This window comes from Perissodus microlepis, chromosome 5, assembly GCF_051167445.1.
Source record: "Perissodus microlepis isolate ML-2025 ecotype Zambia chromosome 5, ASM5116744v1, whole genome shotgun sequence".
Taxonomy (NCBI): Eukaryota; Metazoa; Chordata; class Actinopteri; order Cichliformes; family Cichlidae; genus Perissodus; species Perissodus microlepis.
The window spans coordinates 32,834,419-32,978,597 of NC_140465.1; the positions used below are offsets into that span (position 1 = coordinate 32,834,419).

At 40.3% G+C, this 144,179-nt stretch overlaps 7 protein-coding genes across 15 annotated transcripts in view; 3 read left to right on the forward strand and 4 right to left on the reverse strand.

Moving 5' to 3' along the window:
* Positions 1-6,978: 6,978 nt before the first annotated feature.
* ipo9 (importin 9) lies at positions 6,979-20,523 on the reverse strand. Of its 2 annotated transcripts, none has more exons than XM_084929454.1 (24): positions 20,228-20,523; positions 18,505-18,566; positions 18,301-18,387; positions 17,493-17,694; positions 17,146-17,234; positions 16,872-16,958; positions 16,592-16,711; positions 16,350-16,450; positions 15,873-15,931; positions 15,630-15,781; positions 15,439-15,537; positions 13,650-13,756; positions 13,428-13,567; positions 12,988-13,147; positions 12,092-12,318; positions 11,783-11,931; positions 11,245-11,373; positions 10,850-11,125; positions 10,563-10,729; positions 10,064-10,197; positions 9,853-9,972; positions 9,456-9,569; positions 9,260-9,336; positions 6,979-7,757 (listed from the first exon to the last, which is right to left on the reverse strand). In XM_084929454.1, the coding sequence occupies exons 1-24, from the start codon at positions 20,373-20,375 to the stop codon at positions 7,647-7,649; spliced, it is 3,117 nt and encodes a 1,038-aa protein (XP_084785580.1). In that variant the 5' UTR covers positions 20,376-20,523; the 3' UTR covers positions 6,979-7,646. The 2 variants fall into 2 exon arrangements, with proteins under 2 accessions (XP_084785580.1, XP_084785579.1); XM_084929453.1 differs by having other exon boundaries at positions 12,988-13,150.
* Positions 20,524-21,909: 1,386 nt separating this feature from the next.
* LOC146387672 (guanine nucleotide-binding protein G(s) subunit alpha-like) lies at positions 21,910-58,950 on the reverse strand. The gene is made up of 12 exons (XM_084929455.1): positions 57,227-58,950; positions 55,236-55,308; positions 50,000-50,054; positions 49,238-49,357; positions 41,796-41,893; positions 29,321-29,375; positions 28,482-28,555; positions 28,295-28,353; positions 27,932-28,052; positions 26,936-27,066; positions 26,066-26,133; positions 21,910-25,446 (listed from the first exon to the last, which is right to left on the reverse strand). Exons 1-12 carry the CDS (start codon positions 57,363-57,365, stop codon positions 25,300-25,302), a joined length of 1,140 nt encoding a protein of 379 aa, XP_084785581.1. The 5' UTR covers positions 57,366-58,950; the 3' UTR covers positions 21,910-25,299.
* A 6,438-nt stretch (positions 58,951-65,388) lies between these two features.
* tubb1 (tubulin, beta 1 class VI) lies at positions 65,389-69,128 on the forward strand. Its single transcript, XM_084929456.1, has 4 exons — positions 65,389-65,491; positions 66,867-66,975; positions 67,116-67,226; positions 67,620-69,128. The coding sequence occupies exons 1-4, from the start codon at positions 65,435-65,437 to the stop codon at positions 68,762-68,764; spliced, it is 1,422 nt and encodes a 473-aa protein (XP_084785582.1). The 5' UTR covers positions 65,389-65,434; the 3' UTR covers positions 68,765-69,128.
* Positions 69,129-70,626: 1,498 nt separating this feature from the next.
* prelid3b (PRELI domain containing 3) lies at positions 70,627-76,191 on the forward strand. The gene is made up of 6 exons (XM_084929457.1): positions 70,627-70,831; positions 71,929-72,097; positions 73,222-73,311; positions 74,043-74,113; positions 74,226-74,328; positions 74,727-76,191. Exons 1-6 carry the CDS (start codon positions 70,800-70,802, stop codon positions 74,841-74,843), a joined length of 582 nt encoding a protein of 193 aa, XP_084785583.1. The 5' UTR covers positions 70,627-70,799; the 3' UTR covers positions 74,844-76,191.
* Positions 76,192-79,017: 2,826 nt separating this feature from the next.
* On the forward strand, positions 79,018-87,653 carry aurka (aurora kinase A). The gene is made up of 9 exons (XM_084929460.1): positions 79,018-79,643; positions 80,086-80,151; positions 81,420-81,759; positions 81,846-81,888; positions 81,989-82,180; positions 84,777-84,915; positions 85,326-85,474; positions 85,933-86,107; positions 86,195-87,653. Exons 2-9 carry the CDS (start codon positions 80,089-80,091, stop codon positions 86,375-86,377), a joined length of 1,284 nt encoding a protein of 427 aa, XP_084785586.1. The 5' UTR covers positions 79,018-79,643; positions 80,086-80,088; the 3' UTR covers positions 86,378-87,653.
* A 772-nt stretch (positions 87,654-88,425) lies between these two features.
* slc32a1 (solute carrier family 32 member 1) lies at positions 88,426-93,060 on the reverse strand. The gene is made up of 2 exons (XM_084929459.1): positions 92,083-93,060; positions 88,426-90,936 (listed from the first exon to the last, which is right to left on the reverse strand). Exons 1-2 carry the CDS (start codon positions 92,473-92,475, stop codon positions 89,749-89,751), a joined length of 1,581 nt encoding a protein of 526 aa, XP_084785585.1. The 5' UTR covers positions 92,476-93,060; the 3' UTR covers positions 88,426-89,748.
* A 26,966-nt stretch (positions 93,061-120,026) lies between these two features.
* The window catches only part of arhgap40 (Rho GTPase activating protein 40), a 25,004-nt gene continuing 851 nt past the window's right edge, over positions 120,027-144,179 (reverse strand). Inside the window, exons 2-18 of one of the 8 annotated variants that reach the window (XM_084929462.1) lie at positions 142,445-142,525; positions 141,581-141,739; positions 140,090-140,390; positions 135,050-135,276; positions 133,937-134,142; positions 133,254-133,332; positions 132,333-132,481; positions 131,150-131,315; positions 130,560-130,651; positions 130,190-130,267; positions 128,764-128,923; positions 127,860-127,942; positions 124,925-125,131; positions 124,024-124,164; positions 123,469-123,620; positions 123,278-123,333; positions 120,027-122,792 (exon numbers count right to left, since the gene is read on the reverse strand). In XM_084929462.1, coding sequence (XP_084785588.1) covers positions 122,686-122,792; positions 123,278-123,333; positions 123,469-123,620; positions 124,024-124,164; positions 124,925-125,131; positions 127,860-127,942; positions 128,764-128,923; positions 130,190-130,267; positions 130,560-130,651; positions 131,150-131,315; positions 132,333-132,481; positions 133,254-133,332; positions 133,937-134,142; positions 135,050-135,276; positions 140,090-140,166 — 1,980 coding nt within the window. In that variant the 5' untranslated portion in view covers positions 140,167-140,390; positions 141,581-141,739; positions 142,445-142,525 and the 3' untranslated portion in view covers positions 120,027-122,685. The other 7 variants (XM_084929463.1, XM_084929466.1, XM_084929464.1 and 4 more) reach the window with 7 other exon arrangements.

Genomic DNA, 144,179 nt, shown 5'->3' on the forward strand with positions numbered 1-144,179 from the left:
ATGTTAATCCTGGTGTTCCATAACTGACGTGAACGTCGTTTTGAATGCTTAGTATATTGCAGGATGTCTCGTTAAGAGCTCGCGTTTTCGAGCCGCCTTGAATGCGTCTTCCTACCCCCAGCCTGCACTGTCTGGATTTTAGCAAGTACCTGAAAAAACTGCTTTCTTTAATGTCACACTGGTGCTAAATATCCTGAAACCGTGGAATGACCACATGTTTGAAAAACCTGTTATTTATAGGAGATTAAAATAAACCACCTAACTAAGCCATATAAGTCCGGGTTCATTATTTTTTCTGTAAAAATATGCAACTGTGAACCTCATTTGTATGAAGTTTCATTAAGTGGAAGGAAATAACATAGAGATACGGGAAACTTTTTAAATACACTCTCTCTGCCCACACAGCTGATCCCGCTCACCTGTTTGACCTTCTTAGTAGCTTTGCTGCAATCTGTTAAGCTGGGAGACATGACACATTTGAAAGGAGAAGCACTCCACTCTGCACACACCAAACACTCTTAATGATAATGTGTGTTATGGACATTTTTTGTGGTGTTTTATAGTCATCTAAGTAGTGTTATATATATTAACAAACTTTTAGATGGTTCAGATCATTAAAAAAATAAATAAACAATAGATAAAGATAATCTGAGTAGATACAAAATTAAGTTTTTAATTTATGATTTCATTTATTAAGGGAAATAAGTTATCCAAACACAGCTGGCCCTATGTGAAAAAAGTTATTCCATCTTCTTGTTTAAACAGAAGCTGTTTGGCAAAGTGAAGTAAGCTAAAAGATCTCAAAAACACATCATGGCACAATCTGAAGGAAGTCGAGAACTGACGAGAAACAAATTCAATGACATGTATCAGTCTGGAAAGGGTTAAAAAGGCCATTTCTAAGGGTTTGGGATTCCAGTGAACCACGGCAAGGCCCATTATGCCCAAATGGAAAAAACTTGGAACAGTGGAGAACCTTCCCAGGAGGACAGATGCTTTAGTGTGACCTTAAACAGTTCATTCATGCTAGAAAAATCTCCAATACGGCTGAATCAAAGCACCCCTGCAAAAAACAGTGGACCAAAATTCCTCCACAGTGACGTGAAAGAATCATTTCCAGTTATCGTAAATGCTTGATTGCAGTTCCACGGGTGGCACAAGCGGTTATTAGGTTTGGGGGGAAATGACTTTTTCACATAGAGCCAGGTTGGTTTGGGTAGCTTTTTTCCCCATTAATAAATGGAATGGTTATTTTAAAACTGCATTTTATATTTACTCAGGTTATCGTCAACTCATATTAAAATGTGTTTGATGATCTGAAACAAGTAGGCGTGACAAATATGCAAAAATATAACAAATCAGGAAGGGGACAAATACTTTTTCACTGCTCTGTTATAAACTGTGTGTAATCTAATTTTTGTATAATCTTTTTTTCTGCACATTCCTCTTTTCATAGACTCACTCTCAGACATCCTTTGCTTGCAAAGGCGAATAACTGTGAAATCTGTAACTTGTTCATTGTGTCATAACTGATGTCATGGGTGACAATATGAGTAGTAATAAGGGGGCATTAGTCCAAGATGGCGGCCAACCAAACCGGTTTGACAACCGGTTTGACCGGTTTCGTGTGTGTGCGCATGCGCGTTCAGGTGTGCTCGGGGGCATGCTAGTTCATGTGTGGAAACACACAGGGCGTCAGAGGGGTTATATGAGTGTATGTGTTTTTAACTGGGTTTTAATTTAATCAAACCATAGGGTTTTTTAATTAAACTATTTTTATCACTTAGGTGTATCTCAACATTCAGTTATGCAGACATATGTGTTCTTAAAAGCAATTCTTTGTTTTGTGGGTGGAGTGGAAGCTGTTTTGGTTCACAGTGCACCTTAACAAAGAGGGGATGCTTTTTATTTACATCTAGTCAAAAGTGTTGGTAATAGTGTTTTAGTCACACTAATTTTGTGATTCTGACAATATCTCAGCTTGCAGTGATGCAAGCATTTTATTTATTTAAAAACGGATTAAACGGGCATTTCTTCTGTAAGGGGTTTCGTGGTTTCAGAGTAGTTTTTAACACAACAGATGGTCGCAAATAACATTCAGCTCTTTAGAAAATAAACGCAGTGATACTTCTAAAACCAGTCGCCCAGACCCGCTCCGTCTTTTCAACAGCTGGCTAATTGTTTGAATTTGTTCAGGATTACAAAAGCCCACCGCGGGTATCATTTAATTGTTGGGATTCCTTAGGAAAAGGTAAAAGCCGGCAGGTGTACCAGTCGAGCAAAGCCGGGACCCAACCTATTGTTTAAAGTGGTCGGTATTCGGCTCTTTTTGTAATTCCTCGACAAGGTAAAAGCCCCGCAGATGTACCAGTCGAGCAAGGTCTCGCCTATTTTCTGAAGTAGCCAGCAACAGCGGTCTCTTAGGCCTATCTTGGCCAGTTACACCGGATCTCAGCAACTGCGTGCCCCCACCCTCATTGTTTTAAACTTGCACAGCAAGGTGATGCCCTGCAGGTGTATCCCCCCCCCAGACTTATAGGCACCCCATCTATTGTTTTGGAAGCACCCGGTCCTATATGAAGCGTTCCTGAGAGCGTGAGCCATTTCGCGTCAGGACCAGCGCCGGTGCAGACCATTTTCTACCCACACAGAGCGTTTATGACCAGCCAGCGTTGCTTATGCATAAGAGAAAAGCGACAATACAACGAGGTTCTCTGCTCCAAGACATCCGCGGTCCTTTCACACGGTAAGCATGTGTGTTATAGCCAGCGCTTCATAAATGTCTGTCTGGCAGCGCAGATTATTCAAACTGTTTTTAAAACGTGACTCATTTGTTGTCAAAAAACATTTCATTTGCTAAGTTACTGATTTAAAAATATATTTTTTTGAATTTTTTGCTGGATGTCAAACATATGATAGACTCTTGAGTATATTTATATAGCAAAATTCACAGTGGTATAACCATGTTAAATAAAAGATGCCCAAGTGTGCACCAATGCACTCCAATGCAAGCCTTTGAAATGTATGTTGATAAGTACATGAAGCGTACATCTACCTCTGTAGTTGAAAAGAGTCTGTATCCATACTTTGTGGATCTGCTGATTTGTTTTTAATGTGGCACTTTTTTCACCAACCGCAGATGATGAAATCCTCTTTATTTGAGAAAGTGTCCCTAAGCTGTGGCTACTCATAATTACTGAGTTCCCTAGCCACTTCTTTACTATGTCAGCAAACTTTCTGAACAGGAAAGGTATCGTAGATTTAAAGACACATCTTCATTGAAGCAAAGGCAAAAAATTGGAATGAATTTTATGTGGCTGTTCATATTAATTCCAACAAAGAGTGAAAATCCAAACGCTGCTGCAATCTTTTGTATTAATGATCTCTCTCTCTCTCTCCCTCCCTGTGTGCGTGTGTGTGTGTGTGTGTGTGTGTGTGTGTGTGTGTACAGGAGAAAGGTGATGGCTGGAGCTATTTTTTTTTAATGCATTTCGAATCAACTTTTTTTGTTTTACAAGAAGTGTATTTCATACATTGGAATAAATGTATTCTTTTCTATACTTTATAAGTATGAAACTCTAAAGATTTTAAGTTCATGCACATTGTGAAACAAGAATCTAAATCTTTGTGAAACAATGATTTCTATAAAAGCATGTTGTTTATGGGGATAATGTGAAAAATCTTTTGCGGGCTCTAATAATGATCAGTGGTAATTGAAGAGGAAGCTTGAACCCTGGCTCTGGACATTTTCATGACAAGTGACAGTGCAGACATCTGCTAACGAGAGAACATGTTTTATCATCATAACGACTGCGAATTTAAGCATCGTTAAAGTGTCACTTCAGCAATGCTACCGGAGAAAGAAGTGTTGACTCGTGTTTTTTAATAGAAGACTTAAAACACTAAACTCTAATTTCAGGGGTTTATTTTAAGTTTACAGAATATAACATCTGGTAAGACGATGAGTTTTTACTTCTCACTGTATGTGTTATGTGTATCTATTTATCATGTGTGCTTTGCTCCGTAAACTGTAAAATGTTTCATTGTATTCATGAAATAAACCAGAATTTCAAATATCCGAATCTTTTACTGTTTTTCTGCTTTTGTTCACTCCAAGTTTGACAAAACCCACAGCTCACTAACTATGTGGAGCAATCTCAGTGTATTTAGCTGCTTTTTCCCTAAACACAATCAGTTGACTGAGAGAAATGCCTGTAGTCATCCACTCTGGTCATTGTCAATGTTGAAGGAGATTTGTTCCATAGACACCTTATACTAGCGTTTCCTACACTTAATCCAACACTGCTATGTTCTATTTAAACCCAGATTCCTTTTATAGTTTGCAGTGAAATTTCTTAAACCATTGTTTAATGGGACAGAAGTACAAGTCACTCTTTACTAACACACTGTAGATAAGTTTATTGCTGAGCGACACAGCTAGCAGTCTCACACACTCTTTAGATTTTTGAAGTTTTGTGTGTGATGGTTTTGCCTCTCACACCTTACCCCTTTCTCCCAGTATCACAACAGTATGACTCCCAAAGTACGACTCAGTAAACAAACAAGGACTCTAAACTCAGAACAGAAAGATGCAGTTGGAAGATTAGTGATTGCTTTTATGATGCGTAATAAACTACACCCTCTTCTTCTCTGTATTTATGTTGTTTGTGTGTGTGTGTGTGTGTGTGTGTGTGTGTGTGTGTGTGTGTGTGAATGCCTTAGAAGTCAAAGTATACATTAGCCATACTTACAAAAACATTTTTAATTTCATTTAGAACTGAGATTCTAAGTTGTAAGCAGAAATCTTATGCTCAACCAGGAGTATGTTTCCCCACTTTCACAATGCTGAGGCATCAAATCCATGATCCAACAGATGGTTTGTCACACGTGGGCGAGAAGGGCAAGCCACCCCTTACTTACACAACTTCACACACTATAGATTTTTAAAGCTCTTGTGTACAACGGTTTAGCTAAAGATATAACTTCTACTTTTGATAAAGATCACTCCCTCTGCATATTTCTTAAGAAATGAAGCGTCTTTACTGGGATATTTATTGTCAAACTATGCGATTTTCCAAATGTGCGTGGAGTAAAATGTTGTGACCAAGAATCATTCAGGATTAACAACACAAACTGTTTTGATAGCAGAAACAGTCTGTCTTATAGTTCCCATACTTTACCGCTAGTTTTACAAACACATTCTTCTTCATATCGGTTTAATTGGTTTTTTATGAAACTGATTTTCAATAGTACAACCAACGTCTAACTTTTCCTTGCTCCCCAGTATAAATGCAAGAATTTTGCAGACTTTATTGAAACTGTCACAATTTAACACTCAATGCCATAAACAGAGTTGATCCATGTTTCTATGGACAGTGTTTCATACATCAACAGCTCTGAAAATCACTTTTAAAGTAATGTAGAACATGATCTCTCTCACTCTCAGCATCTCTAAAAAACCCAGCAAACTGACAATCACCTCTAAACAAGGGGGTTAGTTTATAGGCTTTTTGTTTGTTTGTTTGTTTTGTTTTTTATTAGCCCCAACACCATGTAACGCATGGATGTTAGACTCTTTCACCAGACCATGTTGCTAGCCCAACCACCAGGCTCAGGGTCTCTGAACTCTAACCCTGGCTGCCAAATGTGCCTCTGACCCTCTTGTGCCTGTTCACCACCAGACTAAGTTTGTAGTCTCACCTACTAATATTATTTTATTACAGGGCAATATTCAGCTAGGTTACTACTTTGACTTTAACTTTTATCAAACTTTTACTTGAGTATTTCTGACACTAGCAGCTATACTTCTACTTAAGTAAAAAAAAAAAAAAATGCCTGCACTATCGGTATAAAGCTGTCTGTAATTCTTTAACAGTTCATGCAACAATTATAAATTAAACCTGCACCACAGCTAACTCTTTTTAATAACCAATAACAGGTGTATTTCTTAGATCTACAGATACAGCCAAAACACTCTGCTTGTATAATGCCATATTCTCTCCCAGCATACCCTTGACTCACAACAGGGTGATTCCCAAAGTACGACTCAATAAACAGAGACTCTAAAACCAGAACAGAAAGATAAAGTTGGAAGATCAAAGATTAAGGTTTGTGTTTTTATAGCACAAAGTAAACTGTCCCCTTGTCTTTTAGGCCTTGGCGTGCGTACCTTAGAAGTCAGATTATACATTAGTCATACTTCCAAAAACATTTTGAATTCCATTTATAACTGAGATGTCAAGCTGTTATCAGACATCTTGTGCTCACCAGGAGCATGTATCCCCAACTTCAAAACCTTAAGGTGTCAAATTCACAAACCCAACATGGGATCATTCAACACAGGGCCCAGAAGTGCATGAACATGAACAGATGAACTAGCATGCCCCCGAGCACACCTGAACGCGCATGCGCACACACACGAAACCGGTCAAACCGGTTGTCAAACCGGTTTGGTTGGCCGCCATCTTGGACTAATGCCCCCTTATTACTACTAATATGGAGGAATATGTCACCCATTCCATACCATATTTCATACTCCATACACCTGGCAGCCCCCGTTTAGCCTCGTTTAACCCCCTGTGGTTTTAGCCCTCGTGTGAAGTTCGTGTTTGAGTCTGAGCTGTTTGGCATGTTGACATTCATGATTAGCTTGTGTTGCTCGCAAAGGTGCAAAGGTAAGGAGCTCAGGAGCGAGCATAAACATCACATCCTTTTGGATTTTCTTGGAAAATTTAGTCATGAGTTCTATTAAAATAGAAACCAATCTACAGGAAACTCATTTTCAAAGAATCTGTTTGCATATTGGCGTTATATCCACAACCTTTTGGCCTCTTTTTTTTGACTAGAACTGCTTTTCTCTTTTTACATCTTGGGCTTCCAGATCTGCCACAGCTGAAAAGCACCGGCTTCTTAGATTTCGCATTTTAAGCCTCAGGACGTAGCCCTGTTGAGACACTGCACAAAGACAGGAATCTGGTGATCATTCTGAAAATGTCGTCCTGCTGGGACTTTTATTTAGAAATGTTTTCATCCCAAACGCCAATGGGTACAAGGAAATGACAAGGCTGTGAATCACCATGGCAACAGTGTTAATTTCCAAATACCCACCGTACCCAGATACACGACAGCGGGTCTGAAAGCGCTTCATTTCCTGTCGTCAACAGTCTGTTTTATGGAATATAAGGCCGCCAATGTTTCTCTCCCTCTCGAACATCCTGGTGTTTTGTTTTCCTTCAGTCCATGTAAAGTTCTCCTGGAAGTGTTTCTCTGTCTTGCACCTCACTCGTTTCGTTTGTACAGAAACACACAAAAATAAACGGGCTAAATTACAAACAACACGTGGCGAAAAAGTCCGTACATACATCAAGGTTCAACCTTCTCGTCCAGTTTGAAGTTCCTTCAAAATGGTGAGACTCTCTTCGGGAACTGACCGGTGCAGTCGCTCACCTCGCCACGCTGCTCGTTTTAACAGAGTCCTTCATCCCATCACAAGACTGAAGTAACAGGACACGTGCATGAGTCTCTTCCCACCCCATCCCCCTCCTCTTTTATCAACTTCTCTTTTTCTTTTGCTGTAAATTCATTGTGAGGGACATGTGACAGGGCTGATGATGGAAGATGATGTGCTGGAGCTGCAGACGGCGGGGCTAGAGGCCTATAGACTGAAGGGTTTGTCTCTCGGCTTGGTTGAGGTGGCCTGAGAACATGCTGTAGCACGGCTGCTGGGCGAACTGTGTCAGGAAGTCTGTAAGGTAAGCCTGAAGAGGAGACAGAGGATACAGTGGAGGTCAAATCAGTGTAATCAGGTGGTAACTCCTGTGGGGAAAACAACTGAAACATTTCTTCAGCTTCAGCTCAAACATTCAGTTGGATTCGAGGATAAAGCGATCAGATTTTGGTGTTGTGACTTTACACCCGCGATTCAAAGCATGAATGGTTCCGGCCGGTCTTTGTACCCACCTAAAAATAAATGGATGGTTTGTATTTAAGGATTCAGAAGATGGTCTCAGAGCTGTCACAGTGACTTCTTTGTACCACCCAAACCTTGAACTTATCGTAATCACTGACAGGAAAAGCAGCACATTAGCATATTTTAAAAAGCCGGAACCAATAATGTACTTTTTCATGGAATTCAGTTTTAGTCAGCACTCACAGGGCTTATCAGCCTTCTCTCAATTTACCCCGTTTACAGCAGCAGTTCAACACGAACCAGCTGGTAAACACCGTTGTTCCGACTAACATTATTAATGGCTCGGTTCCTCAATAGTACACAACTCGACCCAATTCCATACATCCTGAAAAATGCTTGTTTACCAGCAGATGAAAGTGCAAATTGAGTGTCTCGTCTCCAACATTAATCCAGCAGGCCTGACGCCATTTTATCCTAAAGCTCTGTTATAATTAGAGCGTCTTCTCATCTGATTTGACGTTCTAGGGCAGAAAACGCTGGTAAACTCGCAGCAATGACCTCGGCCACTCTTAAGGGCTGCAGCCTCCCGGGGAGCTTATATATGAACATAATGTATTACAGTGTGTCTGCTGGCATAATGGGTACAACCCAGTACTAGCAAGGTGACCTAATAAAGTGGCTGTTAAGTGCATATTACAGTCAATACATATTTCCCTTGTTAATACTTTGAATAGCTCACTATTGATACTCAAGATGGCAGTATAAGCTACAAACACGTGAGCAGAATATCTACACGGGTTGAACGATGGGTAACAGAAAGGTAGTTAGTGAGGAGGTTTACTTATGTGCACCTGCTAAAAATCTATACATACACAGATATACTGTTGGCATCACTTAAGTAGATTTCAGCTACGGCCAAAAGAAAAGTACAGCACTGTAAATAGAGTTGTGTTAAATGAGGTTTAATTATCTCAAGCAGACATTTTCATTTATGAAATAGCAAAAATCCATGTTTTTATGCTTATGCATCAACCAGTGAAGATTAATCTGAGCAAGCAGATTGAACATTTAGTCTTCATTGATAAACTATCAATGAAGACTAAATGTTCAATCTACATGATATTTGGCACAAATATCTAAATTATTGTTACTCATTCAAAGGGAACCAGCAGAAGTCTTTGACTTGTGTTTGACTAAGTGAAAGACAACAGAGTGGGCAATAAAATGTCAGAGGAAACCAGCTCCAGCAGTAAAAACACAAAAGCTGGCTTTCATATTATTATTCTCTGTCGCTCCACAGCTCCAACCAGCGTGTCCCACCCACGCTTAGATCTGAAGTAAGACACTTACCTGCAGGTCAATCTGATATATGGGGTCTTTCAAGGCATCTGGATCATCCTCATCGTCGTCCTCGTAATAATCATCATCTATAAAAATAACATTTTATTCGCTGAGGTGAAACAACGTTCTGTCATGAACACAGAGAGAGAGAGGGAGCTGCTCTTAGAAGAAATAAAGATGAAATCCAGTGAGGAGATACTGGTACCGTATTTGTTAGCGGCAATGAGATCAGAAAGGAGCTGCCCTGCCAGCCCTTCGTCCTCGTCATCATCATCCTCCACCTCGTCCTCCCCCTGGTCCTCCCACATACCACTGGAATCTAAGATGAGCAGAAATAACAGCTGGTTACTGAAAGGTCTGCTGTCCCAGCAATTCAATAGAACAACTGAACAAACTGCGATTTTTCAGTAAGTCAGAAGGCTTCACCTGCCCAACATGATGCACTTCTAGAGACCTGAGTTAACATCACATTTAGGAACTACAAATATAATTGAATAAACGAGTGCATTTGTAAAAGGACTGGAGCTCCCCCAACAGGCCTGTGTGGAGTTTCTGACTTCTGGTGACGGTGTACTGGGGTCCACGAGTACATACTGACTCACCTTGGCTCCAGTCTGCGGCGTTCGTCCTGCTGGCGTTTGCCTCGACTACAGTCGAAAGCTCGTTAATAATCAACTTAAAGATCTTCACCAGCAAAGGAATGTTGGTCCAACGCTCTGGATCTGTTCAATCGAAACATTTGGATTTTCTCGTGATAAAACTTCTGCTTTCAGCAGTCTCTCTGTTCAAGTTCAAAATCATTTAGTGTCTTACTCTTTGCAGATTTGGAGCGTGTGCGGATGCCGTCGTCTGGACTGTAGATTTCTTCACCTTTCACCACAATGTCCTGGAGACGTTTATCATCAGTGTTGAGACTGTGCTGCAGCAGCTTGCAGAGAGCCACCGTGCTGCAGGAATTCAAAAGAGTACATTTGAATGGACACGTTCTTATACATCGCTTTTACACTCTCAAAATGCTTTATACAACATGCCTTGTTCACCCATTCATACAAGCACTTTTTTTTTTTTTAAACGCATGAGTGCTTTCACCATGGTGTTCACTTCTTCAGATACAGTCCATAATAGACAAAGCTGAGAGTTTGTGTATTCAGGTTCTTAGTCAGATCCAGCTTTCACTCATCCCAATCACTTTTAAAACACAACACAGCCTGAACTCAAAGCTGAAGGTTTTCATGTTCTGACATGACGCATGTTCTTCCTTTCAGATCTTCTTTCACTGTAGGCCAAAGTAAAATCGTTGCAGTTTTCTTACCTGACCTTCCCCTCGTACTGCCCGTAGAAAAGGTGCTGCCTGCTCATCCACTCGGTCATGACGAACTCCAGGGCGGGTTTCCCTGTCGGTCCAGGCAGGCTGCACAAAAACTCCAGCAGAGGTTCCAGCTGAGAGTGAACCAGGTGGGCAAACACCATGATCAGAGACTGGAGAGGGAGGAGAAACAGGAGGTGGTTCAGATACCGGCATCCAGTGGAACTCAATTAAAATAAAGAAATTCAGCCTGCGGCCCTTCGGCAAAGCAATCAACCATCTTTCCTTCCTACCTGCATGACACTGAGGGTCTCGGCTTGCTGCATCTTGCTCAGAATCGCTCGGAGGATCTGATCCAGCTGCTCACCGAGCTCAGTTCCAGCCCGAGAGATTAAAGTGGACACCAACCTGCCCACAAAGGCGGCAGTGAACTCGGACGTCCGGGGATCCAGCAGCTGGTTGACCACCTGCATGACGTACCAAAGGCCGCTGTTTCCCTGGTCGTCCCGCCACTGGGCAACCTGCTCGAGGGCGATGGAGACGTACGCCCGCAGACACTCACCGCCGTTCTGGAGAGAGGAGCGAAGTGATCAACGTGTTACACCACATGCTACATATTACACAGTTAAAGTGACCACGTGTGACATAATTATTTCTGGACCTTTTGCTGAGTCTTTGTTTTGTTTACCTGCATTATCGCATTGTCATCAGTGCGCAGGGTGCACTGTGCCACCACAGGAAACGCTTGGCACACCAACAACTCTGACAGAGGGGGTTTGGTGTTTCTGACAACTGTGGTCAGGATGTCAATGGACGTCTGCGACAGAGCAGGAGAACAGAAAGAGAAACCGATGTTTTCAGAAAGAATCATGATCTATCCTCAGCAATCGTCTCAGCTGGATGCAGAAAATGTCAAGTATTACATATTTAAAACACAAAAACCCCCACAAAGGGCATTTTTGGCTTCCTCTGATCCACATTTCTTGGGCCAGTTCTTGTTTTTGTTGGTCTGCACGCTGACTGAAGCAATACTTATGCCCACTGTTACATGAAGACTCTTACTTGTATACTTTTTCTTCTTTAAATGTGGCAAATGTCACTGTGCAATCATTTCAAATAAGTTATTTTGAACTAACATAATAAATTATTTTATAAAAGCAGACTGACACACATTATTGCACCTCGTAATTCTCTGAACAGCTTTGTATATGCCACCTGGTACTTACAGCGCACAGTCCGGTGGGGATCTTGTCATGTGGAGCCTGCATGATGCTGATAAGCGTGGGGATGAGACGCATCTGCATGGGGCCCTGACAGCCTTCAATCTGTGCCAGTTCCTTAAAGATGTCCTGAGCCAGGGATGCCACCACAGGGTCTGAGGACACGAGGAGACAAATCTTATCACACCTTGTCCTCATCCGGGAAGCACTTTGCTTGGAAAAGGTGGTACAACTTAAGATTTTGCAATCAGGTGCTGATGACCAGAGCATGCTGGGAATTTAGTTCAACAGTCAAAGAAGGTGTGAGTCAAGTACCGTTGTTATATTTAAGGAAAATGGCAATGGTGAGGGGGCAGATCTTATTCTCGGCGCTGGTGGTGAACGCCGGGTCAACAGTGCAGACGATGCACAGCGTCTCCATGACGAGCGTCAGCACCTCAGAGCTGAACTGGGCGGCCAGTTGAACCAGTCCATCTAGGATGCTGGGGAGGAAGGGCTGAAGGACATGTGTGCTCTCCGACAGTTTCAGCTGATCACAGTACCTGGAGACATGAACACGCGGCATCCTTAATATTTTTATAACTTTGTAGTCACTGCTTTGCGGTAACACCTTTTCATGTGGGACTGTTGGCTCTACTTCATGATCTGTTTCATATTTTAGTGATGGACAAAACTAACAAGCACAGAAACCATGAAACAACTCAAGTTCAGACGAGGAAAGGATATGATGCGAAAAACCTACGAAACATAAAACCCAACTGCACAGCTGCTGAAAGAAATTAACTTATCCGATTACCTGTTGAAATTTAGACGAGAAATCAATGTGTTTGGTAAAGTTAAGCATACAGCCACTAGTCGGTTATCTTAATATCACTTAAATAGTTTAACTAATTTATGTTGTGGCTGAGTAACTTCCTGAAGTCACTGATGATGGCATGGCAGACCCACAGAGAGCAAGATGCTTGAAAGTGGACATTTAGAGGTTCCTTTAGAAATCTTTTATGAGATTCGGACAAGTCTAGGATAGTGGTTTTCCTTCTGTTCCCAGGTTTTGTGCAAATCTGAGATACCTGCCTGCTTTTTTAAACAGCTCCCTAATGTAACAGGCTACAACCTGTACCGTGGACCAAGACAAAGTTGTTCAATCACAAAATAAAAGGATGGTTTTCTTTTGGCGGTGACCTGGTTACAATTATGAACGGCTAGCTCACCCCCAGATGGCCCTGACCGCGGAGATGCGGACAGAGGGCGGCCGGCAGTCATGGAGGCCGCTGACTGTGACCTGGAGAAACTGCTGGATGACCTCGGGAGACATGGCGGCTGTAAAGCGACTGGCCGCCCACAGAGCACGACCGAGAAGGAAGGGAGACGCTGCTGGGAAAGAAAAAACAAGCAAGATGAGGTAAGAAACATAAAGAGTGAAATAACCATTTTCATGTTTCATTGCAGTTTGACGGCTTTGACTTGTTAAAAAAACCTAAAATATTAAAATGCAGTCTTTTATAGTTTATGGGGGAATTTCACGGCTTGTTAGATCATTCGAGGTCAGAGATATAACAAAGGACTCAAAGTTAGTTCTCGTCAGAAGTTCCACGCTCTTGCAGAAAAAACTCAGGAGCTTTGTTCCTGTTTTTCTGCTGACCGGACTCACCCGTCAGGTTGAGATCAGCCAGGACAACGCCGGCCAAAAAACCGTGCATGTCAAACTGGATGCGGCCATTTTTCACGTTCTCTGTGATGATGGTCTTGACTGAGCCGAGGGCCAACATACAGGCCTCGTGGATCTTCCACCTGTTTTAAAATAAAAGCAACATAAGGAACAGAAAGCGAAAACAAAGAAAGCCAGACTGGCTGTGACCGAGTCTGCCCTCACCAGTGCTCATTGCCACCGTTTTTAGCCTGCTCTGCCTCCTGGAGGTGTCTGGTTGCAGCTGCTGCCAGCGCTGCTGCGCTCTCATTCTGAAACTCTGCAGCGACGGCCTGCAAAAAGAGGTCAAAGGTTACTGTCATGATACACCTGATCAGGGTGAAACCCAGGCTGAAAAGCGAGATGATGAGCAAGTACGACTTTGACACCACAACAAACTTCTGGATGTGTTTGACTGCACAGATCTAACCTCTTCTATCATAACACTGCATGAAACACACACAGTGTATAGTGAAAACAAAAACAAAACTGTTCCCATTTCTTTCACAGCTTTAAAATCTGCCTCCAGTGTCTGTGGAGGTTGTGTGTGTGTGTAGGAGAAGAAAAAGCAGAGCCAAGAGGATTATTTCCCTCAGTCTAAATACAACTGCCTGGCAGACACGCACATCCTCATGTTCTCTTCTTTACAGCCTCAGATAAGTTTGACTTCTTGTAATTCTTTTTCATTTTATATGAATAATAACTGAAAGTTGTAAGATAAAACCTGCAAACTTATTGAAATACCTCTCTATAACCATCTTGGAACTGAAATGGCTCAAGTCAGTCAAACTAAACTAGATCAAGGAGGCTGTTAATTTACAAAAAAAGCGCCTCGCTGTGTTTAAAAGCAGCCGTCATCTGTCAGCCAATTAAATAACAGCCCTCATACCTGAGACCTTTATCCAATAAGATTGCTTTACCTAAGCAGTAGGGGTGCAACAATACTCGTATTGATATTGAACCGTTCGATACAGTGCTTTCGGTCGTATGCATATGTATGAACAATACAATTTTTTTTAAATTTATTTTATCAACTTTTCATCTGACGATGCTGTCTGTGTTGAGCGCTAAGTGCATCTGCGTTCGACTACTCCGCCTAGGCTGCACTGTCGAGTGCAGATCCACTGAGCGCAGCGCAAGCTAGCAAGACAGAAGCTAAGCTCGTTGCAACATGGCAAATTGAACTTCCCCCACCCTCATTCAGATCTGGCCTTTGGACCTATTTTGGTTTTCATGTGAAGTATGACCCTGATGGTAAGCGTGTCATGGACAAAAATAAAACAGTATGTCGGATGTGCCACGCAATGCTCAATTGTTGGGAACTAGTGCGTTAGCGCAGTTAGCTTGTTAACGTATTGACGCCGTCCAGCCCCACGCACGGGGCGATCCGCGGTAACTCGTTAACGGAGATCTGCCGCGTTATGACGTTAATGTCATTTCAACGAGATTAACGCTGACAGCACTAGTGGGAACACAACGAATATGACTGTAGATTTACGCCAACAGCATCCTAGTGCAAAGACAAGTGGAAGCAGACAAAAACAACAAGCACGCATGCTACAAACTTTACCCGAGTCATTTAGACAGCCGTTAGCACATGATTCTCCTTATGGGGACCTGATATGTTTAATATGCTGCTGAGAATATAGCCCAGAAGAAGCGTATAGTATAGCTTTTATTTTGGAAAGAGCCATTTCTCTGTAATAAACTCTCTTTTCCAAAGACGAGTGATTTCTCGATCAGATAGATTTATTTTTTTTATTTTGTTGTTTCAGCAACATTAAATTTAAAAACTGTACTTTTGAGTTAAAATATATATTTATAATTTTAATAAATGACAAATTAAAAAGGCATGAACATTTTTTTGCATCGAAAAAATATCGAACCGTGACACCAAAGTATCGAACCGAACCGTGAATTTTGTGTATCGTTGCACCCCTACTAAGCAGTGATACTTTTTTTGTTGTTCTCTCACCAGCAGCAGGTCCTGAGCAGAGATCCTGACAGAGTAGGAGAAGGTGTCATCATCCTCGTCCTCCACAAACTGCTGTGGGTTAGCTGTCCACACTTTGATCTGAAGAGAAACAACACAAATATACTTAGTTTTTTCTTTTTTACTTCCACCTATGCGTGCATCTTCTACCAGATGCTGCAGTCGTTTCTCACCTGGTCCTCAGTGATCTGCATGTACAGGATGATGTAATAGATGAGTTCAGGCAGCGCCTTCCTCACCGTGCTCTTAAACTTGTTGTTCTCCAGCAGCGTGTGGACAAACTCAAAGATGCTGAACACCAAATTCTCAAAGCCCAAAACCTCACCTGCAAAAAAAACAAGCAACCAAATAAATAAATAAGTGGATAACAATATTAATAACCATGTGTGACACAGCAAGACTTGAATTCTGCTCACCGTCTGAGTCTACTGGGTCGTCCACTTCCTCTGTGTAGTTCACTTCTGTTCTCACATAAGTGAAGATCTGGTTAAGGATCAATGCACTCACAAAAACGGTTTTCTCTCATTAATGGCTGTAAATTTAATTATTATATGAGATGACACTATACAGACAGCTTGTCTGTGAAGTCCATTACCTTGTCACACCCCAGTGCTTCTTTAAGTATGTCAAAGGAGGTTTTGATCCTGCTGAGTAAGCAGGTGATTTCCATACATTAAAAACTGCGACAGCAATGTGGATTAGTGGTTTAGAGAAACTGTTAAATAAACAAGAGATCACAAGTCACAGCAAATGACCTGTCTGTCTGCAAGATGCCCAAAAGGAAGTCAAACCTCGAGGTAAGAAGTGTTCCTTCAGCCCCAAAACAAATGCTCTTCAAACAATTGCTGGGAGCGAGGAAACAGCTAATACATAGATGACATTGTAAAGGATATAAAGCTGCGCTTTCAGTCAGTGTATTCCACACAATGGGTAATATCTGCTGCATGGAGGACACCATGGGTTTGGGGAAGTTCTTTACCAATGCTGTCACTGCCTGTGAGACGAATAAGCAAAGAAAACAAGGATTTGAACCCTGGAAAGTAGCCACAGACAAAAAGAAAACTAAAAGACTGACTTAACGTTTGCAGATCATAATCAGTCCGACAAAAGGGTCCAAGTGCACAGAGTTTCTCACCTTGAGGACTTCCATTTTGAGGCCGCTATCAGACGTGGGCCCATCGGGCATCTGCAGGGCTTGGACAAACGCTTCTGTGAACTGCTGCACCACAGGGAAGATCAACGCTTTGGCTGCACCCTACACCCAGGTCAATAAGAACGATTATTAAAAAAACACAGCAACAGCCACTCAGGTCTATACCTTCCACTTTAATGCAGATAGAAAAGTGATGCATGAGTATACGCCTTTTTGAAAGGCCATCAACTTAAAACTGAAACGTTTGCTGACCCCGCCTCACCTTTTCAAGCTCTTCAATAGCACAGATCAGGTTGGCACAGGTGGTGAATATCTCCACTGCTCTGGAGCGAGTACGAATACTGTAAACCTGCAACAGTGAAAACAATTCAGGGAGGCGATCCATGCCGGTGTATCACACAAATGCAATGAGCAATCATTAATGGCAGTCACAGAAAACAGGACTGTTCAGACTGACAGCTGTAAAATGTGTGCCTGCATCCACAGAGGCTCAATACTGATAGAGATAAGGAGCACATAAGGAGATATAGGAGTACCTCTGCCATGGTAAAGATCTTATACATCTCTGGTAAGATGACTGGAGCTACTAGCGGCATCTGGGTGTCTGTCACCTCTCGAGTAAACTCTGCGAAAAAAAAAAAAAAAAAAAGTTGTAAACAAAAGACTCATAAATGCATAAATGCAGACTGGAAATGCATAAAGCTAATCTTCAAGAACTTAGCTGTAGTCTAAGCTAAAAAAACAACAACAAAAAAACCCAACTGCTCCTGAGATCACAGTCACTTTAAGTGTTGACTTCCAAAACAGATTAAATGTTTGTGCAACCTTTAAAATTCCCTAAGGAGATAAAGACTTATTGTGTTATTTATATGTTACTACATACCCGTGAGCACCCTCATGGCCCCGTGCACGGCATTAACGTCTCCGCTGACCAGCATCTCCATCAGGAGGGTGAAGAGCTGCGGCCACGCCTCAGGCCAGTCCCAGTGGGCGATGGCCGACACGGCGTACGCAACACTGGAGCGGACTTTGCTGATGGACTCCCGCAGACCGCTGGGCAGCAGCTCCCTGATGGCGGCTTTCGCCTGGAGGAGAACAACAAGAGTCCGACTCGCTTTGGCTTCAATCGTGTAACAGGGGTGTAGAGTTGGGTGATCTGCTCCTCCCCTCCCTCACTCTGACCACTGATTATACTTACTAATAATCAGACATAGGTCACTTTTACAATTACTTTCCTTCTTTGAGACGAGAATGGATACCAAAGGCTGTTCTTAAAAAGGGCAAATTAAATACCACTGCAGGATTTATAAGCATTGCTGTTACTTCTTCTCAATTATGGATAAGTTATTATACTTCTCTGAGCGGGCAGCCACCTCTCAGATACTACAGCACCATGTGGCCTATAGAGTGAGTCCCTGCTGTAAGTGACAATGGCTTTACCCCCCTCAATAATGATGAATCATCCTTTTGTCATTGCACTGTTGGAACAATACTAGCCAGGTGATGAGCAGTGCCTGAAGCAGAGCGTTTTTGGTTTTTAATACATCTGAAAGCAGGCCTAAAACATGTTTTTTTTTCACTGTCATAATGAGTGAGAAATGATGTAGCTTAAGTTTGAATTTGCAACATAATTAAAAGTGTTTGAGATGTCTGAACATGCTTCCTGAGATTGAGGATGAAGCAGGGTTTACCTGATCTGTGGTTTCAGGAGGCCTGAACTTCTCTGATTGAGAACACCAGTGAGTCTCCACATACTGCTTCAGGATGACGGATGCCAACTGTAAACACAACCAACCACACAAACAAGAAAATGGGGACATGATGAGGAACAACAGAAAAAGTGGTGTTTGTTGTAGAGGTTCATTTTTTTCTTTTTCAGTTTCTCTCCTGCTCACCTGACGAATGGCAAGTGCTCCCTGAGGGTCGACTGTGAGTTCTGCCAGGTGGACGCCAAACTCTGCAATGTGAACAAATCAGCAAGGACAACAGGATATAAATCCACAACTAAATGCATATCAGCTCGCTTAGAGCATGATGAATATAGAAAAAGAGCCAAATGTGGATGTATAAATACTGAATTTATAAATGAGGTTTTTGCTAATCCTACACATTTCCATTATTAATTTTCACTATGGTTTAAAGAGCCTGGCAAAATATGAAAATATGCATCTTTCAGCAGCAACAGGATGACAAGGGATCAGTGTGTGACGTTAAGTAAGAGACATGAGACACATCATACAGGCAGAGGGAAAAAAGTCGAGCAGAGCATGCTTTAGTCTGAACCTGGCATGCAGGGTGCCAAAGACATCAGGGTGACATCAGGCGCCAGAAGACAATGTTAGTGCTGACAATCCCATAGCGCGGCTGCCTTAGAGCGGGGCCAGCGGAAAGGGTCGGCTCGCTGCGATACTGCAGTACAGCCGACATCAGTGCGCACAATTAGCCTTTCACCAGCAGCACGAGGACTGCAGGACAAACAATGGGAGGTCTAGCAGAGTCAGAGCTACACCCCCCTGGCTACAGTATCCATCTGTCCAAATTTTACTAAAAATCAGAGACAGAAAGTGTCTTTTTATTTCTCTATCCAAAAAAGAAGAAAAGTAATCAAGTCTTAAAACTTTGCCAACAGATGAACTGCATAAAGCAACACCACAAGATTACTTCAGGATCTACGTTAACATGTTCTAAGTAAAAGCATCACTACTACTTTCTTTTCCCCCCTCATTAATACAATTCTGACACACATTCTGTGACTTTGATGGTTTCCTCACTGAAGCCTCAGACTTTTCCCACTCCATATGAAACACTAACAGCTCTTTCATTGGCCATCCTGTGTGTGCTGCCCTCCCTGCTGGTCCTGATGGTGCAGGAAGCTGGAAGTCTGGGAGAAGCCCCTGCCCCCCGGGACACATCTTCGCGGGAAAAAAACAATCTGTCAGTAAGGCATTCAATTGTTACCATAGTGACGGCGCAATTAATGAATGTTTAACATTGGGCAGGCAGCGAATCCACTGTTGTCCGGGCGGTCAAACAGCGGATTTTGGAGTTTGCGTGAACATGACCAAAGTAGCTGCTCTCAAAAAAAGAGAGAGACAGAAAAAAGTGGTAATATTTTTTTATCAAGATGTTCACGCGCACCTGGCTGAAAAGACCACGCGACTCTTGTCTTTCCCTTTGGTTTACTGACGCAGATGTTGAACCCAGAGTCGATCCCGCCGCCGTGCTGCTGAGGCCGGGGTGCACACAGCTCCCATGTGCTTCATCAAACTTGGTAACTAGGTCCGCGCTACTGACCGCACTTGTGACACATCCGGCTGTCCGAACCGATCGCCTGAGCAAAGCAACTGGCCAGTCACGAACCCCAATCAAAGATCATCATCATTATTATTTTAATCATCACCAACTCCTGGAAATGTGGCCTAATGTTTGCTCCGGGGAGCCAGGACAGTCGCTCAGCTAACGTAATGACTGCTAGCTTAGTCACAAAGTTAGCCCCAATAACGGCGGCCGTCAGCTGTTCGCGCACTGGGCGCGAAGCGGAGGCCCCCGTGCTGTTAATAAGCGACAACACCCCGGTTAACTTCTCAAAGCGCTGTTCAGACCCCGGCTGCCACTCACCCTCTGTCACTTCCAGCACTTTGATCTGCTCCTCCGCGGCGGCGCGCACTTCTTGGACCGGGGACAGGATGGCCGTCAGCGTCTCGATCAGAGCCTCTTTAAGTCCCTGCTGGACCGAACCGGGCCGAGCGCTACCCGCTGCACTCATGCCTGCTGTGTTTTCACCCGCAGCCCGCTACAGTCAGTCTACCAGCAGCTGTAGCACCACCACCCGGGGAGGAGCGACGAGCCACGGCCACAGAGGCGAAGCGCGCCAATGCATGGAAACGCGGAGGCGGGGTTTTTGCGGGAGGAAGTGTGTTTGTCGTCCGGTTAGGCTCACGTGTTTTTCTCCCTTTGTTTTTGTTTTTATATTTTAGCGCCCCCTGGTGGAGCGGAGGAAATTTATGATTTTGAGCTCAGGTAAATAATAATAATAATTATTATTATTATTATTATTATTATTATTATACTAGTTGTAGTATTGCGTATAGTAGAGCTCTCATAGTAAAGGCTATATTAGAGATTTTGTGTTATTGCACGCATGGTTCACGGAAACTTAGATAGTGAGATCCACTGTGATGTATGGTACGGAGACGGTGGCACACTAACATGAAGACAGGAGGCTGGAGGTGCCAGAGTTGAAGATGTTGACAATTTCATTGGGAGTGGCCAGGATAATTAGATGAGTTAATCAGATTGATAGTTCAGGTTGAACAGTTTGGAGACAAAGTTAGTTTGGACATGTGCTGAGGAGGGATAGTGGACAGAGTCAAGAAGGACATGCAGAGGAAAGTTGGGGTGAGAGCCAGAGACAGATGATCTGCTGTGGCATAACAGTTTCTATGCGCTATACGGCATATGTAGCTCTCCAGAAGACTGGTAACATGTCCTGGGTGTACCCCACCTGGCCCCATGACAGAAGTGGAAATGGATGGATGGAGTTATATATATTTATATTTGTCTCACCATATAAAGAGGTCAAAGTAACCGTAGCCTAACCTTAAGTGTGAACAACTTGCAAAATCTTGGAGGAACCTGAGCTACCAGCTTCACCATATAATCCTACAGCGAAACAGGGTGTGCAATTTGCAAGGCTGTTACATTTACATCCCTAATACTTTCCCTTCACACTGTTAATCATAAAATGTGTGGCGGTTTGGATGTCTGAATGTAAAAATCTTGTGTTATTATTACTGCTCTAAGATGTACAACATACAGGAAAAATTGACTTATGGAAAACTAGCAAATATTGTAGAAACTCAATTACAAAATATAATTTTTTTTTCTTGTAAAATCCCCACTCGTATGTGACTTGTGAATATAAAAAGCGAAAAAAAGAGTATCAAAACTAACCTTACACTCTGTTGCCAGTTTATGAGGTATACCTTGGTAAAAGCAATAGTCCATGGACCTGGAAACCAATGTCCCAAACTAAAGAAGGGACATTGGTTTCCAGGCCTATAATTATATACTTACAGAAAATCCATTAAATGTGGTGCTCCTCAAGGCTCCATCTTAGGTCCTCTTTTATTAGGTCCTTTTCTCTCTCGTTACATGTTACTCTTTGGCTACATCTCTCAAAAAGAGAATATTTATTATTGCCAACATGTGGATCTGCCATGCTGCCACATTAGTTGATAATGCCATGAAACGTTTGACTTATGCTGTATGAAGAAAATCTTTGACTTTTTGGGATGATCTCAAATCACAGATTTAATTTATTTATCATTTGCTTTTAAAGAACTCCATGGATCAGCCAGCACCACAATATAGAACAATAGTACTAATACCATACTGTGGCTCTAGGTCACTGAGGTCCTCCTCCAAACTTCTTTCAGACCCCAGCTCTTGACTAAGAACCAAAGTTGACAAGACTTTGCGGGGCTCATCTAGAAAGCGGCAATCATTTCTCGAGACTCACCTTTTAGTCAAGTCTGAGGTGCCTCGTAGTTTCTGTCAAGTCCATTGTGAACATGCTGCTCTTTCAGTTGTTCTATATTTGTAGAATTGATTTTCTTTTAATAATTTTTACCTTGAGTTTTTTTTAATTAAAATGACTACTACTACTACTAGTCTGAAAAACAGAAAATATCCACTGAGCAGAGGTGCTCTGCATAATAGCCAGTCTGCTTCAAGTTGATAGGAAAGCAAGACAGGTAAGACGATAACCCAAATAACTCATTACAACAAAGGTATACAGAAAAATGTTACGTCTTGATGAGTCTTGTTTTCTGCAGACGTCAGACGTTGGGTTAAACAACATGAGAGCACGGATAAATCCTGCCGTGTGTGAGTGTCTTGAGGCTGCTGGTGGTTTAATTGTGTGGGGACATTTTTGGCACACTCTTGGCCCTTTAGTACCAAACTTTAAACAGCAGGTATTGTTGCTGACCATATCCATTCCTTTATGATCACAGTTGAACCATCTCCTTTATATAAAGCACAATTTCACAAAATTTGAATAATCTCAAACTAGTTTCTTCAACGTGTTTAAAATATTGACTGTACTCAAATGGCCTCCACAGCCACCAGATTTCAACCCAACACAGGACTTTTAGGATGTGGTAGAATGAGAAATGTGCATCATGGATGTGCAGCAACTGTGTGATTTTGTCATATGACTATAATCTTTTTCCAGCACCTTCTTCATGAAGAATTAAGACAGTTCTGAAGCCAAAGGAGGTCCAACCCAGTACTAGCAAGATGTACCTAATATAGTGGCTGGTGAGTTTATATGTGACTTTGTTTTTATTTTTTAATTTGTTATGCACTCTTTGTTCTTTCTCTATATGAATAAAACATGATATACTCTGAACAGTTACCACTTGTGGTAAAAAAAAGAAAAGAAAAAGCCAATCATTAAAGACTGGATTCACTGCGTGGCTGAGGTGTTAGACAGCGACTGCTTCAGCTCGTGTAATGTTGATCTAATATACCGATTTCTAAGAACAAACCAAAGACTAAAACAACCGTTTCCTCTTGTTTGAGCAAAAAGAATTTGGTTTATGTAGAAACAAGCAATGTTTTGCAACTGGATATTTCCCTCCTCTCCAAAAGAGTTAAAGCTAAAAATAAAAAAAAGAGAAATGAACACCCACCCCGCTGCACCCAGAATTGCCACCACCTGAAAATATTTGCAGGTTACGGACAGAAAGCGAAGGAAACCCGGGCGACAGCTCACAAGGGTGATGGGAAGGTAAGTGTACAGTACATATATATAAAATATAAAATCTGACATATATTTTATATATATATTAAATTGTGTTAGGATTCAGTATCGTTCACTACACAGCATTAAAGTGGTGTGTCTTATTATCTTTTTTCCTTCATTTTTCTTTTTTCCAACGCTATTATATAAACCAGAGGAGAGTCAAAGCAAAACAAATGAATCAACGAACAAACAAATGTGGGAATAAAATGGAAACTAAGCAACAGACGAAAGGCCTCCGCCCCGATCCGATGCCCGTTCCCCGTCCCCCTCCACCCCACAACCACCCTCCCCAGCGGGAGGGGTGAGCTAGCCCGGACGAGGTGGGACAGACCCGTCCAGCTGTACAGCGCAGTGAAACATAACTTACATATTAGCTCATTTTTACACGTACAGTCGTGATCAAGGCACAGGGATCTTCTACAAGTTTTTTTTTTTTTCAATAAAGTTGTACAAAATAATACATTTTACAGTCTGTACAGGAATAATAGTCCAGCAGTAAAATAAAGACAGACGTACTTAAAGCCAGGAAGGGAGGAGGTGGGAATGGGAGAAGTGAGAGAACAAGACGAAAGGTAAAGGGTGTGGAGGTGGGTCATAGTGTGGACAAGGAGGCCTGTGAGTGCATGTGCACGGGTGTGTGTGTTAGTGTGTCCGTGTGTGCTGCCAGGTCAGAATGTCACATCCAGCCCCGACGAGTCGTTTCTTCAACTTCGTACGTTCCTTTTGCGTCATCATGGTTTCCTTGTTAAATAAAAATTCCACATATTCAATAGTTGTCAAATAGCAGCAGGAGCAAAGGGGGCGAGGATGTATATATTTTATATATGTGTGTGTGTGTGTCTGTTGGAGGTTTAAATGGTGCACAAAGGCAGATCTCACACACACAGTGTACACCCACACACAACATGGGGTAAAAACTAACAAAAACTTAAAAGTTGAATTGCGTTATTACAGGAATATATAATATTTATATTTATATATTTATATATATATATATACATATTTATATACACACATATATAAATATCTATATATATAGCTTGGATTTTTTGCACTGCATGAAGTTCACTGGTATGCATGAGTTTATGCATTGTATGATATTCATCTTGTTTATTTGAATTTTTCTTTTTTCTGTTGTTGTTTTCTGCATCCCTCCTTGGTTGGATTCTTGAAGAGCCGTGTGGTCTTCTGTTAGAGTCACGCTCACGTCCGCAGGCAGCCATTAGTCAATTAGTCCATCTGTCCATCCCTGGGCACAAAACAGCCCTCCTCTGTATCATTTTGCCACCCTCGCTGTCCGCCGTTCTCTTCCTTCGTGTTCAGCACTAGGTGAATAAACTCGTCCCTCTCAGAAGGCATTATTCAATTTAGCCTCTGCCGACTTTGGAAAGCAGTAGAACTTGACTTTTGAAAGGCTCCGTGAGAGTGTATGCGTCTTACTGCGGTATTAAAACCTATCTGAAGTCGTCTCTCATATCTGTGTGTGTTTGTGTACCTGTGAGCATGTGTGTTCATTTAACTGAGAGAGAGCTAAAAGGAGAGTTCGCCTACACTCAGGGATTCCAGTCCTGACCCTCTTTCCTGGGTCAAAGTGTGGCTGAGTACAGCAGTCAGTCCAGGCTGATAGTAGATGATGTGGTGTATCTGTAACAACGTTTCCTTTGTTTTGAAAAGAGTCTTTCCGCTGTTCAGCTTTTCTGCAGTTGTGTTTATCGGGAGAAGCTGTATCGGAGTGGAGGGGAGGGCAAGGCGCTCAGTTGCTTGCTCAGATGTTAGGTGAAGTTGGTGGAAGTGGATGAGTGATTGGCTAACTGGTCGGGAGGGGTGTTTAGCTAGGTATGATGATAGGTAGTTAAGTAAGACTGGACGCCGCTGCCAATCACAAGAGCTCGTACTGCCGTAGGTGCATCCTCTGTATGATGTCGCGACAGTCATTGAAGACGCGGCGGATGTTTTCTGTGTCGACCGCACAGGTGAAGTGGGGATAACAGTAATGCCGCCCGTCTCCGCTGGCTGTGCTGATCCTCTGAGAAAAGAGACACACAAAGACTAGTTGGTACTGACGATACCTGCAGAGTAACGCTGATCTAAACTTGTCTACCACTTTTTATTATATAGAAGGGAGTATCTGTATATTATCGTTTCTATATTATCATGTATTTTTTTAATGTAACTATTGAGCTGTCATACATTCCTAATATCCAAAGTTAAAAAAAACCTCATGGGCGAAAATCAGAGAACACTTATATATGCAGTATACTCATTACAATATAATTATTCTAACACCAAACTGAGGGAGAACTTTTTTCCAGTGGCAAGTATTATACTCACCCACTGATACACATGGATAGTTTGTGTACTCTGGTGTAGTGACAAAATCTACATCTCTGGGACATAAGCGGTCCATCAAATGCTCAAAAACACTGAAACTATGTTCAGCTCCTTCAGCAGTGCCAGAGTAGAGAGACTGAGTGGAGTTCAAGCCAATTTGGAAACCACATCCCATGTAAATCAGCCTCTAAAGGAATTTTGTCAGGAATATAACTCAAACATATTAGTCTTTTATGTCATATAAAGAAAAGAAAAAAGGGAAACTAAAGTCAAAGAGGCAAAACAGGTTTTACCTCTTTGACTTTTGTACACACCAGAAATTCATCCCGTATGAAGTACTTTGCCCTGGTAACACGGGGATCTTCACCTGGCTCTGGTATTGCTGTTGGAAGAAGAAATCTGGTCACATTCGAGTCACCTTCACGCTGCAGCATTAAATAGTCACACGGTGCAGCACTGTTACCACAGAATAAACCACATTAGAGTTAAACTGGTAAAAATGGCCAATACTTTACTTGATCTCAGGACCATAACTACTGATTCTCACTGAGCGTGAGGAGAAAAACCTCAGCATGTTTACATATTAACATGTCAGTGCACTGCGGGCGTTAGCATGTGTGACATTTCGATGGAGCACTCAGAACTCAAACTAATCAAGAGCTCCGGCCGTGAAGTCACACGGACACACGCTCTAACTGGATAACAGGAGGCAGAGCCTTCAGCTATCAGGCTGCTTTGCTGTGGAACCAGCTCCCAGGGAGGACTGTATTAGGTGATCATGAACCATCCCTTTGTTATTCTGGCTTTGGCTCTGGTCGGTTTATATGCAACAACTGCACATCATAAAGTGTACTCTCCAGTTTTTTTGTTCATGCTGTAGCCACACTCCCGTTTCTTTGTCATCTCTGGATTGTTTCCCCTCTTTGAGTCTCGGTCTGCTGGTGGTCTCTCTGGAGTGCCTGCTCATAGTGAACTTTTGGATAATACAGCTTCTCCCTCTGATGTTGTACGCTCTCTAACTTGTTCCTTGAGATGAAAGTTGTTAACAGGAGCTATATAAATATTATTGTATTAAAGTGGACAGTTCTGGGGATGTTATTGTGTATCATCAGGGATAATGTTTGGGGGGAAAAAAAGACTGACAGCAAGATGAAGATGAGCAGATCTAAGAGCGCCAGCCTTACCATCATCAGGCGTAGTGTAGCGTGCAAACTCTGGGAAATACTCCTCAATTTTAGATTTTCCTGCCAAAACCTTCTCAGCAAGCAGGTCCTGTTTGTTCAGGAAGAGGATTACAGAAATGGTCCGTAGCCACCTGCGGAGGGAAGTGAGCAAGTTCAGACCAAGGTTAGTTTCAGACCCAAAACATGTGTTGCTGGAGAGTCACTGTTTTTCAAGTAGAAATTACATTTTAATAGACTTTGGCTGGAGAACACGGCAATAATTTACTCTCTGGAGTTCTGGGTTAAAAAGGTCTTAGAGCTTCTGCCATAAACAGCCCATATGGAGTCAAAGGCGGACATGGTGTCTGCTCAGAGCTTTGTCCCTCTACATATACACCCTGAATCAGAAATTTCACATTTTCTTGATTTTCAGAAGAATTTTTTAGTGCATCGTTCACGTAAACGTATCGAGCGCTTTGTTTAAATTTACTGTACTTATCTCTGAAAAGAAATGACTTCTCTTAGCAAACTAGCAAAAGCAGCAGCCCCTCAGATGACCAACCTTCCCAGCTTGATTTGTGTTTTCATTTGCACAGCTAACAGAAAGCTCACATCATGTCTCATATGTTCTTTTGATCCTATTTTATCTTTATTTTTCCCCCCGTATTTCCCTGCTGTGTGCAAGATGGCTTGTAACTAGGCATTCCTCTCAACTCAAAGTCAAAGTTTTATTATTGTATTGTATTGTTGTATATGACTTTCTTTTAGCCCAAACAATGGAAAACTACCAGTCACAGTAATCACATACTTCGCTCTTAAGTTGCTCTTATTTCTGGAAAGCACCTTCTACATAAAGGGAGCTAGAAAGGAACCAAATTGTCACAGCATTTAGTTTCTATAGTCTTGTTAGCAACATTTCTTGGCTTTTATGACTCCCTTTTGTCTCCTCACCTTCAAACAAAAAAAGACAAAAACAGAAAAGAAAGAAATGTGTCCAAAGAAAAATTTGTCTCTGACCTGTTGTTCCAAATGTTCTTGAAAAGATTGAGGGCTTCCTGTAGTCTGTTAGTCTGATTATCTTCTCTGATCACCATGTTGTAGCTGCTACTCGCCACCACAAAGATGATAGCTGTCACATCTGCGGCACACAACACAGAGCAGGATTAATAAAACCACTATGAATAAAAATACCCAAAAACTCTAGATACACAACCTTGTTCTCAACTTGGACTTTAAATGAACGCACATGCTTCAATCCAGTTACGAATTCCGGAACACTACATATATATCTGCTTTAGTAACTTTATAAACCCAATGACATGAAAAAAGCAGCAAAGTGAGTGTTAGATACTTCAGAAATAATTCAGGATCATCTCCTACCATTAAAACACTGGATCCACTTTCGCCGTTCATCCCTCTGACCTCCAACGTCGAACATACTGAGAGACAGAGGAAGTTAAAAAGTTTTATATTTACACTTTTAAAACAGTATTAATCCTTTCATTTGATTTTTTTTACTTTCGCTCTATCGCACACATCGTGATAAATAAACATTGAGGTTGCTCACTGGAAATTAACTTTGTCTATCTGAAATCTTGTCTCGAAGATCCCAGATGTCAGTACTCTGCATCTTAGCAGGTCCTGAAAAAAAATAGAAGTAGGAGGGTTAAAGGAAGCACAAGTGGACAATGAAGCATAAAATGGCAGTAAAGGGGCAAGAAGTTGACTTTCGCGAGGAAATAAAACAAATAAAGATAACTGATGCGTGCGTCTTGAAAGTCCATCTAGGGAACAGCATTTAAACTTAAATGCCGTGATGTGTGGCACAGTTCATATTATGCACTTATCCGTATTGATACACATTATAAATAAAATAATTTTAAAAAGAAGCTGTGCATATAGTCCATTTTCAATAAGACATACTGAATAATAACACCTAATAATGAATAGTGTTTGTAGATGAGTTGATTTTTTGTTATAAACAGGTCAAAAACAATCAAATGCAAAGTTTTATCTGGCTATCTAAATGTGAGTGTGTCATGATGGGAACCTGAAAATCTGCTTACAGGTTGTTATTGCAATATTATTTGAGTTTGGTGAATAAATGCAAATGTCTGGCAGGCTTTGCTCTGGTGGTTCATCACCTTCAATCCTGTTTGTGTTATTACAGTGAACTAAAACTCAAAAAATGAAAGCTACAAGAGAAAAAAACATTTTGATTAACTGGAATAGAAAACCAAAACTACTCTCCATTTTCGTTTTTGCTCAATTTGAACATTATAGAATATACTAAACACTGGTGAACATTTTTAAACAATAAAATAACAGAATATAACTGAAACTTACAAAACTAAATAAAAATGATAAAAACTGTTATAACTGGTGTTTGAGTGCTGACTGCCTCACCTGATCAGTGGGTGTGTAGTCATTCTGCCTGACCACATCAATCCGGTCTAGGAAGCTGCAAAGACAACACAAAAGCTTTTAAATCTCAGCTGGAACTGTATAGAAAAAATATATATAAAATATTACAATAAAACTAATGTATTGCTTGCTTTCACAGTAAATCAGTCCATTTTAACTAACCACAGTAATCTTCAAAATAAAACCTACTGAACTGTAAACGCAACTTAAAATCCTCCTTAACTCACCAACCTATCAGACTGGAAGAGTTTGGCTTCAAAAACGCACACAAACACAGGCCGAGCGCTGCTGCCGAGCACAGCAGTGAGAGCTCGGGAAACATGGAGGATATGAGTCCCTGAATGGCCACGAGGGGGCGAGTGTTTGAAATCGCAGCGAGATCAGAGGCAGCCAGTCTGAGTCACCGGCAGCCGTTTGCTCTGTCAGACTGAAGAAGCCTCGTCAATGGAGCCGCTGTAGTAGTACTTGCACAGAAGGAGAAGTGTGTGTGTGTGTGTGTGTGCGTGGGTGGGTATGCAGGCCTACAGCGCGTTCATATTTTGAAGAGCGCCTACCCAAATGCATGTTAATGGTCTGTGTGAACGGGTGTCTGCTTTCAAGGTGTGTGAGGCAGCCTGACGACTCTTTCGGAGTTGTCTGGACCACAGACACTTTTACACTAGTACCAGTCGTGTACATGCACACCAGGATTAATAAGATTGCCTAAATTTCACACAGGAAAAAAAAACAACTTCCCTATCATCTCCCTTCGAGCCACTGCACATGCATGTAAATAAAATGAAGGTGGAAAATTAAACTTCCAAGCTGTCCAGACAGGACTTTCAGATGTAAAGAGGTAAACATTATCAAAGAAGAGTTGCTCAGCTGTGGCATGGAAAGAGGAATGAGCTGAATTCAGGCCAGTTATACCGAAAGGAATTTGGTGATTATCTTTAAGCAGCAGCGTCGCACTCGCCTGCACTGATCGAGCACAAGTGCTGCAGTTTTCCTACAGAAACTGAGCTGAAAACTTCACAATCGCAGCTTTAATATCATGCAAATGTTTCAATCACGGATTCTGCTCTCAAACTTAAACATTTGCATATTAAACTTTAGCCCTTCCTCGTGTGTGTTACCATGTTATATTAAACAACAAGATCTCAAGTAAATACTGAATGGACCTGAAATGCAGTACAAATAATTACAGGGGTCTCCGACAGATATAGCTTGAAATGCAATGGGAGTCTTTCTGCAGAAAGAAACTTGAAAATTACCTCCATACAAATTGTTAAAATAAAACACCAAATACGCTAAATGTACTTTATTGTACCTTATTGTACTTTAACCTTAATGTACTTTAATGTACCTTATTCTGATGCATTTCTACTTCACAAAATTTAAATATTAAAGCTTTCCCCTGAGAAGCATGTTTTAAGCAGGAATGAGGGTTATAGTGCGGTAGTGTTAAAGTGTAGCCACACAGTTAATGCTTGCTAATTGTAAAACAATTAACAGACATGGCTTTGATGTGTTAAAGCACTGCTTGCAACTTCATCTAACCAATTTTATTTTAAATCTCTGCAAAGCTTCACCAACCAAAACTGCTTTAAGTAATCCCTGACTGCTTGTTACAGAGTAGTTGCTAACATACTGCGTTCCCGCTCTGTTCCTCGGCCCGCCCGGCTGTCTGCTTTGAATAATTGTCTACGCTCTATTCTTACAACTAGCAAGGCAAGACACTGGCCTGCAGCCGCCTCTCAGAGAACAGGTATGCAGCCCCCTCTGAGATAACTAGGAATGTTGCGGGCAGGGGTGAAATGTGACAGAAGGGCTGCAGGTAACACACTGAGAGGAACGGGGGGCTGCGTCTGCAGGCGCTACAGTGCTGGACAAACGGACAAAAAGACCCCTGAGCCAGGAAGGAGAGGGAGGAGAAAGGGTTCGCAGAAACAAAGAGCGGGCCATGCACATTTCTCTGCACAAATGCGCACTGACACAGATATTCATGTAAAACACACAGAAAGACCATTAGGCAGTCAGCCGGTCTGGTACCAGCCGCTCTCTGCAGGGGCCAAGTGGCTCAGGTGCTCCCACACCTCAGCACCTTCGAGTCAAACTTCAGCCCATAACATTACATTATTAGTGAGCACCTCAACAACAAAACGTTCATTTTGGGTGAAGGTGAAAGCTACAGCTCTAATGATGAGAGTTAACATGCCTGCCCCCAACATCTGCTGAGGCCAAAATCTTGTTTATCTACAGCTCCGGTCTGAGGCATCAACACGCCCAGGACAAACACACTGCTAAATTTTTAGCACTTCTCCCTATTAATAGGAGAAGTGCCAATAATAACCATGCCTACTAAGCTGAACTAAATAATAGTGGCTGCCCCAGTAACAGAGAGGTCTACGGTGTTATGTATATCCACAGGGTTATTCTGGGGTAGCAGACAGGGTGACTTAAACTCTGGAAATATACACAGGTCACTTGTCTGGTGGCTAAAAATGACCCAGTATTTACAAGAAAAGCTAAAATTCATTCTTCTGTTTTCTTTGGGTTTCTTTTCTTTTCTTTTTTTTTGCAGACACAATAAATGTAGGCCACGATTGTGGAAAAATGAAAAATAAATACTCTAGCATTTACATATTTTTAAAACGTCATATTTACTTCAATTCTTTATTTGGATTCATTGTTTTATTGCCACACAAAAAACCCTGAAGGATATTTAAATATGCTTGTTCAAATTTATAAAATAAAAATCACATGTTTTATCAATTATATTTTAAAAAATAGACTTTTTTTTTAACAAAAGTTCAATTACCAAATTTCTTCTATATTATTGCTACAATAATTAAAGCCTATTGGACTGCTATGAAAACACCTTTTAACTGGATCTGCTTTGCACGTGTAATTTTGAACATGATGAAGTGGAAATTGTTTTAAATTATTGTTTTTGTTTTTTTTGTTTTTTTTCATGTGTTGTAAAACAAACAAACAAAAAAAAACTTAACAGCAGTAGTGCACTGTCCCAACAAAGCTGACAACACTCCCATAATGCATTTATCTTGTAAAAGTGGCAGTATTAGAACAAAGGATTACTCAGATTATGAGCTTTCATACATCCTCATCTCTACTCAGTATTAGATTACTCGGACACACAACTGTGTCGTCCGGCCTGCAACCTTACAGCTGGTAAGGATAAAACAGAAACAGATCAAACGTAACAGGACGGAGCAGGTTTTTATGTTTTTAGGGAGCCAAATTTTCACATCATAGTACTTTAATTTTAAATTACCTTCATATGAGAAACAGTTATGAAATGTCTCTTTTAAAAAAAAGAGAAAAAAAAGCAAGTATTTGACAAAAGAACGCATTAACTGTGTTAACAGTTTAATAGTACCAGAGTAATTATTAAAGTATTTTAACCTGTATCAGGGTTTGTAGTATAACAAAATACAAACACACAACATCTGGAAAACTTTGCCCCACCGCGTCCGAGCAGCTCCGCTGTGTGACAACACACACGCAGACACACACAAATCAGCGAGCAGGATTGCGTCCCTAAAAAGCGCCTCTTTCCACATCTCCTCAAATCTATTCATGTCCAAGCAAGTTTTCAAAAGTTCAACCACCATGTCTTTACACAAAAGTAAAAAATGAAGACGCTCAAAAACCTTTACAAATACAGAAAATGCACATTCCTGTCACACTGAGAAGCTGATTAACAGTAAAACTGTAAAACAGGAAAACTGTGAAAACAAATTAAAAGATTATTAAAAGTTTACAAAAAAAGGATACATTTTGAAATTGTAAATTTAAGTATTAAATCCTTAAATATAGTTTAGTGTCAATTTTACTGACAATAATTTGGCCATTTATTAACACTTAAGTTTGTTTTTTTAGATTTAAAAAAAAAAATGTAGTTAAGTATTTTTTTATCTTAACAGGGCTTTAAATTGTGTCTTTATTGTTGCTGCAAATCTCACTGCAGACACTCAAATGTGTCACTTCAGGCGCCTGAAATCAATCTCAGCTGCACAGAGAAAACTGAAGCTTTACAAGCCTCCGAAGCACCGAGCCCACTCAAAAAAATAAATACAAAAAAACCCAACAAAAAATGGTCTCGGTGCTTCCTCAAGGTGGAGGTAATAGGTAGGTGGAGGGAGGGGGACGGTGCAAGATTTGAGGGGGTTACCGCTTCTTTGTACGTTAGCGCTTCACACTGCGACGAGCTGACCAAACCGAAGGCTTCGCCAGCCGATCCTTAATCAAACACACACCACATCCAGAGAGAGAGGGAAGAAAGAGAGAGAAGGCTATGTCTGACATTACAGAGCTGCTCCAAAAATAGCTCCCTGGCGCCCTGGCCTCCAGCTTGGTTGTCATGGCGACAGAACCACAGGCGCTATAAATAGACAATCGGCTCCAAATCTTGTGCTGCTGGAGAGAGGCCAGAGAGAGGGAGAGACAGACAGAGAGAGGAGAGGGAAAAGAAGGGAAGAAAGGCAGAAGAAGGGGACAGAGAGGAATGGAGCGAGCAACAAAGAGACAGAGAGAAAGAAATTCAGGGAATGGAGTGGGTTAGAGGAAACAGAGGGAAAAGTGCGCGAGAGAAGAAAAGGACAAAAAAAGAAGGAAGACAATTAAAGAACTAACACACGAGGAAAACAGAGAAAAGTGAACAGATTATAAGAGTAGGAAAGGTAGGAGGAGATGAGAACAGAGTGAAAGAGAAAGACAAAAAGAACGAAAGAGAAGAATCAAAGATTAAAAAAAAACTGAACAGGAAAGTGAAACATTAATAAAAGAATGGAAAGTTTAGAGGGAAAAAAAGAACATAAAGAGAAAAGTAAAAGGAGAGCATAAAAACTTTAAAGAAACTGACAAAGATGGGAAAGAAACATGACAAAAAATGAAATTAATTGATGAACAAATGAACAGAAATCAAAGCATAAAAGAAAGCAACAAAGAAACAAACAAGAGCATGAAGAAAACTTTTTAAAGCGAGACAAAGCCCAGAGAAAAGTCACGAAGAAACCTTAAATGAGGCATAAAAATGAAGAAAACCCCCCCAAAGGACCAGAAAGGAAAATACAAATCCCGTACAGTAAAGTAAAAAAGAATACAAAACTGAATGAAAGAAAGGCAACGACAAGAAGAAAAATAAAGGACAAGTAACAAAGTAAGCACGGGACTTCTAAACAGCATTCAGAAAAATCACAAGACGGCGAGATTACAGCAGCAGCAGCAAAGTTTCCCACAGCCGCCCGTCTCCAAACACATCTACGCGTTTAACATCTGCAGCTTGCACACACCTGGAAATTTCATTTAAACATCTTCAGGATAACACACAGTGACACTGCCACCCCATCAAAACACAAAAAAAATCAGTTCGTCTTTGCCCCCATCCCTCATCTCCCCTCCCTCCTCCTTCAGGATGAGTCAGAGACTCAATCTCAGCCATTTTCTGTCCCTGCACAAACACCGCCACACATCACGGAGAGACAGAGAGAGGCGAGAGCAGAGGAAGGACGGGGGGAGAGAAGAGGAGGACGAGGGTGCCAAAGAAGTACTTTAGGGGAACTCTGGCACATTATCGCTGGGACAACGTTTCAAAGAATCCACAATTAATAAACACGGTGGTAACTCTCGGCCGGTATCACGGCCAGGCGGCACAAACGTAACGTCTCTGAGTGACTTCTCCTACAGTTACAAACACCCCCAATTTAAAAAAAGACACTCCTAACATTTGAGAAGAAGAAAACCAAACAATAAAATATATAGCAGAGATTAAACATCCACTACATCTGGTGTTGCAAATCTATGGCGTGGCTCTGTTTATATTATTTTATGCAAAATCCTGACGTTATTTTGCATTATAGATGGCACAACTAATTTTTAACAAAGTAATAGAAAATTACTTTTCCCCCCAAATACATTATTACTTTATCCACTTTAATATATGAAGAAATGGAACATTAGCCTTTCATTAGGGCTCATGTTTAAGATTCTATGTATTTTTTTTGTTAATAAAGTGTTGCATATGGAAGGAATGCTTCATAAAATAATGCATAAAAAAGTCTGTTTTGCAAGAGTCCTTCAAAATAAAAGCCTGTAAAAATAAAACACCTTCTCACTCCCAGCTTTAGGTCAGGTACTCCTCGTCATATTTTAACACAACGGGTACCTCTATACTGTCATTTAAAAATAAAAAAGCAGTCAGACAATAAGGAAACAGGAGACCTAAACAATATACATCAATATCGTTCTGGTTCAAGAGACTAAATGATCTAATTTATCCAGTTTTACGTTGTTCCGTGTTTACTAAGCCACATACCAGGAGCTGTGCACCGGCTACTATACCAGCAACTTATCCTTGTCTGATTACAGCAGTTTTTTGGTTTTTTTTTTTAACTTGACCTCAGTGTGTCGACATGGCTGAAAAGCTCAAACAATTATGCTTGCCTTACATGCTTGTGCATATCCTGGAAGAAGGTTCACGCTCTGCATCAAATCATTTTTATCAACCATTTAAAAAAAAGAAATAAAAGTCAGTCTGACAGCTTCAGCAAATGCTTAAAAATATTTTCTTTCAAATTAGCTTTCATTTATATTTTTCACAGATTGAGAATAAAAGCAGCTACGTAATGTGTTCTCGTGAACTCAGTTAACGTTATTTCACTTATTATCCGTTTCCTGACAGCTCCACTCCACACTGAAGGTGTGTGTAAGGAGGTGAGACAGGAAGAAAGAGGGTAGGTAAAGAAGAATGACGGTGTAAATGACAGCAGGGTCAGACAGATGAAACAAGACCCCTGCGGATGAATTACATGAATAATGTACTTATTTTTGGATGTACAGTTTGTTACATGTTACAAAGTCAGGGAAGCAAATGTTTAAGTTCAGGCTGATGTTGCCTTAAAGTTAAAAGAATGATCTCCAGTCAATTTTTTCCTCTCGGTGTGAGGAACAGAGCTTACAGGAAAACAATCTTCATATGATCAGCAATGATCATAAACAAACACAAAATGATTCATGGTATTTTCAAAAAAATCCACAAAAGGTGAAGACTGTGCAAAGCTTACAAAGGACATGTGCTAAAGTATGTACAGCTTTGTTCACTGTTTCCAAATATGCAGTCGTCTCCAACTGGTCAGCAACATCTCATTATTGGCTTAGTTTTCCATAACTTCCTTTTGGCCACATGTTTGCATTATTTCTTTGTCTTTAGGACACAAGTACAAGCGTCTTTCTACTTCTCATTTGAAGGAAGGGCTCAGAATTGGTGGCAATCTGCTTTTTAGAAATGGAGGAGCGATGCCTCTGCAGACAAAAAGCAAGCTGCCACTTAGCTTAGAAGCATATCTGTCTCTGTCCAAAGATGAAATCTGCTTACCACCCACACTAAAGTCTTACAAAACATGGAAAAAAGGTGTAACCTTTAGATGTTTCACTGAGATGACAAGAAGCTACAACTAAGGACATGACTTTAAAACAGTTAGTTGATCCTCCAATAAGCCATAATAATATCAAAAATAAAAATAAAAGAGGTGTATTATAAATAAATATTTGCAAAAATATGTGCAAGACTCGACATATTTAAAATCAGGTACTTATTCAACAATTAATTGTGATTTCTCTTAATTTGGTAAATTAATGAGGGACAATCCTGAAATTTACAGAGGTTTAGGTAAAAAAATAAAATCTCAAGAAAAATGCGTGAAATTTATGATATTATTAAAAAAGTTTGCGAATATTTTTGAGCAATATGGCAGTATTTTCAAAAGATTAGCCATGCTTCACTTTTTACAATTGCATGTTGTCATACAATAAATACCACGTAAATAAAAGAAACCACACAAATATTTAACTCTCTCAGAGTTAACAAGTATCTAACACTTAAATAAATCTCTCTTTTTAATCCCTCTCTTTTTTCTGGCATCTTGTTGAATGTCCTGTAGCCACAGAGCCTCCTCCACACTGCCATACTACCTGGCCAGATTACCCAGCAAATAAAGCAAGCCTTATATTTCCTAAAGTTTATAAAATTGGGAACAGCAGTCAAGATACGTTTCAACTTGATCTTTGATCCAATTAAATCTTTCTTAAAATAATAATATAATTTGCGCTCACCATACTGAAGCTTTGGACAGGTGATATTCCCCTTTCACAGAGGTTTTTAAAAATGCTTTACATTTCTTATAATGATAAGAAATGTAAGGGTTATTATAAAATAAACACTTATTGCTAACCCCAACTGAAAAAAAGACTATATTTGAATAGTCCATCTTATATTAGGAATGATGCTGGATGCCAATTGAAGTGGAAAGTCAGAATTCCACTGGATTTTCAGCTCAAACGCCCCCTCCAGTTGGACTTCCCACTCGGAAAGTCAGCGAAGTCACACCAACTCCAACTTTGGAATCCAACATGGCAGCAGCAGTAAAACTGTAGAAAGTGCAGTCTGTACTACCACTGTTGTGTATTTGTGACTCGCCAAATAAGGCCTACAAAACCTCTAACGTCCCACTTTGAAATGATGTGGAAGCTCGGCAAAAATAAAAGCAACTTTTTTTCTTTTAAACATCTGTTTCTTATAAATTTGTGTCTTAAATCTCAAAGAATTCCTCTTATTTTCTGGATATATGTACCATTTTTGTCTTTCAAATTTTACCACTGCAAGCCTGGATATTTGCAAGGTTAGAAATATTATATAAATAATATAAGAAACTTAGAATAATACCCCTGGCTGTACTATGCCCATAGATTTGTGATTTATGCATTTGTCTGACATGCAAAAGATCCCTGGTTCAAGACGAGCAGGAGACAAAAAACCCTCGGAGATTAGGTCAGGAAGGATAACCAGCATAAAAATCAGAAATCAAGTATGGGAAGCCATCCACTGTGGCATGCTGTTTGTTAGCAAGGGAGCGCCCAAAAGAAGCTTGGATTCGCCTTTGTTATGTGTATGAGGTAACAGAGTCTGTGAAGTGATGAGTAAAGCAATTTGAAAAAATAAATAAATAAAAATTAAGATTTTTTTTCTTTTCCACTTATCTTGAAAATTCTTACACTTACAGCAACACTTACACACTGCTATACTGTATGTGATGAGACAATAGAAACCTGACAAACAGGCCTCGTCATCTGACACAAAACAAACCCTTCGCCTCAGCCCTGTTGGGCAGAGGGGGCAACGAGGCACTGAGTGGACTTTGCATGTGAACATCTTACAGTTAGAGCGCATCCTCAATGCATTGGGGAAAAACAGCAACAATAACGACGCATCACGGCGGAGCATGACGGAGCAAAAAGAGAACCGGTGAAGCTTCAGTGACTTCCTTCTAATCACACAGAGACAAAGCATCAGTGCCATGTCAACTTCTTCTTCCCTTTTTTTTCTGATTTTATTCCCCCCCCCCCATCATGACACGAGTCAGGTGATCTTTGCAAAGAGAGAGGCAGGAGGTGTACGTGGTGGGCCTCACTTTTCCTGCGCTGATCCAGGGTTGACATTTTCATTTAATGCTAACAACCTTCATCAATAATGCTGAAGTTGTCTCTCTCTTCTAACACAGTCGCTCATTCTTTCTCCTTCTGCAGCCTGCCTGGGTTAAAAATAGCTCTCCCCTCTCTCTTTCTCTGCTTCTCCGTTTACATAAGCACACAGAGGGGGGAGGGGAGCACTTCCGGTCTGGCCACCCAGCCCAACATCTGATCCATCATAACACTGGGGCTGCTGGGTGTGGAGAAGAGGAGAGGAGAGGAGAAGAGAGGACAGAGGAGAGGAGAAGAGGGTTCCTGCAACAGAGGAAAACCCTCATTCAATTTCAATCTCTCTTTTCGATCTTTTGTCATTTTCAATCGCTGTCTCTCCTCAGATGCGTGAAACGCCGCATGTGTTCAATCACACTTCTTACAGTGATGGTTTTTCATGATCGTCTCACTGACAGCCTGTGCTGTCAGCCCACCCGCCTCCCACAAAACATAAGAGTGCCACACACACGCAACTGTGACTGCGACAAACAACTGTGGTCGCATTTGTAACATGGAAATGACATGCATACACACACCCCAATGACAACATACGCTCACAAAGACAGCGGTGTAAAGTAACTGAGTACACTCATCAAAAATACGGCACAAAGTACAACTTCACATGCAGTAGAACTTCTAATTCTACTTTTTGGAAATGTATACGGAATTCACTCCTCATTCATTTGATTGCTTGAGTTACTACAGTGAGATTTTATGTAAAACATGCCACACAGAGCTGAAGGTGGACCTGGTGGCATGTAGTCCCTACAGATTAACAGTAAATCCTGGGAGACAAAGTCATTCATTAAGCGTTTCATCAAATAGTTGATTTAACTATTTGTAACATATCAAAAGTCTTACAATTTGAACATGAATTTGTGCAGTACAACTTTACTTTTTGCTTCACTCCTTCCTCTTTTGATCTAAACCCAAAGGTTAGAAACTCGATAACTAAATATATGTGAAGCAGTTTAAAAATAGTTCCCCCTTAACCGGCTGCTACAGTAAAATATGCCATTTGAATTCATGCATCACCGTTATATCTAGTCATTTATTGCATGCTATGACCATGCAATAAATGACGAATATAATGCTATGAGAGCTTTTATATTTGATACTTGCTTTAAACACACAACGACAAATGAAACAGTCAGCACACATCCCATACTCTGACGCATGTGATCGTTTTGCATCTTATAATGAAGCCAGACTGACCAAAGACCAAAGGGAAAGATAACATGCTTGGAACAGCAGAGGTAGAGTCAGGCGGCACGGGTTGGGGAAGTTGAAGCTAATGTTCCTCTAAATTTGTTCCAAATTTCAATGCAGAAAACACAAAAAGCTGTTCCAGGAAGATTAACCAATTCCCCATCAGTGAAAACACACACACACTATCACCATCCAAAAGGTCTGCACTTTGTTTAGCAAAGACTAACCAGAAATCCACCTGACAGAAAAAAACCAATTGCCAGCACATGGAAACGGAACCTTTCAACAGTCCAATTCACAGCAGGAACATCTGTAACCAAGCACCATGGAAACTTTAGATTGGGTGAGCACAAATTTTAGTCAGAAAATGACAAAAATCGCAATTAATTGGTGCGACCAACACCATGCTTCTTTACACCCGTGCTAGCAGCTCTTTGAGGCTTTACGGAGGCATTGAGGTGCTCTAAGCTAAATGCTGACGCTATGACACTAACATTTACCGTTTTTAGTACCTTAGCTTAACATTTAAGCTAATATTTGCTAATTAGCACAAAATAGGAACAATAGTTGAACCAATGCAATGAACACATTTTTACTAATTATGCCACAGTTTGGCCTGACACATTGGTGGCTGCTTGAGGGAACTGTGACGTCAACACAGTACCATAGTCATAAATGTGGGCACAAGAAGTAGCAGTGTACTTTTCAATGATAAACACTTGAATATCAAGCCTTTGCCCACATGCGGTGCGTGCCTTCATTTTCAGTTTTTCACGTGCACAAAGTTATTGTCTGTAGGATTCAATATTTCTATAAAGTTTTCTATGTGGTAGGGTCTATTGCTACCTGTTGCTCTGGCATGCTCTCAACAGCACTCGTTACCATGTGGAAAATCCATGTTTTAATAAATAAGCTATGTCAACACGTGCATGGGTAAGTGTCAAAACTGAGAAGAAAATTTAAACGGTCAAAATAGTATGCAAACAAAGCGATTGCTAAGTTTTTAGCAGGTTTTTTTTTTTTTTTTGCAGAACATATAATCGCAGGCTTCAGGTTACAAAAGCTAGAAGGTGCATGGCAAACCAAAACGTCACCAAAGGACACTGCACACCAGCAGCTGTGATGCCATTTTTGGCATACACAAGCCACAACTGCAAGTATAGACTGCCTGCAACATTTCATACTGAAAGTGGCTTTAACCTTTATAGAAAGGTTTTAGTCCAAACTACAAAGGGAATCCCTGGTGTCCCCACAAGGGAAAAATCCACTGGGGACAACTAATGTGAGTCAGAGGTTTCATATTAACCAATTTAATGGTAGCTCAAATATTTCAGTCAATACTAAAGTGGTGGACCAACTAACAAAATACCAACACCTTAATAATGTCCACAAATCCTTTAAAAAAAAAAAAAAGAAAAGAAAAAAAAGAGACAACACATCATTATTTCCAGCCTAAAGAAATGATCTACAAACTACTAAAATAAACTAGCCAAAATAAATACACTTGACAAAGTAGCACTGCATTCATTATCACCATTTATCTTCACACACTGAGCTCACATAAACCACAGGGGAAAGAACCCAACCCCCCCCCAGAGCACACATTAAATGGTTTATATGTCTCACCTTTGAGTGTCAAAACCCGAAGAAGGAAGTTCTTAGAAATGTGCCCGTATTTAACTGCTAGTGTACGTACAGAGGTGAAAATAGTATAAGAAAAGCAAAGACTCACTATTGTGCGCAGTCGATGAGTTGATATTCGTTGGACCTTTCCCAGCATGCCCGCACACCTTCGTCCTGCCAGAGGATCTTTGCGTGGTCATAAAACTCCTGAAAAGACAAAAGCTTGTTTGGATCAGCAACACACCTGAGATCTGCGGCTTTCTGCGACTGGAAACAGGGTAACTGATTGTAAAAACAAGAATTACCACCTTATGGTTGTTAACCTCCACCAACACCTGAAGTTGCATTAATTAATTTCAATTACGATTTACAATAAATCAAATCTCCCTCTCTATAGTCATGCGTCACATATCCACAAGGTTTCTGGGAATGCACGGGCGTGGTTGGAGAAGTGCACGCCCAGATTTCGGCAGGTGTGTGGAGAAACTACAGCCAGACATCATTATTATCAAATGAGACAAAATATTTCTGATGTCCTGATTTTTAAATAACTGCAACGTGATCTAATTTGCAGAGACGCTTATCTCCAACTTTTCCCCATTTTTGTTCACTGTGAGGCGAGGGGACCATGAAGGGCGCCGGACAGACAGGTTAGACATTTTAAACAAAGTAGAGCCAGTAAAAGTTAAGACTTCATACCGTTTTAGCAATTCAGCTTACATCTGTCAACTTATGTCACCCAATTACAATTGGCTAAATCACCCAGTGTTGTATGTCAGATGTTTCTTTGTGCTGGAAGTGATAAACTCCTGGTATGTATGTATGTTTCTCACTTTCTCTCTCTCAACGGCGCATGTTTTTGGATTTTTGGGGGCCATTTGTCCCACGCATTATGCATTACAGATGTTGGATATCATTAACTTACAGGGCCTTTCACACAGGAAGCAACATGTGCTGTGTTGACCTCCAAAAGTTGAGCAAACAGCCCAAAATATGTGTTAAGCTAGCCTTAACACATAATTGTTTGCAAAAAATGTAGCGTACACACATTCTATTCGTCACACAAATGTTCACTTCAATTCAGTTCAGTTATATTTATATACCGGAAAATCATAACAACCGCTGCCTCAAGGCGCTTTATACTGTAAGGTAAAGACCCTACAATAATAAAGGGAAAGCAGTTAAAGTTGGTCAAATGTGACTAACACTTACTGCTGTCGCATTTAGTCAGCTTTTGCAGGAAATTCTGATGTCACGGTGAAGTTTACCTTTGACCTTTTAAATATAAAATGCCATCGCATAATTATTTTATTGGATTAAGCATTTGTTTATAATGTCATAATTTCCTGTGATGTCACTGTGACCCTGATCACTATAGTGTAATCAGTTTAACCGAGTTCGGTTTCATGAAATCGCCTGAAAAGTGTTCAAGAAATGTAGCGTTTACAAGGCGGGATACAGAAGGACCGACAAACTAATGATCTGCTCCTAATATTAGTGACTAGTTATACATGAAAAAGTTGAGTGTGATCTTGGACAGGCCTGTGTCCCTTTCTTACAGCTGTATTTTTCATCTGGTTCTCGATGGCTGAAACCGCTTAAGGACAGCCGAGGGGGGCAGTGATACACCCCAGCTTAGTTTGGAGTTAAAGGCCGGCTCGCCGAGGAGCAGCAGATGAGCAAACTGATATAAGCAGGAAACAGAGCAGTTCACAGAGTTCATGTAGAAACGGAGAGCTTTGTACCGACACAAGGCTAGACTGTCACTACGCAGGGGCCTATCTTCACTGTGATCTAGAATTGTCACATACAATAGAGACAGACACAAATAAGCCATTATGAGACATAGAGTTAAACTGTATACTATTAAAAAAAATCAGGAAGGATTAAGTAGGATAATGGAATGAGTAGAAGTCATGGGTTATCAGCTGAGCCTTTCACTTTAGAGAAGTGGCCTTTTGGGTAATTTGTACGTTCTGTATATGAGTGGCAATCTATTGTTAGTGTGTGGAAAGTAACATAGACAAAGTTACTGAAAATCGCCATAAAAGTGTTACCAGCTTCAGTGTAATTGTTAACCAAATGCTGGGCACTGTGTTTTCCACCTATCACTGCAGAGTTGGTCCGACAAGTAAAGACTAGTTAAAGGCTATGAGCTGGGCTAGAATCAAAACACTCTGAGAGATATAACTTGCTATGTAGCAAGTCCACTATAGCTAGGCTTCATCTACATTAGCTGGGGAGGGTGGGTAACTAGCTCTGTTTGTTAACCCATTCTTTTTTTAGGCTCTGTGCACGCTCATGTAAAAAGGGGGCATTTGATGTATCCCTTGACTATTCCTACAAACAAAATTTAGAGACTAAATGTCGCCTACTTCTGACAGAGGGATGGGTGATTAAGATACATACAGGATATAAGAAATTAAACAAAAATGCAACAAATAAAGAGGGCATGGATTTTTTTTTTTTTTTTTTTTTTTTTGAAATTATGGTACACTATCAGAAGCTGCTGTGTGTTTCTAACTTGATGACTACAAAAGGTGCAAAGTGTGAAACTATAAAACATATTATAGGCTACTCAGTACATTCAGGTGGGTCACGTGACCTAATGCACGAGTTGTAGAAATAAGTTTAATTCGTCACCAGATCAAAGTGAACACGATTTAACTCATAGGCTAAAAACACAATTAGCTGCAGTTCGCAGAGTATAAAACAAACTTGGGAAAGGTTGGCAGCACGGGGCCTTTCGCATGTTCCCAACGAGTATGGTTCCTAAAGGTATGGATCAACAGGTTACATGTATAAAACACATTCCTTCTGCAGAAAATCTTTATCGCTCTTAGAGCACGCTCTAAACGTGGTGATTCTAAAACGACTGTGGTGATCTAGCTAAGTTCAATTAGCGCACAAAACTTTGGCTTTCAGCTCAGCTCAGAAACCCACTAATCTTGCTTCATAGTACACTCATCTGAAAAGTTAACCCTGGGAACTTTTTATCTTCTGACATGTTGCACAAAGTGAGATTTTGCACATGACATAAATGTTTGGCATTAAGGTGCTGTCACACTTTTTCAAAAGGCACTGCACAACTCAGGAAACAGTTGTTACTTAACAGAAGAACTAACTGGTCATGTATCCGCCACTGCAGTTTTTAGAATTTACTTTATTTTACGCATGTGGATTTTAACTTTAACGTTTCGCTGTATCTGATTGATTGATCGTCCCCAAAGTGCATGCATACAGGTGAACTGTATGCACTTACTTGTTGTCTTTACACACACAGTCTTATTCATTATTGTTATTTTAATTTATCCCTGTAGACTGTGGGAAGAGCTCAGAGCAACGTTTTGGATGTGCTGGAATTCAGAAGGTCTAATGATCGTGACAATGACATTAACTTCCTTCTGAACCAACTTAGAAAAACTGAATGTAATGACGTAAAAACAAGTGACACTGTAATTGCATCCTGGATTTAAGGGCTTTGAATTTATAGTTTTGGATAGCTAAAAGCTGTGTCAGCTGGGAAACGCTCTAATGCTCCTCCAACCCTAAACTGGATGAACAGTTAAGAAAATAGAAGCAGATGAACATTTTTCAGAATAAATGATCAATCGAAAGCAATAAGCACCATTTGAAATAAATTGCAGCAAAGAAAAAAAAGTGCACACAAAAACTTTTTATAAATATTGCTAAATATAATTTAGTTTAATAATTTGTTTACCCTGCCAAAAAACAAAAACCCAACAACTACAAAGGATGTAATTTTTTTTATCATGATCAGCTCAACTACAAAAAGAAAAGGCCAAAAGAATCTAATAATTAAACTAACATAAAAAAGTGGGAAAGTTCAAATCTGGGTGAAATCTGTATCCATTGGTTGTTTTGTCAGACCAGCTTGTTAATCAGCTAAAAAATGTTGGCTTTAAGAAGAAAAGAAGTGTTTCAGTTAGGAGTAACCACTAACTCACTTATTCTCTTTTTTAACTTTATTTTGTTAAATAATACAGTAACCAGTAATATGTAAATATGGCTTTACAAATAAATTTGTTATTTTATTACTAGTTTCTTTCCCTTACAGTTTATGCATGACTGTAAACTTCCTGCTGTATAAAAAGCTACAATAGCTGTGCAAATTTTTCATGTTAAGAATTGGAGCTTGCTTATAGACCCAATCTGAGATGCTGTGCTGCAGTTATCATTTAATTATATTTAAAAGGGTTCCTACAGAATTAGAATTAAAGTATCATTTATATGTTTTAGTAGTGTATGTGTTTATTAAGGCAGGGGTGTCTATATGAATGACTAAGTCTTTTATTTTTATATATTATTTTTAATTGCAAATCAATACACTTAGACAATGAAAAACGATAAGAGCATAAAATAAAACACAGATAAATCTTTATGCCAAATCCACAGATGACCTTTATTTATTTCCCATCCTTTTTTGATGCATCTTGTCCTTATTTACTTTTTCATGGTCACTTTCATTTAAAGACTTCTGCATATTTGTTACTGTAAAACGAAAGTGAAGGGGTTGGTGAATTTGTAAACACACAAACACACACACCCCACCTGTCTGTCCTGAAGGAGGGATCACTCCTTTGCTCCTCTCCCTGAACGTTCCTTTTCTTTTTACCATCGAAAGGTTTTTAAGGATAGGGTATGCTGTGTGCTGTGTGCAAACAGCTGAGCACAGGTGTGCAAAAATCAGTCTACAAAGACTAAAAAAGCTCGAGTTAAAAAAAATTTTTTACAAAGAAAAATAAATTTTAGTGAATAATAATTATGAGGATTGTTGATTAGACATAAAGCTTCGAGGGGAAATTCACAAAAAGCCTGTGGATATTCAACACAAGCCCTATGCTTATTGTCTGTCTACAGTGAAAGGCAGCGTCAACCAGTCAAACTGGTTTCCAGTAGACCCTAAGGCCAGGCAAGGGGGAGCGGGAAGAGGAGGCAGCTGAGGAGGAGCCGACCCCATCATTTCTCTTTCCTTAACAAACACGCGTTCAGATGGACAAACTGTTCAATTTTTGATGCTCTTTAAACACTGCTTTAAATAACCAGCTATCACTATGAACTTTTCAAAAATCACAGCAGTACTTCACTAACAGCACTGCCTTCACGTTTGGACTGTAATCCTTTTTGTTACTGTAATCCTCAACACCCTAAAATTAAAAAAAAAAAAAAAAAAAAAAGAGTTCTGGTTTTTCCCTCCTGCAGTGGAAGTCTAGTGACGGACGGACAGCCCGAGGGAAGGGTCAGCTCGAGATAGGCCCACATAATAAATTTGCCATGACGTAACGGAGACAATATGAGGAGACTTCCTTTTGCTTACACACAAATACGCTCACTCTTTACTGGAAACTCAGCTGTAAATGACAAATGTACAAGACAAATGTACACGAAAGGAGCAACCAGTTTAAACACTAAGGCCACCATGCTGGAAAAACACAGACTGTGTTCTTTTCACTCTATGTAACCGCTCCCCTGTTAGACAACAACTGAGTAATGCTGCACTCAGGAGTTTCATTTATTTTCTGCTTATAGAGGTTTACTCATCAGTTAATTTGACCTATATACAATAAACATAGAAAGTATAAGATCACAAAAAAGAAAAGCTGCAAACTCATATTTGGGAACCTAAAGTTAGGGATTTTTTTTCTCCCGTTTATCAGAAACTATCACTATTAAAGAACTGGTTGTTTGAATCCCCGCTTTAACAGTGATTGCCAGCTTCTCATAGCTGGCGTCCCATACGCAAAAGACGTGTTTTTTACTGTGTGTGGTTGCATGATCATAATCTTGTTGTCAGATTTGTCAGCAGATAATGGGGATAGTTATAGGGCCAAAACAAAATATTCATTCACTTTAAACATGCATTTACTGAATGTGTTTAAAAAAAACAAAAAAACAAACAAACAAAAAAACCAACACTTTTTTGAATGTATGATTTCCTTAAATTTTAAATTAGTACATAATTTAAATGAAAAACAACCAGATAAATGAAGAAAGGGAGATGGATGTAGGGCAGGACACAGGCTGATCTGGTGTAGAGATAATGGTGTGTTTTTCAGTATTAGCGCACCTTCATACACTAACCCACCTCAGGAAACCGGTCGTTCCATCATCTCAGCAGACAAATCAGAGTAGCACACATACATAATTCCATCATGTGAATAGGAGCCGTCAGTTCGGCATACAGACGACAAAAGGTCTGTATGCCAAACTGTAAATTGGCAAGTCAGGGTGTCATAAACCAAAGTGTATGCTGATTTGAGAACGTATGCTGACTGGACAGAACACCGGCATCGCAGCGACGCACAGAGAAACGGAGAGCCAACATCTCCTAACCCCTCTGTCCCCAAAAGTGGACCAGGTGAGAGACCACCTCATCCATAGCTGCAACAAACTGTTCCCAACATAAGCTCATCTATTGAAACATTTTCAACTTTTGCTTCTTCTGCATGATCTTGGCTCTAGCTAAGCTAAAGTAAGCGATTGGGCTTTTAGGGTGGAGGAAACACATTCAACATCTGATTCGCTATAGTAAAAATGCAAAAAAGTAATCAATGTGCCAGATTCAATTAAAGATCAATGTAATTTAAAAAAATCTATTTTTTAAAATAATCATTGGATGCAAAATTGTAATTGAAATTAAAATTTAATTAACTGCCCACTGTTAGATAGTTAACAAAAAAAAAGCTTGAATTTTGCGGTCATTGTCTACTTACTGAAATATTGGAGATTGTTCAGTAGCGAAACACAAATTTAAAGCCAGAATACTTCACACACAAACTGATTCTGTGGCCGCAGATTTCAACCCCAAGGGGCGTCCAGTGAAGGGTGAACATTACTTTGTAAAATATGCTTGATCAACTAATCTGGAACACCAGTCTTAATAACAGAAAGACATGAGCAAATAAATCAATGAATCAATCTCCAGATCAGTGGTGGGACCTTCATCAACTTCCTCCCAGGCCGCTGGGAGCAGACTAGTCTACGCGTTTATGGAAGACATGTCCCTCTGGACACATTTAGGTTTATTACAGACAATTAGAGTTAATCGGCGGTGTGGTACTCTCAGGTGAGAGGCTCATTCAATTGACAACCTCCCAAGCGGAAGCACACTTGCTAATTACTGAATCACCACGCAAACACACCAGGCGGACTCATACAGGCTGTCGCGTGATACCTTACTCACCTCTAGCACAACTAGCCAGAACACCTGTAAGATTCAGCAGGTTAGTAATGAGAATCTGACACATTTACACCTGTTAGTGAAAAATAGCAGGAGCGATTTTACAACAAAAAACACCCACTGGGGAAAAAGAGATTTGATTTATTAACTTGCAGCAGCTTTGTTTAAAACCAAATTGCTCTTCAAAAATTGTGCTGTTCAATTTTGTTTTATTGTCCGATCACATGTTTCATTGTGTCACGATATTCATTATTTTCTTTACACACAGATCAAGAGGTTCGAATAAAAGCAGAAGGAAACAAACTGCAATTAAAAGTCAGAGATCTGAGATGAAGTACAGTTGAACTTACTGTAGGAAAATCAAAATCCTTCTGGTTTACTAGGTTCAGGACATAATCAATCCGAGACTGGTTCTCAGGACAGGCTAACTGGCAAGGAGGTGTGAGCGTATTCATGGCCGCCACAATCGTCTGTATGAAAAGAACACACAAACACAAAAACCCTCATTCATTAATATTATTCATAAATGTGTTTACACTGCCTCAAAACGGCTTTAGATGCAAATTTTCATCATCTTAGCCCCTCAGTCACCCACGCCTAGAGGCTGTTCAGCCATCGCCAGCAACCACCACCTGCTAGGGATAAATCTGTATTCCCCATGTGGTTGGAGGTATTCGAGACTGCACCGCAAGCCTCCATCTGATTGCTTTGGTCACTAGCAGGTTGCTTCTAGTTTGCATCGCACTTTTTGAAATTTCTCCACCACCCGGCGAGTGGGTGTTTGTAGATGAGATGATGCAAACTACAAGTGACTGTGACAATGTGGTACTGCCCAAAGTAACAGCAAGGAGAGTTGTGGTGCAGCAAATTTTTGTAACGACTCCCAGCTGGTTGGGAGCGCACATGGGGTCGCTGACCGGTCTGAAGCAATGTGTGACTGAAAGCCTCCTCCGCTTAGAATAAAGCATTGAGTTTTGGATTTTTTTATTTATTTTTTTTTAAGAAGCTATAATCCATGTTTTTTCCTCTTTTAGCCAAAATCCTGCATATCAGACAGAACATTACAAACAAACATCATTCATCTATCAAAGGAAAAAAGAACAGTGTCTTACCTCTATAGCTTCTTTAATGTTGTTTTTAATATCATGAATTTTCTGTTTTTTCTCCCTGTGAAGACAAGAGTTCGCATGTGCTTTATTTATTTATCACTTAAAAGCATAGATGGCAACTAGCTTTAATTGACCTAAGCTGCAAAGGTTAACAGTGAATGATGACATTTAAAGAAATATTCCTGTACAGCTATAAATCCAAATATGGCCATCGCAGTGCAACAGGAACAGGAAACAATATTTTTAAATAAATAAAAACTGTAATTACACAGAGATGTTTTGTTTCTTCAGTGTCAGTCCCAGTGGATTCCAGTGGAAATGTGCTGTGTAATATTAACTTCTCCAGGATGTATTTGTCAGCCTAGAGCTAAATTATATCTGACATCAGTATTACGACTGCCCCACATACACAGATATTTTGTTTATTTGCTGACCAAGTGCAACCACTGAATTTTGCTGATACCAAACAAGAACAGCACAGCTTGTCTTAATTTTGACAATGACATTCATTAAGCACTAAACCACACAGCTAGTTGATTGTTATAGTACATTTCTGTACTATAGTTTGAGAAGTCATGAACACCAAGGAGCCTAAAGTACTGCTAAATTAAATAATACGGTCCACATTTTGTCCTTCCTTGTCGTTGTAGAGATAAACAGAATTTCACAACGTGGCAGTTCATGCAATCTGTGAGCTTTGCTGATATCGCGAAGCACTGACGTCACACAGAAACATAAGTGCTGGATTCCTTCAAATGTGTCCTGACAAAACACAAAAGTCTGGTTGTTGAAATTCAGATTTGATAATGAATTCCACAAATATCTCAACAATGGGCTACTTAACCTTACAGCAAGAATACAAACCCTAAAATTAAGCGTGTACAACTTGTGCTGACGGGAAAGATTTTAAATTAAAGGCATGGGTGGATATCTTTTGCTCATGCGTCCTATGTAAAATGTAAACAAAACTTCCCAGTTGTAGCCACTTCACATGTTAATATAAAAGCACATGTGGGCATTTTAATAAGCTACTATCGCTGGCTGGCACTGAAATAGTAAAATATGTCAATATTTTAACCAAAAATATAATATTTCTGGGATGAATGCTGGTCATTTCTAATTGATATTCAAATCTTTTAAAGCCTTGTTGATAATAAGGTGGATTAATAACAATTATATCAGAACAGGCAACACAACAGCAGCACAAATTCCCCAAAACAACCCCATGTCACTTATTCTGAGCACTTTCTGCCTTATTCCAGATGTGAATTTTTGCAGTGATCCTCATTCTCACCTATGACTATTTCTCCATACAGAGACCAACACAGCTGTACAGATTTCTTTCGTCTGCATATTTACAAATATTTTTAAAAAGCACCCAATTTCTCTAAATAATTGCCATTTAAATTCATGTCAGTAGGATATATTCCTGACTGGTGAAAAAAACAAGTCAAAAGAGCACAGAAGACCTGAACACGCACTGAAACTGACCTAATGACATGAAACGCAATCAGGCTAAAAAGAGAAATCCACCCCAAGTACAAAAATCCATTCAGACAATTGCTTTCACAGGATTTTTGCACACATCCCTGTTTTGTTTTTTCAAGGCAAAAATGAATCGATTCCTTTCTGATTGCTGGTCAAACCAGTCGCTGACTCTATGTGACAAAATTCACCAAAACACATGCAGTAAGCAGCTTCAGGTACTTTTCCTGCTATGAACATATGTGTCACAGTCAGTAATCACTAACTAACAGCAAGTCTGTGAGTAACTTGATAAAAGGTCAAATAAAACCTGACTGTGTTTGAGTTTGTGATCTCTCTACGGTCTAAAGGAAGCTTTGCTCAGGTAACACTCGAGTACAACCATGAGTGCACTCTGTTGACTACTGTTGACCTACCAAGTCCAACAGAGTCAGTCCTTTCTCCCAGTTAAACTGTCATTAATCTAACAAAAATGATGTGAGTTTCTAAACTCAGCTGCTTTAAATCAAATCTCCTAGATAACAGGCTGTAATTCATAAGGCTATAGCTTTTATATCAAATTATTAACATCATTCTATATTACCACGGTATGCTTTAAAGTGAGCTTAAAAAGCAAGTTGCTAGCCTATGACTCGCGTCCCTCTGCTTCACAGTCAGATCCATCTCTCACTCATAATGTCTCGATTTATTTTAAAAAACAAATAAAATGGTGATGGCACAAATACTCAGTTTGATGTTAGTCTATGGGTTTACCTGGCGACCCAACCTTGTCATGTGTTTCATTCTCTTTGTCTAACTTGTTTATATTTTCTTCCAGTTGGCTTATTGGTTGACTCAACAGTTGTAGCCTGTCTAAAAAAACAAATAATCAAATAAAAAAAATATTGTCCTGATGCTTTTTGGCTACATCTATGTGAACACTCCCACCCGCCTGAAAATACAACAAAGTGATTGCAAGCATTGTTAAGAACATGCCAAAGTAGCATGTGGTGATATAACCCTACCCATAAAGAAATCCCAGCCAATCAAAAGCATACAAGAAAGCAGCAAACAACGCAGCACACGGCAGCTTCACCTCCATCCTAGCTGGGAGGAGCTAGGATGTGAGGAAGCAACATGACTGAGGGAATTGAGGCTCCATGTGAATGTAATGAAACTCACTCAAAGGCTATATTCCTCACACTAGGACCTCCACAAGATAAATAAGTAAATAACAGATCACCTCTATTAAAGGGAGCTGTCCTGCTCAGTCATCTCTTGTGTCCCCCACCCATTTCCTGGTGTGTCACTAAACACCACCATCATCATCATCCCACTACCAGCACCTTACACTGAATGGCAAAGCCTTGCATGCAGAGGGGGAAACCCACAGAGTGAAAAGGAACCCTAACAGAGACTGGGAATTCATCACTGCACCGGGGCGCCTGGGTCTGTGAGAAGTGTCTGTTTGATGCGACCCAAAAATAAGCACATGATGATGCTTCTAGCCCAAAACCCCTTTCAAGGAAACTGATGATTAAGAATAGAAAAATGTGACTTTTATTTCCACTGCATCAAGTTGGGAAGGAGTTTTAGGAAATTCACAAGACAGGGTGGCTAAAAGCACCCAAAGCCATGTTTCCACATGAAAAGCTGACAAGGACAAAGCCTTCCTCCTGTGCCACACAACTTTTCACTATTTGCTCCACAACAATACAAAAAACCCCAACAACTTTATTTTCCTGACTCACAGGAATGACAGGAGCTCCTCCCCTCTGTTAAGAACACCGGGTTGAAAAAGTGAGAATATGTTTAGTAAATTTTACAGTTTACCAAAAGGAAAAACCTTTTACTTCTTTGTTATAAATGCGAGACAACATAAAGCACATCTAAAGCTGTGTAATTACCTTTAAAAGGCATTTTGCTGCTTAAACTTTCTCTAAGCAACCTTTTTCAGTCACTGCATCTATTTATCAGTAATGTTAACAAACAGCTGGCTCACAGCACAACTCAGACACCAACGCAAACCTGCAGTAAGTACAAAAAAAGACAAACTCATGTTACTTCAGATGGTACAGAGTTCAGCAGAGCTCTCCATAGGGATTTTGATTATGAGCCATAATACTGTAGCGATCCAAAGTGAACATAATACGAAGCTTGATATTGTGAAACGATGGTATGATATCAACCTTCCTTAAAGACATTATATTCACCATGTTGCAGAAAAAACCCCCATAACCAATCAAATGGCAGCGATCTTCTACCAGTGTGATTGACAGGAAATCGGTGTTACCATGGAAATGTTTAAATCAAGCTCTATTGTACCAGTGACAAAGTTAGACAGGAAGTGGTTGGTTAGAAGGATGTCCACCTGATATGTTGGGCAGTAATCTGTCCATACCAGCAGTTAGGCTAATGTTAGCTACATTAGCCAGAAGAAAGACCGTCTGATGCAACTCGGCTAGCAAATATTCATCCGGCATTGGTAGTCTTATTAAATAAACTTTTTTTTATCCTTATACTGACACCAAGGTGTACATTTATCTTTCAGCCACTGTAGACTGCATATAAATGACAAGCATAACAGGTCAGGACAAACTGGAGTTTGTCTCCTCACTGATTTGGTTGATGCTAATCGTAGATAGAACGCGAGTACGTGCTCTGCCGACGTCACGTTGACTTCAGTGCACTTAACGACAGGTGTCATTACTAACAATGGTTTTCTGGAAGAAAGAGTCTCTGGGTGTTGCAGAGGCTTAATTCTTAATTGTCTACACCTGACGAGGCGTGGATAAAGGCATGCCTCAGGTTGGCTGGGGGAAAGATGCCACTTCTTACCTTCATGCTCTCCGGGCTGTCGTCTTTAGCTGAGGTTAAGTAATTTAAAATAAAACCAATGTTTCTGCAAACTCTGGACTCAGTCTACACTGTATGTTGCGTCGAGCTGGGCTGTGACATAAGGACCTGGAAGTCTGTTTTAATTCTTATAAACAATGTGGAGTATATTTAACCAGCATGCATCCCTACTGATTTTAGAAAAGGTAAAAACCAGAAGATCCTGCTGTGCATGAAGTTAATACAAAGTAAGGAACTACTGCAGCAGTGCTTCTGCAATCTAAAAACAGTTTACATTCGCTGCATTACGAGGTTTTATAAAAAGGTAAATGCCTCTTAAAATACTGCACTTGATGCATATTGGTTTAACCCACTATGATAAAATACTAATATATATATATGGAATTTGTTGGTGTATAGACATGTATAGAATATTTTTTAAACAGTTATCATAAAAGGCTTTCAATCTGATTTACCGTTTTCACAATGAATCCAATAACATTTTGTTTTTTCTTTCATTGTCCAACTAACACTTCAAATACAGTATTTCTGTTAGCTATAATATAAAAACAAGCTGGAAACAGCTGCTAATTCATCACTTCTAAATATATGGTTAAAGAAATTATTTATAGGTAAGAACAGTAACATCCAATGCTTCTTTTTACTTCTGTATTTAAGGCGATTTTAAAAGTAATAACTAACCAAGTCTCCTGCTCTACCTGAAAACTTGAAGACTGGTGGGAAAGGTATTTTGTATCAGTGGTATCTTCTTAATGCCCCATTACTCCTCTCCAAAACATCATTACATAATTTAGGTATTTGGTCAACAAATATGTCAGTACCTGAGCAAATATCCATCTAAATGGGTGCCTTTACTCTAAAGAGAAACTGTGGGAGTGTTTAGTGAATAGTGAACTGAGGGGGAACCAGCGAAACTTACTCTGCGTTGAAGCCATTAACGTGCAATATTCGCATCTGTTTGACTATCGTGCTTTTCCCGGATTCACCAGCCCCTGAAAGCAGAGAAACAACAAGTCAGACAAGAGTTTCATGAAGTCGTACAAGCAACTAAAATATCCAGGAAGGAGCAGAGATGGAAGGCATTTTGATGTTCCAAGGTTAGACGAGTCCTGGAAGCACTAAACAGCGACGCCTTTAATGATTTGAACTACAACAATGTTGCACCTTAGCAGAGAAGTCCTGTCCATTGTGCACAGACATTGCCTTGTCACAGGCCTTACCTACTTTTAAACAGTGCATGTTACACAAAAGCCAAAAGGCGAGACCTCGATGTACCCAACCTAAGAGTCAAGAACCTTTTACTTTTCTTATCTCTTTTTACTGCTCTTATCATTGACTGCTCTTATCTTATGTATGAGGAAACTTGAGTTTTACTTGAGTATTCCCATTTCAACAGTGCATTTTACTTCACTGTGTTTAAGAAGGAAATATCCTTTTTTAAAACATTACTTCATGTATTTGTTACTTTGCAGTTTCTGATTTTACATTAAAAAAAAACAAAAAGGTCAGCTTATTATACACACTGCATTGTTAAAGATTAAATCGGTGGTTCCTGCCACTTCTGGCTAGTGACCTCTTCCAAAGGCAGTTCCTCCAAAGAGAGATTTCCCCTTTAAACGTCTCATTTAAAGAACAATTTTGAGACCCATTATGTCACAAAGCAACACACACAGACCAGAAAAGCAAACCTCATGACCCCTTAGATTTCTCCTGTGACCCACTCTGGGTGGCCAAACCCTTATCTTGGGAACCACAGGTAACTTCATGAATTCACCTCACCTTGGCAAAGCACTAAACACTAGGATACTACTTTTAACTTGTACTACGCATTTTATGCAACACTGAATTGTAAATACATTTAGCTTGTGTAGTTTTACATAGGGAGAAGGCTGATGCATGACACATGCACTTTCACCAAAGTCTGCCCCTTCTTCCAGAGGCGACAAGGACCAAGGAAAAAAAAAAAAAAAAAGCTCCAACATGTAGACAACTATTCTCTCCCCGAGCATGTCATTCCGGAGAAAAACTGCTAGACCCTGAACCCTGATGTTAATAATTAAGAAAATAAATTTCTGGATAAGAACAGCCTTCAACGTGTCCTTGCAAAACTGAGTGTGAAAGGAGCCCGGCCATCACATCTCCATCCCCAAGCACCAGGAGCCAGCCAGGCTACAGGCCTGCTTTTCAGAGAAGGCGTAGAGCGAAAGAAACAGGCATTCAAGGCAAACTAGTAATCCTAATTTGCACTCTGTAGTCCAGCACAAGGGCTGGCCTTAAGGTTCACACTGCATCATGTCAGGAAGGCTCTCGTGATGAGGCCAAAAATAGCTTTACCAAATAATGGCTAATTAGAGGATATTAATTTCCAGAGTGGGTGGTGTGGAGGGATTATGCAAAAAGAGAGAGAGAAAAAAAAGTATGTCATATGCAGTATGAAAACTAGGCTCAACCAGGATGTACGCTGCAGCCACAAATGAACCAGATCACAAGTTTGTTTGTTTTTTTTACATGTGTGGAGGTGAGAAAGAGCCATGCACAAACGCCCGCGAGTGGCCTCCCGGCCTCTGCGTGGTGCCTGTGTGTGTGTGTGTGTGTGTGTGGTTCCCTCACACAGATGGTGGTGTCTGTCTGCCCCTCTCTCTCTCACATGTTCTGCAATCATGCTCCATAATATCCCATGAATGCAGACAGGCCTGCTTTTTCAACTGTCCTGTGCCAAGACGCTTGAAGCAAATTAGTCGGGACTTCATGGCGTTGCATCAGTTCTTGATGCCTTGCTGTAACAGTGGTCCTTACACACTTTTCATGGGTACAGTCTGCTACAGTGGCACCAACATGAGTTAAACAGGTGAAAATGCTGTTTTGTAGGAACAAAATGGAAACAGTAATGTTAAATTTCACAAAACCTACCCAACAGCAGTAGCCGGTGAGTTGCCCGGTATATCTGTTTGTCTTTTTGGAGCTGCTTCTCAATCTTTTTGTTGGCTTCCCTCTGTGCCTTCTCCTCATTTCGTTGGTCTTCAGTCTTACTATTGCCAAGGCAGCCCATCTTCCCAAAAACCCAGTTGCAGGTTCAGGGTTTGGAGGCAGGGCGGTTGATATGGTTGGGGTAGGTGGGTGAAAGAAGAGGGTGATGATCAGAAAAGAGAGGATTTTTTTTTTTTTAAATCAATCCCAAATTCCTAGACTGGCCCAAGAGAGGAACACCTGGCTCAAAATGGGTGACATGTATCTTGCCAGATGCAGAAGAAGTAGACGCCAGGTAGTAGACAGTGAGCTTCACCAGGCTTTGGCACAATGTGTATGTGTGGAGGAGGGGATGGGATGGGGGGTGTGGATATTTACTGACAATTTATCAGCAACAGATCAGTCAGAAAGGAGCAGAGCTACGATGCCGCCCTTCTCAGATGCTTGATTCCTGTATTTTTTTTCCCCCCACTGTAAATCCGCAATGAAGTCATCAACATTGATATGAGAGTGGATGTAAAATTTCCAGCTTCTGGCTGCACATGAATGAGCGTCTAGGGATGGCGATGGTGCTGGGGTCCAGCTTCCTTAAAGGTGTTTTTTTTTTTACCCCCCCTTCTTTTCCTCCTTTGTTTTAAATATACACGTATGTATATTTTCTCAAGCTTTGATGTTAAATCTTCCTCAGCAAATGTCTCCTCCGGAGCCCATCTTTGGCAGATGCCTCACTACTCTGCCGTTCAATTCATTTCCACTCACAACCAAAAAGAGCCCCGTTTTCTTTTTTTCCATCGACTCTCCCTTTAAATATAATTTCAGGTTATTATTTGAAATCCTATCTCAGGCTGGCCAGGAAAAAAAGCACATTAACAGGGCGGATGGGGAGAAATTAAAAAATAAATATTTCCTCTTAAAATGACGGCATGTGAATCATCAGGCTACAACCCGGGCTTCTGTCTCCACCACAACAGTCACATTATATATAGGAGCCTTATCAATAAGATCCCGTTTTTAGCCGATGTCCAAATTATTTCCTCTCCCCCGTAAGTAGATGCTGGTGCTTGGCTTTTTTTCCCTGAGGTTTCACGACAACCCCCCCACCCCCAAAAGAAAAGAAAAAAGGAAAAAAGAAAAAAAGGGGGGAAAGAAACAAGGCCCCTTCTCCGTCCTTTTTCTCTCCGTAACGTCAATTTATATTTCTCCTCACATCAGAAAGCTTCTCCGGGGCCGAGCTAAGGCGGTGTTTGGCAGCTGGATGTCCTTGAATATAGCGCGATATCCAGGTGATATTCGTGGAAAATCCTCCGTTATTTTCCCGTTTGGCGCAGGTACAAGGCGCTGTCAAGTCTCTCGGATTTTTGTATTCCCTTTGAATCCGTATGGTAGATTATGGTTACATGTGCATGATACATGAACATACCGCGGTGTTTTCAATCACTGGTCCAACGGCGACGCTGTCATTTTTAACCGCCGACAGGCCGCGGTTGCTCCGATGAACCGGTCGGGGAGGTGAGACTCGTTTCTTTGCTGTGTTACCCTGAATTATTTTTGCCCACCTTTTTTTTTCTCTGAGAATTGAACATTGAGATAGATAGCGTTGTAGAGGCGGGGTGGGGCAAACGGCTCTCACGGAACCCTGGGAACGAAGAACCGTGGTCAAGTTTTCCGGGACGGAGAAACTCGACTTCCGCTGGAAGCTTTCACAATAAAAGCCGAATGGACGCATAAGCGGAACTACCCAGAAACTAATCTCTTAAAAATAGATGTTTTCGTCCTTTTTTAAGTATTTTTTGCTGACACACACAAAAACAAATACAGGGTGTGTATACAGTTAGGTCACACGTCTTTGATTTAATGTTTTTCTGTGTTTTCATTTTATTTGTATTCTTGCACTCTTCAAGACTAACATTGCCTGATTGTATACTGGACCTTTGTGCAATCCCTCAGTTCACAGTTCACTAATTCGAGGTCATTTCTTACTATTATATATGAGAGCTTATTTTGACTGAAAAATTAATTAATTAATTTTAAAAAATGCCATCCAAGTCAAAATTACTGGTTCTCATTTCAAATTTTAGACTTCATAACTTGAAACTTCTTTTTCCAAAAGTTTGAGTAAGTTGAAAATTACATATTATCCCACATGTTTGGCCTATGGCTGGCAAAAAAAAATAGTTTTGGTTGTTTTGTTTATTTCTTTCCGTGGCCTGAAAACAAGCTTCCATAATAATTTACAAAATCTCTCTGTTGTGGCCTTCTTCAGACACAAAAAACTTGTGGACTGATGTGTATAATCAGTAATAATAACATAAAACGGTAATTACAATGGAGGTAACGTAATAGTGATAGGGGTTATTTCCCCTGCAAAAGGAAAAAAAAGGTCATAATTTTTTTTTCACCTTATATTTTTAAACTTCACCATCATACACCGGCTGCACCTGACATTTCAGAACAGCTGCCTTTGAGGGAAGTGGCACAAATAGGAAGTTGGGCTGAATGACGACCTTTATCCTATGATTATACATTTCTACCTCAATGATGGTGCTCTACAATGTCCCCATTTATAGGTAGCAATGAGTCATTAAATGATTTGAGTACAAAAATCACATCAGCCGTCATAATTTTTTGGGTTAAAAAATGCAAATAGCTTGTGATTTGTTTTGATAGCAAAGGTCCTCACAGTGATGTGTCATAAATGGCCTCCACAGTCATGTGCTCTCAGCCCCATCCAACACTGGAATTTTAGACTTCCAATTTTAGACAGCACTTTCCACCACTGTTACCACCAAATCCAAGAAAATCTTTTGAACATCTGGGTTTAGAGGGATTATCTGGTGGCACATGGACCAGATAAGATTACTAAGACAATTTATGTTGTTGTTTTGTTTAACTTTTCACCATTAAATATACAGGGGTCGGGGTCTTTTAGAATTCTAAACCACGCATTTAATAAAAGGGAACGTCAACAGGCTTAGATTTGAGCCTTGGCTAATTTGACCAGAGGTCCCAAAGAAACCCCACTACTCCTATAAGTGTAAGAAAAAAGGGAAATATTTTCAATATTTTATTTTATTTACTTATTTAACATGTGACATTTGACATTGATTCACTAATCCATGCAAATCTATGTGGAGCTCAGGGCAAAGGGTTCCTGATAAATATAGCCCTGCAGCAACAGAAAATCCCAGAAAAAGCTTAAAATAAAAATCAGGCATCCAAGCATTAATTGAAGAAAAAAAAACAGCCTTTGAAACTTTTGCTATGTGAAACATTTATTCTTTTCACAGATTTTTGCAGTTCTTTTAAAACTGGCTTTAAAATCCTCTCTCTGAACTGCACAAAACTTACAGCCACACAAGTGGAGTTTTAATTATTTTTAAAATATATTTAGTAAATACATTAATTTTTTTAGTATATATATATATATGTGTGTGTGTGTTAAAGTATAACGTTTCACCTGAACTGCGAAAACAGAACAAACATCAATACATTTAACCCAGCCACCAAATCTTAAGGCCGAGAAGGTACTTTTGGCTTTTATTTTGAGGGTAATGTGAGAGTAACGCTCGTTTCCGCCTGCATGCCACTTGACGCATCTGGAATGAAGCAGGGTCGGATCACATGATTGCCCGGAGCGTCATGAAGCAGAGGTACAGAAGGGGAGAGGCGCCCTCTTTGAAGCAAAATGATTATTATCCTGTCCGCCGCCTCAGTCAACACCTCTGACAAACTTTACATCAAGTTATTCAAATATCGGCTCATAAAGAGGTTAATGCTTCCATATACATTCAATCGCAGTAACGCCGCTAGGTTACTAATAACAGGAATATGCTACGACTATCAACAGTTAATAAGTGAAGGGCAACAATCTTGTTTACCAAATTCTTCAGGTGGCAAAAATGGAAAAAAAAAGTCCGTGTAAAAAGTAAGTGATAAAACTTGCAGCCTTTCAGAGCAAATGTATCACATGGTTTGGTACAAATTACTACTTTAATGGTATGTTGTCACATCTGATAGAAAAAGTAAACGTAAGCTCTCCGTTTATAACATTATTATTGTCACTTCATTCCAAACTAAACGGTGATTATGAAAGTCAAATTAGCGCTGTCAGTTATTTGAGAACGAAAAAGAAAGTAGTGATGCCCTGTTGGAATCGCATTTTAAAAGCTGCGAAGAAACTTTCATTAAATTACAAAAGACTACAACAGTGAATGCAAAACAAATGCTGAGACTCTGATAGAGGACTTCAGGAGGAGAAGGATATCTATAAATCATGTCCTGCCTTTCACAGTCTGCGAACCAATTCAACACCTAATGGAGCTTCTGAAACAGCGTTTACAGGGCTTTGCCAAAGACCACTGAGGTCACATTGCTTTAGTAACTCATGGTTTTTATTAATCTGGCATTGAGAGACTACCAACACTTTTTAGGGTATGTTATGGTTAACGCTAAGACTAGGATAGACCTTTTTTTATATATATATCTTATGTCTATAAAAAATACAAAAAATCATGAAGCTGAAATGTGAATTTAGCATCCAGCAAAAACAAGATGTAGTAATATTAAAATGTTTGTCTTTCTAACAATGAATATTGTGCTGTCATTGTTAGACATGAGCGAAACTTAGAAGTCTCCACCTCGACGTTAGGTACTCAATAAATAGTTCCATGCCATCTTTACTTTGATATAACGGAAGTTTATTTCAAATGAAAGAACAATTATTTTTGTCATCTATAAGTCAAAATTGGAATTATTATTTCAGAAATTCAAGCCTTTTTTTCCTCAGATGTTTGAGTTAGTCAAAATTCTGATATAGCCACATATGGCTGAAAAAAATTGTTTGTATGTTTGATTGTTTTTTTTCCACTGCTGGAAACAAACTTCTATAATAACACACAAAATCTCTGTTTGCATGATTATTTGTTTATCCTCCAAGAGCATCAGGAGCTAAACAACCAATCTTGGCACACAGGTACATCATAGGCCCCCGGAGGTTCTTATCTATATCAGATATTACAATGTCATCATGTTGCCAAGGAGCCACCTAGCAACGTGCTAAAATGACCAGTTTTTAGTTGTTATTCATGCAAAACAACCTTTAAAAAGCTCAGTATCATTTTATTGTTGGACAACAATTTATCATTTATATCCACAAAAGTTTAAATATGCGTGATATTTTATGCCATCATGTAACCACCTAGCATATAAATAGCATCTACCACACATATGTTTTATTTATTTATTCACTTTTCTCACTCTGATTAAGTATATAGGTTTGCCAGCAGCATTAACAAGCCTAACATTACTGTTGCATGGACATGTACTTGTAATAAATACTTTAATATTTAATTTACCAAATACTTTATTTGGTAAATTTTGCTCATTATTAGAGTTCAAAAGGATTATCCAAGATACGCTCACTAGCTAATGACCATCCGTGAGTGTGTGGTTTCACAGTCACCCCCATCCCACCCCCTCGCTCATCACATCTGGTTTCAAAACACCAAAATGATGACAACAATAATGCTAAACATGAGGTAAAAGGTACATCAAAAATTTTGAGGTAACAGGTCATCAGTAGCTAGTGGGTGAGATCACACTGTGTTTGCTTTGAGGGCTATATCACTGACGTCGTACAGATCCTGGAGTCTTAACAGTCTTAACAGAGTATTAAGAGCAGTCTGAAGCCTGAACTTTGGACTTATTCCTTATACATCCGGTGACCTTATTAACATCCATTTTTTGCCATCTTTACTATGTGCATTTACCATTGTAAGAGCATATATGTGACAGAAAATCTGGAAAAACTTAACACTTCATAATGGTTCTACCCTAAACTCATTGACGAGCTGCAAAAAGCAATAAAAACAATTATTTAAAGTAATTTAACAGACACTGAGAGCCATTCAAAAAAAGGACGTCGTCATCTTCACTCACCTCCTGGCGATTTAGATATGCAAGTGGCTCTTTGCCCTTTAGATCACAGACGGATGCATGTAAAACACACACACACACACACACACACACCTCCCTCCATAAATGTGTCAAACAGCAAGAGAAACAAGCTCAGGGCAAAACACATAAAGGTCATCAATGACAACTAAATGCTGCTGTGGCTCACTAATGAATGCCCACAGACGAGTGAAAAAAGACTAATAACTTCAATTTCAGAAGCAATATAAATGCAAAATCTCTGTAAACAAAACTTTTCTCAGTTCGACGGCATTTTTGTCGTCGCAAACCACGTGCACTTCGCTTATAAAGTTTTGCCAGCATACTGACAGGAACTTTGTACAGTCACCTGCTAACTGTCAAAGTGGGTGGTAGCAGGAACTATGACAGTAAACATGTCAACAAATGCAAATGATTTGACCACATGTGGCATTTCTGTAGGTGTGAGCAATAGAGCCTTTGTCCTTATGCTGACCTGTACTGAAGGTACAGTCAAGTAGAAAACTTACACTTAAATAATTATGATATTTTCTGTGCACACTAACTAATAAAGTAAGTTAAAAGCTTTAACAGGAGAATAACATTTGTCCTCTTTGTTTATCTCTAAATCACTTCTCTCAACTATAGTAACAATAATGATGGTTTAATTCTGTTTAAACCAATTTGTCACCCAAATGCACATAACTTTATTCAGTTATATCATGTTATGCTTACATAAATCCTCTAGATGGTAGCATCTCTCACACATATAACATTCACTGCAAACAGATGTATCTACAATGTTAACATTGTTTTCTTCTTATATATAAACGAGCATGCTTATTGAGTGTTATCTGACGCTGACCAGAGAAACACATCAGCTTCCATTCATTTCTGGTTCAGTTCCTTCCTGCTTTTGCCCAGCTGCGCAGCTCAGATGTTCTTTTTATATCCAATAAAATGTCGTGTTTTGCATTAGTACATCAGCTTTTTTCCTTTGTTAATCCAGTCATTTATTATAATAACAGACTCTAACAGAAAGAAGTGTTATGAAGTTTGATGTACACTGAAAAATAGGGACTGGCCATCTCTTGGATTTATGTAAGCATCTTGCGTGTATTTAACACAATTGCCTCATGCTTTAAAGTTAAGTGTAACTATATAGTGTAGAAACTACATTATATGCAGAGAGGGTAGATTAAATTGTTCATATCATGTTCGAGCGAAGTAAGTCAATAATATAGCAATGTTAAATTTCGCGACACCGCACGGGATTTCAGTCTTGCGTGCTTTGGATTGTGGTTTGAGGAAGGCTGCCTCTGCTTTTTCGGTATACCGAAAAAAGTAAATTGGGTGGTTGTTTCATTAAAAAAGTCTACCTTGTAATTTGAATACAAGAATTTCATGTTTCTATCTTGAACGTAATTAAATCATGTAGGATCTATATATATATATCTATATAAATATAGATATATATATATATAAAGTCAACAACTTAATTTTTTTCTTGTTGAGATGACATGATACAATCTAGTAAGAGTGGTTAGTTGCTGGACCAATGAAATCACAAGATCACACGAGGTTTCAAACTGCAGGAAAATCACGTGTATGCTATTGCTATTTATCGTGGTTTAACCTGTCAAGGACAAAAGAAAATTCTGCATCAAAATGACAATATTGCAAAGTATTAAAATATTCCAAGAGCTCACCTTACTTCATCTAAACATGTTTAAATTGCGTTTTATCAACACAAAATGCACAGGTTTATTGAATATGAATAAGTTGTGTTGATTTAACTCAGTTGTTTAAGTTTCTGCCAAAGCAACCAATGTCCACTATTGAAATAAATAAATCCAACTTGGCCTTTTTTTCAGTGTAGAGGTGTTTTGCAAGTCTACAAAGTTTTATACAAAAGGAAATATGCCATGAATTTTTCATAATTAGCTATTTATATTTGCATATGTGAAACATACAGATATAAAAACAAATCTAAAGCAGACATGCCATGTCTACTTACTAATGGAAGCATAAACAATGAATGGTAAACGCTGCTATTCTGTGCACAGTTTCCATTGTGTGTCATGGGTCTCTCACATATTATCAGCAGGGGTGACTCCCCGACACCGCTGGTGACATCATTTCTTGTCCTATAAAAGCTGACAGGAGGACTGAAGACTATCACAGACCACCAGCTGTTCTGCGTACTGTAGCCCGACCATCATGCGTGAAATTGTACATCTGCAAATTGGACAGTGTGGCAACCAGATCGGCTCAAAGGTAAAATAAATAAAATAAATAAAATATATAGACAAATGCATTAGCATCGTTAAAACTTCCTTTGTAATTCTTAAAAAGATTATTTAAAGACGCATCCGTTTGACTATAAACCACTTTTTACTCTAATTGTGGTTGAGATAAAATGACAGAAAATACTTTTCTTTACTGGCCGCATTATTTTGCTTTTTTCTATTTCGGTGTATATTGTCACATGCAATTTTTCTTTGCATATCAAAAACAGTTTTGAGTGACACTGGGTGTTCCCTGTCAGGCATTCAGGCTAAAGATAAGAGCTAAAGTGAGAACTGCAGTGCGAGCACTGGGTGTGACATTTTTATCGTCGCTGACACAAAAAAGAGAGTGAAACTACAAGATAATAAAGCTGAAAACATAACACTTTTAGATACTTTTAAAGTTGACTCAAGATGCTGACTTTAAATAACTTTACCATTTGTACAACTCGAGATCTGAGCTTGAGGAATCTGTTATTAATTCTGTACTGTTTATGTAAAGATTTCCATTTGTACAACCTGATGTGTCTAATACGTAAAACTAAAAAATGTTAAAAGATAAAGTCAATTATTGTAGCAGTCAGCGCAACTTAATTGAAGTCATTTCGAATATATTGCATACGTGGGAAGTTGAACAAACTTGTTGATTTTTGCAGAGTTGAGGCAATTTAAAAAAAACATCTAATTTTATGTCCAATAGCAAATTCTGCACATCGTGTGTGTAAATAAACTCCAGTTTAATCCAATTTACATGGAACAGAAGAAAGCTTTAAAAATCATAAATGAACCAACCACTTCCTTATTTGTTAAACTACACACCCTAAAATTTTTATTAATCTTAATGCTATACTCACAAAACACAAAGCACAAAATAATCTAAATCTAAAGTGTATTCAGAGGCTGTTTGAAATTAGAGACTAACAGTTTGAACTCAGGGCGGAAAAGTAGGGGTCCGGACAAATATTGAGGGATTAACTTGTGGAACATTTGTGTTGAAGAATTAGGATTCTGTACTTCAATATGAAAATGTAAAATAACTGTTTAAAAGTAATGTGGTAACCAACTTTAGTGCTGATGTATGGTTTTCATTTTTTTTATTATCTATTAATTTGGTGAGATGTTATAAATTTCTTGTTATTTAGAAAAAAAACGGTAGATTTAACAGCCCGATATTTTAGCCTACACTTTTTTGTTTTAATGGTCATTAGGGTTGTAAATACTGTAAACAGTGATCAATTTTTTTTTTTTAAAGAAACCATTTAAAGACCTTAACATCAAAAGTGTTAAATAAAGTATTAATTTTCTGCATCTGCAAACATTTTTGCTTCTGCTTATGTTATACTGATGCTTTTATTTCTTGGCAGTTTTGGGAAGTGATAAGTGAAGAACATGGGATCAACGCAACAGGCATTTACGAAGGAGACAGCAACATCCAACTGGAGAGGGTCAACGTCTACTTCAACGAGGCGCACGGTGCGTTATTAACTTGAGCTGCTTTATCTGGCTTGATAAATTTCACATTTTTATTTATAAATTCCAGCTGTTTACAAATTTACAAATAAACAATATTAAAATTAATTAAGTCTTTTTTAAAACTTCAACTGTGTTTGCAGGTGGTAAATATGTCCCCAGGGCCCTACTGGTGGACCTGGAGCCTGGCACCATGGACAGTGTAAGAGGAAGCCGCATTGGGGCCCTTTTTAGACCAGACAACTTCATCCATGGTGAGATAATCAATAATATGCAAACTCTGAAACTATGAAACTTTCTGTCTCACATTTCTGTGCTTTTGATTTTCATGACTTTTTGAGAAAGGAGGCTATATGCAGTTTACTATATTATACACTACATGTTGTGCTTTGGATTTAGAAAGCTCTTGGATAGAGTTGTGCAGTGTAAATGTTATATTATTTTTATAATATTAGCCTTGCAGTAAGAAAATAATAAGGTTTCCATCTTGGCTTTATTAAAAAAAAAAAAAAAAACAACTGAATTTGACTTATTGAATTTCAGAAAGTAAAACTGGTAAAATTGCTGTGCTAATTTCTTTTCTTTTTAAAATTGTGATGCATGTTATCAGCATCCTTGACCTACATACATTTATTCTGGCATTACAGGAAACTCAGGAGCTGGGAACAACTGGGCAAAAGGCCACTATACAGAGGGCGCAGAGCTGGTGGAGCAGGTGATTGACAGGGTGAGGCACGAGAGTGAAAGCTGCGACTGCCTGCAGGGATTCCAGCTGGTTCACTCACTCGGGGGCGGCACTGGTTCTGGAATGGGTACCCTCATCATCAACAAAATCCGCGAGGAGTACCCCGACCGCATCATGAACAGCTTCAGTGTCATGCCGTCACCTAAAGTCTCTGACACGGTGGTGGAGCCCTACAACGCTACACTGTCAGTCCACCAACTTCTGGAGAACACTGACGAGACCTACTGCATTGACAACGAGGCCCTCTATGACATCTGTTTCCGCACGTTAAAACTGACCACGCCGACTTACGGGGACCTCAACCACTTGGTTTCCATGACCATGAGCGGGGTCACGACTTCTCTGAGATTCCCTGGACAGCTCAACGCCGACTTGAGGAAGCTCGCCGTCAACATGGTGCCCTTCCCTCGCCTTCATTTCTTCATGCCAGGCTTTGCCCCTCTGACGCCACGTGGCAGCCAACAGTACAGAGCTCTCACTGTACCCGAGCTCACCCAGCAGATGTTTGACGCCCGCAACATGATGACAGCGTGCGACCCGAGGAGAGGCCGCTACCTCACGGTCGCTGGCGTCTTCCGTGGTAGGATGTCCACCAAAGAAGTGGATGAGCAAATGCTTGCCATCCAGCAGAAAAACAGCAACTACTTTGTGGATTGGATCCCCCATAACGTGAAGGTTGCCGTGTGTGACATCCCACCTAGAGGCCTCAGAATGGCCTCCACGTTCATTGGCAACAACACAGCCATTCAGGAAGTGTTTCGAAGAGTGGGCGAGCAGTTTGTCATGATGTTCAGACGGAAGGCGTTTCTCCACTGGTATACGGGGGAAGGTATGGATGAATTGGAGTTTACGGAGGCAGAGAGCAACCTCAATGATCTGGTCTCAGAGTACCAGCAGTACCAAGATGCCACTGCTGATCTAGATTGGGAACCAGAAGAGGAAGAAGAGGAGGGACCCTCACCATCAGCAACAAGAAAGGCACAGTCTAAGGTGGAGGTTACGTTGGAAACAGTGACTGAAATGAGCAAAGAAGCCAAAGATGAGTAGAAGATAGAAAAAATGTTGGAATATTGGTATTAAAATGAACTCTTACTCTGTAGTTTGTCGCGTCTGTTGTTGGTGTAAGTGATAGAAGGTGCTGCAACATATTTGCAACAATAATGGTGATTGTCTGCTTTGTATTCTTAAACTGATTGTGTGCTTGAATGTGCGTTTTCGAGGTCTAGATTTTTTTTTAATTTCACAGTAAATTTGTTAAATACTATTTTTGCATGTATATATGAAAAGTAATGTTTTGGCAGCAATATATATCCATCAGCTTTAAACATGAAGTGTCACCTTTACACTGCTTGACCAGTATCGTTTGCATTTTGCATAAGTTGTGATAGCAATTAAAAACAGTAAAACAAGAGTGAAATTTTGTTCCAACAATGAAAAAGGAAAACCATATTTTTACTTTTAATTCAGTGACACAATTTTAAGCTAAACTGGACTAAACTCAGCTCTACTGATGGACGTTCCTCTGACAGCACACTGACACTGATACCGGCTAAGGCTGTCACACAGTTTCCTCCCACTTTCACGAGCCTGGGGCATAGAGATTACTCATAACTCGAACAAACTAGCTGCACTCTGAGATAAGTACACATGCTGCCAAGATGTCCAAGTTCAACCGCAATAAAGCCACACTGCACTGGGATTAAAGAGAAGCCTGTAAATCACACGGGGGTATAGGTTATGGTGACAAGTGCAGTATTGCTCCACAGAGGACAAATTCTACAATGTAGCAACAAAGCTAGGAAGGAAAAACAGCTGTCATGTTTACCAAAAAGCAAGCAGGGTTAATATCACTCAAAAAAGAAAAGGACTGACTAAAGAGAGATATTACTTCTCATTCTCAATAGTTTGAGTATTCAGTAATAACTCAAAAGCTATGTAAATGTTAAAAAAAAAAAAACTTTATTTCACATAATCCTGTCCAGCAGCATTAATGTTTATTGTAATTTTATTGAATAATTATGTAATTAACCACAAGATATAACACTCAGCTTGAAAAAAATTACTTGGAACTGTCTTGCACTGGAAGAGATAAGGACACCAGTTTTTACTTGACACAGCACTCACAGTACTAGCAGTTCCCAAACTCGTCCAGTAGCTCATCTTCCCATTAACAAGGACGACCATTTACCCCAAGGTTGTTACTCTGAGCCAGAACTAGGTATGACAAGACACTTTCAAAGAACACTTTTGAAGAAGCAAAACTTGACTGAAAAAACACTGCACACAAAAAACTAAAATATATTTTTTAAAGGAAATGTGAGTATTGCTGTTTTCTTTGTAAAGCATATTGCAAATTTTCTAAAATATTGCTCCTGAGAAATACCACCCACAGTTCTATATATATTAAAAAAAATTTTTTAAAGATCTGCCAATAAAGATTTGTTTTTTGAGGGGTGGGGGTAACTTTTTTTGCTATACAAACTAAACTAAACCTAACTGAAAACTGAGCAAAAGGGGGGGGGAGTGAAAATAAATCCTGTTTTCACTCAGTAAAACAAGTCTGTCACTTCATAATTGCGCAGAGAAAATTAAGAACGTAATAAAGACTCAGGATCTACAGAGCCTGCACACTTATAACCAAGTGCTGAACCATTACATGAAGATTTGACCTGTGACTCCGTCCTGTTGCATCAGCTGAGTAGGTCTTAACCTTCAGCTGAGTTGTGTAACAGACAAGGGCGATATTCACAGAGCCTGCCAAGCCTGATGGGAAAAAAACGTATTATGCATACTTAAGGTGATATGTTATAATCACGCTTTTGTTACATCGGTTAAGTGAATTGTCCATGGACATTTACGATAAACTATTTCTTATCCTTCTATTCCAGGGTCAGCGGACTTGTACGGCATGTGCCACAGTAGCGGAAGTGCGTCACGCACCCGTGACTTGCTCTGGTATGAAGGGAGGAGACGTGCGGTTGTCTTTGAACGTGGTTCACCCCGGTCTGTCAGTGCGTCTGTGCCAGTCTACCGGCTCTTTAAATTAGCCCCCTTTCACCAGCAGCGATCAGCTACCTAAACCATGAAGATCTGGACCTCAGAGCACATATTCAAGTGAGTAAATCACCCCTGCAAAGCGTTTTTATGTCCGGCCTGCAGGAGCTCGGAGTGTGGTTCAGCACTTAAGTAACGCTAGTTTTAATCCGCTGAACAACACACGTAGGGTTTATAACACAAAACTGTAACCAGACGATGTTCCTAACTATAACTAACGGACTATGTAAGTGAAATATAACCTGTCTACGGTATAACTTTACTGTCGCTAGCTTGTATGCTAAAATGACAAGCTAAGGAGAAGTACCAGACGTATTCTATTCGTTGTCAGTCTGTGTGTAATTTTAAAAACAATGTAATGCTGAAAAGAAGTTACGCAAGTTCATAGGTGATTGTAAAAGTATTAACATAGCCATGGTGTGTGCGGAACTGCCGGTTTCTGGTTACAGATGCTTTTGTCATTGCATAATCAGCCAGCCAGGTCCAGCCCTTGGTGCGTAACCTTTCCCCTACATCTCCGTGTGCGTCACTACGCAACGGGCCAGTGCATGGCAACCACTCAAAACAACATTTTTACTCAATGAGCGCTCTTTACTGGTGTTTTGTTCAAACATTATATATCTACTTAACTAACTTTGGATGGATATTTTGAAAAAGTGGGAAATTGTTTAGACTCATTAAAATATTTTGACACATTAAATGTTTTAAACAAAAGTTCGAATCTTTTTTTTAAATGATCACATAGCAAAACATTATTTTTTGTTACTGAGTAGTGGTTAATTCACTAGTCATTTAATTGTTAAATGTGTGTATTGTTAGCAAACTTGCTTTAGCAGTGTTGGAAAATATATTCATATAGCCAAAAAAGAAGAAAAACATGACACAAATTGCTTAAATGAAATAGAATAGCTACCAAAATGTAACGCAAAGGAGTAGTTCGAGATATTATACAAAGGAAAGAGAATAAATTAATAGGTGTGAGATAAAATGAGTGCTGATGTTGGATTTAATGTTGATAGCCAACATAAAATGGTAATTTATAAAGAATTATTTTAGCTCTGTATTCAGTTTGTGTAAATATAATGTATAAGACATAAAAATGTGTATTTGGCAGTTTTTATTTGTTACAATATTAATATTTTGCTTTGCTTCAACAGCCACCCTTGGGAGATGGTGATTAAAGCTGCTATGCAGAAGTACCCAAACCCCATGAACCCCAGTGTGGTTGGGGTGGATGTTCTGGACAGAGAAATTGACACACAAGGACGCCTCCACAGTAAAAGACTGCTCAGCACAGAGTGGGGGCTTCCATCTATAGTGAACTCTGTGAGTATCAAAACCCAGCTGTGCATCACTGACAAACACACAATCTTATCAAACGATAGAAAAAGCAGATAGAAGCGTGGCAATGGTGAGAGGTTAAGGCTTTCCGTTCAACAAGTGCAGCGATAACCTAACAGGTTATCAGGCTATTTCTGTCCAGGAATAGTAGCAACAGCTGACCTGTCTGCCCAGGCGGGTTCATGGCTGCGTGCCATGACTCGTGCTGTACAGGACACCGTAGTGACATTTCTGTCATTGCTCAGATGTAACCCTTTACGCCATGTGATGTAACTTTCCGTCTTTGTATGTCAGCCCAGTTAAAACTAGCAGTCACCTGAATCGGAGCAGTGACGGAAGCCTCTGAATATCTGTCATGTCATTGAACTTTTCCTTCTGACCCTCGCTTTTTGAAGCCAGTAATGATAAGACTGCAGAAAGCTGATATGCTACACACTGTTTAACTGTTTAAATATTAGGAAATCAGGTGCTGTTCTTCAGCACTGACCTTTGCTTGGATTTCTTTGGGTGGAGGAATGCTCACTCACTACATCTATGACTAGCCTCTGTAATTCCAAGGACAGACTATGACCCGGTGATTGATAGTGTATTAATGTAATCTTTAATCAGATTGCCTCAGTCTCTGCGTATGAACTAGATCCATCTTATGGATGATGCCCTGTGACAAAGGTCTCCTAGGAGAGTTGTAGTTGTGGCAAACTAAATCATCAATTTGAAGCTCAAGCAAGTGGAATCAGCCTTTTCTTACTGCAGTCTATTTTGCCTCTTGTACTCCGGAAAATATGGCATATGAGTTACAAGAAGTTAACATTTGCACCATGTGATAATTTAACTCTCATTAAGGTGTCGTGGTATCAAAAAGCCTCTTTTGGAAGTAATCCATGGAAGTAGTAATTTAGTGAAAACACAAAGTGTTTACTCAGCTGCAGCCTTCATGTTTCTACTTAAAACACAGATTAAGTAACACTTCGTCACATGAAGTTTAAAGTCATTAGAAGGTCAATTATGATTTCTAACCTCACTTTTTTGAATTATCTTTGAATTATCTGCTCCATTTCTGAAATATCTTTTAAGGTTTGTGTAAAATGTATCTCTCTCTTTGTCCTCAGCTCGTTGGTAATGCACGAACATACACTTATGTTCAGGAACAATCAGTTATTGATCCCAAAGAGCAGACTTTTGAACTTCAGTCTTCAAATGTGAGTACTAAAGTTTTAAAAAATTACAAATATTGTATAAACACCTCCTGCTTTTTGGCTCACAGTGGGTGAAAAAACAGATTACCGAGCACGGATCAAAGCACACTTTTACAGTCGTACCTCGTTGTGCTGCCAGCTGAATATAGACCATGATGCTGGCAAGCAGGAGCAAATCTGATTTCATTTCTGACTGCTAAGAATGGGAGAATTTTTCCTTTTCTTTCTTACATGTTCTTATGAGACCTGTTTGACATGCACACACCTGAAGAGTTTCTGTGACTTAATCCCGGAATCAAGTCCAATTTGTTAAACTGCGTGAGAAGTCACTTGTTAGCAGAGAGTGCATTTTAACTTTAGAGGCACATGTAGAGTATTTTGGAACTAAAAAAGAACTTCAACTTTGTGATTCAATCAACTCGTTAAGAGCATGAAAATCTTCACGTCTGATACGTTTTTGATTTAGTTCAGTCTCTTACTGTTCTTATTGTCTTGGAGACACCATATAATCTGCACATAATTTTCTTATGGATTAATAAGTATTCTGATTTGTAACTAGTCTGTTGTGAACTTGCTTCACCGCACCTGCAATAATGGAAGAATTTGAGTTCTTTCTTTTTTTCTTTTTGTTAATGCCTTTTCTGGTGTTTTAACAATTGACTTATGGTTATTGTCCTACTGCTGTAAGGCATGGTCTCTCCATAATCTCACAATTTGCATTTCCCTCTCTCCAGATCACATTCACAAACATGGTATCTGTGGATGAAAAATTAACATATAAACCACACCCTGAAGATCCAGAAAAGTAAGTTTTAACACTGTTACACTGATGTAACATGTGTTATAAACACTCTGAGCTTGAAGTGTCAGATTGTTCAAGGCATTTTTTTAAAACTTTGATTTCACGATTTCTTTAGAACAATATTGACCCAGGAGGCTATCATCTCTGTGAAAGGGGTCAGTCTCAGCAGCTACCTGGAGGGAGTTATGGCCAGCACCATCTCTACTAATGCTGGAAAGGTAAGAGGTTCCTTCAAACTGTACTGAGATTGGTCAAGTTTTAAGTAGTTTTGCATGTGACTAGTGTTGGTTAAATAACTAAAACCTAGATGTAATTAAATATAGGCAGAAGTGTTTATAGCCATTGCAAATCGCAAGAAAAGAAGGGAGATGATAACTGTTATGCTGGGGCAGTAGCAGCAGGTTTGTGGCATTTCACTTGTACGTCCAAAAGTACCTGTGTGGAAAAATCTTTAAAAACTACGAGATGACTAGTCAACAGCTTAACGTTCTCTCCAGACCAGTCACTGCATGAAGTGAGTTTACGTGTTTCAGGCACGCCGTCTCTTCTGTTCTTGTATTCTACTTGATGCAACTCATTTTCCCGTGAACTAACGTTTCACTTTGTTCTCGAACAGGGCCGTGAGGCCGTGGAGTGGGTTATCAGGCGGCTGAATACAGAAATCGAGGAGCTGGCAGCCACAGCACGTGGGACCATACGCACCCCGATGGCTGCTGCAGTCACAGAGAAATGACACCCAGCTCTGGTGTTCAGCTAAGTTTCAGATTGGACTGCACAGCAGAACAGCCAGCCTCCTTCTATGATACTCTGGTCCTGTTTGGTGCTTTGGGGATTTTTGTATTATTTAAGGGTACAATTTGGCATGTTGTGTACTTTTACCAGTTATATTCTAAGCCGGAGACTGCTGCCTAAAGGAGGTCTGAGTGTTTTCTAGTGATGCGGCCTGGCAGGACTGCTTTGATAGGGCGCTGAAAAGTTGGTGGCTCACTCAGGGACATTTAAACACTACTGCCATTTGTGTCTTTGAAAAAAGGTACAATGTGGAAGGACTGGAAACACAAGAAATGTGCCAATGCAGACGCTGCTGTTTGTCTTTACAAATGCCTTCTCCAGGTGTGTTTTCATCTGGCAGAAATGTGTCAGAATGCCAGCACATCGTCTCTGGTCTGAGCTTCACGTTTACAGCAGAAAAACAGGCCATGGTGAGACGTATAGGAGTGACTGTAACAAATGCGTACACTGAGAAATGATGGCTGATATTAGCCATGGAGGCGGCAGGTCAAGCGCACCGAATGTCACAAATGAATGCAAGCAGGTCAGATTAAACGGTTTGGGTTATCCACAGTGACCACAGTAAGGTTTATTTGTGTAAGAGAGCCACCTCAACAGTGTTTTCGTATGGGACCTCAGTTACAACAACAGACTGTACTAGGTACGAATGCAAGCCTGATACTAAACTGTACTGATGTAATGTAATAACTTATGTCATTGAGGTATTTAAGTGAAATGAAGGGATCAAAGTACTTGCCATATTTATACTTTTAAAAATGCATAGTAGACCTTCTCAAATGCTGCTTTAATGTAACATAAACATGAATCTGTTTACTGTGTAGAAACAAGGGTCAGACTTCTTTTTACATACTAAACCTGAGGTCGTTTCAACTGAAGTAGTTTTATCAGCACATGCATAATCCTGTAAGCATGATCACTGAATGCCGGGGCCGAAAGCTTCACACTTATTACCAGTAAAAGCTGCTACATGTGCTAAGCAAGCATTTTGATAAAACTGTTTCAGTGGATACTCTGTGCTTGAGATAGTCTCATAGTGGGAATCTGTGTGGCGATGGTAAACGCACAACTTTCTGTATATAACATATTTATAAATATTTTTTATCTATGTCAGGGATATTTATTTTTGGAAAAAAAACAATTTGGAAGAGTAAACTATGAGTTTGGTTGATTTTTAAAGGCAAAACAACATGTTCACGTTATAATTTGTGTTTTCTGAATGGGTTATTGTGTAAAAGATTCTCACCAAATGCAGAATGTGTGAATAAAATATTTGAACCCTTTTTATTTAAGAGCTTTTGTCAGATATTCTTTCTTGTTTTCTGGTTTCTTGCTGGAGGCAATGGTTGTATATTTTAAACACAGAGGGAGTTACCTGACATAAACGGGAAACGCTGCACATTTGACAGGATGCTTGAAGTTCTGACTTCATCATGCAGGCGCCACATGCTGCCACGTAGTGGACAAATGTCACAGTTACAATTTCTGGGAAAAAATGAAGGAAATGAAATGATGCTAATTAAAAAGAATTATTTAAAATGTTTGTGGAAGAGGAAATGATTCATATTTTATATATTTTGGGTGACATATTTCTACAGGATTATTGAAATTTTAAAAATACTGAACCCCCAAGTCAGACTAATTTATTTTGAACCAATTCCGTTACGTTACTCAATGAGAGTAACGTATTCTGAATACTTTGGATTACTTAATATATTGTCATGCTGTTTACAACTACATGAATGTGATTTATTACTATTACTGAAGGTCTGGGGCTCGTAGCCGAAAACTAGCTTTACTTTGTTGTCTGGGTCAAGTTTGCTAGCGAGAGATAGAGAAAGGCTGCTCCAACGGAACTTATTGTTTCAGAGGAAAACACGAACACAGTGTACAGTCGAGTCTTAATAGCTTACTTACAACTGGGCTCATCAGGCACTCTTCTTGGCTGCAGTGGTTATTATTATATTAACATGCTTCCAGCTCCCGTTTCTGCTCGATGACAACTCGTACTTTTCCTTTTTCTCCCTCCTCGCGCTCACAGACACATAACGAGTATGGCAGTCCATTCTCTCTGCAGCACGGACTACACTGCCCATGAGGCTACATTCTTTAGGGTTATGCCTGTAGCATTCTGCCTATTAGCTTAGCACAACAACAACAACAAAAAGGAGCTCTCTCACCCAGGAAACGCTCTCTGCGACACCCTGTAACCATGGCAACCGTAACGCTGCCGCCTGGAACAACAGAACATAGCTGTCAAACAAAACCTAAACAGTCCTGACCCATGACAATATGAATCAGGAAAATACCGCCGTGTAATCCATTTATTTCAACAAAGTAACTGTATTCTGAATACCACCTTTTTAAACGGTAACTGTAATGGAATACAGTTACTCATATTTTGTATTTTAAATACGTAACGGCGGTACATGTATTCCGTTACTCCCATACGCTGCATATCTGGTATGGAAAAAGTACACAATAATAAAAAAGCAAATACAGTTCAAAGAAGCATAGGCCTTATGGTAAAGGCCGGCTCTCAAACTTAGCTGAGATCTCTTACAGGTGTTGAAATTTTCAAAAATTACTTGAGCTCCCCTTGGCTATGGGTCACACAATCATGTGGTTTGAGAAATACTGTTCTAAGGAACAGTTTTACACCATCATACACACATTTTTATACCAAACCAGTTTGAACAGTGTGAATGGAAACTTGTGCAAGTCACTGTAATTGTGTTTAATTAAGTACTGTTTTATTATGTTTTTAGTATTTTTTTTTTCTCAACATGGTGCAATTTTTTTTGATAGATTTTTACATATTATTTTTCAGTATACATTGTTTTCTTGTAGTTGTTCTCCTTTTATAATTTATTACTTTTTATTCTAATTAAGCATATAAATACATAAATAGCATATAAAAAGCTCTTCAGTTCAAACGGAATAAACATAGATAGTTTATTCTCAGTGTTGTCCTTACAAAAGGTGATGGACACCAAAAATGGTATCACCACTGCAGGTGCATGGTGCACTTTGGTGTCACTTGTCTTGCAGCCCTGATTACTGCAATAAATCATATTTAACCTCGGCTGACCTAACCTCACACCCATCACATCTGCATGCCCCTGCTCTCTTATTTACAGATACTTCCAGGGACATAATGAGATTTCTTTCAATACATTTTCTGGCCAGTTAGCTGCTAATGGTTAGATAGTTAGTTAGTGGTCACTGAAGTGCAACAGTGATATTGAAGAATGTAAGCTGCGCTTGCACAACCAGTTGCATGAAGAAAATAAAATTCTCATAATGTCTTTGAAAACAGAAAAAATGTCCTTATCGCCTGTGTCTGAGTCATTAGCACAATTCAGTAAAACACCACAAATGGGAAATAAGTTTTTTTCTTAATCCACAAAAATCACAACAGTATCCTATGATTATTCTGAATCTCTTGGAAGCCTGTTTTGCTGGATATATCTGACCCTACTGTACTGATAAAACTGGATTCATCACCACGTAATTAGATTAATTACCCACCAACAGATGCCCAAAGATATCTTGCAAAGGAAATCACTTAATTAATGTTTATTTCTCCCTGGATGTAGTTTCTCGTATATTAGTAATACACATCTTAGCAAAGGTTTGAAGACATGTAATTAAAAAAAATTCCACGTAGTTTTCTAATAAATCATTTGCTGTTCGGTTATATAAGCCTTTAGTTTGTGTAATAATTATCTGTGAGGGTGTCAGAAGTTGTTTTTCTTACATTTTCCAGCCAAAGTTTTAAAACTAGAAAAAACAAAAAGAAACATAAAATAAATAAAAGGCTTTATACATAGTTTAGAGTAATGTAGACAACACAAACAAATAAAAGGAGGGCTCTAAACTCGCTTTATAATTTGCAGTTGATTATGTAAATTGCATTTTTATTTACTTAAGCATTGCATTTATTCCTTATATGTGTTGCTGATTTAACAATTTTCTTTTTAAAGAAAGTCGTTCAATAATAATTATAATAATATAAAGACAAATAAATGCGTTTTGTAATTTCTGATCTACTGGGAATCAAAAATAATACATTTAAATAGATTTCAAAAGCGATATCATTGATAGTAATAAAAAGAAAGAAAATACTATGAAACTATGAATAACTCTTGTTTTTCTGAGTTTATATTTGGGAAGAAACTTTTTTTTCAAGCAGCTGAAGTAATAATAAAATCATTAAGTGTAATAGCATGTGGTATGGAAGAGTTCCTGTACTGACAGTGTCTGTGGACTGCCCCCTAGTGTTGTGGAAGATTCACTTCGACGTTAGTACGTCACTCTCCACCGGTCCCCGCTTGTAGCCTCAGCCAATGGAGAGTGAGTACTGAGCATTCCCTCAGCCAATAGCAGCCTGTGTTGTATTTAAAGGTTTTAAACCGAGGGCCGTTTGAAATTAAACAAGCAGTGTTCGGAGAGTTAGCCAATCTCAGTCAGTCTCTGTACTGCTACAGCTTTGTGCTTCGACTTTATTGTTTTGTTACCACTCATGTAGTATTTTTCAGAAAAAAGAAGTGACACTAAGGTAGACTCGTCGTAACATCTTCGTGGATAGTCCTTATGTTTGTAGCGAGCCACAAACACCAGCTGTGGTCTACTGGCCGACGTAGCTGTTAGCTAGCCTCCCTTGGAGCTGTTTTCGACCTGTTTATGTTCTAGAAAAATTATCGTTTAGCGTTGAATCGGGTCATTGCAATAATATATTTAGGTAAGTGGTTTTATACAACTAGCTTGTTGCAAAAAGGTGATGTTTAACGTGGTGTTTTGGTGTGGATGCTAATTTAACTTTACCTGATCGGCAACAACTTGACGATGATGGCTACTGTTAATCTTCCTTACAGAATAAACATTGTAAATTGTATATACATTTTTAAACAGTTATTTCAGACATGAATACAAGAGCGTCTATATCCAAACAGAATTGTTATTGGGTTTGTTTGTTTTTTTTAAGCTAGAAGAAATGTCTGTGAAGGTTCTCGGTCATCGTAGTCTAAGGAGGTTGAAAAGAAAAGCGTCTCTTCCAACCTCCTTAGCTAGAAGAAATGTGACAGACTAAAGAGTTAAACAAACTGCATGTTTTTCTTAATTCCAATCACTTTTTTTTAACAATTTATTTGAATAAAACCTGTCTCCGTTTACTTCTTTATTAGATTATGGACTCTACTGCTATGCACAAGATGCCAAAAGGCACGAAACTTCAAAGGCCTGAAATTAAGGTAACTCATAAACCCGGGGCTGGCTGAAAATTTTTATTAAATGTGTGTTTTTGTTTTGTTTTGGTAAATATCCTTGATTACTGTGTATGGCATTAGATTTGCGCTTCCAGGCATACCAGTGTCTTTGGACACTTTTCTATATGGCTTATTAAGAAGATCTAGTGTATATAGAGACTCGGCATATGCATCACCAAAAACGGAGCTAAGAGAGAATTTACCCACAAAGTTGGATGGGTGAAAATGAACATGGCCAGAACTAAGCACTTGTATGTGATCATAGGAGTATTGATCCACTGATCCCACCTATGGATGGGATTAAAACAGAATTGGTGTTTGTTAATTTAGATAACCTTGTCTTTTGAGGTAAAAGATAAATGCTGTTGTTAAAACTTGTTTGTTTGGGTTTTTTTTTTCTTCTTCAGATTAGGGAACTTACAAAGGTAAACAGATTTCAAAGTTTCAGATTTTTAGAGTCCTGACTTTTCAGGTGACAGTCTGTCACTATTACCCTGACTGCAACTGGTCCAAAATGCTGCAGCTTGACTTTTAACTGGCATGTGCAAGACAGACCACATATAATTTTTAAGGCATTGCATGCGTTTGCACCTTCTTGCTTCCATTTAACTTTGCGTACTTCCATTAGATCACTGAGATCTGCTTAGCAGGTTCTCCTAGATTAAAACAGCTGATCAGGTTTTTGCTCCTAAATTGTGGAACAAACTGCATCTGCACATCTAGACCCCTCCAGCATTAGACATTTTCAAAACCTGTTTTCATCATTGGCTTTTAACTCTAATTGGATTACTTTTTCTCGATCCTGCTTTACTCATGTTCTCATTTTTTCTTTTTAAAATCTATTTTATTTTTATTACCTACCCGTCCAGTTGTACAGGATGGTAGCCAGCAGTTTTTTTTTTTGTTTTTTTTTTTTAAATGAGCTTATAAATAAACTAAACTGACCATAATGACTACACCACAAAGGGCATTGTTAATCCTGATAATATGAGCAGAATTGGTGACCTTAAATTGGACGTTGGCGAGAGCATATGGTTGTCTCTGTCTGTTAGCCATGTGACACACCAGCGACCTGTCCAGGATGTGCTCAGTGAGAGACTAGGTCGAATAGATGGTTAAGAAAATTTAGAAATGAAATGAATTTCAAATTACAATTTTTTTTCAAGGTAAAGCTAATTTATAATACTTTCAAAAAAGTAAAAAGCTTGAAGCTTTTTTCAATTATTATTATTGTTTATCTTGTTTGTTTGCAGTCAACCAGTGATGGGCCCAAGCGGATTCCTGTATTGCAGCAGTCACAGCCCATTCAGAAGGCTGTAGTCACACCAACCCCACATCAGCGAGTTCTAGGTGTATCAAATGGACCTCAGCGCGTTCAGAGGCCTATGAGTCACCAGAAACCAGTGTCAAACCTGCCCCTTACTGTCAAGTCGACACACCCTGCTGATCAGAATGTGAACCCCGCTACTCAGAATGTAAATGCAGCAACACAGCTCAAACCCAGCACCCAGCAAAAGCAGCTGAAAACGCAAGCTCCTAAACCAAACCTGACCAAACCCCTGTTGGAACCACAAAAACCAGAGAAGCCACAGGGTAAGTGTAATACTAAACTGGGAAAACAATGGTGTTTGTGTCTGTGTTTTGGGTGCTAAAATGTATCCTCCTCTTTCTTTGTCCAGACAAACCTGCCAAGAACGATCATGCACAAACCTCTACATCAAAGTACGTTTAAGAGTGGTTCCTTGTCTCATCCATATACTTTTATGACAGGTTAAAGTTTATGTCGCTCTTGCTGTAACCGTGTGCTGTTCTGCTCACACAGGACACGATGGAGTCTGGAAAATTTTGACATTGGTCGTCCTTTGGGAAAGGGGAAGTTCGGGAATGTCTACCTCGCCAGGGAGCGACAGACTAAGTTCATCCTAGCCCTGAAGGTGCTCTTCAAAAAGCAGCTGGAGAAGGCTGGGGTGGAGCACCAGCTGAGGAGAGAAGTGGAGATCCAGTCTCACCTCAGGTAACATCTGTCGAATTATATTTTACTGTTAATTGTAATTAACTACTCCCCAGACTAGCGTTTCTGAAACTGTGGTGAGTAGACAATATAAAGTGCCTTGAGGCGATTTTTGTTGTGATTTGGCGCTATATAAATAAAATTGAATTGAAAAAAATTGAATAGACCCACTGCAGGCGAACTACAGATGAGGGAAAAGAGATGGGGTCAAACTGAAGTGACTGATTATTGTAGGGAAAGTAAGCGAAAATGACTTTGATAGTCAGCACAACAGCATTATTCTACTCAAATTATCTTGGAACCTTGTTTGATTTTTCAAAACTGTCTTGAATAGGAGTGAGTTTTAAAAAAAAAAAAAAAAAAAAAAATCTATTTTCTGGTCCAAAATATTTTAATATGAATAATGTATCGATTCATTAAATCCTGAAATAATAGATTTTTAAATTCTAAATGTATTTTTGGCAGACATGTCAGAATCTCAGCTTGAAGCCTAGAAAACTATTTCAACAACCACCAAACGGGTAAAACAGCAAATGATTAAAGAGCTGGTAAACTGATTCCACAAAAAGATGTAAACACAAAGCGCGACCCAACAGCATGTATGCAGACATGCCGCCGGGTGCTGAAAGCCGACATCTCACACATTCCCTAACTGCAGGTTCGGTTACTCTCCGACCAAAATTCACTGAACCAGCAGCAAAAGAAGATCAGAACTACGTTTGAAAACATCGTCATGAGTTCACTCTTACTTTGGCTGTTTTGCTTCCACCACAGCAAAATCACAATTCCTGCACAGTACTTCAAGACTGTGTACTTCAAGACCAGTTTACCATCAAAAATCTCAATTTTCTGCATTATTCCCTTGCACCAGTCTACAGTTGTGTACAGCATTGTTAGCTGCTGTTTTGTTTTTTCCCAAAAATTACCTCTGACAAGATATTTCTGCTGTTCCATATCGCAGAAATTTCAGCTTTTACAAATTCTGCCAAATTCTGCAAAATTTGTATGTTGATTCATGGTTTTCTTGTTTTTAATGTACTGTGACTATTTTAATATTTGCAGTAGATCACATGTGAAATTGTCCACTTGTGCTATGTGCATGCTTTTACACATGAATTAAGCTAAGGGACTGCACTCGCCAGGAAGTTGTTTCTTTGTTTGTTTTTTGTTTTTTTTCCACTAAATGGAGACTTGTAGTTAACAACTAGTTCCAGCAGTGGCTTTCTGCTATAAAAAGCCAGGCCAGGAAATTCTCCTTCATATTTTTCTGTGATTAATCATTAGCTACTTTGACACAAAGGCATCAGCTGTGAGGCTTGCACTTCTGATGACGTTTCACAGGTGTCAGCTTTGTTTTTATACCTAGATAATTTACACTGAGTTTGTAATTGCAGAGAAATTTTCAAGTAATTTGAAATGAAATATTTTTAATTTACCATTTTTAGAGCATTCTTTGGACAGTACGAATCAAAGATAAATGATCATAATTATAATATTTCTGACTCTAAATTGAATTGAATGGAATGGAGTCGTGACCTTGTGAATCAGAATAGAATCAGTTGTAGATGTTGGTGACGATGCCCAGTCCTGGTCTTGAGTCTCATACAAATGGTATAAAACACAGTCATAGATTCCAGGTCAGAAAAATTAAGCAGATGTAGAAGTACCTACAAACCCTGCACTCCTGAAGGCCAGCAGACTGTGATGGATGTGGTTGCAAAAAGTCCTTTAGAAGTCTATGGAAAAACAGCTTTCTGACTCCAACTCTTTAAATGCTGCTTCTGAGTTTGTGCACGGGCTCAGACACTCGTTTTGGGTCAAAAATAATAAAGTCTGTTTTTTAAGTCTAGGACACATGTTCCAAAATGAAAGATTATCTGTGGCTTGTGCTCATTGTTCATATTAGATATAACTGCATTGAATTAGTTTCTTCGTAATTGTAATGACTGTAAATGTGTCTGTGGGGTTCTTGCTTAAATATTCAGACCTTTAAATTTTAAATTTGGGAAAATAAAGTATTAAAATGTCGTTTGAATCTCAATTGCAGGAATTATTTTTTTTTTACGACTGGTAATAATGCAAATAAGTGAGCCAAGAAGAAGTGGGCAGATGAGGTGAACACCTCAAAGTAAACATTATTAGCCCATAACTAATATCTGGTTGGTTTTAGGAATATTTATGTTGCTGATTGATGATTTTAACTCTTTACGAGCAACAGCGAATGGTTTTAGAGTTTAACCTGTGAATGCCTTTTGTCTCTTGTATGAATGGGTCCATCGCTTTAATGTGGCTCATCACATATGAAAGTGTGTAAATGTGGTTTGTGTTCTGTTTGGCTGTGTTGATATACTCCTGCTGCACGGCTGGGAGGACCTGTGTTAGTATGATGATAACTTATCTTTTTGATTATTATATATTTTTTATTTATTTTAATCTGTGGAAATCGGACTCCTCTTCATGTCACTGTCAATATGCCAACTACACATTCCCTTCAGTAAAATTACCCCTTACCATAGTAATGAATAGCAGTTTAGTTTGGGGAGTCCATACATATTGGAAATGATTGTCAAAATATCTAATGGTCCTGATTTTCCTACAGGCATCCGAACATCCTGCGACTCTATGGCTACTTCCACGATGCCTCTCGTGTGTACCTCATCCTGGAGTTTGCACCCAGAGGAGAGCTGTACAGCGAGCTCCAGCGCTGTGGACATTTTCCCGAGAACATAAGCGCCACGGTAAGAGTGCAGAGTTAAGACCTTTTCGTCACTCTTGTTGTTCTATAATCTAAGGAGCTTCCCTAGTTTTACAGAGTGAAAATAACCTTTTATTTGTAGAGAATCGTGTTTCCAGGATGTTTTACTTTCACTTAAAGCAGGGGTGTCAAACTCAAATACACAGTGGGCCAAAATTCAAAACTGAAACAAAGTCGCGGGCTAACGTTAATATTTATTGAAATATATTTATTCCTCCAGATATAAGAATGAATATTTTCTTATGGACTCAAACACGTTTTGCGGGCCAAATGCAATTATGCTGCGGGCCAAATTCGGCCCGCGGGCCAGAGTTTGACACTTATGACTTAAAGCATCTCTTCTGTGATGCATGTTGTATGCTTAATACTTGTGTGCTTAATGTGTTGTTCTAGTACATCATGGAGTTAGCAGATGCCCTCAACTATTGCCACACCAAAAAGGTGATCCACAGGGACATCAAACCAGAGAACCTGCTACTGGGGGCCAATGGGGAGCTCAAGATCGCGGATTTCGGCTGGTCTGTTCACACCCCGTCCTCCAGGTATGTTCATGCAACTTTTTCGCTTTTAATCATGTTTAAGTTGAAGGTGAAACTATGGAAATGATTTAGCCCAGCGGTCCCCAACCCCCGGGCCTCGGACCGGTACCGGTCCGTGAGTCATTTGGTACCGGGCCGCGAGAGTTGAGGCTCAGGTGTGAAATGTATGGTTTTCAGGGTTTTATTGGTTTTCAGCGTTATTTTGTTATCGTTTTTGTCGTTAACTTGGTTTTCCTGGGTCTTTTCACGCGTGTTATGAATAAATCTTCTTTTTTCAGTACCGGTACTAGTTTTATTTTGTTGTATTTATCCGCGACACCTTAAAGGCCGGTCCGTGAAAATGTTGTCGGGCATAAACCGGTCCGTGGCGCAAAAAAGGTTGGGGACCGCTGATTTAGCCTACACAGGTAAGAAATTGTATATGATTAAAAAGAAACAAACATTTTTTTTCTTTTCTTCAGGAGGTCCACTCTGTGTGGGACACTGGACTACTTGCCTCCAGAGATGATTGAGGGGAAAACTCATGACGAGAAAGTGGACCTGTGGAGTCTCGGGGTCCTTTGCTACGAGTTCCTGGTTGGAAAACCCCCATTTGAAGCAAAAACCCACGAGGAGACCTACCGCAGGATTTCAAGGGTATGACACCACCACAGTACAGAAAATGCTCTACGGCTTCTCTCAAAAGTTGAATATTTATTCCCATTTTCTGTCTTTGACCTCCAGGTGGAGTACTCTTACCCACCACAGGCCACTATCAGTGCTGGAGCTAAAGACTTGGTTGCCAGGCTGCTGAAGCACAACCCTATGCACAGACTGCCCATCCAGGGAGTCCTGTCCCACCCCTGGGTGGTCGAGTACTCGACCAAGAAGCCAACAACCTTAAACAGTGAAGAGCCCAGCCAGTGACTGGTCTCTACGTGCGACCGCACGTCTGATGGAGACTGTACAAGATAAACACGAGGGTGTAGCTGATGTATGAAAATCTGCTTCTATCTCTGACTTTAAAACCACTTGGTGGAACAGTATTTTGGTTTGCAAATATCTTGAGCCACTTAGCTATATTTGTTATCTTTTTTTTAAACTTCTTAATGTTTTCTGTCTTACCTGAACTTTCTTTCTGTGGCATTCTGTTGCCTGTAAATATTTTACTGTCTGCAGAATTATGAGAGTTTTACTGAGCTTTTCTAAAATGTCGTTACTTGAAATTGAAAAATAAATTATCATCAAAGAATCTCACTCTGGAATTTGTCCAGTGTGTATTTAACAGTTTTTGTGTTTCAGGCTCAGTTATTTTACTCGGTAACCCGTCTTCACACTGACGTTTGAGTGAGGCGCTCTCATCGACTTCATACACCTCCAGCTGTGTCCAGGCTGCACAGCTGGTTATGTGGAGAAGAATTTGTCATTTATGAAAAGTTCCTGTTTCATTTATTTGTGATGTAAGTGTGACTTGTGGGTTTTTTGGAAAGGTAATTGGATTGGTTAGATATTTGTTTTGAGGGAGTGTGTGGGAGTCCTAAATAAGTGGAATCGACTTTAATTTCAATAAGTCACAGATTAAAACTGCATGTGCCAAATATGAAAAACATGTTAAAGGTTTGCTGACCTTTCTTGACCGTGGTGTTTTGTTCTTTCCTGTTGTGAAATTCACACTTTTATTTAGGATTCTCTCACATAGTCCGTAGAGCTTTTCTACTCAATAAGCAACCAACTTTTTACTACATGCTGCCTTCAGTGTGCCTGCAAGCAATTTGGAATTCAGTTATACTTTTGGCCAAAGACCATCTGACAAGCGTAATGCAAGAGCTGGAACTGAGTCTGTAGATAATTTGCCTCCTGAGCCACAGCCGTGGATGGAGTGCCTCAGCATGGTTATACAGCTTATTTCGAAGTTGTATTTAATAAAGCATCAAGAACGACTGTGCCCTGCAGTCTTGTCGTGTTTATAGTAAAATAATGTAGTTTTGTCCCGGAATGATCACGAAAGAACTCGTGCTATTGTGAAAAGATTTTAAGAAATGGAGTCAATAAATCTCTCTCTGCTTCCAGCTAGTATTTGCAGTTTGTGTCCACTGGGGGGCTCCCCTGCCATGTGTCACTGAGATCATCACGGAACGATCAGACTCATTTTTAGTAACAAAATTCGTTGTTTTCGTTAATATTTTCAACCCATACATTCCGTAAATTCTGGTTCTATAATGTCATGCTCTCTAGGGTGGCTCACTTAAAATACTGATGCGTGATCGACTTTTGTTTGGTTTCAACGTGTAATAGAAAACAAACTAAGCCTTTTTTTTTTTTTTTTTTTTTTTTTTTTTTTTGTCTGCAGTTAAACCTGTGAAGCATCTCCACCTTTTGAGAGCCGTAAATCACATTCAAGCTAGTGAGCTTTGTAAAACCTGTTTTCTGCAGTAACCCCGCCTTTAAATGCGCACTCATTTTGATGGGTTCCGCGCTATAAGGAAAATCCATACCTGACTGACTAGTATGGCGCACTTGGTAAAGCTGAAACTTGACAGCTCGAGAGGAGGCGGGATAAAATCAACAGAGTGGATGAACAGGTCGGCCATGAGGCCCTGATGCGTGCCTGCAGCAGAAAATCTGTCGACATTTTATGTGAACACGCAGGAATGTGAGGCCTGGTGGAAAACGTGCGCGCTGTGGATGTCTCTGCAGACTCAGGTCTATGACGGGTGGAGCTGAAACGGTAATCGGATTGTGTAGTAGTAGTATGACCACATACCCTCCTCTGTCACTCACTCGCACACACATTATATGGTTATTTTTCTAAGTCACGGGCCTGCGCAGTCTTAACTCTGCGCGTTTAACCTCAGTTTGAATTTAACAAATATGAATGCGACTAACCATCGTTTTCTATCTTTTATTATAGAGAAAAAAAATACATGTTCTGACCGATTCTCGTTTTACATAAAACCACACACATTTTTACAATATAATTTCACTTATTTCTTTATTCTTTAATATTAATTTTCACGATATATGATAACGACTTTGAGATATACATTCCATCTTTTTGAAACCACAATAACACACTACACATACGGTTTTATCACATTTCCACAGGACCCATTGGATTGCACAGAATGAAAAATGTCTGTATGCACATTTTCCTCTTTAACGATCTCTCTCTTTTAGATTTTCAGACACCGAATTTTTTTTTACCGAGACATGAGATTTTCAAAATTAATTAGAAATAAAAAACGAACAGGCCGCGTGTGTGTGCGTGCATGTGCGTGTTTTCGTTCTATTTCTTATGTGTGTGTATTATTTCATTTAATACTCCCCGTGTTGCTGAGATCTGTGGGGCTGGACGTTATTGTCGATTGAAAAGTGAATTAAAGTAAATATCGAAGAAAAACAAACAAACCAGGCCTATCAACAAAGCGTTACTATTACACGAGGATGAACCGAAATTTAAAGGATTATTAAATTTCCACTTCCCAGTTTCAATGTATTTGTGTCTAAAATATCATACATTCAATGCATAGTTTGTTTAGCTGCTGTGTACTCTCTGATATTTTGCATTGCCAGAATATTAAATAATCGGGGAAAGTCAATTTTTGCGTATTTCTCAGGAAACTTCACAATTACTTTTTATCGTCTTTACGCCGTCGTGTGTTTCTATCGGTTATTGCCGTTGTCTTATTTTATCTTTTAGATGCACAGGCGTTCGATTTTGGGTTTAACGCCACACTCAAAGCCCGCAGTCAAATTGCGAATCACCTAAAAAAAGAAGTGGTGTTGCGTGTGTGCGCGCGCGTGTGTTTTAATCCCTTTAAAACATCTTAAACATCATTAAATCACAACAAGTCCGTCCATCACAAACTCGAGCGTTACATGAAGTGAAGTCTCGTGTGGGGAAGCACCACAAGAGCGACGAAAAGGCGAACTGCCCTTTTTGCAATTTTGTTTTAAGGTCGATATTGTAAACGTTCACTCCACTGGAAAATATGTATATGTACTCTTGTTGGCATATTTATACAACATGTATTGTCCGTAGGCTAAAGTGTGTTGTGGATGCGTTAGATTCCCTCACTGCCACCAACTGTGTGTGTGTGTGTGTGTAGACTGATGCAAGCACTGTATGAGTGCGAAAATGTCCGCGTGTGCTCTGTGCGCACTTTTACGCATGAATTAAGCAGAAGGGACTGCGCTCGCCAGGAAGTCGTGTTTTTTAAATTTTATTTTATTTTATTTTATTTTTTTCACTAAATGGAGACTTGCAGTTAACATCTAGTTCCAGCAATGGCTTGCATCTATTCTTGTATGTTATATTTAAAAGCCTCTATGAGCCCCTCCATTGAGTGGATGAAACCAGATATGCTGCATATACCTCCTATTACAAAGATGGCGACATCAAAGAAAACCTGGTGCCATAGCAGCTTTCTCCATAAAAGCTTGAGGTGGAAGAGACTGGGAAGCAGAAAGCAAAGGCCTGCGCCCGTCAGGCTGCCGGTGAGGCCCATGAGGAGGGCGAAATGTGGCACATAGATCGCCATGAGCAGGGTGAACACAACAAGGCTACATCGGAGAGTGAGTCCCCAGGACTTTAGGCGTCCATCGCCTCCGTAGCAATCTGGAAAGTAGGCGCGTCCCCCTTCGTTGAAAAATGTTTTCTCTAATACCTCGACAGCAGCGAAAAACGGCAGCGGATACGACAGCAAAGCTTTGGACACGAGGAAGAGGTTGACGACAGCTCGGATGGTTGGGGGCAGGTTGTCTGTGATGACCTCCTTGGTTTCATCAGCCCAGGTCAGGTAGGCCACCAGGGCGAATAGACCTTTGAGGATGCAGGCAGCGATGTGAGTCCAGTTCATCATGCAGTGAAACTCGCTCGGTTTCTGCATGTTCCCCTCCAGAGACGGCAGGAAGATCTGCGAGGTGTAGCTGAACACAATAATCCCAATGGAGATGGGGAATTTCTTGACATCGATGTAAAACTTCACCTTGTCCCAGGCCCAGTCCCTCGCTCTGGAGAGGCAGTACGCTATAACGAGGACGTTAATGACAAAGTGGGCTAACGTGCAAAGCAAGCTGAACTTGGAGACGGCTTTCAGGTTCTTGAGAAAGGCGCAGGGGAGGAGAGCAGCGGTGGCGATGATGGCCCAGGACTTCTGGGAAATTGGCATGTTGGGGAAGCTGTTGTACATGAGATTACCGCTGACCACCACGTACAGGATGCAAGTCATCACTAGCTCTATGATTTGGGCTACATTCACGATATGGCCACCTAGAGACGGAAATCTGGGCGCGCAGCAAGCGTTGGCAATGTCCACATAAGAATCCCTCACACGGACGAGCTGTCCGTCTTCGTCCTCCTCGTACAGGCAGGCAATGAGGATTTTCCCCGTGTAGCAGCACACCACAGCGGCGAAAATAATGAGAAAGAGTCCGAGGTATCCTCCGTGCAGGATGGCGTAGGGCAGGCCCAGAACGAACATCCCCTACAAACACAGACAAATAAAGCATCGCTAATATTAGGCTGTGCGCTTTAAGTTGTTAAATGAAAAGTATTAATTTAATCATTAATTATTTTCTTATGATAGTATTTTTTTATTCGTGTAACTAGATGATGTTTTAATGTGTGCTTTGAGGCTGCTCTGCCCGACCCTTCAGTGAATCTCACTCCCCTTTTCATGTTGTGGGTTTTCCACTTGGCTTTGAGCGCATCTGCCCGCTTCTGACGTCATCACGAGCTGGAGGAGACACACTCTGACGTCAGGGTGACTGTCGTGACCACAGCCCCGATAAAGCATAAAAAGGATTGCGTCTAGAGGGATTTTTGTCGCATAGCCTCCACACACACGCGCGCACGCGTACACACAGGCTCTCTCGAGTAAATGCTCCACTTTAAAGTGGTGATTTTTTTCCCCACATGAAAAAATAAAATAAAAAATAAATACTTTTTCGAAATGTAGCTTTTTGCACACACTGATCTCTGTAATTTGAAATTTCATATTTTTCAGCCGCGTCTTTATGGTTTTAGTCCAAAATGTCACTTGGACTTGATCATAAAACCAATTTTCCTGCATAACTACAGTGTTATTCTTACTTTTAACTTAGCTGGATTTAGATTTTAATATAAGCAAAATTATAAAACATTTTTAAAATGCAGGTTTTGGTTTTCTTTTTATTCTAGAGTCTACACAAAAATTCCTCCATCCACTTATTTATTCCCACGCGGAGTATTGTGAGAGCATTTATCGGGGACGTGCATCAGCTACACAGCACATTACTCCAGACAAAGAATGTGCGTGTCGACAAAAGGAGGGGGCCCAGGGCATCAACTATCCCCCCCCCCTCACCTTTATAGCGCATAAACGTCTAAAAAATCTCTGCACTGTTGTGATCAGAGATCATGAGAACGCACTTAAAAGGTTTAAAAAAGTGGATATTTGCGAGACTTTATTTTAAAAACCAGCCACTTCACAAAGTTGCTTCAAAGGGAAAAGCCTGCTGATTTTTTTTCTTTGTGTATAATTATTTTGATGTGTTCGTAGATATTTATTTATCTCGAATTTCTCGGATGCTTCGGAAGCGGCTCAGCCATTTGGAACCCAGAACAATCCGTGGAGGGAGTGCGTTTTTACCTGGATTGCGTTCGTGACGTTCCAGCCCGCCTCCCAAGCGGTGATTTTTGGTCTGACTTCGGTCAACTCGTTCGTCGGATCTCCGTCCTTTGAGGCAGAGTGCGGTGGACCGGTGCCGTCCCTCTGGTAGTGGCTGTCCCCCTCCAGTGCGCCTCCATCTCCGCTCCCCTCTCCCCCCATTTCATCGGATGTTAAAATGTCCATCTGCATGCCTTGCCGGTGGTCGTAGTCCAGGTCATCGCAGGCGGCGAAACCCAGAGCCTCTTCGTCGGTGGCGGCCTGAAACCCCATCCTGGCGAACATCCCGCTCACCTTTGCCTGGGATTTGTTGGACACAGCCGTGGCTGCATTTGTCAGTTTATTGGAAAGCTTGCTTCTGATTAACGTCGCCATTTTTCGAACCTCTCCGGATTCCGAACTGTCTGCAGCTTAATTAGTGTTTGTCTCCTCCAGTCAGTAAAAAAAAAATGAGGCTACTTTGGATTGCAGCTCTTGATTCTCTGCATTAGATAAAGCCACGAGGGAAAGCGCAAATGTTGGTTGAAGACACCGTCGGTTTTCAGTTGCTATCTCCACTTTTTAGTCACTGCTCGTCTGCAGCCTGTCGTTATCCCCAGGTTCATGTCACCTTCAGACGTCGCTGCTCCGTTTCTGCATCTTGGCACTGCGCTCTGATGCTCGACGCGTAGCGCACCTTCTCAGTCTCTGAGGCAGTTCAGCGGCGTGCGCAAAAGCTTTACGCACGACAAAAGGCGAGCCACAGGTTCTTGCAGGCCTGTAAGATCGCTTTCTTTTGGGTTACAAGGTGGCAGGCAGCGCTTCCAGGAGTTACTTCTCGTCTTTCAGGTGCCTTTACTGATGCCAATGCGGTACCGTGGAGCCCGGGGGGGAGGCAGGGAGGAGACACGTGTCCTCACCAGCCTGCCAATGCAAAGCACGTCTCCAGCCCTCCCAGTGCCCCACCAGGAGAAAACGGGAGAGATTTGCTGCATTTCTAGGGGAGGTGCTTGCAGTACCCCCACCACCCCCAACCCATAATCTATAATACCTCATCCCAACAACCAATGGCATTCCGGGGGCCTCAAACCTTGCATAACTTTACCCATATAAAAGGAAGCTGAAATTTGACGAAACCCCAAGCTCTCCGGACCAGATTGTATGATGTAGGAATAAAAGGTGTAATTATTTCTTCTTTTATCAAATGCCATTTCTTTTTAAGAAGAAGAGGACGCGGAGCAGCGTAATAGTTAACTTAATTGTTTCTGGGATTACCTGGATCGGGGTTTCAAACATCGCTTTGGGGTTGATTGATTGATCAGGGGATATGATCTCGCGCGTTTTGTCTTTGCTAAAAGGTGGTAAGACGTAGAATTTGAGCTTGTGTTTGAAACCCGCAGCTCATTTAGTGGCTCTATTGCAGGCTGAAGCCTTCATTCAGCATACTCATTCATTCACTCACATTCACTCATTCATGATTTTGCATCTGTGATGTTACAGTCTGACCCGTGGCGATGCTCCCTTTAAGAAAACTATATTTCGCTGCGAGATTTATTCATTAAGAAAATAAAATACGTAGTTTGAACAGGAAAAACGTGACAGGGGATTAGTGATATGTCAGCCTGAATTAAACCCAGATGATTGGGTCTGATATTTTATTTGGGTGGCAACAAACTATCCTCTAAACATACCGTAAGTAGAATTAATAAATATCGTTATTTTAACTTTTGGCTGATCTGAGTTCTCCTCATCTTTTCCAAAAATGCTTGAAATCCTTCGGCTTTTATTTGTTTTTGTAAATGTAGGTTAAGTGAGGCGGTAACAAAGGCTCAAATTGCTGTAAACGGTTTGTTGACATTGCCTTGTCACTAGCACTTTGTGCGATGTGCACACCATGTTCAGTGTTTCCTCAGGCTGCAGTATCAGAGTTCAACACAAAGCCGGGGCCTTGCTCGGTACGAGAAAAAAGCAAAAAAGAAGCCTGAACTAACAGACAGCGTGCTGTATTGCCGTCTGTGTGAGTTCCATTGGGAGAGCATTTACTTGGACCTGAGAATAAATAATGCGGCCTATTGAAAGCTTTCACATTGGGTTCTTCAATAGCTTGTAACCCGATAAGAAATGCATCTCCCTAGAAATACAGCTGACTCATCTCCAGTTGGCCATCATACAGCAAACAGCAACCACAAAATCAGACAATATCAAACTGTTTTTTCCCAGTATTTTTTAACACTCCATAACTATTAAGAGCCGTTATATTAAACTATAATTAACCATTTTGCTTCAAATGAAACACGTGATGTAAACCTTTTAGCAAAATACCTAGAAAGATGTATTTTTCTTCCCTCTTTAGCAGAATTGAACGGTGTCAAGCCAAATCCACCCCGGAGCCAAACTGCATCACGACGATCGCGCTGACTGGCTCAGACTGGAGTGCAGGCCTGAGCTCTATCGGGCCTGTGCATCAGCATTAAAAGCTTCAGCCCTTTTTAAATCAGTGCGTTTGAATCAGAAAATACGAGGCAAACGCGCCTTTGTGTGCCTTTTTTCCCTTTAAACTTCCAGCTGTGGGAACGAAAATGGCCGCTTTCCCTTGGCCTGAATGAAGGAGTTAATGACAGAGGCTGTTATCAGCGGGCTGCAGCCCTCCTCTGATCTGCGCTCCGCACTGTCTGATGAAGTGTGCTGCGAGATGAAAAGAGCAGCCGTGACACCACCAGCCAGCAGGTTACAGCGGCTGCAGACCTCCTCACGACCTGCTGTACACATAATAATAATAATAATAATAATAATAATAATAATAATAATAATAATAATAATAATAATACATTTGTGGATATTTGGTCTGACTTTGCAGTAAAGTTTGGTTTTATGGTCATGTGACGAGTCCCACCCATGCATGGGGACGCAAAATCGTGCACAAGGATAACAAACAACTTTCAAACAAATAAGAGCCCTTCTTTTGTCACATTATTATTATTATTATCATTATTATTATTATTAAAATGATAAACTGGCAGAATGAGCAAGATTTAAGGGTTTCAAACCGCACTTTTCATACACAGGTAACAATGCCATTATTGGTTGTGTTTGTATCCGAGCACGCTGCTGTGATATCCTTGCAAGAAAGTGATTTCTCCCCCAGTTTATCACCCATCCCGAGAGTCGTCAGAGGGTCAGGGTGCCACGTCCCAGGAGGATCCACATCTCTGTCGACACAGATATGACCGATCAAAGCTCTTTGTCTAGTTTGCGCTGCTTTTGTATGTTGACTCACATGTTCGAGTCATCTACGTTGCCATTCGGCCTTTTTTGTGGTGGAAGAATCCAAAATTGCATCGTGATCTCAGTTTGTCCTCAGATTCATTTTATTTCAGTATTTCAGCCCACGCACCCCCACCGCATACACAGCTTTCCCTCCCTCCCATCTCTCTCCTCAGTATCTCAGCCCCCTCCCGGCCCTCCATTTTTTTTCTTTAAAATTTTCGCATTACACACATGGGTGAGCTGGCACAAGACCCCCACCCACCCCGCCCCTCCCCATTTCTCGATTCATAAAATAATTTTCGATTGCAGGAAACATTTTCTCTCAGAAAGATCATTCCGAGAACAAGGCCGAACAAATAAATAACCGGATAAACCGGGGCGGCAGTTTGCTTTTGTTGGCCACCATAAGCCAGACTATTGGATCAAAAGGAAAATTATACATAATGTTGGGCTTCTGACGTCTTTACGCCGGTGCAGTGTCAAAGATTAACAGTGGTTTTATGTTACCATGGCATCGCTGAATACAATTATAGTCAACTTTTGCTTTTGCAGCGTCTGCAGCTCAGCCATGAATGTTTTCAATGAAACAATAGAAAGATATGGCACTGTGCCACTATTTGTGTGTTTGTGTGTTTGACGCACGAACCAAGCCGAGCCGACACGAGACAGCGATGCCAACAAAACGCGCACATGCGGCCGTTTTAATGTGGGGTTTTTTGGTTAAGATTCCTGGATCCTGTGCCATATTACCTTCCATTTAACCCACGACTGTCCGGCTGCTGCGCCTGCTCAGCGAGGCAGAAAATACCACCCCAACACTCCTCAATTAATAAGGGACGGTGAAATGGCACTCTTCGCTCTCTGGGGATTAGAGCAGGGAAATTAGCCCACATCAGGCTAATCAGAGGACCTCAGAGTCCATTAACATTTGCATCACAATCACAGGTAGCGCTCTGCCCGTGCTATCGACTGGATTGTGTGTTGTCTGCTGTGAATCGTTTTGAAAGCAGAGAGAAAAGAGTATTTCTCTGTGCCACGTGAAATTCAGGGTACAGCTCCACCACGCATCACTTTCAGCCGAGTGTTTTTGTCATTTTTTATATATTACTGCAGGATTTGGGTTCAGGGAACTTTATTATAAATTATACCTGAAATCTAAACTTTAGATTAGGCCAGAAAAAAGCGTGGGATTAACTTTATGGGTATTACCGCTTAAACCTCGCATTACAAAAAAACACTTAAGTCAAACTGACACCAGCAGTCAGCACAGCTGAGAGTCCAGACAGGTGTCCCTCAAAGTGGGCTACCGGTGCCTTCTGTAGGAGGAGGTCCTCGTCAAAATGTGTTCATATGAATGCGTAATTTTGCCGTATCAGCCACGTCGTCTGTGCGTAATTTCCCTAGTTTAAACATTTTAATTACAAATCAAGCATTTAAAGCTTGTATAGATATGCAGAGTAGAGCTCACATTATCATATTTTTCTGACCTCACTGTGCTGCAGCCGAGCCGTTAGACAATCACAGCCGCCGCCCACTTCCACGAAGAGTAATCCAGGTGGCCTGCAGTGGTAAACCACTAAGAGCCTTTTCATTACTCCTAATGCGCCTGTTTAATGGCTTATTATGGGCTCCCGTGAGACTTCCACATAGATGGGTTTGTATTAGTCCTGCTTGGTGGCTTCTGTCTACACGAGAACAATGACAAATAGCAAGAGGAATTCTTCTACTCTATCTATCTATCTATCTATCTATCTATCTATCTATCTATCTATCTATCTATCTATCTATCTATCTATCTATCTATCTATCTATCTATCTATCTATCTATCTATCTATATTATATTATGTCATTAATATAAACTGAAAGCATTGGTGAGTGTACTCCTTCTCCTCCTGCTTGTGTATTTGATATAAAACGCTCCCCAGACGCTGTTTTGCTGTTAACCCACGGTGACTCCGCTCTCTCCATCACCTTCTGACGTCCCCCTTGCCGGATCGGCTCGGGTTCACTCTCCTGCTGCGACACATTAACATTGTAATTGCCTTTTTTTGAGCACAATAAACGGAGCCAGTCCGCAGGGACCTGCACGGCCCGGGGCTGGCACAAAGCTATACCATCGATTTTTCACACACTGCCAGCATAAAAAAAAAAAAAATCTCAGCCATCACCAGACACAGTTCTGACCTGGGCATGCGTGTTTTTCTCTCAGCTCAAATGATGTAGGGTGTCTGGTGTATATCTGACACTTGAGATGATGTATTTTGCCCTCGGGTAAAATACATGAGTAGTCTATTAACAGAGCTAATTAATATTTTAAAATGCTCCATTAATCAGTTAAAAATGATTCTAGCCATTCATATCCATTTTTGTCAGACATAATGTTTGTATGAAAGTGAATAGCACAGCAAGAACCATAAATATCTATCTCACCTAATCTCCAACCTCCAACACAGTTAGGACTCCTATTCGTGTGTGTTTGTTGTCTAACAGTGTGTGTGTGTGTGGTCTTGTCACCCAGAGTCAAGTCAATAAAGGAGCAGACCTCAGTGGCTGCTTAACGGATGTGTAACAGTTTTGTTCTCATTAAAGTTTTATGCCATGAAAGCAGCGACATCTTGTCGCTCTCACAGGGATTCCCACGCTTGAATCACTTGAATCAGGCTGCACTTTGACTGAGAGAGCTGAAAGGCTCACACGTGTTTCATACTGAAGCACAACACACTCCTTGAGTGAGAGCCTGATAAGCTCAGTGCATGTCAAGCTTTCTGTTCATCTTTTAAAGCACTTATAATGTACATGGCTTCATGTAGCCACCTTATAGAAAAACAGGGTATCTGGTTTAAGAGTCTCACCTTCTGATGTCAGAGATGGGATCTGGTGGCTTGGAGGGATACAGCTGGTGTCCACTTGTCTTACTGGAGGAAAGATTCACTCACAATCAATAGTTATTCTAAATGATCATTTTTATCCCATGGTCTCTGTTTATATAAAAAAAAGTGGTCACTGAATGGTTTGATGAGTAAAAAATATGTGAAGCGTATCACCAGATCTCAACCCAGCTAAACACCTATTGATAAGCATATTAGTCGTCTCAACCATCATCACCAAAAGACCAAATCAGGGAACATCTGTAGTAAGATTGGTGTTCACTTCTTCCTTTGATTTGCAGAAACGTAAATAATTATAGCTGTTCTGGTGGTTTACTAAGACACTTTATGTTGGCTTTTTATTGAAATCGTCACATTATTATATAAACATACATTAAATATGAACTATAGCATGGCTAACTTAGCATAAACACTATTTAAACACAGTCTGAATGTCCAACCAACCCTCTAAACTTTGTTACTTAGTTATGTACTCAGTGAACTTTAGGTGTGAACCAATCTAAACAAATATTGGCATATAAAAATACAAATCATATCTGAGCAGGCTTTGGTCGTGTGCAGGTTCAACACTTTATATGGAGAAGAAAATAGAAATTAAATTAAATTTATTGGCTGGAGACAGTCTTTATTTTTTTATTAGAATTTTAAAACTTACCTTCTTCCATAAATGATTACTCGCTATAACAGAAATTCCTCCAAATAGCCAATCCCTGAATGTTAAGGCATAGTTTATAGTTGGTTATTGTGTGCGGTGACTGTGTCATCACCACAGTCCCACAAAGGCCTGTTTATACCCGATGCTACCCTCACCAACAGCAGCACACAGCAAAAGTGATGTCACTACTCCTGGTGCTAGCCAGGCTTTGATTTGGTTCAGCTTGTAACCTGGCTAAGGTGGCTTAGGTGGGGTTGCTGGGTAGAAGATGCAATTGTACAAAAAGTTTTCTTCCATTTTAATTATATATCAGAATCAGAATCGTGTTTATTGGCCAAGTATATGTACAGACACATACAAGGAATTTGGTTCTTAGAAGGGAGATGGCGAGGGGAAAGAAACTGTTCCTATGTCGGGTGGTCCTGGTCTGCAGGCTTCTGTACCGTCTGCCAGAAGAACACAAGTTCAGATATTTCCAAATTATACACAGGGAGATGCTGCAATGACGTGAAAAGAAGAGACTTTCTAAAGAAACTGCAAAAACCCCACACAAACAAACAACCCAAACTCACACCAGCACTGATGTGGAAGTTCTAACTGAGTGGCGACACCTATCATGTCACAGGACATCTCCAAGTTTTCTCTTGAAAGCCTCATCTTTAAAAGCTGTTAGCATCTCCCGCTGTATAATTTAAGAATCTCTAAGGCGTCACTGAAATGGCGGGAAAGTGCGACACAGTCGTGCCAGCAGCTGTGAAGTCACTTGTGACAGCAGAGAGTACACACTACTTTTAAACTAGCTGTAAATTAACAGATAGTTTGCTCATAGGTTCCCTTATCAAGTATGCGCAGGAAGCTTTTGATAGTTTCTCTGATGTCAATATTTATGCTAACCTAAGCTAAGATATGCTAACTACAGATTCCTGTTTATCACACAGACAGCATCACCAGGTCACTTGTTTAACTGTGGGTACAGAAATCATAAGAGTACTTTTCAGATTTTGGTTTCGTTATCAAAATATGTTACACACACAAAAAAGCACAAGTAAGGCTGTAGCTGACAAATCATTGTGACTGTCTAGTCAGACAGAGACTTTTTTTTGTCAGCAGATAATATTTCCTTCCCAATAACGCCATTTTTTGATTAACATTCTCTAAAGTCATGTATGTTATTTTAGTCAAACATTATCGCTAAAAAGTTGTTGGACCCAGATGGACTCAAAATGTTTATTCAAGGTGTACTTCAGTCAGAATTTCACAACCCATATACCTTCTTCTGGTTCCATGACTATATTTGACTTCCTGAGACATAGGTTTCTTTCTCATTTTTGTACCCTATCTTCCACCTTTTTCAGTTTTCAAGCCTCTCATTAGTACCCAGGGCTTTGCCGAGCTCAAGAGCTGCTGCTAGGCTTTCACTAAACCGTAGTCGCAGGCAAAAAGCTAACTTTACTCCATCTGCCATTCAAGAAACACTGTCCATCTAACAGAGGATGTGATCTCTTCTAGTAATTAATGTAACCATAGTTTATTTAGTACAGAAGCATCTTAAAATCAGCTAAGATTGTACAGAAAAAAAATACAAATTGTATGTTTTGTATCCATAAGCAAAAAAAACCCCCACTGGAATATTTTGTTATTTCTTTTGTCCTGAAGTTATTTGCATTTGCTAACCTTTATGTTTTAAAAAAATATGCCAAGTGCTTCTTCTGATAGCGTAAATTGCTATATTTCTTTTAACAAGAGACTGGATCAAAAGATTAGATGAAACAAATTCAGGTGAGTGATACAGGGAATCCCTTATTTTTAAATTAGCAGCGATGCTTTGTTTATTCTAATGCATCCCAGTGTTTTTATTAGCGTAACCCCTCCATTTCCTCTCCCCATCCACTCTGAATGAGTCATTGAAATGCACATCTTGTTTGCAATTGACCACATTCACAACCTGCTGAAAGCTTTTTGTTCAGCCCCTGTGATGTCGGCAGGCCTTCAAACAGCTTTGATTTAATTGAAACTCGGCGTGCTCGTGGAGAGTGCTTGCAGTCTAATAGAGGCAACCGCTGGCCATGTTGCATACAGGTTTAGGAACAAAAACCATGTATGCTTTTGAAAATGGGTTTTTCCCCTCCGTGTCCTCCCCTCCCCCAGCAGTCGAACCGTGCAGCCACTCTGGGCTGTCATTAACTGCTATTGTCAGCAGCACAATCAAGTGCAGGAGCAAAAAAAAAAAAAAAAATACTCCAGCACTTATCATGAGCTCAGCCACAGGAGTCACGCACATACAGGAACACACAAAAATGCACAACACACAGCAGGAGAATGGGTGTTACTATTGATTTCTGCGCTGATGTGCGAGACATCGCACAAATACTGAGGCCGGGCTACAAAAGGTGTTTTGTCTTTCGAGAGCTATGATTGTTCTGCGACACCAGGCCAATGACTGATCTATGTTTAGACTTTAGGTCAGTAAAGCTGTGGGCTGCTTCAATCTTCAGTCCGATCTCAGCCACTTTCACCTTCTTATAGAGATAAGTGGCAGCTTAAGTATTTGTAAAAAACAATCACAAATTCAAGAAAGCTCCAAATAGCCCAGAGTTCAGACTGCTCTAAATTTAGTTTTCTACCCTTGGATCTGTATCATGTCAGTGAGAGCGGCCATGCTTAATATGGCCATCTGTGGATGGGAACACACCAGCCCCACCCCTCTGCTATTTAAACCTTCTGTTTGCAAAGGTCAGCCAATGAGGAGAAAGTTGGTTTAAGGTGGAGCTAAACCATCTTGTTTCAAACAGAGGATGAATTTCGGGCCTGCCGAAGATGAATAAGGATTGTTGTGAATTATGCTAAGCTACACAAGAGTCTAGTAGGAATGAACGTTTTTGATATGTTAAATATCTACTAATTTCCAGTTGATGCTAGCCTCGAAAAATTCAGTAACATTTGCAAAAAAGTACCGTGCACAACTGTCTAATCTAAAACTTGTTTAGTGTTTTTGTGGGATTTTCTGTCAGTAAGAAACTGAAATATATAAAACCAAAGGTTTGTTTATTCAAACATAATAATGCAGTATACAAGCTGTCTCTGAGTCCTAAAAACTGGCTTCAAATCAAAGTTCTCAAAGTAAAAAAAATAGCTGTGATTGGGCAGGATTTAAGATGATTCACGTAATCTGCTCTTCGTGACTCTTTGGGTGTCATCCGATCAGATTTTAAATGTGACAGTAACCAAAGCAGTCAAGGCAGTGCAAAAATAACGTAAAAAACGTTGATCTATCGATTTAAACATCATTTAATGTAAGCAGCTGACTGAGAGTGCAATCAAAAGACTGTAAAAACAGTACCGATCCGCAAGTCACTCAAGTGTGTTTCTGTTATTCCCTCGAGTCCATCTTTCATTCACTTTCATCGACACACAGAGGTTAATCTCTCCAGTTGGTTTCTGCCTTACTTGTTCTATGGTGAGCTGCATCCCCGAGGGTGACTGCAGTAACACATCTCATACAAACCTGTCAATAAGCCCAACTTCTCCGACCCCGCTCCACGCTGACCCTCAGGCTCCCTCGTCCTGTGTCTCTACATTTCACCGCCGATTGCTTTTTGATCTCCCTCTTGTCCTGTTTGAGCAGAACATAAAGGAGCACATGCACGACTGCAGAGGGCAAATAGACACAGAACGTGGAGAACCATTCTAAGGTATTGAAAAGCCTATAATATGTGAAATTGTGTGCTTGTTCTGTGTCTATTTGCCCTCTGCAGTCGTGCATGTAATACTATCTTTTCTCTTGGTTGGTTTACATTCCCAAATTCATTAACCTTTGTGTTTTGACAGCAACACAAGTCAGGTCCTGTCAGCAGTCTCTCTCCCTGCCGTCTGACCACGACTTCTTGTTTTCATGTGAAGTGGACATTTTGTTCATGTCTAACAAACACGATGTTACGATCCCAGGTTTTTGTTGTGTATGTTTTGCATCTGAACCCTTTAATGCCCAGTGTATCATATTTCAGATATTTGAGTTTTTAAGAGCGCTACATCATCAGTGTGATTTTTTCCCCTACCTGAAAAACATCAATAAATAGCACAATACATTTTAAAGCAACAAACTGTAAGCAAATAGCCCATCCGGCTACACATCCATTCGCTTCTGCTTATCCTTTTCAGGGTCACGGGGGGCGCTGGATCGCTTGGACAATTTCAATAAACGCTAAATTTTCAAAGAAATTGAATTTTATGGTGATTATTTAATGGTTTAGGCTTTAAAGAGTTAATCCCAAATTTGTTGCCGTTGTGTGTCTTTGTATATCTAGTTTCTCCAGCATTCTGGATAACCCTGTCTCTGTTGTCATTTTTAAGGTTAGCCTTCATGTAAAGGCTAACTAGACTAGATTGGAGCCAAACTAGACGTCCTTTTGGTCCGTGAAGACATTTCAGCTCTCATACCAAAGGCTTCTCTGTCCTATTCATTTATATAGCACCGATTTACAACAGGGGGCAGCACGGTGGCATGGTGGTTAGCACTGTTGCCGCACAGCAAGAAGGCCCTGAGTTCATCATTCTGGGGTCTTTCTGTGTGGAGTTTGCATGTTCTCCCCGTGTTTGCGTGGGTTCCCTCCGGGTACTCTGGCTTCCTCCCACCGTCCAAAGACATACAGTTTGTGGGGATAGGTTAATTGATTCATCCAAATTGTCCATTGGTGTTAGTGTGAGCGCGAATGGTTGTCTGTCTCTGTGTGTTAGCCCTGCGACAGACTGGCGACTTGTCCAGGGTGTACCCCGCCTCTCGCCCTATGATAGCTGGGATAGGCTCCAGTGCCCCCCGCGACCTTGAAAAGGACAAGGGGAAGCAAATGGATGGATTTACAACAGGAGTCACCTTAAGGTGCTTTACATTGAAAGATACCCCAAAAATCACAGGACCCTCTATGAAGCACTAGGCAACAGCGGGAAGGAAAAACTCCCTTTTAACAGGAAGAAACGACCAGCAGAACCAGGCTTGGGGAGGGGCGACCATCTGCTGTGAGAAGGTGAAAGGAAGGAGACAGGACAAAAGACACCGTCTGGAAGAGAGCCAGAGATTATTAATAACTAATTATAATTAAACACATAGTGAGTGAAAAGAGGTGATTGAAGAAGAAACACTCAATGGATCATGGGAAACCCCGAGCAGCCAGCGTAACTAAGAGAGGATACAGGGTCACCTGATCCAGCCCTACCTATTTTTTTTTAAAAGGAAAGTTTTAAGTTTAATCTTAAAAGAAGCGAATGTGTTTGTTCCCCCAATCCAAACCCTTGAGCTGGTTCCACAGAAGAGGGGCCCGAAAGCTGAAGGCTCAGCCTCCCATTCTACTTTTAAACACTGTAAGAACCACAGTCTGAGAGTGAAGTGCTCTACTGGGATGATACTATGAGGCCTTTAAGATAAGATGGGGTCTGATTACTCAGGATTTTCTATGTGAGGAGTCCATTTAAGTCCAGCCTAGAAGTAATAAATGCATGAACTAGTTTTTCACCATCACTCTGAAATAGGATGCTTCTAATTTTAGGGATATTGCGTAAATGAATGAAGGCAGTCCTACATATTTGTTCATGGTCTCACTGAAAGACATGCCCTAGACTCCAAGATGCTACTGGAGGCAAAGGTAATACCATCCAGATTAAGCATGTAGTCAAAGATTTTTAGGATAGAGTAAAATAACCTCAATTTTATTTCTAACCAGGAAATTAGAGATTCTAAAAACCGATGTTCGAGGTACTGCAAAGTTATTGACCTACATGATTACAGGGTGACATGAGCCAAGGTTACCTCAGCATGTGACCCAAGAGGAAAATGTCACTGGGTTTAAATACCTGGGATTGTCTATCAGATTTTAGAAGAAGCCTCTTCAATGAGATGTGAAATATCTTCAAGAAGTCCAGTTGTCTTCATTTCCATGACAGACACTGTTCAGGTGGCAGTGTTAGGTTTTTGTTATTTGCTATTTCCTGTGTTACTTTCAAGGGTAATGTTCTCATGTGTTTTGTTGTGTTCTTACTTCCTGCTTTGCTTCTTTTCCCCTCATTTGTGACTTTTTGTCTCTCCCTTGTTAGTTTCACCAGCCAGTGTGAGCATTATCCAATTGTGCTCCAATTGTACTCCAAACCCTAATCCCATGGTTCCTCACATTTCCGGTGCTTAAATATTTGGATTCTTGTTTTGTTTTAGTGACATGATCGTTTTCTTTCTTGGTTATTTTGCTTGTTGTGCATTGTCCTGACTCTATGTCTTGCCGTTTTTGGTCCCTATCCCACTTCCGTGACACACTTCATGCGGCCAAAATAGCTACTAAAAAAGTAGCAGACATTATCTGAGGTAACCACATATTCAGTCACAGGACTGGAAAGTTGAATCCATTTGCATAACCACAAGGACCTGATGCTCCCACATTATTTAATCCTGTGTTTTAGATTCCTATAAAAACAAGATCTGGCCATTTATGCAGCAACAGAATTCAGACTATCAGCATGCACCTCTCCCTAATTCAATCTTGAATGTGGCATATCACGGTTCCACCGTTTTTCACCCTCAGGTGGACGTGATACCATCTCGATCGTGCGCTTCTGTTTAGTTGAGATAAACAGCAAACAATATTAAACAGCTCCATATCTGCTCCTTACCCGTTCCCTCTTCTCACACGATCCAGATATGACTCTCACTGCTGACTTATTGCATTTCAATCTCACCACTCTCTGTATTGTCCTCTAATGCCCCCAACCCTCACCCCCACCTCTTCTGAATGTATTAGTATCAACACCACCACCATTAGTGTAGTTGAGCCAGGACCACTTATAGTCAAAAGAAGATTGCCATTTGTGTCTGCACTTATTTATATTAGATGTTATGGCTTTGCTGGGAGACCTGCATGCCTTTCTGTGTACATATGTAGAAGACTGGATGCAGAAGAGAAACGGACATCAATATCAACAGAAATGGCCCCGTTTAAGAGAGAAACAGTGGAGAAGGAGGAACTATGTGAAGGTGGGTTGCAAAGAGGCTTGCAAATGTGCAACAACTGTGAGCAGGCTTAAGCAGCTTATGTAATGTAGTCAGTCCTTTATGACATTTACTCACTTTATATACAAAAGGGTGTCAGCTCAGCCATCAGCTAAAGTGGACTAGACCTGAAATCAGCTGATCTGCCAGGATTGTGGTTGAACTTCACTTCATGGCCTGGCTGGATTAGCACTGTGCTTAATGGTTGTGTGTTCAGCCTGTTTCCAGATCTTCTGTAGCGGCTTTAACACCTTGGTCTGGTAAATGAAATATATAAATAGTAGTGCTGTCGGCGTTAAAATGTTGTTAAAATGATGTTAACGCCATAACCGCATTAATGCGGCAAATCTCCGTTAGCAAGTTAGGGCGGATCGCCCCATGCGTGGGGCTTGATGGTGCTAACACATTAACGAGCTAACCGTGCTAACGCGTTGATGCTGTGCAGCCCAACACACAGGGCAATCCGTGATTGAAGCAATCTGTGCTGAGTTTATCCTTTATTATATTTATGCGTAAAGCACAGAAAACTCAGTTAATAGAATTGTTAAAAGGTCGAACAGGCTGATTGGTGAGTCACAGCTAGGGACTCTGAACTGGACACGGTGTACCCTGCCTCTCACCTATGGCACCTGGGACAAACTTCAGTCCTTCAGTTCTGCACAATTTGTTTATTATAAAATGCTCCCAGATAAACTACAGTATCATTTGTGTCTCTTTTTCTCTAAAACACACAAAAGTTACAGTATAATTATTTCTTCGTGTCGTGTAAAAATGACTTACTTCCTCGTGTGCATACCTTTAAGAATTTAAAGGTACATATAATACAATACATTCAAATTCCATTTAATTAGAGGAGTCACAGACCACATCATAAGGTGCTACCTTTGAAGTAAATGTATCAAGATATAGGGTCAATATTCTCCCACGTCTTGTCCTCAATAGTAATAAAATAATTATAATTACTTGTAACATTGGAGCATTATAAGTGAATCTTTGACTCAAAATGTCTATTTTTATAAATCTTTCAAATTTAGCTGATGTTTTTGGACCAAATTGTTTGGTGGTTAATTTGGAAATTGGGTTTCTTATTAGCCACTAACACAATAATAATTGTTTAAAGCTCTGAAATTGTTGAGTATGTTTGACTGTGTCTGTCTCTTTGTTATTGGTCGTCATTAACAGTTCTGCCTTCTCTTTGTTTCCTTCATATCTCCTGCTTTCTTCTACAAGCCTTTCTTTTTCCTCGTTCATTGTCTTATTATTTAATCTTTATCCTCCCTTATCCCTCACTTGCCCTTGCTCCTGTCCCTCTCCTCCCTTCATGCAAGCGCTCTCTTTCTCTTTCTTTGTTGTGATCATACCTCCATCCAGGCACCTGACTGCAGATAATCACCCAAGAAGAAGAAAGAGAAAAGCTCAGTTTTTATCTGCAGCCACAGCTGCAATTCATTGTAGAATTGTGAATGACAGAGATTAATAGCACCCCCTCACTCTCTCCATCTCTCCCTTTTTTCCCCTCCTTTCCTCCACTTTCAGTCAGTGCTTTCTCCTACAGCTGGTGCTTTCTGAAGGGTGAAAAGACCCAGCTTCATTTGAATGCCCCATTTTGAATTTGCTGAACAGCAGCTGTAAATTATGGGCTTTTGTAGGAGGAGATGATGATCATGTCACACATGAAGTTGCACATTATGAAAGTAGAAGTATCCCCTCCTCGTTTTTTTACATATAGGAACACATTTCGTAACATTTTAACCTCTATTAACTATTTAGTTTAAATAAGTTTGTTTACAGGGAAATGTGACTTATCATCAAAGCCAGTTTAAATGATGGAGGGAGAAGGGAGGTGCTATTAAAAGACTCGTTTGCTCTTGCAATTAGAAAAAGGACAATTTTGACCCAAGGCAGCATAGCCCAGTGTGATTTAAATGGCAGAGGGGAGGAGTGGTTTGCAGAGCTCTGTGTAAATGGCACACTGGCAGGTTGAACAAAAACACTTTGCTGTGGCCGAGACAAGAGGGGAGACGGAACAGATCCGGGCTACAACCTGCACTGACTCCCTGTCCTCTTCTATAAACGTCATACTGGAGCTTCATCTTTTTGATTTTTCCTCTTCTAAACCCTAAAAACAATGCAAATTTCTTTAAAAACGTATTTATTTTTTGCCAAAGCTTGGTATACGAAAATCGCAGCACCCTGATGAAAATCTGCCATCAGTGTGTTACGTTGTACCTCAATCTTTTCCTTTTAGGAAAATTTAAATAAATTAATTTTATTCTCCTGTCCTAAGTGTACATGTTTAAAGACCCTCTTTACTCAAAAATGAAACTAATAATTAATCAGTGTTGTTGCTCCTCACCGAGACCGTTTGAATGATGGCTTCTTCCTGTTTAAATGGAGTTCTTTCTCCAAACCTGCCATCAAATGATTGCTTTTAACCTTAGTGGGTTTCTAAATGTTTGATTCTACAAAACTGGACTGCATAGAATCCTTGTTTTCAGATAACTTTCTCTGGTTGAAAGTGGATAAAGCTGAAGTCCTTATTTGTGTCCCAGCCCGCTCCAAATCTGGGTTTGCGCTCTTCTATATCAAAACAACTTTTAGAAACCTGGGAGAGAAACTTCACGGGGGAACTGTTACTCTGTTTTGCATATCAAAGAACTGCTTCTGTTCTGTTTTCATCAGTTGAGAAAAATCAGTAAAATCTCATTTTTGTTCATGCTTTTATCTCATCTCACCTGGGCTGTTGTAACTCAGTCTTCACCTGGCTCAGTAATCCCGCCCTACATCATCTACAACTTTTACAAAATGCTGCTGCAAATATTTCCTGCCTCACATCTCTGTTGATCTCACTGAACCAGCTTCCCACTAAATAGAAAATTCAATTTAAAGTTTTCAGATCACAGTCTGCATGGTGAATCTGCCTACATCAGTGAACTTTTGCTGCATTATGCCATCAGCAGGAATCTTAGATGTTCAGATCCCAAAATCCAAAACATATTCGCTCTCTGGCCTTCAGTGTGAAATCTCAGTGGAAGACTCACCTTTTCAAACTCAGATTCATGTAGCATTTTATTTTGTTTCTGTCTTATTTCACCTGTATTTTGCTGTCCTGGTGTCATTTAAATCTTGGTCTTATGTCTGTAAAGCTCCTTGTGATTTGTATACTGAAAGGATACAAATAGATATTTACTTACTTATGAAATAAACCAGATAAAAGTTATATTCAAGAAGCAAAAATTGTAAGATTTTAGTCTTAAAATGTAGGTGCTGATTATTCTCTCTGTGTGTAGGCTAATTATTTATTCAACTAATAATTGAATAATGGTCTGTGTAGCATATGCCCCGCAGTTTTTTGCTTTTCTCCTCAAAGTACGTTAAATGTGTCAGTCCTCATCCAACAACACAGTGCCTCTCATTGTGTTCAGATTACAGTGCTGTCGCTCCTGTCTGCAGTCAGAGGGGGGGTAAAACAGCAGATGACTCACTGATGTGAAATGATTACACAACTGTTGTGTGATTTTCTTCTGCTCCTGACTAAATGTGTAACATCTGATGGTTGAATTCGTGCTCATGGGAATCAGTTTGCCCTCCATATTGCACCTGCATCACTCAACAAGAGAGCGGAAGGAGGTGTGAATGAGGTCTGTTTGCAGTGTGCACACAGTCTAAAGCTGCCAGTTATTCTCTTCTCACTCAGTCACAGAAACTGAGTCAGTGTGGCAGATTTATTTCACAGGTTTGGTTTCATAAATGAGAAAAAAATCCCAGTCGCTGCCCAATTTTAAGAGACAAAGCTAACTGAGATTTTTCCTTGACAGAAAGTTGCAAAAATATAACTCAGCCTCATAAATTGATTTGATGACAATGATTTTAGGAAATGAAGTCATACACAAGACATCACATGCATTAATGGTCAGACGGTGGTTCAGTCTGATAAATATCTTGAAGCAATCTGTGCTGAGTTTATCCTTTTTCTGTGTCGTGGTTTGGATATTTATGCGTAAAGCACAGAAAACTCAGTTAATAGAATTGTTAAAAGGTCGAACAGGCTGATTGGTGAGTCACAGCTGAATCCAGTTACAGAGGCTTGCTGTAAGTAACCTGAACCTGAACTAATAAAGGCAGCATGTCTTTGGAACCATGTCAGACAAATACGCACAAAAAAATTCCCTTGCAGCCTTCAATTTTTTTTTCTGCATAATCTCACTGATATTTACTCTCCAATATTTCCAGAATTCCGAACTTTTCTTTTTTTCCCCACAAAGGAATCACATACCATGAAAAACCCCAAACCAAAATGCTTTTTTAAGATTAATAAATAACTTCCATGTCTGGTTAAGTATAATTTATCTCAGTTACACTGCCGTGCTGCTCTTTGCAACATCTGAGATCTGTTCTGTTCTCAAACACTCTGAGATTATTTCCGCCCCATGAAGTGGCGTGGCTCTCCACTCCACTGTGTGAAGGGGTGTCTGGGGACGTGGACACGGGTCGCAGGCAGCACCACATCAGGGCATCGAGCTCCAGCCGAGTGGGAATTCATGTTGATTTTCATGCTTGGCTAAGCCTGTTTTGCCAGCTGCCATTTATGTTCAGACATTCATTCTGTATGAGTGACTGTGTGTGTGTGTGTGTGTGTGTGTGTGTGTGTGTGTCCTATTTTGGCCAGTATAATGTAGCATCCAGATTAAAATAGAAACAGTGTCATCATCACAGCAGAGCGTTATCATCAGATCGTCTCTGAAAACAAATTAAAACTAATTTTTTCAAATAAAGCTGCAACTGTACAAACACGGCTTCTGCAGCATCTTCTTATTCCTATTGCTTCAAAAGAAGAGCTGAGAGCTTTTTCTTTCCTCCCCGACATAATTCAGCCTGGCGTCTAATTCATATTATTACTGAAATTGCCTCAAATTTGTTGCCATGGTTATTTTTCTCTCCTCTCTCTTTTAAGCTTTGTGCCTCCTCGGTGGCCAATGATTGGAGCCGACAGCAGCTAGAAGGAGTTTGTGTGTGTGTGTGTGTGTGTCTGAGTGTGTCAATAGGACGACAGATAGGCTGCAAGGCAGTGACCTGGTAATAGTGAATGTATCCACAGGCCATATTCCAAGATAGTTGCCATGGTCACAATAATTGGGAAGCACAGCAACGAGAGAGAGGAGGACCATGTGTGTGTGTGTGTGTGTGTGTGTGTGTGTGTGTGTGTGTGTGTGTGTGTGTGTGTGTGATGTTTTCGTTATGTCTTCAGACAGAGGGAAAGACAAAGAAAAAAAAAAGAGAGCGACAACAATTGACTTTAAGAAAAAGAGGCTTGAGGCAACACTGCAGACTAGCAGCAAGACATGGTACTACATTAGCTGCTGATGAGTGCTGATAAAGACACACTGTACAGTTATACAATACAATATTATTGTATTGTAATTCAGTAGAAGTCCACCGGTTATAGACTAAATCTGCCCTGACAGCCAGAAAGATGACAAACTTCAAAAAGATTTAAAAATGTGCTGTTGGTTTTCAAGTCCTGTCTATGATGATATTAGAACTGATTAAAGTTGAAATCCCAAAAGGATTAAAAAACCTGTGACTCTTGTATCTATTAATAATTATTGTTAGGCCAAGAACTGGAAAGTTTAAATATTAATTTGGCCTCATGGTGATGATGTCATGTAAATCAAATAGACCACGCCCTTCACCCAATGAGTCTGACTGACTCTAAATTTAACACATATATCCAGCTTGATGTACGGATGCTTGTTTCTTAATCCCCGTAAGTCAAAACTTTGGGTTATTTTTTTGAAATTTTGACACAAAATGCTGAAAAAAAACACAAAATTAGCAATTGTGACAGTTTTTTTGTACTACTAAGCACAGCATGGTAGCGTGGTGGTTAGCACTGTTGCTTCACAGCAAGAAGGTCCTGGATTAAAATCCAGCATCTGGCCAGGCTGTGTGTTTCTTTTACATGTTCTTCCTTTGTCTGCGTGGGTCTCTCTGTGTTAGTCCTCGGCAACAGACTGGTGACCTGTCCGGGTGTACTCTGACTCCAACACTATGGCAGCTGGGATAGGCTCTAGTTCTTCTGCCACTGTGAATCAGAGAAATGAAGAAAAATGGACAGCTGGAGTTATTAAGCTAAAATTTAAATATGGAAATAGCAAAAAAATTGTTTTCAGTCTCACAATAGTTACGTCAGTTTTTAAAACTGGGTATGATAAGTATGTATAAGATTACATGTTTTAATACTGCTCACTGGGATACAGTGTTCTCACATTTATGTAGTGCTTTTCTAATCTCATCGCAATCACCTTTGACAAGTCACATTTTAATAGCATTTAAAAAACACTTTATTAAATACATTTCAAGCACTTTATCTACCTTAAATCCTCAGCCAATTTGAAATTGCCAGTTAGCCCAACAGAAACTGGAGGACCTGGAAAGAACACGCCAACTCCACACAGAAACACTCCACCCTTGTACCACCTGAAAACCAAAAGTCTCCCAGGACCTCCTTGCTGATGCTCCCACAGAGCCGTGGAGTAGAGACTGATGCTGCCACAATGTGTATAAGCTGAACATTAACACACATATGTCTTGAGCTGCCTGACTCTGAAGCTAAAATATCTTTGAAACGGTGGCTGATTTAGTTTTTGTCTAAGTTTCTTCCAGTGTGTGTGAAACATCGCACTATAATGTGGTCCTGAGGATGCCTGCTGCTACAGGAGCTGCCACAAACAGCTTTGTTGACAGGTGTTTATACGTCTGTCTGTCTGATTTGGTTAACCCAGTAGTGCAAGTTAAAACCTTTGGATTGTGGATGACACCAACATGAAGGTTGAAACCAAAGAGGGGTGGAGTCTGACCCACGAGTAGAGAGTATAGAGCCCAGACGTTACACCCACCCTTGGGCCCTGTATTCTTTATTGGTGTCTGTATCTGGTGTATAAACATCATATTTTTAAATATGTGTGCTCCAAATCCTCATTGGTGTTTTGGCCTCTCGCTACTTTTGCGTTAGCTTGAGATTGTGTAAAAACTGAAATCCTCCAGCTGTGTTTTCTGGCTGTGCCTCTCAGCATTGTGCGTAACCCTCTCTGTATGGCTGTTATCAGGCTTGCCACAGTCAGTCTGCAGCTGAATGAAGCGCTCTGTCCCGTCTCTCTGTCATAACAGAACAGCACAACATCATCCTCTCACACACTGTCATCACAGGGGTGTTCCCCACCCTGACTCATGCACACACACACACACACACACACACACACACACACACACACACACACACACACACACACACACACACACACACACACACACACATATTTGAGACTGGTTTGTTAACCTCCGGCATCCAGCTGTCATCATTACTACTGTCCACCCACATGTCTTCCCCTCTCCCCTCCTTCCCCATGCCGTGGCCAGGAAAAGCCCCCTGGAGGGAGTCGTGCAGCGTGGGTGCTTCTCTACTCTACACATGCAGCATAAAGTGAAGTGACAGCCGGGACAATGAGGCGATGACGTGGTAGATGTGTGTTGAGGTTGTGGTTTTTCATTGGATGATGGATTTGCGTTGCATGATCACGACTGTGGTGCAAGGAGGTGCTGGACATTTGAGGGCAAACCTGAAGGACAGAGCTGCATGTTCAACTGTTCCACTTCTGCTTGCTTTTAAAACTTGTATTTTCTTTAATTTCTACAGTCTATTCATCCATTTTCCTAAATGCTATTTCATTTCCTTTCCTTTCCTTTCCTTTCCTTTCCTTTCCTTTCCTTTCCTTTCAATGTCAAGGGTACAGTATTTGAAGTGTGGGGGCATTTGATGTGTATATTTATGTGTGATGGTAGTGACACATTGTGTGTGTGTGTGTGTCGGGGGTGGAGGGTGTGGTGGTCTTGAGTCATGAGTCATGTTGAGGAGGAGAAGCACAGCCCCCCTCCTCCCTTATGGGGTTTTGGAAATGAGGAACGATGCACCAACATCATGCTTCAGGGTGAAAGCTCTCTATTGTTACTGTGCTGTACCGATAAGGTGTGTGTGTGTGTGTGTGCCAGCCTATGCAAAGACATGCAGAAGCCCTCCTTTTATTCTTTGAAGTGTGAATGCATGAGCTCATGTATACATACAGTACGATTTGTTCAGATTGAGAACTGCTGTCAGTCTGAAGTGTCACTGTGTGTCTCCCTGTGCGTGTGTGGTGTGTGTGTGTGTGTGGTGTGTACATGTTTAGACATCTTTGTGAGGACAGAAAATTGGCATGCTACTTTACTAGACCAGCAGTCACTTATAGGGACAAAATGCCCGTCCCCACGAGTTTGAAGGCATTTTTGAGGCTAAAATGTGGTTTTAGATTCAGGGCTGCAGCTTGGTTATGGCCAGGTTTATTTTTCATTTTTGATGGTAAGGAATACGGTAAGCGGCGAGGGAAAGCATTATGTCAATGAGATGTCCTCACCAAGATATGAAAACGAGTGTGTGTGTGTGTGTGTGTGTGTGTGTGTGTGCGCGTGCGAGAGAGAGAGAGAGAGAGAGAGAGAGACTCAAGGGATGGAGTGTCTGTCCCTGTGTGAGCTGTACTTCCAGCAGTGTGTGTACATGTGTTTGTGTGTGTGTCCATTGGAGGCAGTGAAAGGTTATCAGATGTGTAAAAATGTCCTTTCATTTATGCAGTTTTACTGTAGTTTGGATGTTTTTATTTGTGTAAAGCTACTTTGATTCCAGTGTTTTTAACACAAGGTGCCTTTGCTGACAACTGCAAAGGGGATTTGTGTCTCTGACTGAAATCAAACCAACAACCTTTGGTTGACTGTTTTTATCAGCTACACTCGCTTTCATTATGTGCTTTGTGTGATGCGGTTTGTTAGTCTTCTTATGACTGGTAAATATTAAAAATTCTCTATTTAATTTTTTATAATTTACATACTGGAGGAATTTTAAGTGTTTTACAAGCAGCATGCCAGACTTCAAACACACACACTTTTGGGTCAAAACTCAGTCACCTTTTTCAATGAACTCGTGTTGTTTATGTACCAAATATACAGTAATTTGATGTTGCATGTGTTATATTGTGTGCTCACGTCTGTTAGGGATAACGATGACCGATGACAGACTATGACCTGCTGCTTGGTGTATTGTTTTTCTTTATTCATGTTCCATTTAAAATGCTGTTTTATTGTAACCCCAGTAAAGGCCACAAACTGAAACACACTGATCTGTAAATTAAGCTGTTTTATAAACCCCTTTTTATGTTTTGGCCATTTTAACACAGATGAGAAAACAGATATATGAGGCATTAACCTCTATTCAAAAAAAAAATTGTCTGTTCAACACACTTTTTTTTTTTAGACCTGGGACTTCAATCAATTCATCCCAGTGTACTCTTGTCCTTTCTACGGCTCAAGATGGTAGGATGGGTTGGAGTGGGTCCATCCCCGGCTCCTCTAATCTGCATATCAAAGATACTTAATACTCAACTCTGAGTTCGTGCATCCATCTGAGTGGGAATGTGTGAATGTTAAGCTAAAAGCACTTAGACATCGGGGGAAAAAAGCGCTTATGTGAATGTGTGTGTGAGTGGGTGAATTGTAGTAAGAAAGCACTTTGAGTGCTCAGAGTAGAAAAGCGCTATGTAAGTACCAGTCTGTTTATCTTTATTTAACACATGCTGGGGAGCCCGGAGTGATGTGCTGACTCTTCTCCAAACTATTTTACTTGCTTTGGAGTCTTCTGGATAATTTTAACTGGACATGTTGATGGTGTTGTGGCATTTGCAAAGACTCAAATTGTCCAGTCTTGGTCTAGAAAAAAAAAAAACCTCCTTCAAAAAATTCATAGATCTGGGATTGACTTCAAAAGATGAGCCAAGCTCCAGGTTAAACAAACAGCTAATGGAGGTAATTATGGCATCTATGAATCACAGGCTATATGAGCGATAAACATTCAGCTGATGTAAATAATTCAACTCTATTTGTTTTATTTTTCAAGTCAAATTCTTCTTGGTTCATTTTCCTTTCATTATAGCATGTAATTATTTTCCCCTATTTACCTCACAACGTTTCCTTGCTTTCACATATAGTTGCAAAGTGGGAGGGAAGATTTATTGTGCCCCTGTTTCTGCTAATAAAACTCCCATTTATTTTCTTTGTGGGCAATGTTCTGTGACTTAAAGCTGGAAGACTTTTATGTCCCAGATCGGCTTGAAACTCTGAATCTGACTCATCAGTACAAAGGACCAACAACTGCAACATGGCACATTGCAGGCTTATGTATTTACTTAGTTTTGGGTCTGTGCTTTTGCATTACTTATGGTGCAAAGATGAAAACATCTGACCCCACTCAGAGTTGTTATATAGGGGAAATCTATGCATCAAGTCTAAAAATGTTTTTAGTGCCAGGGTGGAAATATGCGCTTCAATGCTATAAAGTTGGACAGTCTATGGGGATTTACTCCCTTTTGGAGCCAGCCTCAAGAGGCCACTAGAGGAACTGCAGTTTTCAGAGGTTTCTCTGCAAACCCCATTTTTCTTCTCTATCTGAACAGAGATCTTGGAAAAGCTTCCTTTGTTTAATTAAATGCATTATTTGTTATGTGAATGTAATTTGAAAATCATAATCTTGGCCTATTTTCTAACCTTTTGCTATTTTGTAGTGCCTCACCTGTTATTCTATTAATATTGTGGGTTTTTTATTTTAAATTTTTTAAAACTTGAATATATTCCCATAGAAGAACACATTTCAAACAGAATGAACTCACATTCCTGTCTGCCTGAATAAATCAGTCAGCATTATCTTCACCGGAGGCAGCCTCCTTTAAGCATATTTGCACTGATGAATATTGAAAGATAAAAATGGGCTTTTCCATGCAATCATTTCATCTTTAATTATGTGTTTTATTAATGGCACTTTTTATATGGAAATGCGATTATATTACCACTGCATACATAGTGCAGGTTTATTTAAAGCCGCTCTTCTTTTAATTTGGCACATTTCCTTCAAAAAATAAGGGCCAAAGTGTCCATTTGAATATCTTTGATGTTCCTTTCAGTGCGTCTTCCTGATGCAGATTCACAATCAGCCCTCCGCCTGTCTGTCGGCTGTCTGCAGGAGTGATAGCACTCTCTTCATTACGCGCTTCATTAATTTAAATGCTAATTGATTCTGCGAGGGCCTTTCAGACCGAGGGCCAAGCCCTGTCTTCTCACATTGATTGTGCATGTGTGTGTGTGTGTGTGTGTGTGTGCACCTGCTGGATCCTGGAGTGACACATCCTGACAGAAAAGCCTCTCCTGCCTGTCTGTCTGCCTCAAGTGTGGCACTGATATTGTTCGAGTGCTGCAAACCTGAGAGACGTAGTAGGGGGGGAAAAAAGCCCACCAAGAACCTAATGAGAGTTTAAAGGCCTCAGAGGTGGAAAGAAAAGCAGAGAAAATGTGAATAAAGGCAGTTGGCATACTGCATGTAACAATTGGATGGATGAAACACAGGATGCAGGGGCAGTTAAATGATCCATGCTCTGTTGCTAGGAAACATCGGGGCTGGATGGTGGAGATAAACGCTTGGATCCACCCCTGGCAGCGAGCGGAGGGGTGGGATAGAGTCAGGGGAGGCAGAGGGTAAGAAAGAGAGAGTGGAGGGTGTGAGTTGTGTGATAGAGACAGAGGCATTTTTGTTCACGGCAGATAAGCTTCCCTGTTCTCCCTCCATTACCCCCCTTTATTACCTCTCTTGTTTTCTTGTCTTCTTGTTTGTTAATCAGTAAAAACTCATCCCCTCCACTCAGACACCTAGAAACCTAATCGTCTGTGCCAGATACAGTTTTCCTCCCGAAAAAACATATTGTATCTACTCCATCTTCCTTATTAAAAAAACTCAGCAAATTCATTGTTTCAAATATTTAATTTAGTCTCCATTACTCAGCATTTATTTCCCATAGAGTTTTAGTGCAATAATGTAGCAGCACCTCTCGAGGGAGCCTTCAGGTGCTCACTGCAGAGCCAAATACCCGACCTGGTCCAGCTGCACCTAACTTGTACGCTGCACTTTGTATTAATGCAAGCTTGAACACTATGACGTCACCCAGCAGTTTGGCAAATCCTGTTTAGAACCCTTGTTTTAGGTATTTGATCTGAGTGGCATAAGCCCCAATGAAGAAAAATGTTTAAAAAATTATGTATTTCAAAGCTTTTTTGAAAAAAAAAAAAAAAAAGCTTTTTAATGCTCAACTACACAGGACAAGTCAACAAACTAGACTCTGCACACGTCATATTGGACATCAAGGCTCAAACATCCAACTGAAGTAACTGTTGTATCAGGTCTAAACTACTGGACTTAATGAAGGCGATCTTGACTTTAAAACCTCCATCTGAGTGCCTTGCTGCACATGCTGGATTTTTCAGAGCTGTAAAATGAAGTGAAGTCTGATTATTGTGGTTCTGGTTTTACCAAAATAAAATTTGTTCAGTCATTTTTTGAAAAAAAGCTCTGCTGTTGAAGGCTAAACATGCTGCCATGCAAATATATGACATATAAGAGAAATACTGGCTTCAATATAATAATAATATTTCCTTTTCTCTTTGGGAGTCATTTGAGTAACATCTGTTCTTTGCTTTTGCTGTTTGTTTAAATATAGAAATGATTAAAAGGCCTTAATTTGAGCTGCAGAAATCTTTCAGCTGTGTTTTTTAAATGTGTAATTTGTCACATAAAACGTCCTCCTCAACTCAATGAAGCCCCCGCATTACCGAAGGCAACACAGTGGTGTTTAAGGCCCTGACTCACAGCGAGCAATACTTGACTCTAACTCAGCCGGTTTAAACCTGTAATCAGGACCGTGAGGTTTTCTTCTGGCTCAAACTCTCCGCTCGCTCATCCTGTTCCAATCAGGACGAGCTGCAGTCCCGTAAACCTGTTAATTTTAGAGCAATGCTGTTTCCTGCTTCACTTGAACTCATCATTAGCAGGAATTTGAAAAAAACTTTAACTTTTTTGTGCAAATTGTCAGCTGTCATTGGTGGTGGCTCCTCTACAGCCAGTGCCAGGAGGGAAACCGTGGCTGCCACCACGTAAGCACAGGAAGGAGCTTCATTTAAAACTGTCATCCCCTCTTCAATCCGGTCAACCTGACACAAAAAGATAAAAAGGAGGAGAAGAGTGCTTCCTCCATCAACTGCGCGGGAAGTGGCGAGCTCTGAGCGCACGTCACGATTAGATGTGAATGGGATGCGGCGGTCTGATTGGTGCAGAGAGCCGGGGGTCAGGCGTTCTGCCAGCAGCTCATACAAGGCTGCTGATTGCTATTCATCCGCTGATTACAGTAATTTAGATCTGGAGCAGGCCAAAGGGGCCTACGTCTGGCAGGCTGGCTGCTGTGTCTGATTTTTTTTTCTTCTTGTTGTCAGAAATGAGTGAATGGGGCTTGAAAAGGAACCAAACACACAGCACATTCTCAGAAAAGTAGGGTCTGAAGGGGAATCTGGGATTATGTGTGAAATATTTGTCATTTTCTTTTAGATTTTGTTTTAAAAATCACAATTGTCAAGATATATTCTACACATTTACATTGGCATTACAAACTTATACAATAATAAGACAACGAACTCCATCTGCTGTTGCGTAAGCTTAATATTTATCTCCAAAAATATCAAATGCATCTCTAAAATCAAATTTTCTGCAAGCCAAAACTGAAAGAATGAATGATCGAACAGTATATGATACATCAGTTTTGCTCTTTTTGTCTTCCAAGCGCCCTTTTGGACACGCTGAGACCTTGAATAATCGAAGTTGATGAGGCACTTAGTTGTAAATGGTTTTTCTAGGCAAGCTGGTGATGATTAATCAAGGAACAGAGCAGCTCTGGCCTCTTCGCGCACCCACATTACCAGGTTAATCTCTCTATTGATTATTGCAGCAGATTAAACTAATGCTTCACCACCAGATTTTCTCTGTTTTCACACACGTGTCTATGGTTTCTGTTTTCTGCTGGTGCATAAGCACACAGGGAATGGATGAGAGGTGGCAGTTGTAACTGTAGTACTGATGAATGATGCGTTTGTTGATGCAATCTTTCCAACAGCCATTAACTCATATTGAAGAAATAAATCATGCTTCACACAACATGAGATTCACATTTATTGACAAAAAAAGGGAACATTTTTCAAAAGTTTTTCTTTCTACAGAAAAGAAATATTTTCACAGATATATTAAAAACTGTAAATGTCCTTCATGTAGTTGTGTGAGAGTCCCTGGGTAATCACACAGATAACACTGTTTCAGAGAGGAAACGTCCTCTCTCTCTCTCTCACACACACACACACACACACACACACACACAAACATAGATCATAGAAAGCTGCTGCAGTGTGAACCTGTGCCCCTGTTTACGCTGTTGTTCAGCGTGTGTGTTTAGACAATGCGTGTCCACGTGCTCTGCTCCTCAGGGTGCTCGCCCTCCGGGATGCTGCTTCAGAGGTGACCTAGTTCTCCTGATTGTCAGCAGAAGGCAGTTTCATCAGCTCGCTTTGTGCCGAGGCACTGAACTGTGCCCGGGACCCTGGGACGGGCCAATTGGACTTGTGTAATGAAGCTGATCACACACGTGCATACACACACACTCACTCACACACTGCTGTCATCAGGTCCAGGGCAACAGAATTTATAACGCCCATTTATTACGTTCTGCTTTATCAAAGAAATGCGATTCCTCCGTGTGCATTTCTGATGCTGCGCTGCCATTATGGTCCATTACAGGGAAGTGACAGAGATGGAGGGGAGGGTGTTGATAGATGTCGGGTGCGGGCCGGCTTTCATTACCCTGTCTATCGAGTGGAGTGTGTGAAACGCTTCCCACAAAATGGCCGCGGCGCACCAACATGGCTCCATCTGTGAGGAGCAAACGATTCACATCTGGCGATCGGTACAAAATATTAAATACATTCATCTGCTGCTCGACTGCGTTCGGAAAAAGCTTTGAGTAGCCTCACAACGAACAGTCCTACTGCAGAGAGTTATCCTTAAAGTGTGTATGAATGAGCCATATTTATACAACTTCTACTAACAGATGTAAAGAGATCCATTAAAAAAAATGCCAGCATACGAACAATTATGAACACAAACACTGCAAACTCCCACACCGAGTATGGGCAGCTTAACACATCATACTGTTACACTGAGTCTCGCTATCCTACACAATACTCACTGAATAAGAAGCAACAACGGTATTACATTCATATAAATAATAACAATAATAATAATAATAATAATAATAATAATCCCGGTACACCCCATGAGTCACTTTGCTCGTTTTCGCCTTCATTCGTGTGTTTTTTAAAAAAAAAAAAAAGACGAGAAGACCAGCTTCACTGTGTGTCCTTTACAACTCCCTTTAGAGGTACAGTCACTGTCCTTGAGGTCACAACACCAAATCTCGTGGTGTCCAAGAGAGTCTCTTTGAGCGCTGCTCTGTGCAGCTCAGGAAGTCCGAGGATTTTTTTAATTTTAATGCCCAGGAGATTGCAGGGTTTCACAGATAAAGGGATATCAGTTCCTCATTGAATGGCACAGGTGAAGAAGGGAGTTGACACCGACAAACCCCAGTCTTTGTTTACTTAAGTCATCAAAGCTGCAGAATCAATCTGGATCGATCTGGATCAACTGTCTGTTTCCAGGTTAGCTTCTGCTCCAGCAGCTTAAGTGCCCAGTGTCTTCTTTCATGCTGCTGTTTTCTCATTATTTTTGTTTCAAAAAAATGATCCAAGGGTTTTATGTTCAAATTTGTTTACACGAGGTTACGAGTAGCTCTAGATGTAAAGAGCATGTGTAAATAGGAAAACTTGCTGCTTAAGTCAGGATAGAAGAATAAAGAAATCAGCTTTTAAAAGCTGTGTTTCTCCTGATTTATGGTAAAGTAACACTGGTGGGTGAACAAAGAAATCAAGGCATGGAGCACCTCATGTATTACTTCATGGTCAACTATTTTTTTCTGACAAAAGTTGAGAAATCCAGAATTTCATAATAAGACTGAAAGTTGAATATCCAGGGTTATCTGTATGAACTGGCTGTATAAGTGACTGAGCAGTGGTAACACTGGAGACTGATGATGTAATAATAGCTTAATCACTGGAGATGCAGGCGGGCAAATATTTACAAATGAAATCTTGTATTCTGCTAACTTTTAGCATTAGACAATAAATTTTCTTCAAATATGCACATAAAACTCTTGTATCATGTTTGAGCTTTTTACAAAGCCCTGGTAAGTCATGATAGAAAAACACTTTTGTGGAGCAGATGCTGGCCTGACAGAGGGGGTGAGCTCTCTATAGCCAGAGGTGCTCTGCATCCCCATCTGCTCGCTCATGGTTGGATACGATTGCTTGAGAGAAAAGATGGCGAAGCAAACTGTCCAGCCGGTCGCTCTCCTCTTTTCTGTGCAGCAGGTTCTCTGTTGGAAGTGATGAGTCGCGTCGGCAGCTTTAGGCTCTCAGCGTAGCAACGCAGGAGAGAAATGATGTAGTGAAGGGAAAAGAAGAAGATGGAGAGAGGCAGGAAGAGAAAGACAGAGGGTAGTGTGTGTTCATGCGATCGCAGACAGTTTTTAGGCACTGCTCCAGGCAGATTCTCCATCTATCCGTTCCCGCTTCCTCCATCTGTCTCCCTCTCGCTTGTTGCTCACGGGATGAACAGGATATGAAGAAGTGATGGCTGTGTGGATTTGATTTTTCCATAGACCTTGATGCCTTTATGTTTAGTCTGAAACTGAGTTTTCGTTCAGTCCATCCATCACAGCCCCCTGCTGCCGCTGGGTCTCCTTTTGATGATCCACTCTCCTCCAGGATTGCTGTTGTACAAATCTAGAAGGTGTGTGTCTGGATCTAGGCAGTGCTCACCTGCAGAAATAACACACAAAAAGTGAACTTCAAGACATATCAATTAATTAATTTATGGATCAAACAATTATGGCAAGGATCATTACAAAAACGTTCATAATGATTTTGTTTTTCCTTTAACAATAAAAGAATATGAACTTTTCTATGGTTTCTACCCATTTTTCTGTCAGCTGATTATGAATGTGCTGACTATTAATCAATTCTAATCCTTGTACTTGTATTAAAGCATAAAGATTAGAGTTTTTCGACCACAAGAGTAGTTCAGATTACAAAAAGTTTCGGTTGTACTGTGTCAGCTCTCATGTGAGCGCGCAGACATGTGTGTAATAAGCATTTGTCTGCTCTGATAACTGCAGATGCACTGCTCGTGTCTCTTTGGCGCTTGTACACTTCATTACGTAAGACCTTGCTACACTCGTGGGCTCAGTGAGCAGAAAGACACGCAAATGTCAGTGCTGCACCGGTCGGAGAACACTTTCACTCACCGATATTCCCGCCCACTTCGTACAGGGCGCAGTCCGAATATGCCACAGAGCCGTTCCTGTTGAGAGACACGCACACGACACCATGCATCAGGGTCTGTTTTTGTTTTTAACTAATCACATGTATGAGCAGACAGATTCGTGCAACACAGCTGGATGCATTAAAAACATTTTTTTATATTGTGATATCATACCTCCGCATTTTGCCCTTTCCATTTTCAGGGCTTCTGAGGAACTGGCGGTAAAACTGGGCGAGAAGGTCGGAGGCTCTTGAATTTAAGTTAAGCTGATAATCCATCGTGCTGCTTTCCAGTTCTCCAACCTGGATTTTCACTGTACGATGTGGCTGCAGGACACAAAAAGAGCACAATTTATTCTTCCTGTTTCGTCATCATCTGGAATAACTTTGAATATCAAACACATCGATACTTATATAGTATAAAATCTCACAGTTATTGTATTTGAAATTGATTTCTCAGTAGCTAAACACTTATGCATTTCTTTATACAAAGGGAATTTAGGGAACTGCTAAAACAGTTCACTGTAGAAGTTCCCACAAACATGGTGCACTTGTTCATCCCAAACCGGCTTATGTCAGAAATCTGTCCGGCTCCACCACCAGCTGAAACCTACTGTGTTGTCTTAAAAACCAACTGAAAGTTTCTAATACTCTAATAAAATGGTCCTTTGGGCCTGGCATGCAGCGTCTCTAGTGAAACAAGCAGTACAGCGCTGTGACACCAGCTCACCTCTGAGTTTTTCTCCGGTTTTTCCCTGCTGTCCGTGTGAATCTTTCTCAGCAGGTTCTTGAAGCGACGATCGTATAACTGGTAACGCCGGTTACTGTTCTCGTTCAGCCTACGCACCTGGCTCATGAGGAAATTAGGGATCTGGAGAGAGGAGCAACATGACACAATGTTTGTGACGAGTACATTTCTCATGCCAAGAAATGTTCACACACTGTTTGGCAGGAAAAAAAACAAAAACACATTTCTATAGTGACCTTGTCAAACCAATTAAACTTGTGAAGTAAATACAGCAGGAGTTGGCAACCTATCCCTACAAAAATATCTGCGTGGAGCTTCAAAACACATTTGGGACTTATAAAGGGACGTAACACGTCTATTAGGTACAAATGAGCCCAAAAGGTGCAAATAATTAAACTATTTTACCACATGACTACTCTGCAGGGGGTGAAAATACAAAACACAATAATTTTCTTTAGAAGTTGAGGAAAAATAGCTACTGCTTAAAACTGACCAGCTAGAAAGTTACGTCGGCTCTGAGTCCTGCCTGTGTTTGTGCAATGATTTAAATTAAAATTAGCCCACAATGATAATGAATACAACACTTTAGAAGTGTACCAGCTGCAAAATCAGATTTTTGGTTGATTTGGACTCCAGTCCAGCAGCAGACCAAGCAGGCCAGTAGGCCAGCAGTAACATAAGCTTTGATGCACATTTTAGTTTGCAGAATACTAGTTTATTACTATACTATTAGCTTATTGGTGTATAGGCTGCATATTACTACATTTTGAGAATGTAAAGAATCACGTGCAACAACAATAAATCAAAAATGTAAATGTTTATGGAGATCGACAAAAGGAGTTGCATGTGGCTCAGGAGCTGCAGGTTCAGATCTCTGTCCTACCGTCCAGAGCAGGTCCTGGTAGCGGATGAGGAGCCTCATAACATCCGCCGCCTTCTCCGCCTGTCCTTTCTCTCCACCCTCAGTTAGTCTGCTTGGGACGGCCTTATGCAGGAACAGGTTGGGAGCCATGATGGTTGCGACGGCCCACAAGTTCATCCTGTTCTTCTTTTCCTTGGAGACCACCTTACTGAGGAACTCCAGCAGAGCCTAAAGCAAACACGGATGCAGATACAGGTTTCCTTTTGTTAAAGCTTGGAGCTTTAATGCACTGATCTATTGCTAAATGTCTTTCAAAAAGAAAAGAGAGCACTTAGATGCAGGACAAAATACGATGAAGTGAATGATTACAGTGAATGAATCATCTGCAACACCTCTGCTGAGAAGTATGCTAATGCACAGAAAGTTTCAGCTGTGACGCTGGAGTCAAAGTAATTAGTTCAGGTGGCTTTTAAGCTCCTGGTCGCTATAAATGGAGATGACTGCATACTTGTGTTTAGTGAAAATGAGTCATGGTTAATGCAAACGGTTATATAACAGAGCAGAGTGTTTAAAATGTGGAATAGGAGCAGAGCAATACAGTAATGTGTTATGAAACAGTGCTTTTGGTCAAGTGTCATCCTGGATACATTTGTGGAAAATCTAAGTAGAGTCTGTAGAGTGTGACATCAAACGTGGCAGAGCCTGTTGTTCACAAGTGCAGTTTTAACACGTGGGGTCATTAACAAATTCTGTAACATTCATGTAGTGTTTTACACTTTGAACTTGGCTCTGAAACTTGGAGATTTTCTTCATGTGCATGCGTATTCTGACCTTTTAAGTGAAAGGAACAATATAACACCTGAAACTTGATTAACATTAAAAGATTAATACAATGCAGAAGTTGGTTTAGGATCATCTTGATAAAATAAAATAAAATAAGGCTTTTCCCGAGAAAGAGAGAATCCTTAAATGTATTTACTGTTCAGTAGAGATGGGCAGTAACGGGTTACAAGTAACGCGTTACTGTAATCCGATTACTTTTATCAATTAACGAGTAAAGGAAGGGATTACTATTGCAAAAAAGGTAATTAGATTACTGTTACTTTCCCGTAAGCACGCTGCGTTACTGCGTTACTAAAAACGGGAGTTTTTTGCGAGTGTCTCATGACAATGACGTAAGCGAGTGCAACGTTTGTAGCAACAGCTGTGTGCAGATCAACAACGGATATTATAACGAATGCGGCAGAGAGTATGACGTGCAGCGTTTAAAGCGTGGAAGTACTGACCTTACTTTGAGTTTGATTCCGTAAAACGTGACAAAAACATTAGCCTCCGCTGCTCACTGCGTGGGACGAAAACTTCTTTTTACAGCGAAAAAAAAACCCCTAAACTTCCGCGCAAGCACCGACAGTACGCTGCCATGGGAATGTGAAACTCCCAGATCCTTCCACCGACCGCTACGACACACCTGCACCAGGGCAAACCTCCGCCTGCCCCACTCCTGCTATACAGGTGAAAATAGAGCAACAGGACCGCTGAGTCTTTGATTTTATTTCTTTTCTGCTGTGTTTTACGTGCATTTATTTGAAAGAGTGAGTGTAAACACAAAAAACGATTTTATTTTATATGCTGGAATAGTTAATGTAAATGTTAAACAAATTTCTTCCAGTCAGAGAATGTTGCATATAATTTAATGTTTGCTTCATGCATAAATTTAAAAGATTAAAACTAATAAAACTAGTTTCAAAAAGAGACTTTTTCATTTGATTACATTTTATATGATGGATTGTGCAGAAAAAATAGAATTGGGCTGAAAGATCTATTGCTTTATTACCTATTCAGATTGTAATTTTTTTTTAAAGTAACTAAGTACTTTTGAAAATAAGTAATCAGTAAAGTAACGGGATTACTTTTTTGGGGAAGATTGCTTTTTTCGAGTAACTTGACCAAGGGATAGCTCAGTAGGTAGAGTGGTGGCCCCATGATCGGAAGGTCGGGGGTTCATTCCCCTGAACAGCTACCCTGAGGTACCCCTGAGCAAGGTACCGTCCCTACACACTGCTCCCCGGGCGCCCAGTGGCTGCCCACTGCTTCACTGAGTGAATGGGTTAAATGCAGAGAGGAATTTCCCCACGGGGATCAATAAAGTACACTTTAACACTGCTGTTCAGCATTAATGAGGCAGATGTGAAGCTTTCACACATTCTGGCCTTTGAACTGAGTGCTAATAATAAGCTAGTGTTCTTCCTGATGTTCTTCCAAAGCACATCTTACATGAGCTCTGATCCAGAGGTTTAACTGGACTTGTTGGATATCAAGTTATCAGACAGCGTTCACTTACTAAGTATTCCTGAGCCCACGCACCGACTTTCAGGACAGACTTGTGTCTGGTTTTAATGCAGCACTGCATGAAGATTACAGCATTTTATTTTCCTTAAAGCAAGCCACTGAATCTCTAAATGCTTTGATGAAATTTTCTTTGAGAACATTTTCTGTTTAAAATATAGTACGAAATGATTAAATCATTGTTGCTGTTATTTTATTTACATGTTATGCAGCATTACAACTTTTTTGGAAATGTTGCTGCAAGTATTAAAAAATGTGACTAAAGCATTAAAAGTATGTGAGTCCTTTAGCACAAAACAATATACAGTTATTAATATTTATGCCGTCAAAAGAACTTTTCTCGTTTTTGAGTAAAGACAAAGTTTGACTTTGACTTAACATGTATCAAAATGATCTGTTTTAGCTGTGCTGCTAAACGAAATCATAACAAGTTAAAGTGAGTAAATATAGTAAATAAAAAGCACAAAGGTGGTATGTGAAAAGAAAAGTCATATTCCATTATCGAACAAGCCCACAATAAGGAGCTGCACGGATTGCTGCCAGAACAAAAAGGCTTTACTGCGTCTGAGAGCACGACTCACTGTTTGTGTCTGTGTTGTCTTGTCTTTACCTTTAGTGTGTTTCTGTTGGGCTCGGGCAGCAGCAGGATGAGCAGGTTCAGCATGTGGAGTTTCTGTTTCAGCTCTGTGATTTCTAAAAGAAGAAACAAGTAGGTAAGACACACACACAGGCACGGACACACACACACACACACACACACACACACACACACACACACATAATTCATTTCCTCTGTTTGACAAAGAATAATGGTATGTCTAAGGATTAATGACAGTGTGACAGGTGGCCATTAGGTTTGTTAGCTTATGTCTCTGCGGTCGCACATCATTCATCATCGCAGTGATCCTCCTCGCAAGCTACACACCAGCTAGAATCTATTAATATCAATCTGTATTTTTATTAAAGTGAAACTAATGTAAATGCACTGATCTACAGTACAGCTGTGTCACTGCACATGTATTTGTGGCAGTGCAGGGATACTTCTTAAAATGGTATCAACTTGTTCATCTTAATTTTAATTTTTCAGCCAGAGTAGGATAGATAAGTGTCACACGGCGCTGCTGTCGAGGTGAAGAGACTTAGATAATTATGATGTGAATCCTGCTGAGCTGTCTGCGAAAGTGGGCAGCAGATTAGTGCGAAGAGGAGGGGAAGAAGAGCTGATGCTCTGTACAGTAATTTGATACAACCTGGCAACAATGAATGAATGATCCAAAGTTATACTCGGGTACTTTAGCGGTGAAATGCTGATTGACTGTATGGCTGCACTGTAAATATAAAGCCCTGTCCTAAAAATGAAAACCTTTAAGGATTAATACAAACATCAGACACAGTTCTCGTCCAATCCAAATTACTTAATTATACAACAGTGTGCTACAACACGGTGCCACAAATATAACACAAATACAAAAGATGTTTTATCCAGGAAGAGCTGTCACTTAGTCTTGACTGACCCCTGACGGCGCTAAAGTTGTTGAGGTACTCCGCGGTGAGCAGAGGAGCGGGCAGCTCCCGGATGAACTTCTTGAGCAGTGCAGCGGCGTCGTTCGGACTCACTTCATCCCATCTGACATGCCGTGAGTAGAAGTTGGCCTCCAAGTTCTGCTGCAGCAGCTGCAGACACAAAAGATGGCGGTTTAAGAGCTACGTGACATAAATGTTGATTCAAACTATCGACCCGGCACAGATAATGTCGAGGATCAGTCATCGTTTAAAATTTTCAGCATAACTCAGCATTGACAATTTGAAAGCACATCGACCTGTATGCATTTAAAACCTTTATAGTAATAAATTATGTATTCATGATGATGGACCTCAGGACAAAGGTGTCAAAGGTGTTTCATGTACTTTCACACACTTCATCACAAGTGCATCTGTATATGTGCACATTTAACTGACAACAGTCTTTATTTGTGCCTTGTGTAAGGCTGCAAACATTTTTCTATTATTAGCTCTAATTGTGTTTGAAAAGTCATGCAGAAAATATGTAACAGGACCAACTGGATGACTAGACTTAAACTAAAATCTATTTATAGTTTCAATCAAATTAATTTTGTTAAACTTTCATAGAATAATGTTTGTTCTAATTTTGTTCATCTTAATCTGTGTTCCCCGTCTCTGTCTTCATGTTTCACTGTAAGTTACTCTTTTTGGTTAATTCCTGTTCTACTCTGAAGGTTTCTCATTTCTGTTTTTGTTCCTGTTCCTCCTTTATGACTGTCTGCCTCGCCCTCATTAGTTTCACCTGTTTAATCATTCCCACCTGTGCCTTGTTTCCAGTCATCAAGTATATATTCCTCTCTTCATCTTAGTCAGATGGTCTTTGTACATTTTGGACTCATGTGTTAGTATTTCAGTCTTCCTTAGCAGAAATCAAAACACCAAATGCCAGTGGATGCCGGTGGGTCACGCTGTGTAAGCATTAAATGCATTAATACATTTTAACTGTTTGATTTGCTGTCAAAACAATAAACTCAACAAATACCAATCCAGTTACATCTCTCTGTGTAATCGCTGTTATCAACCCCAGAATCTGTTCTAGCTGTTTTTCCTTCTTTAGAGCTAACTGGCACCCTCTAGTGGCTGCTTATATTTAATTGATTCACCGTCACCTGAGTGTGTAATTAAATACTTTATCGTGAGCGCTGCTTTACACCAGCAGCTGCAAAAGCAGTATCGATTTTGTCTCATTGGACCTTGTTTTTCTAAATGTCAGCTGTAGTTAAAGTCGGCAGAAGCCATTTGATTTTCCTCTCCATTGATCTGGAATTTCTGACATTTTACAGTGTCAATATTTTGGCTGGTTTGAAATGTATTTTTTTGCTTTAAACATCCAGTTATTTATTACAGTAATGAGGTGTGTAGACCCTGCTCTTGTACCTTGATTCTGGACTGAGATCCTGGGACACGCAGGATCCCCTCCGAATCGATTCCCTTTTTCTCCAGAAATGACAACAACTGCAGAGAGAGAGAGAGAAAGACGTCAGCAGAGTTGAGGATCGTTAGATAAGAATCTCTCGATCACCTCTGCTGGTTATACTCAGTAACTGCTGCTACAAACAGGGTGTGGTCAAAGTGTTTCAGATGCAGAGGACACGGGGCCTGTTTTCTGATTTTGATTCGAAGATGTTTGTGAAGTTTGTGTGATCAACAGATTTGAATCATAAACATCATATATAGAACACAATATGCACAAACAGTATGTATGTTGTTTAGGACACATGACACAGATATTTTTCAGAGTTCTTACTTCCTGCAGCAAGAGAGGAATCGAAGTGCTGGGCTTCAGTTTCTGATCGTTCTCCAGCAGCGTGGCCAGTGGGACTCCAAAGAGCGGGCTCTCTGTGAAAGACCAAAGAGTCAGTCATGTCTGCCCTCATATAAACATCTGGCCTGAACAGAATATGGGGCAAAGTCTCAATGTTTTGTGTGAGACGGGTCACTGCTTTTGCTATACTGTCGCTAACCCACATTTTTGAAGGTTATTTATGACTGATTGTTTCTAAAGAATATGTAACCACAATTTAGTCTAGTTTTTCGTGCTATTCTGTGTGGAGAATACGCATGTAAAAAAGATTTTGAATATACTCAACTCGTCAGTACACCGGACACGACCACTGTTAAACTAGTTAACTATCGGTTAAACAACAGGAATAGTTGGCGGAAGTGAAAAAGCTGTCAGGTTTATATAGATGGCAAAATCTAAACACACAACATACAGTTAAAATCCTTAATTTCTCTCCAGTGTGTTTATTTTTAAAGCTACTACCGTCACAGTATGCCTCAAACATTTCTATGTGTGCTTTTCCTGTAATGACCTGATGGTGAATGAAATCACACCTGGGTTTTTCCTCTTGCCAGTTTTGTGCCTTTTGACCTCCAGCTCTAGGAGGTCGCACAGCGCCGTCATGTCGATGAGAGCCAACTGACGCACCTTCTTCATGTCAGCGTGGGAGAGATCTTGAATACGAGTCACTCCTAGACGGCACTTGGGGCAGATGACCCGCTGGGGAGGCGATAGTGGAAGGAGAGGAAAAGCAGAAGGGGGCCAGAGTGCAGTTGAAAGTTAGAAAGTGGAGGTGAAGAGGGAGAGAATACAGAAAATGTACAAAGAGGGGGAAAAAAAGAATGAAAGAAAAGGAAAGTGAAAAAATAAAAAGAACAAGCATGACATGCAAATTAATTTCTGTAAATAATAGTAATTATAATGTACTTTACATACGTTTATCTCTATGTAGTGTGTTAGTACATGTAACCTCACTAATTAAAACCACTAATTCTGCCCTTTTTCAGAGCAAACTTATTCAGCCTGAAATAGAAAAATAAAGCTGCTGGACTCTGTGACACAACAACTCTCCTTTTGTTTCTGGCTAATTCCATCATTCCTTATCTCCTTAACCCTGTTATCTAAGCAACAGCAGAGCGCTGATTGTTGCAAATGGCTTATAATAACATGTGTGTGTGTGTGTTTGTGCGCATGTGGTTTTACATGAAAGTCTTAATCCAATCAGTGACTGAAACGTACACTGGTTTCTGTTAGTGTGGCCCTCACCCCTTGATTTTTTTCTTATATAGCTGTAATTACTGTTTTTTTTCTGATAACAGCCTGCCGGTTGGTGATGCTGTTGAATATTTGAGGTCTCAAGATGTTGTAAGACTTAAAAGCTTTCTGCAAAACATGCTGTAACATTTAGAAAAAATCTGTTCTTGTCATTTATCTTCATGAAGGTTTGAGTGAAACAAGCCGCTCATCAGCGCAGTGACAGTAAGTTCTTTTACAGCTAAGCTTAAATTGAATTAAACTGCCCACAAATCACGCTGTTACTAGCACTCTCTTATTCTTTTGAAATTTTTTCTGCCAATAGTTTTTCTTAACAAAAGAAATAAATGTACAAGTAGATATATTTTATCACCAGAACATTTATAAAGCAGAAAGCAACATATTTAAACCCCAGAAGTCTTCTGAAAGCTGCAGCTGTCCTAGAAAATGAGTGTGAGAGGTGAAAACTGTTTGGGTGCTTACGGGCAGGGTGCCGTCCTCCTTCCTGCGCTGGCTGTTATTCTGTGGCAGTTTGGCTTGTTTGATGAGGATGACGGCCTGTTCACAATAAGCCACATCAGTGATGAAGTATTCATCTTTGGGAGTACCTCGCTGATGCTCTGGGGTCACAGCTGAGCAGAAAACATTTCCATAAACAAACACCGGCCTATTAGTTCAATCAGGCAAGACTACTGTAGAAATGTCACAAAACTAACACAAAACAAACCTCCAAAAGAAAATGTGAATGTATAATATGAAGAAAAGAAAGATAAGGACAAAAATGTACAGGAAGCCCTGATATGAGGAAATGTTCTGTGAACAGACTTTGTGTCTTATCTGCTAAATCAGAGAAACAAATCATTGCATAAGCACATAAAAACAAGAATACTGACGTCACAACACCTTTAACTGTGCCAAAAGTTCATCTGTAAGACAAGTATGCTATTGTGCTAATCATGACTGTTCCTCGCTATCAGATGTCTGCATGTGTTCAATACTTTTGAAAAAATGAAAATGAGAAACAGGATTGTCAAGTTGGCAAAAAAAATACACACAGGCAGCATTAAGCAGAGGCCAGTGGTTATCCAGGGATTAATATGAACCAATGAGAAAACAGATGACGCAGCCGTGGCCTGAGCTACCTTCATCAGGCCCCCAGAAATCCGAAGCTCACCTGATTTCATCATCTACTGCAGTTAAACATGTGAGTCATTATCAAAATGACACAATGGTGATGGGAAATCCAAACAAAGGGTTGGTTTGAGTCAGGTACTCAAAGAAAGGTTTGATTAAATTATTTTACTGGAATGACTTCAGCCAGCGTTTTAGAATAGACTAAAGAGTGCCTCCACCACTTTGTTATTCCCTTTAGTAATTTTTTTAAGTAAGGTGAGCAGCTCTTACCTGATAAAGGTGACTTGGCTACCGATGCCATGCTGTTTTGGGCTGGGTCTTCACTATGCTGAGACTCGGACACGAGGGTCTGTAGAGGAAGATCACGGACATGTTAGTTTCCAAAATAAGTCACACTAATAAATATCAGTTTTATGTGTGTTCTCTACCCCTGGGAATGAAGTGTGTGTTTAACTGTGTCCACTAAGTGAAGGGACATGGTCTGTGCAGGGTGTTTCCTTTGATACAGCACTGATAAGGATCAGAAGAACAGTGTCTCTGTTCCCCTCTAAGGCTGTCTCTGAGGACAAAGCATGGCCTTTACATGTGATTTGCCTTCATTGTGACAGATCAGTTCTTCCATCAAACAAGACAGCATAATACGCTGGAACAATAGAAGACCCTGAATGTGTCACGACAGTTACCTGGGAACTGAGTCTCTTACATTTTACTGTATAATCTAACACATGAGAAACAGATATTCTGCACTTGCGTTAACCTTCACACAGTTTCTGCAGCAGTGCTGAAACCGGAAACCCGGGAAACCAGTTGATGTGCGTGTATCAAGAAAAGCTGCATGCAAATTACCTGCTTTCCTTTAATTAGTGGCCGATATTCTACGATGTAAAACAATCATTACCGCAAAATTTCCTTCTTCAGATACAGTCAAGGATTCAGTATTTGAGCATCCTGACCTGTGAGCTGAATATGTCGCGAACGTCACGCGGTGGCGGTTTGTTCCGTTTGCGGAGCGTGTAGGTCTCTACTCGACGCTTAACGGCTTCAGCCTGCGTCTTGGTCAGAGTGGACAGCAGGGCAGTTTTGTCTACTGTCTCAGTGTCCTCACTGATGAGGGTTGACAAGCCAGCATCGGCCAACCACTGCTCCTCCTGCTCTCCTTCTGAAACACATAAATATAACAGTGGGATGTAAAAACACCAACAATGACATGATGTGGATAAAATGCATTTAAACATGCAGAATGACTCAACCCTATTAACTCTGAAGCAGTTTTGTGTATTTCAAATAATACTAAATTACTACAACTAACTATGTAGCTTTACTAGAACGCTATTTGGTAATATTTGCTTAAAAATGTAAAGTAACATGTAAATTGGGTACCAGGAAACCAATCCAATAGATTAAAAAAAAACTTTAATGAAACTTCTCTTTATATCCATAATTCTAAATAGGGAACATATTACAAGGCCAACAGTTCACTCAGTTGGCTGCAGTCTAAGTGATCTATAATAACTAAACTTGAAGTATAAACAACTGTAGGTGGTCCAAAGGCTTTAAAATGATAACTTAGGCTGAGTGTGAAGTTTAAAACAATTGCTCTTCAACACTTAATACAGCAGTTAGTGAATGTTCAGCCATAAGAAACATAAAACTGAACACACACTCACTCACTATTCATTAGTAGCAAAATTAAAAGAGCACCCCTGTTACAACGTGACATGAAAAGGATCCACTGAATTAACACAATCAGATCATCTGAATGGGCATAACAAAAAAGCACTCCTATTAGAAGTCAGTATTCATGAATGGCTATTTGGCTCCTGCATATAAAACAGTCTCTGCCACAGACTGTTTGATGGTGTTGTCATGGTGACGAGCGCTACTTTGCTGCATGAGAGAAACCTGATATGTTGCCATGGCTAATGCATCATTTCATGGAGACTCTTCACTAGCAGCTGCTTTAAGCACTAAATGTTTATAATGCTATCACATAAACTAAAGAGAGTGTCTTTTTCAGCTCTTTCTTTACATTACTCCTCAATCAGTGCAGGATCTGCAGTATTTACCTTCGGAGTGTTTCGAATCTCTCCTGCTGCAGTCGTCTGCGTAGCCACTCCCCTGTTGGATATTCTCAACCTCACTCCAGAACGAGTCCAGGCAGAGTTTATCAGGGCGCTGCTCCTGATCCTGAGAGGGCGGCGTGTCCGTGTGTTCGCTGTGAGAGAGTTCAGCGGCTGCCTGGTCCTGCGGGCTGGCCCAAGGCTCCACGCTCATCTCGGTGGGGCTGGGATCTCTGGTGCAGACATACACACACGTAAAGAAATCACACGCATGCATGCAAACAAATGGATAGAAACACAAAGGCACATACAAACGCAGGATGAATGGCAAAGACTGGGGTGGTGCAGGGAGGGTGAATCCTCCGGAAGAGCCCAGAGAGATGGAGAGACAAAAGGAGTGGGATGGAGGGAGGGCAGGAGTGTGGAGAGAGACGGCGCAAATGGACACAAAGGGGGGTCTCTATTGTTCTTGTGAAATGTGGCCCGGAGGCAAAGTACCCCACAAATCCACTAGATGTCACTGTAACAATGTGAAATCTGTTTTCCTCAGGGTTACGCCCTTCTGTGAATGTCACATACTAACAATGGAAGACAAAATATGCAGCTCTATAATGAATAAATCTGATTGGAGTCTCCTTTCTGTACACGTGAAAAGCAGCCTGTATTTCCTGCACAGAACTGAAAAACAAGGGTTTCTGCTCTGTGCCATAAATAGGACACACTCCGCTGGCAGATGCACTTGCACCCTCCAGTATTAAATGTGACCCAGCGATCTCAGACACAGGAAGTAGCCTGACTGAACATCAATGATTCACTCCATTGGTGTGCAGCCTGGTCACATTCTCCAAGTCACCAAATGTTAAAACTCATACCAAAGCATGCTGGGGAATTTCTGTGGAATGCCTGGTGGCTTATCATTAAGTGATATTTATCAGAAAATACTCGTCATACTTTCAGCTGTAATTCTGGTGAGCTTATCGAAATGTTCCTCACAGATGCCCACATCAGCCACCAGTCAACAAAAGCAAGATCTGGTTAGTTTTGTTCCATATTGTGCTGTAGTGTTCCTAACCAGTTTCAGAGGAGGCGGGGCACGGGTGGTGGTGGCAGAGGTGTGAGTTTCAACAGATTTTCAATGATCGGTTCTTTTCTTGCAAAGTAACAGCACGGAGAAACAGAGACACAAATGTTTATATAAGTTTGTTCTTCACTGATATTGCACTTTGTACTCCAAGATCCATCACCATTAAACATGAATACATCAGTTACCAGATTATTAAAACAGATTATTATTAACAATAGAAGTGGTTCTACTGAATTAAAATAAAAATGATTTTTTGTAATTGTCAAATTGTATTAAGTAACAGCTCCACAGAGATTTGTGAACCAAATGGCCTCTTGCCATTTGTTTTCTGATCTCGAAACTAGTGAGGCTACATTCCAACACACATACAGTACACTAGGATACAGACTAGCTGACAGTACCTACCCTAATCCAATGAATTTCAATGGAAAATCTCAAATATTTCAGCAATTTTAGGAACATTTCCCAACAATGTTTCTTCCCAAAATATATCACAACCGTGAAGAATCCAGATCATGAATTATTTACAACAGACATTAAATTAATTGTGAAAAATGATGCATAAATCCACCTTCACAGATTGATAGTAAATGGTAAAATGGCCTGTATTTGTATAGCCCTTTTCTTAGTCCCTATGGACCCCAAAGCGCTTTACACATTCAGTCATCCACCCATTCACACACACATTCACATACTGGTGATGGCAGCTACATTGTAGCCACAGCTGCCCTGGGGCGCACTGACAGAGGCGAGGCTGCCGGACACTGGTGCCACCGGGCCCTCTGACCACCACCAGTAGGCAACGGGTGAAGTGTGTTGCCCAAGGACAACGACCGAGACTGTCGGAGCCGGGGCTCAAACCGGCAACCTTCCGATAACAAGACGAACTACTAACTCTTGAGCAACGATCGCCCCTAACCCAACAGTTTTATAGTTGTAGTGATCCTGGCAACAAGCCTTCAATAATGCGTTTGTCTGCTGATAACGATCAGAAAACAATGGAAAATACCACAAGGCATGCCAGAGACCAACTGTTTTATGCAGTTTGCAAGTGCTTGAGAAGCAGATGTCTGGCATATGTGTTAACTTTGACAGTTACATATTCCCGTCTCCTCTGATGACTAATTTTCAGTTGTTCGAGAGTTAGATAATACACACCATCTTGGTAACACCTACCTCTACCAGCTCCACTCAAATTTAAATGAATAAATTGATAATTAAAGATACTTTATAGAAGCTGATCAAAACTCTCCAGCCAATAGGAGTATGAATGATGGTTTGACCATAAAGCGAATAATGATACATCCATGAAATAAATAATCAGTGATGTCATAAAGGCTATTGTTCACACAAAAGCTGCTTCATTATATTACTCACATGCAGCTATGAAAACCATCACATACAAACCTGGCAGTTCATATGTGACCCAGGTGAAACTCATTTATATTTCACAAATGACTGTCTGTAAGCTGTGACACAGTTAGCACATGTGATAAATGTTGGGATAAAAATCTAAAGAGAGTCACCCTTTTAAAACTCTTCTGTAAGTACAGACTTCTCAACAAAAAGTAAATCTACCGTAACCTCACAGAACTTTTTGTTCTTTTTACCGCAGAACCTGTCATTTGCACCACTTCTCTTCAAGAACAGAAAGCACTCCAAACCTTCACCAAAGCTCTTGTGAGCCAGCTCCGTCTCTAACTCTCACACACCTACCTGGCTTTCATCTTGTGAAAGGATATCTTCACGCGCTTGCCCTTCCATTGAGTCTGTGGACGGAGCCTTAAGCGGCTCGGTGTGGAGCGTGAAAAATGCGTACTGGGCATGCTGGACATGAGCCTGTTCACCACTACCTCCGCTCTACCTCCCATATCCACACTGCTAAAGAAATCCAGGAATTAGAGTCTTGCACAAAATCTAGCTTTATCCAGTCCCGGTTGATGAACACTGTGTGAGAGCGAAGCAAATCTGTCCGCAGCTCTAGTTTCTTGTAAGGTGACAGGAAGTGTCTTTAGTGTGGCTCAAGGCTGTGTGGCATGTTTCACTCCCTCTTGCAGGAATGCAAGAGGGAGTGACGACTTCCGTGACCATCTAGACATCACTCATACCTGTCCCCTCCCATGTTACTCTTATACGCCTGACTGCCATCTTCTTCCCTGCTGGTTCAAACTGACATCTATGACCTGTCACATTTCAAAACCTGGCTTAAAATGCTTACCCTGAAACACAAAACAGTCATTGTTTTAGGACAGTAGTAGTCTAAGTGGACAGAAACAATGAACCCTTGAGCAAAAGCTTACTTGTTTTATGTTGTATCACATGTTTATAGCACTTCAGACACTTTACTGACCTTTGAGCATAAGCCTGACAACATTTGTTAAGCTCATTAATCAAGGATTCTTAGATGGCCAGATGAAGCACTTTAATCCCCTCTTCATATTAATGTATGTGACCAGAAATAATTAAATCAAATGTTTCTAATGATGAGTTTTTCCCCTTTTTTTAAAAAAAAAAAACAACCCCCAGCTGTAAAGTGCTGACAAATTGCACAAACGTGCGGTCAGACAGTAAATGATGCAGTAGGTTGCATCAAATCATACCTTATATGTAGAAGAAAGACGCATTCGTTCAACTGCATACTTGGGCATGAGTAAACATGAGAAAAAGAATGACTGTAACGTGACCAGAGGATATGATGTGTGTGCTGTATGTGCGCACAACAGAGTACGAGGAACATAAAGTGAAAGTTTCTCAAGTTTCTCAAGTGCAACAGGTCTGTCAACATTGCCTGTGAGTATGTAACCCCCAAAGGCCTCACTCAATCAGTGACTCATCCTCGCTCTCTCAATACTCTATTGTCATGCTGATGTCCTACATATCAGCTGGGGACATAAATACACAAACACCTGGTAAATGACGGGGAAGGGGCCTAAAACATTTTATATTGTCTACTGATAGATTATATATTTGTTTGTTTTAATAAAAGCTTGAAGAAATATCCTCATACATTAAAGTTGCCATGCCTGCTGTGTTCTGAATTTGTGCAAAGACTCATACAAACTGAAAATACTGCAGGACTCAAGCTAAAAATACCTCTAACTCCCCTCAGATGAGGGATTATAAAGAGGAATAAAGCTAGCTTTGAATTTTTCTCCCACGCTGACTCAAGAACCAGGAGGAAAAGAATCATTGTTTAATTTTAAATCAGGTAATAATACTCCTCAGCTTGCCAGCAAGCCACGTAGCTTGGCCACAAAACAAAGAACATGCTTCATACTAATGCTAAAAAAGGAATACTGAAAATGTCATGCAGCTGTAATTGTTCTTTGTTGAATAGACCTCCTATTAAGACAGAGTATCAACAGGAAGCCATCCACTCTGAGAGAAGAATGGACAAAACGTGACCCTGTTGTCTACCTTCATGCTCAGCACGGTGGGAAACACAAAGTAACCCCAACAACAACTCTGGTGAAGGAATACTGCAATCCACTGAAAAAGAGGTCTGTGTAGTAACACAGTGTTTCTTCCTTATAGCTGAATTCTACTGAAAGCCTCTTAGAGTACAGAGAATGCAACAATTAGCTCACACAGCCTTGAGCAAATGCTTTTTTTCCTAAGTCATCCCAGCATGTAAGATCTGTGACATGGAAAATCACAAACGCATGTAGCAGATCTATAAAGCACCGAAATCTTACAAAAAAGCGCACCACAATAGAGATTCACCTACCACCAAGGTGCACAGAGAAGAGCATAAAGAAACAAAATTTTATTTATTATTTGTCCAAATAATAAATATGAATCCATCAATAAAGTTATATGTTTTAACTTCTTCAAAAAGGGAAAAATACAGAAAAGCAAAACAAAATTTTCAATCAAAGACACACAAACAAAAGTGACACCACATTTCAGCTGGCTTAGAGTTGAGCCGCAAGCCTCAGCGGACCCCGACAGCCTAATCCTACCTGGCCTTGTATCGTCCAATAACCCTGCCAGAGAACAGCAGCAGTGCCGCCGCCGAGCCGCTTCTCCCCCATGGCATCCTGCTGTTGTCCCCCGAAACTGCTGCAAGCTGTAGGAAACAGCAGCTGCCTGCCCCTGGCAAGCTGTTTCCTTGTAATCTCCTCAATGCACAAACACATTAGAACAAGGACAGTCTGACTGTGCTGGCAGGAACGTCACTACTTCGCATCCTGAGGCAGGAAAGGAGGTCGCCATGGGGGGCTCGGCAAGGCTAGAAGCTGACTGGTTGAATAGCTGACGGGGCTGGGACAGACAGAGGAGAGATACCATATGAATGGTTTTTAGGGACGGCGCTCGAGCTGGTGGGCTGAACAAATGGATGGAGCACAGAAAGTAACATGTTTGTCTTAATGGCCCTATGGCTGGAATTAAGTTTTGGATTAACTTGTGCTGGAGATACATCATTTACTGGAACAAAGAAAAATGTGAAACATCCTTTATAATATTCACTTACTGATTTACTTAAACCCAAGCATAGGAATCTGCAAAACTGTTTCTTTAACTTGACCTTTAGCCCTGAGCACGAAAAACAATTAGAGACACAGATGCTCGTCATTTAATGGTGTCTTCTGAGAAATGTAGAGACGGCTATGACATAACGTGAGACTCCTATATGCTTCAGTTATGTTAAACATAGAAGAATCTTCCAGAAAACTAACTTCCTGCATGTCTAACTAACATGCAAGTCTTTGGACTTGCAATTGTTATGCTGTGAGTGGACAGTGCTAACCACTACATCACTGTCCCATCCATCAACATTTAGCCTACATAAAAGTGAGGTGTGGTGTAAAAATAATGAAATAGGTGCTCATTTAGATTTTTGTAAAAAGAAAAAAAGAGTATCATAACTAACATGATGAAAAAAACCTCTATGTTTGTAAATCTTATTCGAGTTCCTGTACAAGAATGTTCACCCACTGAACAGCTTCCGTGTCTACTCCAATAAACATGTCAAGTCACGGCAGTCACTCAACACACGGCGTCCTCCTGTTGACAGTTTACCTGGCGGGTCTGATACACGTTCTGTGTTACTGGCATCTCAGCGCTTGGCAGTGGTCCCAGTGACTCTCAAAACTCAGTTTGTGTTTAACAAGACAAAAACAAATTGAAGGCTGCAGGGACACCTCTTCAGATTCTAGCTTTCTCATCCGCTCTGTGCTGACACTAACACACTCCTTATTTTTCTTTGTTTATTTTAATACGCCAACCTGAAGTCTCTGAGGTCCCTCTTTCTGTATTTGATTTCCTAAACTATTTAAATTCAATTCAATAACAATATAACACTAAATCACAACAACAGTCATCTCAAGGCGCTTTATATTGTAAGGCAATAATAAAATTATGTAGACACTAAATTGCAAGTTAGAATCAGGCTGTCTTCTTTGACTTTGACTGCTGACTGTCTTTCCTCTGAACTCAAGCCCCTTTCACACCTTATCTGCCAATCCTCCTTGGCTCAGAGATACGCCAGGGAAAAAAGGAGAGTAGAGAACGTGATGGCGTGTCTTCATGTGACCCCGCAGATGGCATGTGACAGCCAGCTCAGCCTCATGCCCTGCTCTCTTCTACTCTTGGCAAACAGACCACTGAGCCTTTGTGGAGCGGAGGGAAAGGGAGGAGTAAGACAGGGAAGTGAAGGAGAAAACAGGTGGGGAAGAAAAACATTCAAAGATAAAAGATGACAGATAAGGATAAAATGTGGTTATAGAGCCACAAAGCCTCACAGTTTCCACAGATTTGTGTTTCTGGACAAAAGTTTTCTTTTGTTTTCATATCCTGAACACAAATTTTCATCAGACTGGTCTCATCGATTAATATACAAGGGAAGAATTTGGACCATTTAAGAAGAATTTTCCCATTAAAATACATCAGTTTCAAAGTCCTGCTCAGTTTCTCTTAACGGAAACTGTCTCGCTAAGAGATTCTAAAAAATGTAAACTAAAATAGCCATGCAGCTCAGACTGAGGCAGACTCATCCACACCTCCAGATCCAAGCAAATGATGACACAGTGCGAGTGGCAACAGCTCATATTCACACACAGTCAAAAACCTGGCCGTGTATCAGATGCATGCTCACTTATTTACTGACACAGAAGCTCACAGAAACAAAGCGATGTGGTGAACTGCATCATCAAATAACCATGCAGCCCATGCTAGCATGTTTTTATTAGAGCAACCATAACCAGTACAATTCCACAGAAAGCAATGAGGCAAACATTTAGTGAACATGTACAAAACACTTTCTTGGATGGGGAAAAAAATGAGTCATGCACATGCTTTTTTCACTGTATACATACAGACGGGCAGAATTGAGCTGCAGCAATCGAATTCCACACTAGCTCGGCACACTAAGTCATCGGGGCCGTGTGGTTGACCTTCTGAAAGCACAGACGGGAAGTGAGTTGGGGAAAAGCTTTCATTATCTGCTCATATGAACATAGCGATGCATCACTCAGCGTCCCTGGGTGAAGCTCTGAGACTGAACCAAATGTAAAAACCTTAAAAGTCCGACTAAAACTGTACAGAGGCTCATGCACTACTTTGCTGTTCTATTTTGCTTCTTATGACATGATTGAACTCAAAGTAGGTTACCTGAAACAGTTCTGCTTCAGTTAATTAGTAGAGCATTTCCAATTTGGCTCATTGAGGTTTTAGAAAGATTTATTTTAGGCAAGCTGGGCTTACATGGACTAACTATGGCGAGTTCTGCTGTGTTTACAACTTCAAGAGACTATGCTTGGCATGAAAGACGCACAAGCCCGGTTGGTTCATAAGAAATAATAATCACCTTAAGGCTTATGATAACAGCTTGCATTCTTAGAAAAGATTCCTTCTTTCACCACCCTACACAGAAGATCAGGCTCAAGGTATTTCATTGTTGACTTTCAGTTCTACTTCATAAATTGGCAGTGAAAGGGCAACAAAGCATACAATGATATTGTTTTCCTGAAATCCTACACTTACACGATCATAACCGCAATAAATGATCAGGAACATGATCTGCAGCATGTAACCAGATCTCTCCTGACCAGGTTAAAAAAGAAAAACAATTTCAGTGACTGCATTTCTTTCACTGAGCATTTTCACAAACACACACTGTCATCTCTGGTGCTGGCAAAGGGCAACGACTGAAGCGATGAGATGTCACAGATTAAGTCTTAATATTTAACAAGTCTTTGACATCATTATATTCTCTCTATTGAAAACAGACAGGCTGCCAGAACATAGATGTGTTCGCTGAGCAGAGCAGGGCTTAGGCTAATGGCAATGAAAGCTAGAATACGTTCTCCTCTGCCATATGGAGCTAAAGTGGATTACAAGACAGAGGTATTTTGCACTGACTCTTACCCTTACCCTTTGGACCTGGAAGCAAACACAGACTGGCCAAGCTTTTACAGGTATTATCTCTTACCAGTGCAGCAAAAATTGTTCCTGTTTACAGAGAACATTCACAGTGGCCACATCTTTTTATCCATGTGAATAGCAATCATAAAACCCAGGATATTAAAGGGTCTACCACTACAGTACACAAAACTGTAGACACATGCCAGTCTAAAGCAATGGATTGAAAGAGATTTTTTTCTTAACTTGAAAACCAACAGCAAAAAGCATTAATCCTGTTTTATTTTGGTTTGTTAAATTTGATATATTTCACTGTACTGATTTCAATTTAGTTTCTACATACTTGTTTTAACATATTGTGTTCCACTTTACTGAGCTGTATTCTACTTATTTAAGGTATTTTGTGATAGGGAATGCTTAACATAATTGCTAACTGCTACAACAAGGGAATTCACGCAACAGGTAATTAACCAACTATGTCCTTTTTTTGAAGGGGGATAGACTACGTACCCCGCCCCCCAAAAAAGAACTCGTTAGGCTTGTTATTAAATGGCCTCTCACTACAAACATTTACAATGCAGCTGCATTAAGTACAGCCGAAGTAATACTGTGTAAAGCCATGAAAACACTGATCCACCCTTAATAATTAAATTAACACTGAAATCAATATTTAAAATGTAAACAAGTAAC

What these genes read in the sequence shown, in the direction of transcription:
- ipo9 (XM_084929453.1), bottom strand. Translation starts at nt 20,375, where the DNA reads ATGAGTGCAGCGGGTAGCGCTCGGCCCGGTTCGGTCCAGCAGGGACTT. An exon ending in GAGCACTTGCCATTCGTCAG is followed by an intron (nt 18,388 to 18,504) that starts GTGAGCAGGAGA and finishes TTGTGTTTACAG; the next exon opens with TTGGCATCCGTCATCCTGAA. An exon ending in TCAAAATGGAAGTCCTCAAG is followed by an intron (nt 16,451 to 16,591) that starts GTGAGAAACTCT and finishes TTCGTCTCACAG; the next exon opens with GCAGTGACAGCATTGGTAAA.
- LOC146387672 (XM_084929455.1), bottom strand. Translation starts at nt 57,365, where the DNA reads ATGGGCTGCCTTGGCAATAGTAAGACTGAAGACCAACGAAATGAGGAG. An exon ending in AGGATTTTGATTTTCCTACA is followed by an intron (nt 41,894 to 49,237) that starts GTAAGTTCAACT and finishes TTGTCTTTTCAG; the next exon opens with GAGTTTTATGACCACGCAAA. An exon ending in AAGAACATTTGGAACAACAG is followed by an intron (nt 27,067 to 27,931) that starts GTCAGAGACAAA and finishes TTCCCTCCGCAG; the next exon opens with GTGGCTACGGACCATTTCTG.
- tubb1 (XM_084929456.1), top strand. Translation starts at nt 65,435, where the DNA reads ATGCGTGAAATTGTACATCTGCAAATTGGACAGTGTGGCAACCAGATC. An exon ending in GCAACCAGATCGGCTCAAAG is followed by an intron (nt 65,492 to 66,866) that starts GTAAAATAAATA and finishes ATTTCTTGGCAG; the next exon opens with TTTTGGGAAGTGATAAGTGA. An exon ending in CTACTTCAACGAGGCGCACG is followed by an intron (nt 66,976 to 67,115) that starts GTGCGTTATTAA and finishes CTGTGTTTGCAG; the next exon opens with GTGGTAAATATGTCCCCAGG.
- prelid3b (XM_084929457.1), top strand. Translation starts at nt 70,800, where the DNA reads ATGAAGATCTGGACCTCAGAGCACATATTCAA. An exon ending in TTGAACTTCAGTCTTCAAAT is followed by an intron (nt 73,312 to 74,042) that starts GTGAGTACTAAA and finishes CCCTCTCTCCAG; the next exon opens with ATCACATTCACAAACATGGT. An exon ending in CACCCTGAAGATCCAGAAAA is followed by an intron (nt 74,114 to 74,225) that starts GTAAGTTTTAAC and finishes CGATTTCTTTAG; the next exon opens with AACAATATTGACCCAGGAGG.
- aurka (XM_084929460.1), top strand. Translation starts at nt 80,089, where the DNA reads ATGGACTCTACTGCTATGCACAAGATGCCAAAAGGCACGAAACTTCAA. An exon ending in GAGATCCAGTCTCACCTCAG is followed by an intron (nt 82,181 to 84,776) that starts GTAACATCTGTC and finishes ATTTTCCTACAG; the next exon opens with GCATCCGAACATCCTGCGAC. An exon ending in CCTACCGCAGGATTTCAAGG is followed by an intron (nt 86,108 to 86,194) that starts GTATGACACCAC and finishes TTTGACCTCCAG; the next exon opens with GTGGAGTACTCTTACCCACC.
- slc32a1 (XM_084929459.1), bottom strand. Translation starts at nt 92,475, where the DNA reads ATGGCGACGTTAATCAGAAGCAAGCTTTCCAATAAACTGACAAATGCA. An exon ending in ACGTCACGAACGCAATCCAG is followed by an intron (nt 90,937 to 92,082) that starts GTAAAAACGCAC and finishes CTGTGTTTGTAG; the next exon opens with GGGATGTTCGTTCTGGGCCT.